Raw genomic sequence first — 121,896 nt, 5'->3', positions numbered from 1 at the left:
TCAACAGTAGTTATCTTTTAAAGGAAGACTAGAAATTAACTGTTTGAGAATTAGCCTTGCTTAGAATCAAAAACACCCTTGGAGGAAAAAATTCTAAATTATTTTGTTTTCCCCGGAATGAAATAGGTTGGTGTGCAATGTGATTAACAAATATCTGATGCCTGTGACTTTTTAAATGTTAGAAATTATGTGGGATGTTTTTTAAACCTCAGTTATCTGTGGGAAATGCTGTACAGGCTAACAATATGTAAAATACCATATTGTCTAGCCTAATTGTGTTATTGAGCAATTCCGTTAACCTCTGGCCTCACATTTTTCTTCTGAAGAGCAGCAGCTGAAACAGTTACTCTCCAAAGCTATTTCTAATGCTAATCTAACGTTTCTTTTGCCTTTTTGTATGCTTACATGTGAGACATTAGTTGAAGACCACAATGCTTAAATGAAATTTTCTGTCTCCACTACTATAATAAAAAAGGAATAAAATGTTTTATCATTGAAAATCTACTTATGGAATATGTTTTGCAATATATTTACATTTTAGAGCCTTCACGCCAAGAGGAAACAAAACAAATGCGCTCCGTCTGAGAAATGCCTTTCTCCCTGTGTTTGATTGGTTTCAGGATACCTGCTTTGGGTGTGGCAAACCACAGTCATGCTCTTGCTGGACACAACTATTGGCTGGCAGGGCTTACGAGGTGCAAACAGAGGAAGCATAGTATCCAGAACCAACATCAGAAAAGACAGTCTATCCTTTGTCTAGCCATTCTCTTTCAGGTTTTCACAAATGCTGAAGTTGTAATTCACCAGGTCAGTGAAAAGGATTATGTAAATATACTAATTTAGGAGGCAAGTAATCATCTAACATTGTTTTATTTTAAAGAAGTTAGATTCTAATAATGGCATCCCCACCGACCAACTATATCACTTTATGATATAAGGTTTTATGTCATAAAACCTTAAAAGAGATCTACCACACAGCTCAGAACCAGGTATTCATGCATATTCACCACTCTCTTATTTTCTCTGCCAGTTTGACAACATCTTTACGGGGAGCTAGAGGAACCAGGAGTTTTTACTCCCCTACTTCTCACAAAACCTTGGCTCTCGAGTTCCCTCTAGGGCGCCAGTAGGGCAAGGAAGCTCACTGCTTGTTTTGGACGGGGGTTGGGAAGAGCGTGTTTTGTGTGTAGCACTTGCCTGACAAAGGGCTCGGGGTTCCTGCAGTAGAGAGTTTTGGAAGGGTGTGCAGTGCTTTTTGTACGTAAAGGTGATAAGCAGCTTGTTAGCCAGTATCAGCCTGGTGTGTGTTTGTTTTTTCCTGCCATGAAGTCAACTTTGTGTTCTATCCAATATAGGTGGTATCACACTCTATTCTATTACCAAATGGCTTTGGCTTTTTTTTTTTTCCATTATGTCGGGTGCTATCAGAGGGATGATGCAAAGCAACCTAAAAAACATTGGTAGCCAAACTTAATGAGAAATGAGTATCCTAAAAAAAAAAAGTTAACATAGTTTTTCCCTATGGCTCATAAACTAAAGCCGAAGGCCCATTCACAATGTTTATTTTGTGCTTCACTGAATGGAATGTGTACTTTAAAAGATATATGCCAAAAAAGACATGCTTATTGTACAAAATGTATACAATCACAGGACAACCATTTTTAACACGAGCAAAATTTTTTTTTTCTGTCTTCATATGCCCCAATTATTTTTAGGATTCCATTACATACACAGTTTCTTTGCGAGCTACATTCTGTCCTTAGCAGAATTCATTCAATAAATATCTTCCTTTTATGTGCCAGGTCCCGTGCTGGGTCTGTGGCTACACTTGGTGAGCAGTAACAGATCGCTCCTATTTTCGTGATCCTTGTTTCACTATTCTTTTCTGCACTCGTACACGCACACACAAACACGCGCACGCTGGAATAAAAGCAGGGACTGTGTTTTGCCCACTATTAGATCCAGGCGCACAATAGGCAATCAATCAATATTTGCTGAAATTTATTGGGACTGGCAGACAGTAACCAAACCATAATGCTTGTATGTTATAACCCCAGACAGGTGCTCTGGAGGGAAGGAGCATGATTCTCTGACAGCGTTTAATAAATGACTGGTCAAGGGGAGACATTTCTGCTCATGAGACAGGCCAAACTCCCCACTTCAGGCCTCTGCACTTGCCGTTCCTCAGTCTGGGAATATTCCCCTGCCGCCTCTTGCGTAATTGGCTCCTTATCCTTCAAACTCATTTGTGATGTTACCCCTTCAAACCTTCTCTCACCAAATTACCTCAGGGAGACACACACACTCCAGCCAAAATCCCCTCTAACTTGTAGTCACTCTTCCTAAACTATTTTTTCTGTCCACTCTGCACTGGAACGCAGAGATCATGTGTGCCTTGTCACACTTGTGGTTCCAAATGCTCAATCCTTTTACCTCAGCATCAATGCTCTTGTATAAATAGTAAGTGCCAGAACGTTAAGTATAATATTCAGCAGAGACTTAGAACACAGGGGGAAAATTATCCCTCTTGCCTTCAGGGGACAGTTCCTTGAAAGAGTCATGCCTACCACGGGCTTCCTGTAGTGTCTAACAAGATAAGGCAAAAGCAGCTGAGGTTCAGAGAGGCTCTGTCTTCCTCTGTTTATGCAGAATCTTGCTCCAGTCTTCTTGATGCTGATTGTTTAAAAATTCACTGATGGGGGAGTGGAAGGATAAGAACAGTGATGGTAAGAGGAAAACCAAAGGAATTTAAAAAAATAAAGATTAGGCTTAACACTAGAAATTGAAGGAAACTATAAACACAATTTGGAATAGACAAAAATAGATAAAGTGAACAGGGAGCAACATGGAAGGTAACAAAGCTAGAAATGAAGAGGATCAAAAACAAGGTAGAAGGTTAAGGCTGAAAGGTAAAATCAGAACACGAAATAGTCACGGGATGTAATGCACAGCATACAGAATATAGTCAATAATACTGTAATAACTATGTGTGTCATAACTATGTACTGTAATGACTATGTATGTATGGTCCAGCCAGGTGGGTGCTGGACCTATCGAGAGGATCACTTTGTAATTATATAAATGTCTAACCACTATGCCAAAACTAATAATAGGGAATGTCAAGTATAATTGAAAAAATAAAACAGACTCTATTTTCCGGGGGGAATCACCCCAAGAATAATACTGTAGGTCATTACGGAAAATAGCATAAAATAAAACTTGGAGAGTAAACATGAGAAATCACTATGCTGTACAGGGAAAATATGTGAACAAAATAAACGTTTCACTTTTAAAGCGGCTCAGGAGGAGAAGGTTTTCTAAGTAGACAATGTTGTGCCTGGGAGGCTTGTAGCTCTGAGGCATTTGCCAAATGGTTTGAAGTTGCAGAAGGGAACATTTGGTGAATTTTGGGACAAGTCTCATTCCTCCAGATAGGGTTGTTTTTTTGGACAAAGTGTACACTCTCTTTTTATGGGTGGTCTCTTCTGCCTATTTTAGATCTTTTCTTTCTTTCAAATTAAAGAAGCCAAGATCAACAAGTACTTACGCAATAGCTTCTCAGTTTCCTTAGTTTGCATATTACAATGCAAAGAGAGCAATTCTTATTTTGTCAATTGCTAGATTTCCAGAATACTAGCAGATAGGCAACAAAAGAAATTGATAACCTAATCCTTCCCCAGCACTTAAAGTTTAAACTAATTATTTTCAATACTAGATCCATCACAGTATCTTCACCATTGTTTTCTATTTGATAGCAGTGGTACTTTTGAGTACCAAAGTTTTTTGAATAGCTGCTATGAGGGACACATTGTACTAGGTTATGGTCACATGGATGAGTGAAGTTAGCCATGTTAACTATTAAATTTTTTCTGTCCACCCTCCACTGGAATGCAAAAATATGTGCTAATTATCAGAGAGATCCAAGCAGAGCAGAGTCCAAGAGAAGAGGACTGGCCACTGCTTCCTTGGAGGAAACAGAAAATACTTCATAGAGGAGATGTTGCATGGATTAAGTCTAAGAAGATGAGTTGAGCAGGAGGTGCAGCTGAGAAGATAGAAACAGTACTCATGAATTGCAAAAATTTATATTGTTTTAATGTACATACTACCCAAAGTGATCTATAGATCCAATTCAATCCCTATCAAGATTCTAATGACATATTTCACAAAATATAACTAACAATTCTAAAAGTTGTATGGAACCACAAAAGACCTAAAATTGCTAAAGCAATATGAAGAGAGAAAAGCAAATCTGGAGACATCACATGTTCTGATTTCACACTATATTGCAAAGGTATAACAATCAAAAGAGCAAAGTCTTGGCATAAAACAGACATATAGATCAATGCAACAGAAAAAAGCACTAAGAAATACCCAGGCATATATGGTCAATTAATTTACAACAAAGAAGCCAAGTTTATACAACTGAGAAAAGAGAGTGTCTTCAATAAATAGCATTGATAAAACTGAACCCCTGTCTTACAACATACACAAAAATGAACTCAAAGTGTATTAAAGACTTGAACATAGGACCCCAAAACCATAAAACTTCCGGAAGTAACATAAGGGATAAGCACTTAGATATTGGTCTTGACAATAATTTTTTTGGATTTGACATCAAAAGCAAAGGCAACATAAACAAAACAAAAAAACCAAGTAGTCCCTGACCAGTGTGACTCAGTTCACTGGGCAAGGTGAGAGATCACTGGTTCAGTTCCCAGTTGGGGCACATGCCTGTGTTGCGTGTTCGGTCCCAGTAGGGACACATGTGAGAAGCAACCATGTTTCCCCCTCACATCAATGTTTCTCTCCTCTCTTTCTCTCTCTATTCCCCTGTCTCTAAAAATAAATAAATAAAACCTTTAATAAAACAAGTGGAACTACATCAAACTAAACAGCTTCTTCACAGCAAAGGAAATCATCAACAAAATGAAAAGACAAAATATATAGTAGGAGAAAATATTTGTAATTGATATGTCAGTTAAAGGATTAATATCCAAAATACACACAAAACTCATAAAACTTAACAAAAGAAAAACAATCCAATTTTTTTTTAAATGGGCAAAAGACCTGAGTTGACCTTTATCCAAAGAGAACATATGAAAAGGTGCTCCACATCACTAATCATTAAGGAAATGCAAATCAAAGCCACAATGAAATATCACTTCACACTTGTCAGAAAGGCCATCATCAAAACAAAATTTAAGAAATAACAAGAACAGGTGAGGATGTGGAGAAAAGGAACCCTCATACACTGCTGGAGGGATTGTAAATTGGTGTAGCTACTATGGAAAACATTACAAAGAATCCTCAAGAAATTTGAAAATAGAGTAGCCATGCAAAGCAGCAATACCGCTTTTGGATATTTATCCAAAGAAAACAAAAACATGAGTTCAAAAAGATACATGTACCCCTATGTTCATTGCAACATTATTTATAATAACTAAGATATGGAAGCAGCCTATGTTTTCATTTCATCTATAGATGAATAAAGATAATATATATATAATGGAATATTGACTATATAATTATATGTGTGTGTGTATATACATTTATTGTATAATTATAGATAATGGAATATTATCCAGCAATTAGGATGAAAGCTTGCCATTTGTGGCAACATGGACAGACCTAGAGGACACTGTGTTAAGTGAAATAAATCAGACAGGAAAAACAAATACCATATGATTTCACTTATATAAACAAAACAAGACAAAAATGAACAAACAAAACAAAATAGAATCAGACCCACAGATACAGAAAACAAGCTGTTGGTTGCCAAAGAAGAAAGTGGTGGATGTGAGGGGGAAATTTTTTTTTAAAAAGGTGTTTAGTGAGACCTCTGAAGTCTCTCTACATTTTCTTCTTTCAGGGAACTCATAGGAGAAATTCCAAACAATCTTAAAAATCAGTTGTAGCTTAAAAAAAAAAGAAAAGAAAATGCATAAATTTATTCGGAAGATAAGACTTCATGGTAGACCAGCAAAGAGTAGAATCCTAGAGGGGACAAATTATGAAGTACAGATTAAATGGTACTGTATTAGAAATAAGAAAAATCAGTATGGACTGAGTACTCAGGGGAAACAAAAAATTCCAAGAGCGGAACAGGCAGAGAGAGACAGAGGGAAAGAGATGGAGAAACTCATCAGTTTCCTCCCACATGGGTCTATCTGCTATCTAGGCATACACCTTCAGTGGGAATGGAACTTGCAACTGTTTGGTCAAAAGGGCAACAATCGAACCAACTGAGCCACACTGGCCAGGGCAGAATAATTTTTATTATATCGAGTAGAATCTACTCTAGTCTTCTACAGAGAAACCCCTGTGTCTCCACTGACCTTTAAATATACTAAGGTATAAATTTACCACGTATTTCCAAAATCTTCAGAAGCTTATGGAGAGAAAATAAATGAGGAAATGATGTTGTAACAATATTAAAATGTCCCTGCCAGTGTATGTATTCTAAATGGAATTTTCTGCAAGCTCTGCAGTTAACCATTCCTTACAAGAACAACGCACATGGGTCACCGGATCAACTGCAGCTGGAAATGGAGAAGCGCCCTCTGCTCCACACCCTGTTTGTGGCTGTCACATGTCAGGTTGCCAGGAAAAAAAGTGATGAGACAGAATTATTGTGCAACCCAGTTACTAAGAGGTGCTCTTAGGCTCAGTATTTATGGAGAGGAGGAGGAAAAATCGGGACTGGGAGAAAGAAGCAGCTAAGCATCACTGCAATCTCAGTGAGGGCCTCAGGCAACTCTGTGAGAAGGTGTGAAACTGGAAAGACCTTTAAAGCTGTCTTGGGTTAGAGATAAAGCCACACTTCTTATCCCATGTAAATTAGTCATGGTGTAAAGACTACACCAGAAATGGAGTGTGGCCATGGAAAAGTTGCTCTGAAAAAAAGCAGGTAGTACCAGAGCTAATGATCAAAGAACTTTTCCAAAACATATACATGATTAGATTTTATTTAAATCAGGATAAAATAAATTCTCAATCCTATTGGCCATGGGGGAAATTGGCTGATGTTATATTCCATTCAAAATAGTATAGAACTATACATTCTCATATTGAAAAATGTAGCCTTTATGCAATAAGGCTAGAATAAAAATTGAGTCTCTTACCCCATTCTGGTGACTGAATACAACAATGAAGAATAATAAATAAACATATTTTCTTATTGCTAGGACCTAAAGTTTTAATGACTAAGATAGTAATGGTAATTCATTAAAGTAATTTTAGAGAATCATACATGTGCTGAATTTATAAGGTCTCTGGTACACTTTAGTTTACAGGTTTACAGTACTATCCCAGAAAACTTTATAAGGTTTTAATTTTTACTTATGATGTCATAAGGACATGAAAGAACTCAGGGTTTTTATGGAATTTTATGAAAAATTATTTTCTCCATGTAAAGTCTATCCTAAAATGTCTTTGAATTTCTGAGCTTATTTTTTCTGTATATGCACCCATACTGCAAGATACATACACTTTTTCTGAGAAGTTTTTTCCCCATTTTAGGTTTACTTTCTAAAAGTTAAAGTTGTCAAAGATAATTGGTGACAAAGCAGAAGCAGAGTAGAAGGTTTAGCCTCTCTTCTGATAGTCCTGTGCCCTTTGTCTCTAGATCAGTGAAAGTTCCTGCCAAGGTATCCTTTTGCTAAGCCTGAAGTTCAGAGTGATCAGCCAGAGTTTGCTGTTGGGACATCTTGGGACTATGAATGCCTTCCTGGGTATAGCAGAAGGTCATTCTTTGCCACCTGCCTAGAGACCTCCAAGTGGTCAGATGCTCAGCAATACTATAAACATGAGTAACCTTTGTAACAGAGGCGTCTTTGGCTATATTAGTGTGTCTCTATGGGCTGACCTGTTTTTTTTTATTATTATTATAAATGATCAGCAAATTAGTAAGTCATCTCAGTGAAGGGGGCTCCTGGGTTTTCCATGTTTTCCTTTATTCCTAGGGCAGTGAGTACTGAGGTTCAGTCATCACAGCTGGCCCATCCTGCTGTCCTCTATGTAACCTGTAACCTCTATGACCTTCCCTGTACTCTCTGCACTGAGTTAGAGTGAGGTTAGAAGTTAGTATGCAGGAATAATAGTTTCACTTCATTCTTACCTCCATTTAATCCAAGGGGTGTTTTTGAGCAACTCCTAGGTATGAAGCTGTAGGCTAGCTGGTGGGGCTGCAGGGCACCATAAAAGTCTGCTAGTCCCTTCCTGTAAGGAACTCCTATACTAATTGTAAAGGCTCACTTTTAAACAAATATTGTACTATCATGTAAGTTCACTTAGTCACTGAGGGAAAAGTTCTATGAGGTGATAGAGAAGGAAATAATAAAGGCTATCTAAGTGAATTAGAGAAATCTAGACATCACAGGCGGAGGAAACAGCATAAGCAAAGGCATGGATATGAAAGAACTGACATCTTTAGAAAATAGAAAAATTCAGTACATGGTGAGGAATAGTAGTTAAGTAAATCAGACCTTACTACTGACAGGTGATGAATTTTTCCAATCAACAATGTTAAGTTATTGTAAGGTAAAATGTAGGTGGTGGTATGACCACATTTGTGCTTCTGAAAGATAATGTGTTCATTGGTAGATGCGATAGAAGAATGGAGACCAGTGGAGACCAGAGTTAGAAAGGTAAACTTTGTTACTCAGTGATCTGATGAGAGGTTACAGCTTTGACAAAAAGTTGGTTTGGAGAGATTTGGAATTCAGTCACTAAAATTTGGTGACCAACTGAATGGGGGATAAAGAATGAGTTACAGAAAGGAAATGCTGACTATTAAATTTGTGTGTGTTTTTTTTAAGCCACAAGACTTGGTAGATGATGCCCTCAACTGACAGAATATAAAAAGGGGAAATAGAGATTATAAATTTGGTTGGACACAAATAATGTTTGCATGCACACTCAGAAATATAGGCTATATGCTTTAAATAAATACTGTCCTGGAGTTGACTATCCCCTTGGAAACTAAAAGTTTTGTAAAGGTCAAAATTTTCTTTGAATAAGCACAAATAAGCTAGTCAGGAAGTCTAGTCAGGTTGGGACTTATATGAAACGCAGAAAGCTTCCCAAATCTTAGTCCAGAATCTTGTTTGTTTTGTTTTCCTTTGTAAGTAAATCATGTGTGAGTCCCAGAAAACCTCTCCATGGCTCTGTCCTCACACACATGAGTATTGAGTTTGGGTCAACAATTACATATTCTTGTGATGAAGGGTGAATTGGCAGCAGACATTTCCAGGGCACATGGGCTTTACAGCAGTTGTTTTAACCAGATGCCTTCTGTCTTCAAAGAGAGATCTGAGTAACTGCCACCTACCCTTCAAAATAGAGGAGCAAGAAGAGAACCACCTACCTCATCTGCTCTAGAGACTACCGTGCAGGGTTACCCGCTATAGAGGTTACCTAGAAGAGAAAATAGCTTGGGCTACTCTTCTTCCAATTCTAAATCTCCAGTGTTACTGATCAGCAGGCAAATTTTACTTGGCTTTAGATTCTTTAATCTTTAGTATGAGTCCTTAGTCTGTCACTGATACTTGTCGTACATGACACTCCATCCTTTGCCATTCTTTCAGTGGACAAAGAACTAAGCTTTCCCAAAATGTACATTTAGCTGAGAGATGATCACTCATCTCTTTGCCTTTAGATATCAACTCATTGGTGACTCATCTGCTACATGTATTATCTCAGGCAATACTGTAACCTGGGATCAGGACATGCCTTTATGTGAATGTGAGTACAACGATCCTTTTATTGCACCCTGTGTAATTCTTCTTGTATCCTTCCAGAGGGAAATGAGAGATCTACATATCAAAAGGTGTACCCAGACAAAGTTATACTTGGTTTGATAAGTTCTGGGCACAGAGCTGTGGTGTGTTTATGTTCTTCCAATCCCCCCCAACCCCACCACAATTTCCTTTGATTTCTCCACTTTGATGATAAGTTATCTCATAGTGAATAAGGGATTAAGTCTAAAATATGCCATGAGACTAAACTGCCAGCTTTATTTCATGCAAAATGTAGGTCATCTCAGGTGCCTCATATAACAGTTTATCTATAAAATAGGGATGAGATCTAGTGATTAGATCTTTTTTTAAAAAATTTTATTCAGGGAGGTTACACGCATCTTCTTACTTTGCAACTTCCTATTTGTAATCGTCTTTGAGATAACAATAGAGTATTTTAACAAAAAGTGTTAATTGTAGTCTGGAGTTAGGATTTCAAGACTGAAAACAAAATTCCAAGAAGGTATAATATTTAAATGTCTTCTTTCTTTCTCCACCTGACCCCCAAAAAGCTATTCCTTGTGAGTCACCCCCAGCCATCTCCAATGGGGACTTTTCTAGCAACAGTAGAGAATTTTTACTGTGGAATGGTGGTGACTTATCAGTGCCATGTTGGACAGAATGGGAAAAAGCTCTTTGATCTCATGGTGAAAAGTCAATATATTATACCAGCAAAGACAATCCAGTTGGCATCTGGAGTGGTCCTCCTCCTCAGTGTATTAAAATAGTCAAATGCCCAATTCCGGAAGTTGAAAATGGAATTATGGAATCTGGAGGTAGACATGCATTTTCCTTAAATGATACTGTGATGTTTAAGTGTAAGCCTGGCTTTACCATGAAAGGCAGCAGCGTGGTATGATGCCAAAAAAACAGCAAATGGGATCCTCCACTGCCAAGGTGCTTCAAGGGTGGGTTGGATAGAACATTTGGTAATTTCTAAATGAAATTTGGTTGAACAGACACATGGTAGTGATGAGAGGAAGAAGAGAAAGATAGTAGTTATGGTTGAGTATCCTGATTAAAGAATTTCAAAGTAAACTTCAAAAGTAAAATCTACATGTTGAAGAGGTAGGAAATTTACTACATCCTGGAACAGTGTTAGATCTACATTAATTTGGATACATATTTCACAGAAATAGAACAGACATTTCAAAAATTTATATGGAACCATAAATGACCCCGAATAGCCACAGCAATTTTGAGAAAGAAAAACAAAGTAGGAGGGATCACAATACCAGACATCAAACTCTACTACAAAGCCACTAGACTCAAAACAATCTGGTACTGGCACAAGAACAGACCCATAGACCAGAGGAACAAAATAGAAAGCCCAGAAATAAGCACAGGTCTATATGGGTATCTAATATTTGACAAAGGGGGCAGAAGCATAAAGTGGAGTAATAATAGCCTCTTCAACAAATGGTGTTGGGAGAGCTGGACGGCTACATGCAAAAAATTGAAATTGGATCATCAGCTGACACCATACACAAAAATAAACTCACGATGGATAAAAGACTTAAATATAAGTCACAACACTGTAAAAGTCCTAGAGGAGAACATTGGCAGGAAACTCTCAGATATCCCATGCAGCAATTTTTTCACTGATATGTCTCCTAAAGCAAGGGACATAAAAGAAAGAATAAACAAGTGGGACCTCATCAAAATAAGAAGCTTCTGCACGGCAAAAGAAAACATCAGCAAAATGAAAGGGAGTCAACCATATGGGAAAATATATTCGCTAATGATACATCAGATAGAGGTTTGATCTCCAAGATATATAAAGAATTCACTCAACTCCAATCCAAGAAGACAAATGATCCAATCAAAAAATGGGCAAAGGACCTGGGCAGATGCTTTTCCAAGGAATTTAGAAGATTCTTTAAAAAATAAAAGCAGTACCACAGCCAATGATCAGATTATTTTTGTAAAACATGTACATGATTAAATTTTACTTAAACGACGTTAAAATAAATTCTCAATTCTGTTATTCATACCAATGAGGGTAGTTGGCTGATGTCAGAATTTGATTCAAAAGACTGTAGACATTATGCATTTCCGTATTGAAAAGGAGACTAGAATTAAGATTGGGTCTCTTCCTCCATTCTCTCTTTCTCCCCTATTCTTATTGAGAAATGTCTGACTTACAAAAAGGTAGCTACATTCAGATGCCCCTGCCCTCGCCCTTCAATGGCCAGACCCTTCATAAACCTGGTTAGAGGAGCAGGAAAATGAGGTCAGTTTTGGTGGTGAAAATGTATTACCAAAGCTTGGTTCCCCTGACTACTGTACTAGTGAGAAGAAAGCCACGACCATTTTAGTTATATAAAGTGGAAAATGATGAGCAGATGTAATGCTTCCTAGTCCATCCAGAGAGAGAAAGCAGGTGGTTGCATGGTTCATCATGTCTCAGAGAGTAATGGATGTTAGTCCACTCCACATCACTAAATGGCTCTCCGCTTTACACTAGGAGAGCTGACATAACCACCTTCATCCCACCCCTGCCAATCCCAACTTGGCTTAGGTTGTAGAGAGGAAAGTTCTTACTTCGGAAATAAAAGGCCTCTGGTCCTGTTCTTTTCTCAGGATGTCCACCACCTCCACATATCTGCCATGGTAATTATAACAAAATGGATAAGGAATTCTTAGCAATTGGACAGGAAGTGTCCTACAGCTATGAGCCTGGCTACACTCTCATGGGAGCTAACCCTATACATCCTTGGGAACCTGGAGCCATACAGCCCCCAAATGTGAAGGCGCCTAAAGCTCTATTCCATTGTAAGGAAACAGCTGTTTTCTGACTTCATGTGCCAGCTCTTGTCTCTTTTTTTCCTAGTGGAATCATGTGATGCTGCTCCAGGCCAGCTTCTCAATGGTCAGGTGGTGGCTTCTCCTAACTCCAGTTTGGGGCAGAGGTTTCTTTTGTTTGTAATGAGGGGTGAATGTGAGGTGACAGGGCCTGAATTGAGATCTATGACTTATAGCTAAGCGTTGCAAAATGTGATCTCTAAACATCATCACTGTTTTTTCCTCTCCCTCCTGTTCTTTGCCTTTTATCACCAAAAGTTCTGTTATTAACCAAATATTACTGGTCTTCTTCAAGTGTAGGTATTGTGCGTGGCTAGCCAAAACTGGCAATTATCCATTTATCCTTGAAAAAGCAAAGCTTGAGGTCCGTAGAGAAGGTTCTATTATGGAGAATGAATAGATGATAGGGATTTAGTAAGAGAGACTCTTTGGGGTGGGCTTAGGGAAAAGGTCTTCGATATTTTCTTCACTCAAAACTGAGATTTGTTCTTTCTAAATGCTCAAGAGAATGTTGAAATTTGGAGGCCAAGGAGAAAAAAGAGAATTTTTGAAAACATTATAATCATTAGGATTTTTTCCTCTATTTCCACCTGGTGTGAAGTCATCACATAGCTGAAGTGATTCACAAACGATCTTGGATTTTTTTCCTTAAGCCTAAAGTGCTTTAAAAAAAAAACTGAGCTCATTAATGCCACATGCTTGAGAGATGTGATTAATTCCATGCGACTGAGAATTGGTTTCTTCTGATGATGATTTGCTACCCCTTATTGTTGAAGGTACCGGTTCAATGGCAAATCTTCTAGTAAGTGTGTCTCAGAAGGGATGGGAGTATGCTGGAGTAATAAGTTTTCTGTCTGTGAACGTGGGTAGAAGCAAAAGTATGAACCTCACCTCTTGATTTTTGGTGTTATCATGCATTTTTCAACTATAACATCTTACCTGCGTGTGTACTTTGAACATGGACATACCACTCTTCTGTATGTTCGAGAGTGCAGAATGAGTTGTATTCAATCGACAACATCATTTGAGTGTTCTATTTATATTAAGATAAAGGCTCTGGAAAGTTACCCACTGTAACTGAGTGGCACATCTGTGTGGAAATGGTTTGGCCATGTCTTCTTATCCCAGTCCCTCTACTGATGAGCAACTCTTGGAGCTAAATGGAAATCAACCAGCAGTTCCGAGGTGGCACTTGTCCCTTCATTCTAAGACTCACTCACAAAAGGTGTGCATACACCAGCACAGCTATAAACAGTTAACATTAGCACAAGAATATAAAGGATATAAGGTCATTGTCCCAAATCCCTGACCACTTCCTGTGGCTTTTTCAAAAGGATGCTGCATCAAAGGGTGGCAAGTGACTGCAGAGAGGCTGCACTATCTTTAGCAGAGGGACAAGATGTCCTTTTACCTCTTGTAGCCCCAGTTCATTTGAAACAAGCATCAAATAATTTTCACATTCCAGGTATTGTACTTGCTCCTTTCAGGTACTTCTGTCTCTCTGGGTGCTCATTATAACCTTATGAAGTAGCTTGATTTATATGACAGTCTAAGAAACTGATGCTTAGAGAGGGTACGACTTGCCTAAGGTCACACAGCTATTGAATGACAGCGGGGATTTGAAACCAGGTCTACTGAGCCCACATTCCATTAGTCCCAGGTGCCTCCACATGTGATTAGCATGTCATTATCATACGTTTTCATGTGCTGTTTGCCTTTGTTTTATTAAAATTGATTACACTCAGAACTATTTAATAAATGCAGTTATATTATCATTGTTTGGTCAAGATGATGCCTATATTGATTTTTCTGCCAAGGATCAAGAGAAAGGCAAATATTTAGGATCTTTGGTATAAGTAGGACTATGAGTAAGAAATAAATTATACAGATTTCAAATGTGTTCCAGATAAAGTGTCATATTTTATATAAAGTGTCATATCATATCCATTGGACTTTCAATTTAATTTTGAATTTTTTTGTTGTTGCAATCAATATCACCACATATTTTCTTTTAATTTTCAGGGATTTCTTGTGGCCCTCCTCCTCCAATCAAAAATAGTTATAATAATGATGTTCCTGACCCTATACTTCTTAATACTTCAGTGAGGTACAGGTGTTCACTTACCTTACACATCATAGGAGAAAAAAATCTTTTTTGCATTAGTAAAGACCAGGTGAAAGGAATCTGGGATAAAGCTGCTCCTATATGTGAATATATCAACAAAAGAGCTACTTGCTCTGAGCCCATAGTACCAGGGGGACACAGGAATAAAATATCGAAACCACTGTACAGACATGGTGATTCTGTGACTTTTACCTGTAATATCAATTTACCATGAAAGGAAACAAGACCGTTTGGTGTCAAGCAAATTCAAAATGGGGACTGACACCACTACCAATCTGTGAGAGTGGTAAGTAAAAAGGAAATTAAGTTGAGCTGGGAGGGTGGGTCCTTTCATCTCTGAGCAGGAGTAGTTTTGTATCATTCTGAAGGAAGAACGGTGTCAATGTGTGAAGGGTGGGGGTGAGGGCGGAGCATGGCAAGGGTGAAAATTATGACTTCCCTGTTTCATTTTGGTTTTTTTAGATGTGAAGGATATGAATGTTCATTCAACAAGCATCAATAGAACAGATATTTTAAATTATGATGGGAAAAAGTAACTGAACACACCTAATAACTGAATTGAATGAGTCTCACTAGATTGGGGGCCAGTGTTAGTGCTGTGTGAATTGTGTGGTTTTAAACCATATATCTGAGTTAATGTTAAAATGGGAGGTGAGAAGTTTGTTAGCAAAATTACACCCCATGGATTTACCACTCACCTGTAAATAACTGCTAATACAACCTGGCAAATATGGTGTCCTGTTCTGTGTGACCTCTATAAACACTTTCTGAAGTGATCCAGTATTTTTCCAAGTCATCTCCCCCAACATAACGTTTCAAATCAAATGACTTTACAAGTGAGATCTTCATTCATTTCTGTTTAATTGGCTTTATGCTGTTGCTGAAATCTAAATCTGAACTTCTATCGTAAAATTACAGGGCCTGGCATGTTTGACAAATATTTTACCATCAAAATTAGCTGTTTATTTTCTCAGTGAAGAACAATATCAATCAATTCTAAATCAGTTAACACGTTGGAAAAACTATTATTGGAAAAATATGATTTTATCTATGTATTATTTATAGATATATAATCTGGAAGGTAAGGAAGATCTGAAGACCGTTCCAAAGCATACAAAATATTTAAGCTTTTATAAAGAAAAAAATATGTTTGCTATATGTTTTTTCTATACCTATATCTAGCAGGGTAACCCCGTAATAATATTCTACATTTGGAGCAGAGAATAAGCTTAAGTGTAAGTTGAGAATATCTGTGAAAATGGACTATCTTTTGATCATTGAAATTTTTCACAACATAAATCATAAAGTAACTAAAAATAAAAAATAATGAGCTGTTTGTGGTATAAAATGGATATGATTAAACCACATTAGTTTGATCTTTAATATGTTGAGTTGAAAATTCATGATGACTTGTTACCATCGATTGGGTGTCATTTATTTGGATCCAAGTACTATGTCGAAATCTAAATTGTGAAAAATATTTCATCTAATGGCCTTTTTTTAACATGTGTGTTAAGATTTCCCCCTGGAGTGTCCACCACATCCCATGATACCCAGTGGACATCACACAGGAAAGAATGTTAGCTTCTTTGTCCCTGGATTCTCTATGAATTACTGCTGCGAACCTGGTTACTTACTTGTTGGAGAAAAAAATCCATTCCCTGTTTGTCTTCAAGACACTGGAGTTCTGTCATTCCAAAGTGTGAAGGTACCCTCAATTTACAATCAGCTTTTAGATATTAGGCTCTTCTGTTATTTGTCATGCTTTGTGCATTTTTGCCTTGTTTCCATTGAGGCACCTTGTGCACCTCCAGGACCATTGCTCAATGGGATGATAAAGGAGCCTCCTAGGAACTGAACAAGCCTTCAGGTTGGCGTAACTGTGATGAAGGGTGAGTGTCTGGATGACCTGTGAGATTTAACCCTTTGGGCTTCTTCATGCGTGGTGTGACCTGTGCAGGCTCCTCTGTGAGGACCTATGGAGAGCCTGGGGTGACGCTGTGACAGATAGTGCTAATAAGCGTTGATGCACACCAATGAAATTAATTTGTCTGGGACTTTACGTAGAGGTTATTGACCCATATCACCAACTGCCTAATAGTTCTGAATGACCACCCTATGTCTACAGCTATAGCTTACAAGGCCCAACTTCTAGTCAGTGTGTAATTGCTAGACAGAGCGCTTTATGGACCAAGATGCCAGTATGTGAAGGTAGGTAATGCAAAATGTGGTCTGCAACTAGTTCCTTATCTGAGACTCAAGAAGACACTAAATTCTCTTAACAAAAAGCTTTTCTGTAAAAAGCTTCTCTGTATAGTTAACAGCTATACAGAACCTTTGAGAGCAAATATCTGTCCTAGACATCTGTAAAAGTTAAAACTGAAGTGTGTTTCAGTTACCTCTATATTCTTTGTTTAATCAAGTAAAGCAGGGTTCCTGGACTTTTCTTTCTCTAAAATCTAGGTAGACTAGTAAGTTGGGCTATGCACATAAAGGAGATAATATACTGAGGAAAAGTAATCCAAGGATCAGCAGAATTAGATAAATTCTGGAATAGATCATATGTTTTTGAATTATATTCGTATAGCTGCCTTGATTGTTTTATTAAAGATTCAAGTATCCCAGGTCTGGGAACCTAGGAGGTGAGAGCGGCATCAAGTCTGTGACTTCCTTTGCTTTCAGCACAGCTACAATCTTGTCATTTCTCTGTAATTTCTCTAGAAATTCTCTGCCCACCCCCTCCTCCTATTCTCAATGGAAGACACACAGGCAACCCTTCAATGAATGTTCCATATGGAAGTACAGTCACTTACACTTGTGACCCAGGCCCAGAGAAAGGAGTGGGCTTCATCCTGACTGGGGAGGCCACGATCCACTGTGCGGCTGAGAGTGGAGAGACTGGGACCTGGAGCGGCCCTGCCCCACGCTGTGAACTTTCTGTTTCTAGGATTCACTGTCCACCTCCCCAGATCCTTAGAGGCCAAATATTGTCTGGACAGAAAGATCAATATTCATATAATGACACTGTGGTATTTGCTTGCTTGTTTGGCTTCACCTTGAAAGGGAGCAAGGGAATACGTTGCAATGGCCAAGGCACCTGGGAGCCATCTCTACCAGTCTGTGAAAAGGGTGTGTTCCAATACCAGCAAAAGGTGCCACTGATTGATCCCTTCAAAGAACTGAAGGAATGGGTTGTGTTCTTAGACAGTGCCTTTTCCAGTTTCTAGTCCCCTCCATTTTACTAAATACTATAGTGTTTATGAATTATGCAGAAGGCTTCTTTTAACACTGCCCCCACTGTTGATTCATTTTGTGGGAGTATCCTAGGGAAAGTAACATGAAGGAACACTAAGTTGCTTATTTCTTTAGGGGAAAAAATGCTTGTTTGTCTTGATGCTGGTATCTTCGAAGGAAGTCAGCAAAGCCCCCACCCCATGGAAATATTAGAATCTCCCATTGAAAGCATACAAGGTGATTCCTTAAGGAAGAGACAAGAGAGAAGGTAAAGCACCAAGTGGGAACTGAACAAAATCTGCTGCCGCCTAAGAGCAGAAAAGAGGAAAGGATCAGGAACCACTTGATCTAAAATTACCCCCAGACTGGGCTATGAGATAGCTTCTCTATCATATAACTGCTGCCAACAGGGAATTATAGCATTAATGCCAATTTTTGGTTGTTTCTTCCTGTTTGCTGTTGTTTATGTAAGAAAAATTTTCTTCCACCCCTCTAGAGTGCCGAGCCCCTCCTAAAATCCTCAACAGGCACAAGGAAGATGGACACAGAATCAGCTTTGAACCTGGAACATCTATAAAATACAGATGTGACCCTGGCTATGTGCTGGCGGGAGAAGAATCCATACATTGTACCTCTGCGGGGGTGTGGACACCCACTGCCCCCAAATGCAAAGGTGCGGGGGTTTGCACGCAGATGTTTTGTGGTTTCCAGATTGCCTTGAGTTGATTTCTCATCACAGTGTCTTTTCTTTAGTGGCAGAGTGTGAACCTGTAGGAAAGCATCGTTATAGAAAACCCCAGGATCAATATATTAGACGAGATGTTAACTCTTCTTGTGATGAAGGGTGAGTGAGTGCTGGCTCAGTTGAACTAGGGCTGCCTTATCAGTGCACCCTGCAAGCTCTGTGTAAGAGCTTACGGCAAAGACCCATCCCTGTCATGTGTTCATGGAAGTGTCGATCGTGCTATTTTTCCATGTATGGGAACTATGCCTAGGCAACAGCTGATGAAGCTGATGCTGGCTACATTTTTTGTGTCTATTGCTTCTTGCCTTGAAAGTGGTGAGTCTGCTATAGAGCCAATAGCTCTTGCTTAGCATAGTGATCATGAGATGGCAAAATGACATGACTCTGTCTCTAGTTACTGGTTAGGTGACAGTGTTTTTCAGCTGCGTGAAGGCACAATTCCTTGGTTTGTGGAGATTGGTCTTTCTCAAGGTGAGTTCCAAACATAAGAGAGAAACTGAAATGATGTGAGACCAACTTATGTCCTGGGAGATTTCTGTTTCAGACTATGTTTTGGGAATCAGAATATTAAACTCTGTTCTATTAACTTTGTCAGGTGTTGTTGTCTTTCTACTGTTGCCTCTCTCCACTTCAAAGCATAAGCAACCACTTAATTCCAACATATTCAGTTGCTATGCTCTCTTGTGATTCAGGAATATAAGATGATGAAAGCCATGAGTATATGAGCCACCATGTTTAATTGGGGTACATTGTAGTTAAAGGAGATTGGTGTGAGATCTGATCTTTTATTCTGTATCTACTCCCTTGTATGATCTTGGGTGTCTTTTGTAACTTCTCAGAAACTTTAACCCCTTATCTGTAAAGTCAGTATGAGACAGCAGACTTCAAAGTTATTATAATTAAATGGTACTCTTTCTATTTTGTAAATAAGAATGTTGCCTGTCAAAAAGTAGATGCTTAATCGACAATACATATTCTTGGCTAAATTAGCATATCATCTCAACACAAAGATGGCACTCAAAAAATACTTAATTCTATGCCCCTGTGCCTTTTATACAACTATTGTTTATTAAAAAGCAAATTTAAATTAATAATTTCCTACTGGTCGTGAATGCCTCAACAATATTATATTAATGTACACATTCATCTTTAACGATTTCCATTACAAAAATCTTTTATGTGAATCCTGTTTAAATTGAATTTTACATGCATGATGATCTTTGAAATAACTCATATCATCAAAACTTGCTCATATCTTCTGGGAAATGGGGTAACCATGGTTTCATAACCAGGTTCATGCCTCTTCTTTGGTTTCTAATACTGAAGCAGATTTATTTAGTCATTTCTCATCCCTCCAGAAATCACCTGCCCACCGCCCCCTGTTATCTACAATGGGGCACACACAGGCAGTTCCTCAGAAGACATGCCATATGGAACCACAGTCACTTATACATGTAACCCTGGGCCAGAGAAAGGAGTGGCATTCGACCTCATCGGCGAAAGCAGCATCCGTTGTGTAAGCAGCAGTCACGGGAGAGGCATCTGGAGTGGCCCTGCTCCTCTCTGTAAACTTTCCCTCCCTGCTGTTCAGTGCTCGTATCCCAACGTTGCAAATGGATGCAAGACATCTGGCAAGGAAACCCCATATTTCTACAATGACAGCGTGACATTCACGTGCAATGATTGATTTACTTTGAAGGGCAGAAGTCAGATTCATTGCAAAGCCAATGTTACCTGGGGCCCTGAAATACCCATCTGTGAAAAAGGTAAAACTCAAAGGAGAAAAATGAGGTATTTAATTATTCTTATCTCCCACCCAAAACTACAGTCATGGGAAAAGCCAACAGACCACAAATGACTATCCTATTTCTTCTGTCTATACCAGAATGTTCCATGTGTGTTTTATATGTTCTTCATGTAGATACCTCTTGTATCCAGAATATATCCAGGGTAGATAATGAGAGGGCCTGGTTAAAAATGCATAGTTCTTTCAAAAGTACATAAAGCATTTAGTAATTAATTAGAGCTTTGTGATCTTTGGCTTAAATGTCTAAGATTGTCTGTTGTCAAATTCTGTACACTTAATGTTCTAGGGTGTAAATTCCTTTTTTTGTTGGTATTTATGTGGGGAGTTTTCTCTTCAGACTGCCAGCCACCTTCCTGGCTCCCCCATGGTCGGCATACAGGTGGAAACAGGGTCCTCTTTGTCTCTGGGATGACCGTAGACTACACTTGTGACCCTGGCTTCTTGCTTGTGGGAAACAAATCCATTCACTGTATGTCTTCAGGAAATTGGAGTCCTTCTGCCCCTCGGTGTGAAGGTACTTTCAGTTCCAGAGTTGCTTTTTTCCTTGATACCAGGCATGTGTAAGTAATTTGAAACTTGTTCCCCTAGAAGCACCACGTCATCCTGTGAGAGAAGATGTTCAAGAGCGTCCAGTTGATTCTCATGTGATTCCAGTTAATACATCCTGTCCAGATGGGTGAGTATGAGATGGTCCATTCAGAGAGGCTCTCCACTTTGTTTTGCACAGTACTTCTACCCTCAGCTTGTCTTGATGACTCTTTAGAGGTTTCTCGTTGCCACGCTCGCAGAGAACATGAGGTTCCAAAGATCCGACTGGCATCTGACATTTTAGTTCTTCCTTGACCTGGAAATGGGTTTGTTGTGAGCAACTCTAAATCTGAAATAGTTTTCTTACTTGGAGGGTCAAAGGTTTTAATATTTTTTTGTCAATGTTCTTATTTAGGAGTGCCTCTGTGTTCGTGGTATGAGGAGGCTAGGTTTCAGAAATGTGATACTGGGAAGAATGGGATTTGGTTCCAAGAGATTCCACAGTGTAAAGGTAAGACAGAAACTAAAGTTGTCAGTGGGATAGTAAGCCATTAGAGTGGCAGGCCACTGAGGAACTAGTCTGTAACTACCTCAACAGTTTGTGCCTTCTCTCAGTGAACCTCAGATAAGAAATACCTTTCATGGTTGGGTCATCACTGTCATTGGGAAGCAAAGCTGTCAAGTAGGAACTGAGTATTTGGCATACATCTGCTAAATTATATATGCTATATATATATATATGCTATATATGCTATAGATATATGCTATAGATATCTATTATATGTAAATATATTTATAGTTTGTGGCAATGCAGCTGTATTGCTTTCATTTTATTACTTTACTGTATTTTCAAAATTTTTAGAATGAATGGGTGTTATTTATATAATCAAAGTATTAATAAAATTGTATTAAAGAAAGGATTGTTCATCGACATAATATTATAGTTATGTGCAATACATGCACTTGCACCGCTCCATTTGTATCTGAATGATGACTGTCCACCTGAGTGTACTTGCTGAAGCAGGATTTCCTGAATGTTTTCTGCTGCCCTTCACTGTCCGCCTCCACCTGTGGCTGACAATGGGAGGCACACCGGTGTGATGGCAGAACACTTTCGATATGGAACTGAAATCTCTTATGAATGTGACCAAGGATTCTCTCTTCTGGGAGAGAAAACTATACAATGCATCCGTGATTCTGCAGGAGGTGGATCTTGGAGTGGACCACCCCCACAGTGCTTCAAACCTCCTTCTGTGACCCACTGCTCTAACCCAGAAGTCAAACATGGATACAAGCTGAATAAAACTCGTTCATCATATTCCCACGGTGACATTGTATACGTTGCTTGCAACCGCAGCTTCATCATGAATGGCAATGACTTGATTAGGTGTCATACCAATAACAAATGGGTGCCAGGTATACCACTTGTGTCAAAATGGGTAAGTTATTTTAAGAAAGTAACTATGGGATCACTTGTGGCTCAAGGAAGGAAAACGATTTTTGAATTTGCACTTACTATTTGACCTAAAGAAAAGCATGTGAAAACTAAGGCAACTGTATTGTTTTACAAGATACCTGCCTTATCTTCTTACCCAACTCTTTTTTTCTTCTTTCCTTTCTGTCTGGGTTGAGATAAAATATATGAAAACTGATGGTTAATTGCCAACTCGACAGTGTCTACAAAAGTTATTAGTTTTACTATATTAGAACGGTAAGAATGCACCTACCATTGCAGGGGTGGGGGGGAAATGTCGGCAGTAATATTGCTTGATAAATTGGACACTTAAGGCTGTGATACCAGCCAGGAAGAGAACGTCGTGTATTCTGAGGAGTGAAGCTGGCCTTTGGATCCTTTGACTTGTCTCTCTTGGAATTTTAGGTATCATTTGTCAGTTTTATTTCTGTCAGTGACTAGGTCACTCTCTACAATAGAGGCTGGTGATTAGTGACCCGAGAACTGAATTCGAGTCACCAGAACTGTTCTCTTTGGCCAACACAATAGTCTCAGTTTAAGTGAAACATGTCTCTACAGCCCAAGATAAATGTTGAACCTCTGATTTAATGCGGGTTCCCTCTGCTCTCCTGAAGGGCAGCAGTTGCTTGAATTGGGCTTTGGCTGTCATTTTTAGAAGGACGGGTTCTCGCTCCTTTGTGGTATCTGAAGGGAAACGGAAAGACTACTATTGGCTGATCAATTAGTTGTGGGCTGCAGCCATAGATGTTTCATTATCTTACTTTTGCATTTTCCTTCAGATCATACGCAACCTGTAGAGACAGTGCAAATGTCTGTCCAGTGCTGCTTGGTTTGGGTGGAACGGATATCACTAGATACCAATTAGTTGGCTTGTTGCCTGCCTTCTTTTTGTGTGGCCTTCACCCCCAGATAGTGTTGGCAACGTGTTCCTCTGTGCTAAACTGAAGACCCTTTATTACTGGTGTCTCAGCCCTTGTAGGATGTCAGCCTCCATTTGAGATCCCCAATGGGAATCATACCGGCGGAGATACAGCTCGATTTTTGGCCGGAATGTCAGTCCTGTACAGCTGTGAGGAAGGCTACCTGCTGGTGGGAGACGCACTCCTTCACTGCACACGTGAGGGAACCTGGGATTCGCTGGCTCCTAATTGTAGAGGTGTGTTATCTCTTTAATGTGAATGCCTTAATTAGATCACTTAATTAAAAGCACTTAAATTTGATTAATATATTAATCTAAATACCACAAAATAAGAAAAATGACTGAGGTTGTAGTCTCATGCCTTAATATTTTTCATTTTGCACATGTACATAGTTTGTGTCTTTAAGTCATGCTTTCCTTTTTATGACATAATAGTATATTGTTCTATTATATGTATTTCTGTATTGTGGAAATGTTAGGTTGCTTCCACACTGATCTTAAAATAAATAAAGATATGAGGAATACATTTTAATAAGCATTTCACAGGTACATGTACTTATTTCCAGTGCTTCCTTCTGGAATTACTAAGGATAAATGTATGATGTTTTAAAATACTTAATAAATATTGTCAAGTAATTTTCCAGAAGGTTTGTTCTAACATGATCAAATATCAAGTGATTAATGTATTTGTGTTTGCTGTATTTGTGAAGTTGTGTTTCTGGACTCCTTTTCTGCTTTATTGATATGACCATTTTATCAAATCTACTTTGTGTTGCTTTAGCCAGCATGGTTCTGTTGGCTGGGTATGGACCTGCAAGCCCAAAGGTCACTGGTTTGATTCCCAGTCAGGGCACCTGCTTGGGTTATGGGCTTCTGTGCTCTGTCCTCTCACGTGCTTACAGAAGGCAGAGGACAATCAATTGATGTTTCCCTCTCACATTGATGTTTCTCTCCTTCTCATTCTCCTTTCCTTCCTGTCTCTCTACACTTAAACTTTTTTAAAAAATACTTAAAGTAAAAGAAAAAGCCACTTTGTGTTTAATAAGTACGGCTTTCTACTATTTGGTAGGGCAGGAATCCCTTTGCTATAATTTCTTTTCAATTTTTTTTCCTCTATTCTCTTCTGTTTGTTCTTTCGGGTGATTTTTTTGATCATTTGTCATTCTCTAAAATCAAATATATTATGATTGCATTTAAGTCTATAGATTACTTTGGGAGAAATTTGTCTTTTCTGTGATGTCTTCCCATTCAGACACACACTAGGCCTTTCTTCTGTTCAACTAATCTTTCACTCAGTTGTTGTTTTCATGACTTAAGTACATCACTAGGATTCTATGTTTTGTTATGTGTTACTACACAGTAATTAGACATACCATTACTGTTTTTTGATTTATTAATTTTCAATACATTTGAATCTATAATGTTACCAAAGTATGTCATGTAATATTTGGCGAGGATGCAAAACAAATGATGAGTACTTGAGATTTTTGATCAGAAAAAGTTTCACATTGAAGGATTTTTTTTTATCTCTGCTTTTTAGATAAGATCAAATGAAGGAGATGTTTTAGTTGAGATTGAAGAGAGTATAGACAAGGATGGAAAGTTAGTCCAGGTAGAAGGAGCCATTTGAGTAAAGACTCAGAGGCTAATCATTCTACCATTTATTGTGAGAACTACATAAGCATTTTGACGTGACTGGGAAATAACAAAGGTCTTTTTTTTCTCACATAATGCTTTTAACATCCCTTGGAACTAATGTTCCATTTAACAGACATTTGGGGAATCTAGAAAGGTGGTCAGGAGCTAGACCATGCAGGCCATAAAAGGGAGCTGATAATTATTTTATAGGAACTTAAGCAAGGAAAAAATAGGTTTAGATTTGCATTTTGACAAAGGGGTGGGACTGAGCCATCGACCAGAGCAGCCGTGGCAGGGATTGAGGGGATGGGACAGATGTTAAGAGGAATCTTCACTGTTAAGAATACAAGATTCCCAAGACTGTGCAGCCTGTTGAATGTGGGGAGAAACAGGCCCAGAGAACGAGTCAGGAGGCGGTCGCTGGGTGGTCCTAGGGTTTCACCAAAATAGGAGAGGTGCATGTTTGTGGGGAAAGATGATGAGTTCAGTTCTGTCCATGCCACTTTGTGGCACCTGTCATGTAGGACACAAGAGAGGGGCCAGGGCTCAGGTAGGTGGCATTTAACTTACAGCTGAAGCTTTGGGCCCAAAAAGAACATCAAAGATAAAAATGAGAAACTGATGTCAGGACAGTAATGCTTAAAAGGAGGAGCAGAAGAACAGTCAGAGGTAGGAAGAAAGCTAGGAGACAGTAGCTTCACAGAATTGAAGAGAGAAAAAAGTCTCAAGGAAAAAATTGGGATGTCATTTGCGTGGCTTTCCTCACAGGAAGTTAGAAGATAATTTTAGCCAAGAGTAATTACAAATTTAAATAAATAGAAAATGTGGGCTCTATCTGTTTCCTTCATTTTCCTTCCTAAGTTTGCTATCACGACATGGCATGTGTGGGAGAATTTTCAACCTTTAGAAATGTCTACAAACTCAAATAATTCGGTGTTCCAGTGTGATTATTATTAATTTTATTAAGATAATCATATCACGTTAGTGTTTAAGTGCCTCAATTGATATAAACCAAACAAATTCAATTTGTTTTTTGAAAGTTGATATCGTCATTTGAGCTGCCTTGAATACTTTTTGTAAATAGATGAATAACCATTTAAAAATGGATAGGGAGCAGGATCACCACTGGGACGGGGGGATGTTAGGGGGTGGAGGACTGAGCAAAAAGGAGAAAGGACTCACGGACATGGACAACAGTGTGGGGATTGTGGGGAGCAGCGGGTATAAGGAGACTAAATGGCAATGAAAAATAATAAAATCAATAAAAACAAAAGAGTCAAAAATAAAAATAGATGTCTACCATGGACATGAACAACAGTGTGGGAAATGACCATGGGAGTTGGCGTGTGGGCTTTGTGGAGGGGGACAAAGTGGGAAAAATTGGGACAACTGTGATAGCATAAACACGAAAATATTTTTTTTAAATTAGATAATATTAAAAAATGGATGCCCTTTAACAAAATTAAATACTTATAAAAGTCATCTAGCATTTGAAGACGAAATTATACTATTCTTTCCTAGGCTTCTAATATATTTTGATAAAATGTAAATATCACATTGACCTAAAATTACCATTTTATCATATTCTGAATGGATCTTCCTATAAGCTAGCCTCTTAATTGTGCTAGTGAGAGACATACTATAAGTAGCCTTAGAAGTAGTTTTTCTTTCCCAGAAATTTTGTAATACTTTATTTCTGAGTTCTATATCGTATCATAATCACATTTTCTTGTCCTTTGCTAGTTTCAGCAAAGTGGTTTTAGAAGAATAGGAAAGTGTATGTGCTTTCAAAGAGGAAAAGTAAAAATGTCCTCTTAAAAATCATAGAAAGCTTTTAGTGCTGTTTGATCAAGTGAGGATCTTGAATTAAAGATCAAATACAAAAATTTCCTTTTAAATTACATTGGAAGTGTATGTCCCAAAAAGGTAAACCTATGATTATATCCTAAAAAAAAAAAAAAAAGGTTTTAACTTTTTTTTCAAACTAGGGGTCTAAGTGAGTAATTAAAAGTCCTGGATCTAACAGAATCCTGCTTAGTATCCACTTTTGATTTGGACACTTGGCAGCCTAGCAAGTTGTTTATTTTTATGGGTCTTTCCCCCAAAATGGGGATTTTAGTGATTATTTCTTAGGCTACTTAGGGTAATATAATGGAATCACCCATGAAAAGTGTTTACCAGAAGAATCAAGATGGTGGAAGAGTGAGTGAAGTCACACTGACCTCCTCCTAGGAACAATCTGAAATAACAACTAAATTGTGGACAAATCACCTGGAGCAAACAACTGAACAATAGTGAGAGAGGAGCCTTATAATCTCGGAGACAGAAGAATCAGTTTTAACTTAATCTAATTGGTAAGTAGTGCAGTACAGACCTGAGAAGGCAGGCAGGGTGCCCAAGGAAGGCAGCACCAGAAGGATATTGAAGTGGCCAGTTGGATCCCCCTGAGAAGAGCAGGGTTTAAACCAAAAGTAGGGTTCTCTAGCCTATAGCGCCAGAGCCCAAAAAGTACACAGATAACAGCCAGCTGCAAAAAGTGGCAGGGTTGCTCTCTGCCAGAGACAGGTGGCTGGAGATGCAAAGAACCTTTTAAAGGGCCAATGCAAAATTTTTATTTGCAGCCACTTACTCTGTTCTTCGGCAAAGGCAAGGGCAGAGTGAGCTAGATATACCTGAGAAGAGACTGGGGAAGGAAGCTTTGGGGAGAAAACTAAGAGACTAGCTGGTGGGATTTAAAGTGATAACTAATCCCCCATGCAGAAGCAGCCATCTTGCTCAGGCAGAGACCACTCCCCCTGAGCAGCACCAACATCAGAGGACCCAATAGCCCCATCCCCAGGTGGGATTCCACCCTGCCCTGTGCTGTCTAAGCTGCATGCTGAGTGCAGTTGGCAGCCACAGACAGTAGATCCCTGGCTAAAGGGGGTGTAGAGAGGTCTGGAGACACTTGAGGAGAGATTGGGGATGGAGGATTTGTGGAGAGAATGGAAAGAATAGCTGGCGGGATCCCAGTGCTGACTCCTCCCCCATACAGCAGCAGCGTGAAAGGACCTAATAACCTCGCCCCCAGGAGGGACTCTGCCCCACCCTGAGCTGTCTGGGGCAGCCTGCTGAGTGCAGAGTGAATAGATTAACAGCCGAAGGAGACAGCCACAAACAGTAAATTACTGGAAGTCTCTAACAGACTGCCTAACTTCAGACAGGGACAATATCTGACATCATCAGAGAAAGATCTAGAAAGTAAAAACAGCAGTCTCCTACCATAGAAGTTCACACTACAAAGTTCACACTACGAAGTTAGGAAATCAAGACAGATCAACTTAAGAAACAGAAGCAAAAAAGAAGTCTCACAAATAATGGGAAGACAAAGAAATACCACCCACTTGAAGGGAAAGGAGGAATCTCCAGAGAGAACTAAAAGAAATAGAGGCAAGATATTGAGTTCCAAACAATGGTTCTAAGGAAGCTCAATGAGTTCAGTGAGCTCAGGGAGAATTACAAAAACTACAGAGAAACTATGAGGAACTTACTGCAAATTATATCAGCATGACAAATGACATAGAAACTATCAATAAGAGACAAGAGGAAATGAAGAATACAATTTCTGAATTGAACACAGTGGAAGGAATCAAAAGCAGGTTAGATGAAGCAGAGGACCAAATCAGTGAGCTGGAGAGCAAGGTAGAAAAAAGCTCCCAGAAAGAGCAAGAAAATGAAAAAAGACTCAAAAAGAATGAAGAGGCATTTAGGGAAATGCAGGACAATTTGAAACGTAATAATATCTGTATAATAGGGATACCAGAAGGAGAAGAGGAGGTGGAAGGGATAGAGAACTTGTTTGAAAAAGCAATGTTGGAAAACTTCTCTAACTGGAGAAAGGAAATAGTCACACAAGTCCAGGAAGCACAGAGGGTCCCATTCAAGAGGAATCCAACAAGGCCCACTGCAAGACACATCATTAAAATAGCAAATATCAGAGATAAACAGAGAATCCTAAAGAAAGCAAGGGAGAAAGAGGTAGTAACATATAAAGGAGCCCCAATATGGCTAGCATCTGACTTCTCAACAGAAACACTGCAAGCCAGAAGGGAATGGCAAGAAAGATTCCAAGTATTGAAAAGCAAAGGCCTGCAACCAAGACTGCTCTACCCAGCAAGGCTCTCAATTAAAATGAAGGCAAAATAAGGAGTTTCCCAGACAAAAGAAGGCTAAAAGAATACACCTCCACCAAACCAGCATTGCAAAATATACTAAAGGAACTGCTTTAAGAAAAGGAAGAAAAAGAGTCTATGAATACTCAGTTCCTTTCATGGCTGCCAATACTTGATAGTACCAATATTTTTAATACAAATTAATCTGATTGTGACAATTATGTGTTATTTTAATTGTTCCTTTATTATTTGTTGAAACTAAACCTGTTTTAGTACATTTCTTGCCTATTTATATTATTTTTAAAAAGCTTTAAATGACTTTTTGGTATTTTTTTATCCATTTATTGATTAAATGTTTGTAGAATTTTTTCCCTTAAAAAAATTAACTTTTTTAGATGTGTTGCAAATACTTTCCGATTCTATTTCTTGTCCTTTAACTTTTTTATACATATATTACTGCACAGTCTTAAATGTTTAATACAATCATATTGTCAATATTTTACTTTATAGCTTCTGGGTTTGAATATTTTACTTCAGGGTAAGAAAAATATAATTTTGTGTTTTCCCCTAAAACTCCTTAGATTCTACATATTGATTTTTAACTCACATGAAGCAATAGTCTTGTAAAATGTCAGTTGCTTGTAAAACATCAGTTCATAATATGTACATTAGTTTTTCACATAAATTATATCTTTAAAATATTTGCCTTATATGATTTTTTGTCATATGAATTCTTGAATAACAGAAATAGTCTTAGAGTTGTTAGAGTTTCTGATTTGACATTTATGAATTCTGAATCCTACCCATTAGTCATTTTAGCCAAACTCTCCACCCACATACTCAATGCCTTCATCCTCAAGACTTTCTCTTATGCATCTCTAGCCAACACCTTTCCCTAGCCCTCTCTTTCTCTCCCTCCACGCATCATTTCTACCAACTGCTTTTTATAGATTATACTGTTCTCTCTCATCCCTTTATCTTTCTTCCAGGACATTGCTCCATTAGTTACACCCTCTCTCATCACTGGCTCCTTTCCACGTGCAATCCTGTTCAAGTTAATACCCATTCACCTGCAAGTGACAAAAATCCATCTCACACTGGTTGGGACCAAAATGGAATTTTATTCTATCACATGACAGAAAAGATCATGGGTACAGCTGGCTTCAGTCAAAACAGAAATTAAATATTCAAATCACATCCTCAGGAATCTGTTCCATCCTCTCTTTCTGCTTTTCCCTGCTGGCCTCAGTCTGTAGTTGATACTTCCTAAAAACTGGAAAAATATTTGCTGACAATACCAAGCACACACCTCATCAGCTTAGCATTCCAGTACAAAGAGCTTCTCCTGTCCAATAATTCCTTCAAAAATCCCTTCATTAGCTCTGGTTTGTCCAAACATGGGCCACATGCCCCCAACTGAACCACTTACTGGGGCCAGCGCAGTGAAATAGCCGATGCCAAAGCCTGAGCTGCCTGCCCAGGCTTGGAGCTGAGGTAGGATTGATCAACCTCAGTGGTTCTCAAGTGGGGAGACCAAGTTCCCCCAGAGGACATTGGCAATGTCTGTAGACATCGTTGGTTGTTAGAGCTGGAGGAGGGCAGTGTTCTGGCATCTAGTGGGCAGAGGCCAGAGATGCTACTAAACATCCAACGGTGCACAGGCCAGCCTCCCACAACAAAGAATAAGCTGATTTAACTGTGTCTCGTGTGGAAAACCATGGCCTATGTGAACCACATGGAACTAAGTGAAGGAGGGAATTCCCTAAGGGAATAATCAGGGGGCCAATTCCAGATGAAGGGGCCCACTTTAAGCAGCCCAGCTGAAAACAAATCTTCCCCAATTATCCATGTTTCTCTCTTAAGCTATCTCCCTACTTTTTACCACTAAATTATCTGAAAAAGTGGTTAATCTACCTCGATTATTTCACTCATTCACTCAACAAATAATTATGTAAATCTGTGTGTCCAGAGATGTTTTAGGTCATGGCATATTAGTGATAACAGGACAGACATGTCCTTATGTAGATTTTATTCTGGTGAAGAGAGACAGACAATAAGCAGATTTCCAGATTTAATACAACAACAAAAAAGAGAGGTACAATTTTTAAATTATATAAAGCAGTGAAAGAGGAAAGAAAATTTAATGAGTATGCAATTGTTCATAGTGATCAAGAAAGGCTTCATTGATGGGGTCACATTTGAGCGAAACAACCCCAGATGAGGGGGTAGCCATGCAGATAGGTCAGAAAGTGTTCCAAACAAAAGGGGCATTAGAAGGAAAATACAGGGACTGTGCCTGCTGTATTAGTTTTAATACAAAATAATTAGTTTTGTATACAACATTGAAGAAAGAAATTAAGGAAGACACAAATAAATGGAAGCATATACCGTGCTCATGGATTGGAAAATTAGTATCATCAAAATGTCCATACTACCCAAAGCAATTTATAGATTCAACTCAATCCCTATTAAGATACCAATGATGTATTTCACAGAAATAGAACAGACATTTCAAAAATTTATATGGAACCATAAATGACCCCGAATAGCCACAGCAATTTTGAGAAAGAAAAACAAAGTAGGAGGGATCACAATACCAGACATCAAACTCTACTACAAAGCCACTAGACTCAAAACAATCTGGTACTGGCACAAGAACAGACCCAGAGACCAGGGGAACAGAATAGAAAGCCCAGAAATAAGCCCAGGTCTATATGGGCAACTAATAGTTGACAAAGGGGGCAGAAGCATAAAGTGGAGTAATAACAGCCTCTTCAACAAATGGTGTTGGGAGAGCTGGACGGCTACATGCAAAAAATTGAAATTGGATCATCAGCTGACGCCATACACAAAAATAAACTCACGATGGATAAAAGACCTAAGTATAAGTCGCAACACCATAAATGTCCTAGAGGAGAACATTGGCAGGAAACTCTCAGATATCCCACACAGCAATTTTTTCACTGATATGTCTCCTAAAGCAAGGGACATAAAGGAAAGAATAAACAAGTGGGACCTCATCAAAATAAGAAGCTTCTGCACGGCTAAAGAAAACATCAGCAAAAAGAAAAGGGAGTCAACCATGCGGGAAAATATATTCGTTAATGATACATCAGATAGAGGTTTGATCTCCAAGATATATAAAGAATTCACTCAACTCCAATCCAAGAAGACAAATGATCCAATCAAAAAATGGGCAAAGGACCTGGGCAGATGCTTTTCCAAGAAGAGATACAGAGAGCCCAGAGACATTTGAAAGGATGCTTGGCATCACTAGCCATCAGAGAAATGCAGATCAAAACCACAATGAGGTACCACCTCACACCGGTCAGAATGGCCATCATAAACAGATCAACAACAAGTGCTGGCGAGGCTGTGGAGAAAAGGGAACACTGGTACATTGTTGGTGGGAATGCAGACTGGTGCAGCCACTGTGGAAAGCTGTGTGGAGTTTCCTCAAAAAGCTGAAAATGGAACTGCCTTTTGATCCAGTGATTCCCCTGCTGGGACTATACCCTAAGAATCCCAAAATGCCAATTCAAAAGAACTTACGCACCGCAATGTTCATAGCAGCACAATTTACAATAGCCAAGTGTTGGAAGCAACCTAAATGCCCATCAGTAGATGATTGGATCAAAAAACCATGGTACATTTACATGATGGAATACTATGCAGCAGAAAGACAAAAAGAATTACTAAACTTCGCGACAGCATGGATGGAACTAGAGAGCATTATGCTAAGCGAAATAAACCAGGGGGCGAAAGACAAATACCATATGATCTCACCTATAAGTGGAACCTAACCAACAATACAAAGATGCAAGGAAAATAAGACCAGCAACACTGAAAGGAAAAGAAACCAACAGAGACAAGAGGGAAGGAGGGAGGAGGCGTGGGGGAAAAGGAAGGGAGTGGGAAAGTCAAGGAACATATAGCAAGATCTCATGGACAAAACCAAAGTGGAAGGGTTGGCGGGGGGGGAGGGACAAGGGAGAGTGGTTGGGGGAATGCAGAGACAAATGTATTTGAAAAAAAATAAAAAATAAAACTCTACTTAAAGGCAAAAAAAAAACCCCAGCTTATACATGTCATGACCATTGAGCAAAATGATGATGATAATCAAAATATGCTCACCTGAAGAAAAATCTGTAACTTCCATTGATTTGCTGCCAATGTCCTCATCAAGAAATAATAAATCTAATTGACATGCAAAAAAACAAGAAAGAAAATAAAAACTTGGATGTATAAAGTGGGAAAACAATGAATCAGAATCTCTTGCTTAATGCTGCCAAGCAAGAATTTTCAGTCTATTAGATGTTACGCATTAAATATAAGGCCTTAGTGAAAAAAATAAAATAAAATAATTAGTTTTGTGTGCCATGAGATGAAAGATGTTGAAAATCATTGGTCTAATGAATATAATAAAACCAAATAAAGACAAGGGAACTGAGGTTGCATGCAAGATAGCGATTACAATGATGGACCATGGAAATTAACTGGGTAAGGCTGAATGATAGGACACTAAGGGAGATCAATGGGTTCCAGGTAGTGACAAATATAAAGATTGTTTGGGTCAAGGAAAACTAGAGAGCAGCATAGGTGGTTGGACAATGGGATGGTAGAAACTCTGGAAGATCTGCAGTTATTAATGAGGGCAAGTTCTAAGGTACTTCCATGGGCATTAAGTGGCAGAGTAGAGTGAAGGACAAGATCATTGGCAGAGAAGATCAAGACACTGAAAGGTCAAATATTTGAAAATAGAATCGCTGTGAATATTGAATCATTGAGGAGTATGAATGCAGTAAGAGTGGTGAAGGTTGCTGTGAGCTAGGAGCCAAAACCTTCCAGGAATGAGGGGAGAAAGCAGATGATAGGAGATTAGTGCAAAAGAAGTGGTAATGGGTGGTGTATTCTGACAGCATGTGATGTAAGGCTGGGGAGCTGAAGCTTCTATTCCCTTTTCATCAGACAAGTAGGATCTGGTGCTTCTTCCATTGCTCTGTTGAGAACAGCTTGAAGGGATGAAGACAGATCCTTGAGAGAATGGTACTGGATGTATTAAAAAAAAAGTGCAATAAGTGTTATGATCAAAGTAGATATTTCTTTCAATGGAGTCTTGGAAGAGAGACTAATGGAAAATAAGAAAACATACTCACATTTGGGACACTGTCCTTTCTCCACTAGTGAGGGTCAGAGCTGAGACTTGAATAAAAGGGACAAATGAAGTAAGACAGTGTCCAGGAAGCCTTGTATGAGCTAAGGCTGTCCAGGCTGAGTTACAGAGGTTTGCTGGACTGTGGGTCTCTATTTGTGAAATTATTGCACTAAGTAGACAATAGACTTCCACCTTTAGTGCCTTTACTCCATCATGAGTCATAGCTATGCATTTGCTGAAATTCTGCTACAAGCCTCTTCCTGCTTCTTTTCTACAGCATTTAATATTTGAAATTCCTTCACCCTCCATACAACTCTTTCCAACTCTGGCTTTAGAAACAACTGACTCTTGTCCCTACTAATATTTTTATTGTTATTAAATTTATTAGATAATGTTTGTTTAAAAATATTATATAAATTTCAGGTGTACAACATTTTAATACGACATCTGTATATTCGATTTGGTGTTCATCACCTGAAGTTTCATTTTCTTCCCATACCGTATACTTGACCTCTTTTACTCTCTTTGTCCTCTCCCCATTCTTTTTTCCCTCTGCTAACCTCCATTTGTTGTCTATATCTATGTGTATGTTCGGTGGTTGTTGTTATGTTGTTGCTTTTTGTATTATAACCCACATATGAGGGAAATCATACAATTCTTTTCCTTTTCTGTCTCCATTATTTCACTATGCTCACTTAGCATTCTATTATCAAGGTCCACCCAAGATGTTGAAAATGTCAATATTTCATCTTTTTGTAAGGGCTGAGTAGTATTCCATTATATACTTATACCAAATCTTCTTTATTCAATTGTCTGTCATGGGATATTTAGGTTGTTTCCATGTCTTGGCTATTCTAAATAATGCTGGAATGAACATAATGGTAGATATATTTTTACAAATAAGTGTTTTCAAATTTTTCAGGTAGATACTCAGTAGAGAGATTTCTGGGTCATATAGTAGCTCTCTTCTTACTTCCTTGAGAAACCTCCATACTGTTTTCCATAGCAGCTATACCAATTTACTTTCCCACCAGCAGCATACAACTGTTCTTTTTTTCTCCAGAACTCGTTATTTACTGTTTTATTGATAATAGCTATTCCAGCAGATGTAAGGAGATATCTCATGGTGGTTTTGACTTCCGTTTCCCTAGTAACTAGCTATATTGAACATTTTTTCATACATCTGTTGACCATCCATATGTCTTCCTTGGAAACATGTCTACCCAGGTCCTCTGCCTATTGTTTAATAAGATTGTGTTTTTGTTGTTGTTGTTGTTGCTGACTGGTGTGAGTTCTTTATATATTTTAGATATTGGCCCCTTATTAGAGGTATTGTTTGCAGATATCTTGTCCCCTTTAGCTGGTTAGCTTTTCGCTTTGTTGACAGTTTCTTTTGCTGTGTGCACAGATTTTTTAGTTTGAAATAGTTCCAATCATTTATTTTTCCTTTTACTTCCTTTGCCTTTGGGGTCAACTTCACAAAATCCCTCTGAGACCAAAGGCCATAAGTTTAATACCTATGTGTTTTTTTCTGTGTATTTTATTCTTTCAGGCCTTACATTTAAGTCTTTAATCCATTTTAGGTTTATTTTTGTATATAGTATAAGATATTAGTATAGTTTCTTTTTTGCATTCGGCTATCAAATTTTCCCAACACTATTTATTGAAGAGATTTTTCTTTATTTTATATTCTTGGCTCCTTTGTCAAAGATTAGTTGTCTGTTTGTAGGTGTGTACTTCTGAGTTTTTTATTCTTTTCCATTAAATTATGTGTCTGTTTTTCTGCTAATATCATGCTGTTTTGATTACTGTAGCTTTCAGTATAGCTTGAAGTTTAGGAGTGTAATACCTCTGGCTTTATTCTTTTTTTTACCAGGATTGCTTTAGCTATTAGGGGGTCTTTTGTGGTCCCAGGCCAATAAAAGGATATTTTGTTCTATTTCTATGAAAAATGTCATAGGGATTTTGCTAGAGATGGCATTAAATCTGCTGATTGCTTTAGGTAATATGGACATTTCAGCAACGTTGTTTCTTCCAATCCATGAACATGAACTATCTTTCCATTCCTTGGTGTCTTTTGCAGTTTCTTTCAAAAATGTCTTATAGTTTTCGGTGCACAGTTCTCTTCATCTCCTTTTTAAAAATTATTCCTAAGTATTTTATCATTATGGTTGTGGTTGTAAATGGTATTGCTTTATTCATTTCTATTTTTGATTAATATAGAGAAACACAACAATTTTTGCATATTGACTTTGTGTCCTTCAACTTTACAGTATTTGTTTATTGTGTCTAATAGTTTTTTGGTGGAGTCTTTAGGGTTTTCTATATATAGAATTATGTCATCTGAAAATAATAACAATTTATTTCTTCATTCCTAATTTGGATGCTTTTTATTTATTTTTTCTTGCCTCGGTACTCTGGCTAGGACTTTCAGTACTGTGGTAAATAACACTGGTGAGAGTGGGCACCCTGTCTCGTTCCTGATTTTAGAGGAAAGCTGTCAGTTTTTATACCATTGGGTATAATGTTAGCTGAGGGTTTGCCACATATGGCTTTTATTATGTTGAGGAACTTTCCCTCTATACTGATTTTATTAAGTGTTTTTTTAATCATAAATGGATGTCATATTTTACCAAATAGTTATATGATCATACAATTTTTATCTTTTATTTTGTTAATGTGGTGTATGTCACATTGACTGATTTGTGGGTATGGAATTATCCTTGTATCCCTGGAATGAACCCCACTTGTTCATGATGTATATGATCCTTTAAATATATAGTATTGTATTTGATTTGCAGTATTTTACTTAGAATTTTTCATCTGTGTTCATCAGAGATACCAGCCTGTAATTTTCTTGTGTGTGTGTGTGTGTTGTCCTTGCCTTGTTTTGGTATCAGGGTAACTTTACCCTCATAAAATGAGTTCACCACGATTTTCCCCTTTTCAGTTTTTCAGAAGAGGCTTAAAAAAACTGGTATTACATCTTCTTTGAATGTCTGGTAGAATTCACCAGTGAATCCGTCTCTTTCTGGACTTTTGTTTTTTTAATTACTATTTCAATTACCTTACTATTAGTCTATTAAGATTTTCCAATCCTTTATGATTCAGTCTAGCAAGGTTGTACACTTCTAAGCATTTGTTCATTTCTTTTAGGCTTTTGAATCAGGTGGTATATTTCTTTTATTAGTATTCCAATATAATCTTTTGTATTCTTTTGGTATCCACTGTAACTTCTGCTCTTTCATTTCTGATTTTCTGTAGTTGTACCTTTCCTGTTTTTTCCTTAGTGAGTCCAGACAGAGGTTTGTCAATTTTGTTTATCTTTTCGAAGAACCAGCACTTTGTGTCATTAATTTTTCCTATTGCCTTTTCATTTTCCATTTCATTTATTTCCACTCTAATTTTTTAGTATTTCCTTTCCTCTAAGTAATTTAGGTTTAATTTGTTGTTCTTTTTCTAGTTCGGTACAGTATAATGTTAAAACATTTATTTGGATTTTTAAAAATTTCTTGCATTAGGCTTGTAATGCTATAAACTTCCATGTTAATACCACTTTTTCTATATTCCCCAAATTTTAATTTGTCCTATTTTCATTTTCACTTATCTCTATGTATCTTTTGACTTCTTATTTCTTCTTTGATCCAAAAATTATTCAGTAGCGTGTTGTTTAACCTCCACATATTTGTGGTTTTTCCATATTCTTCTTGTAACAATTTCCAGTTTCATACCATTATGGTTGGAATATTTACTGAGTTCTATCTTTTTACATTTATTGAGACTAATTTTGTGCCCCAACATATGGTTTATCTTTGAGGATGTTCCATGTGCACTTGAGAATACACATTCTGTTGTTTTGGGATGGAAAGTTCTACTAATATCAATTAAGTCTATTCGGTCAAATGTGTCATGTAAGGTTAATATTTCCTTATTGACTTTCTGTCTGCATGACCTATCCATGGCTGTCAGGTCTCCTACTATTATATTAGTTTCTCCTTTTAGGTCTGTCAGTAATTTGCTTTACGTATTTCAGGGCTCCCATGTTGGGCACATATATAGCCATGTGTTATATCTTCTTGATAAATTATTCCCTTTATCATGATAAAATGTCCATTTTGTCTCTTTTCCTTTTTACCTTGAAATCTGTTTTGTCTGATATAAGGACTGCTATACCTGCTTTTCTCTAGATTTCATTGGCTTCAAAGAACATCAACCACACAGCTGTAAACCTGGTCTGTTAGCATGTATATTCTCATTCTCCATTTTAATTTAACAGATTAATACCATCTTTAGCAAAAATTGGAGGAACCACTCCAATTTTTACTCCCCTATGTCACTCAAAGCATTGACTGTACTTTTCCTTTGAATTTAGTCCCTAAAATGATCTTAAGGCCAGAGGACAGACATTAACTCCACATCAGAGGTCAGCTTGCAATGCCTCATTTGGGATGGTTTTCTCTGCAGGCACTTGGAGTTTATTCCTTTTAGAGACAAATCCCACTTTGCTTCCGAACAAAGCTTTTTGGAAAAGGTAGAACAACAGTGGTTAATGATTTACCTTCCCAGGGGTCCTCTCAGGCAAGGAAGGGCAGAATCATTCACACTAGGGGTCGGGAGTTCAGTGGCCAAACCATCAGACTTTGATGGGATTTAGTAGCAAACATTCGACCACGGAAATCTCAAGTATTGCCCCTAATAATGCCCGCATAATGCGCGATTAATGCCAAATTTGAGCAAGGTCCCTGGAACTACTGACAGTTTGGAGTCCAGAGGACGAAAGTGGAACCCTAGGGGCATGCTCGCCCCTAGGCGACCCACTGTCTAGGCTCTGGGTTTCTTTTTTTCACATCGACGTGCTTTATTCTATCCTGCGTTGAGGAAAAGACGCAGTGACGACTCTGCCATCTCGTTTACTTTCCAGAGCTGCCAACAGACCCGGGTGGATTAGGACCCACCAAAGGACACGTCCTGTTCCCTCCAGTGCTAGCAGGCCAACTCCCGAGCCCGGCCCCGCCTTCCTACTCTGGGAGGGGCCCCGCCCTGCCAGAGGACTCGTAGCAGTTCACGCCCACCTGCGGTTACTTAACACTTTGCGAGTCTAGCGATTGTTGCGTCTGGTACCTACACTCAAAAAGGTAAAAGCTCACTGTCCCTCAGCTTTCCCGGTGATCTCCCGGAAAATGTCGGCGTGTTGCGAGCTGCGCAGGGCACCTCGCCGCCGCCCCAAGAGTCCCTTTTTATCTTGGAGCTTCAAGATTCTTTTGATGGCCCTAGTGCTCCGGTTACCCACATCCTTTGGTAGGAATCTGGAGACGGTGTGCGCTCGGGAGGCGAATGTAGCGGGTCAGGGAGGGAGCAGACCGACCAGAGCCGAGGGCTGGGGGATTCGCTTGGTGGGTCGGGTAGGAGGCACGGAGCGTGGTCGCCCCCGGTGGTGAGAAGCTGGGGTAGAGGGCTTATCCACAGATGCTCAGGGTTGTGCTGTGGCGGATCCAGGACAGTGGGGTCCTGTACTGGTGAAAGTTGCTTGGTGGTCAGCACTGAGCCTTGTGGGCCACTGGGTGCTGCCGGGTTTTGCCAGGGGCGAAGGTGTGTCTCCAGCAAAAGCTTGCAGGTGTTTGGGGACTGAGTCATTTAGGATGGGAAGCCCTCAGCTGTGCTGAAGGTGGGGGCTTTAGTGCTCCGTGGGGATGTTGCTAGGGCCCGTGCTATGCCTGTGGAGAGGTTTGGCGCTGTGTTCCCTGGGCGGGGTGGGAGTGTCTGTGTCCGGCTTTGTTGGGCTGGGGGAAAGGAGGCCGAGTGTGTTACCTGGTGGTGTGGTTTACAGAAATGTCCAGGCAAGCGATATGGAGTGGGGGACAAGAAAGCTCACGGTAATCAAACCTAGTAAGAAATGAAAACCTAAGAAATGAACAATAAATATTGGTAATACGGTCACGCACATACACGCACGCAACACAGTTCATAAACTAAAAGATGAAGGCCATCCACTTTCAGGATAGTTACTGAGATTGAATGCATGAAACAAAGGATACTTGCACAATTTAATTACAGACATGCTGTTATGTGATTTCTTTCTTGATGGCTCCAGGAAATTCTAGAATGATGTTGTACATTTGTGTCAGAACAGAATTTTATAGACTTTCTAGCTCATGTTTGTTTTCCTATTTTGAGTGGGAATGTCTAGTTCAGGGTATTCAGTAATGTTAATAAAACACGCCTCTATGCATATCCTCTTTTTTTTAAAAAAATGCTGTTAATTACTGGGGCTTTTGGGTTGCTTTTTTGCTTTTGTCTTGGAAAACTGATTGAGGAAGATTCAGAAACCAAGGTCAGCATAGTGGAAATACTGAAAACATTTTGCCAGTAGGTCGATTTCAGGACATGATGGAAATGAAATGTTGGACTGTGTATATATAGAGAATCTTAGAATTTAGAATATGATACAAAATAAGAGTAAAATTTCACTTCTTTAGATTCTTGGCTGGTCTCACAATCTGAATACCAACTCAGGGAGTAGGGATCAAAACAGATCTTTCTTCTTAGGTCCTTAACCTTGTAGGAGAAGCCTCTGCATTCTTTTAGCTCTTTAGGACTTTACTTGATGTGTCTTCATCACATTATTTTACATAATTGTTCTAACACATTTGTTAGATTTTCAAGCACACACATAATTAAAAATAAGAGGAATTGCTGGAATAAAAATGATACTATGGAGAAAAAAAAACTACCAAAGTGAAATAGAAGTAAAAAATTTTAAAAGCATAGCAATATAGTAGCTTTCCTGTAAGGATATATTGGATTTATAGCCCAAACAGCTACCTCAGGGAGCTTCTGAGGGGATGGAAGATCTCCTTATCAGTGAAGGAAAATTATTATATTTAAAGTAATGTATAAGAAAGCAGGTTTTGTTCATGTTGGGCTATTCAAAGTAGTAAATTTTGACACTTAAATGGCAACTGTTCACTTATAAAATGTTAGATTCACTAATATGAAATGAATTCATATATTTTTGAAATATTTTAGTCCATGTTTATTTTGATCTGTGAAATCCATAAAATGTTTATTTATTAATCACCACTTAACCATAGCATTTCTTGAGCACTGGATAGAGTTTAGTAGAGTAAGAATGCATATGACCTCTGACCTCTAGGAATGTGCCTCCTGAGAGGAGACTGAGCCTAAAGCAACAAGTGATAAATTTGTTTCAAACTATGGAAGAGTAAGTAATCTGGGCAGAGTGCCATATACTATGGAAGATTTCTTAGAGGAGGAGTTTTGAAATAAATCTAGAAAAAATGATAAATATATGTATATATTTTGAAAATCATTGGATAAAAATATTTTTTATTCTTTGAAAAATGATAACTATATATATGCAAAACCTCAGACATTGATTTTTGTTTTATAAATTTACTGTTGAATAAAAATCCAGCTCATTCCCCAACAAACCAAAAGCTAATAGAATGTTACTTAAAGTGTGGCACATCATCCACTACTACCACCACTTGGGTAAAAGCAGGGAACAATTATTTTAAATCTTGCCAAGGAGTGTTCCATTTATTCTGTACTATCTACCTGCTACCAGGCCACAGTCCCTGGTTGGTCAGAGATTAAATATTTTATATTTATGTTCTTATTTTCTTATTCTTAGGTGACTGTGGTAAACCACCAGTGTTTGAATCTATGACGATAAAGGGTACCCCTAAATCTTCATATGCAGTTTGGGAGAAAGTATTTTATGATTGTAAACCAGGATACTTTTACAAATTATTTTTCCCCTATAACACCTTTTGTGAGCCAAATAATACATGGTTCCCTCTTGATGAAGCCTGCTCCAGTAAGTAAAGAAAGCCTTTCTTTTTGTATGTCTCTGTGTGTGCTCTAGTGTTTGGGTCTTTTTATACAATTTAGGGTCCATTTTCCACCATGGCAATGATGATTTTCTCATGTGAAACTAGGTTTTTAGATAGCAATGCAGTTTTTAGGATTTGACAGATCTCCCAGAAACTTTTCTGTAGGCAGTTGGTTGCCTGGGTAAATGTGAATTTTATGTTTTCCTTTATAATAGTTAACTCAAAAAAACAATATTGCATGAATTGAAAAGAACAGTGTAGAATTTTGATTTTGATTTAAATTTGTTTTAAAATTTGTATAAAACATTAAAAAATTTCATTTTAGAAAAATCATGTCCAACTCCGAAAGTCCCAAATGGAGGAGTAGTTGCCCCACAGATGGGCTTTGAATTTGATAAAGAAGCTCACTTTTATTGTGATGACCGGTAAGTTGCTCCTTAGGGAAAATAAGGTAAGCATTACCGATTCCGGATTGTTCTGCTTCTCTACTTAAGTATTTCCATAAAGTTGATTTTATTTTGCTTTCTGTGTGACAAGTTGTACTTGTAGCCAATCAACTCTTGGGCTTTTAATGGAAACTGGAAAGATATATATTTAATAGAAAGAAATTTAAATCAGAGGAAAGCCAAATTATATAACCCTTGATATATGTAATAATGAGCTTATTGTAAGCATCACAAATGTAGTAATCATGGTGACTTTATCCTTGACAACAAAGTGCACCCCACTGAAAAAGAGGCAGAGCAATTCTCAGAGTTGAAGGCGCGCTCACAGAAATGTTGTGTTGTTGAAGTCCTCTAATTCTTTATATGTCTTCTGTCTGTTCTATCTTTTATTATAAGTGGGGCATTGAAGTCTTTTAACTGTTATTGTAGAACTGGTTGTTATGTAGAAATGTGCATTTCTCCCTTCAATTGTTTGCTTCATATATTCTGATGTTTGTCATTAGGTGTCAGAATGCTTACAACTGTTCTGTTTTTTTATCTATACCTTTTTTTTAATAATATTTAAGATATCTTGTATTTGTTTCTTGTAACTGTTTTGATTTGAAATATGTTTTATCTGATATCAGTGTAGCCATACCTGCTCTTTTTTGGGATACTGTTTGCATGGAATATCTTTCATCATCCATTCACTTTCAACCTAATTTTGTCTTTAGATCTCAAGTGAGTCTTTTGTAGGCAACATATAGTAGGATCATGTGTTTTTTGTCCATTCTTCCAACCTCTTTCTTTGGATTAGAGAATCTGTCATTTAAATGTAAACTATTGGTGACAAGGAGGGACTTCTCTCTTTGTGCTATTTGCTTTCTATATGCCTGATAGCTTTTTTTTTTTTTTTTGTCCATTTCCTACATTGCTGTCTTCTTTTTTTTTTTAGTAATCTTTTTATAATGAAATGTTTAAATTCCTTTCTCATTTCCTTTTGTGTATATTCTTTGGCTATATTCTTTGTGGTAACCACAAGTTATCCTAAAGTTATATCCATCTACATTAGAATCTATACCAGCTTAACACATAAAAGCCTAACTCCTTTATAGCTTTACACCCACCCCATTTGGTTGTTGCCATCACAGAATTTCATCTTTATATATTGTGTGTCCCAAAGCATAAATTAATAGTTCTTTTAAATGCATTATTTCTTAACTTATATAAAAAAACAAGATTTGGAGTTAAGAAACAAAGTGACAGTAACACTTTACACTCATATTTTTCTTTAAATGTATTATCTCTTAAAATGTGAAGAAAACAGAAATTACAAACTATTGTTACAAGAATACAAGCTTTTATAATTGCCCATGTATTTATACTTAGTGAGATGTTTATTTCTCTTTTTGGGTTAAGGTTACTTTCTTGTGTCTTTTTATTTGACATTGGAAGTCTCCCTTGAGAATTTCTTGCAGAGAAGTTCTAGTGGCCTAGACTTCCTCAGCTTTTGATTACCAGGGACTGTCTTAAATTCCCCTGCACTTTTGAGGACAGTTTTGCTGAATAGAGTATTTTTGGTTTAAAGATTTTTTTTTTCTTTTCACACTTTTAGTATAGCAGCCCACCATCTTCTGGGTTCCAAAGTTTCTGATGATCTGCTTATTATCTTATTGAGGATCCCTTGTATGTGATGATTCGTTTTTCTCTTCCTAGTACCAAGATTCCCTCTGTCTTTGGTTTTTGAAAGTTTGATTGCAGTAGTCCTTAGGTACCCACAAGAGATTAGTATCCCCCTGTGGATACCAATCCAAGTCTCATATATAAGAGGGTATAATATTTGCATATAACCTATGGATATTCTCCTGAATACTTTAAATCATCTCTAGATTACTTACAATACTTAATATACAATGTAAATTCTATGTAAATAGTTGTTATACTATATTGTTTATGGGATAATGACAAGAAAAAATCTGTACTTCTTTTTTAAAGAATATTTTGAATTCTTGGTTGGTTAAATCCATATATGTGCAAGAGTTCTTATGTCTTCATGTGGGTCACTTTGAAATCATTTTACCTGGAGATCATTGAGTTCTTGGGTGTTTATATTTATGTCTTTTATCAGATGTGGGAAGTTGCCAGCTATGATTTTTTTAATATATTATTTTCACCCATTGCTGCCTTTCTTCTCATTTTGGGATTCCCACAACGCGTATGTTGGTCCACTTGATGGTGTCTCAGAGGTACCTTAAGCTCTGTTATGTTTTCTTCACTCTGTTTCTTTCTGTTCTTCAGACAGAATAAATGTCATTGTCCTAACTTGGTGTGTGCTGATTCTTTTTTCTTCTTGCTCAAATCTGCTTTTAATCCTTCTAGTGAATTTTTCATAGCAAATTTTTGAGGTCCAGAATTTCTTTTCACTTTTTTTTAGGTTTTATATCATCTTACTGATATTTCAATTTTATTCTCACATCATTTTCTTGACTTTCTCCACTTCATTTAGTTCTTTAAGCATCTTTAAGAGAGTTATTTTGAAGTCCTTGTCTAGTAAATTTGCCATCCTGCCTATCAGGGACAGTTTCTATTGTTGTTGTTTTTTTAATGGACCATACATTTCTCTCTGTTTGCATGCCTTGTGATTTTCTTTTTGTGGAATACTGCATATTAAAATTAATAATGTGGTAATTCTAGAAATCAGATTCTTCACCATCCTTAGACCTTACTGTTTTGGTTTTTGGGTTTTTTTTTGTTATTGTTTTTGTATGTTTGATTGTAGGGTATCTCTGTGCTAAGGATCAGCCTCAGATGTAAACTGAAAGTCTACTCAGGTTGTTTCAGAGCCTTTCCCTGGGCACATGAACTCAATTTCTAATATTCCATATATATGCCCTTGTTTTTGAATATCCTCCTTTTTAATGTCTGGCTCCTGAGAGAGAAAAAGCAAAATATGAAGTGGAGAGGAAAGGGTGCAGGATCTGTAAATTCTCTGAAAATAATTTCAGCTGGGAAGGAAAGAGCATACTATAGAGGGAGGAGATGCTGCAACAATGGCTACCCATCTTTTTGTCCATTTCTTTGTGATCAGAACCAGTAATCAGAGCGCAGATCCCTGGTATTTGTAGGACAGGACCTTTTTTGCCCACTAGCTACTATAAGCTACTTCAAGAACACATACACAGCTGTCTGACATGTTATCAGTGATCGAGGGTGTGTAGCTATTTTCCAAAGATCTGAAATTCATTGAAATTACATTTACTTGTCAGAGTCTTCCCAAGGGAGTTTGAAGCCTTTAGTGGACTCCAGAGTTCCAAATAGTTACATCAATCATACTCTGCCATTGAAATTGTTGTCTAGTTGGGTAGACAGAGTCCTAGTGCTTCCTACTCAGCCATCTTGTCAGAATTCTCTCTTAAAACACTAAAATATGGTGGGAAATGAGTGAGCTTTGACAGAAAAGCCTACTAAAACTATGTACAAGCACTTTCTCTATTTTTTATAATTTGATCAATTAAAAAAATGGAACATCCATTTAATAGTTTTAGAGAGTGAGACTGCTAAAACATTTTGAAGGATATCAAACATTTAAGACATAGATTCCTCTCAAAAAAAATGGTAGCCTTACTGAGAAACAGAATATATATACAGAGAAATGTCAAAGCAAAATAGCAAATGAGAAGTATCAAATAGTCATGGATATTGTAGTGAGAAATGAGAAGGAGCGAGTACTATGAATTTAAATCATCAAAGATTTTTTGTTTGTTTGTTTTGTCCAATAAATACCCAAATAGTATGCTTGAGCTATTCCTAGAAACATATTCTGATGCAAAGAATACATGCAGCTCTGACCAGGTGGCTCGGTTGGATGGAGCATTGTCCCATACTCCAAAAGGCGGTGCGTTTGATCCCATCAGGGCACATACCTGGGTTGCAAGTTTGATCTCCAGTCAGAGCATGTACAGGAGGCAAGCAATTGGTGTTTCTCCAAACGATGTTCTTCTCTCTCTCTCTCCCTCCCCGCACCTCTCTCTGTCTCCCCCTCTCTTTCCCTCCCTCTCTCTATCTCTAAAATCAATAAACATATCCTTCGATGAAGATTATTTCTAAAAAAGAATCCACGCATACCTCATTTCATTGTGCTTTGCTTTATTGCACTTCACATATATTGCATTTTATTAACATCAAGACATAACCCTCCACCAGCAAAAGAGTTACAACTCAGCTGAAGGTTCAAATGATGATTAACATTTTTAGCAATAAAGTATTTTTAATTAAGATATGCTTATTGTTTCTTTAAATGTAATGCTATTGTACACCTAGACTGCAGTACAGTGCAAATGTAATTTTATATGCACTGGTAAACCAAAAAATTTGTATGACTTGATTTATTGTGATACTTGTTTTATTGTGGTGGTCTGGAAATGAACCTGTGATATATCTGAGGTATGCTTGTATTAATAAGGGCTAAAACTTACCTAGCATTCACTATGTATCAGATACTAACTCATCTAATACTGAAAAAAACCTCATGAGTTATATACTATTATCCCATTTTCATAGATGAGGAAGGTGAAAAAGAGCAACATTAGGGACTTGCCCAACACCAGCAACATGTCCGTTGTGGAGATGGGACTTGAATCCAGTCAGGCAAACTCTAGGGCCTGATCGCTCTACTGAATTGTTGTCCTGATTGAGTAGAATGGAAGGAGCAAAGGCATAGGAATTAATGTGCAGGGTGTCCAAATTTTTGGCATCTCTGGGCTGCACTGGAAAAAGAAGAGTTGTCTTGGGCCATACATTAAATGCATTGTGACATATGATCACACACACACACATACACACATATACAAATATCATAATGTTTTAAGTAAATTTATGATTTTGTGTTGTGCCACATTCATAGCCTCCTGGGCTGAGGGTTGGACACCCCTATGTGTGGCTTCTAGAGAGAACAGAGACCAGACTGACAGGCATGACAGAGTTACTTAGATGTCTTTGTTCTTGGCCAATGTGTGTTCAAATGCGGAAACTGTTTAATTAAATACCAGATTTGGTCAACACTTTCATTATATTATGTCATTTAAGAAAATTTCTCCTCAGGTTATTAAGTGCAGAAAAACAACTATGAAATTTTCCTCTTTATTGTGTACATCTTGTTAACCGGTAATGAAACAGTAACCTTTCTTTTTTAAATTTAGTTATTACTTAAAAGGAGAAGAAATTCTAACTTGTAAACTTTCTGGAGACCAGGTGCATTGGGACTATGATATCCCAAAATGTGAAAGTAAGTAAATTTTCACTTTAGAATTTAGACCAACAATTCTCAATCTTTTGGCCTTTGAGGCCCATTTATGCAGATTTTTTAAAAACTAAAGTATAGTTGACATACAATATTATATTAGTTTCAGGTGTACAACATAGTATATTCAATATTTATATGCCTTACAGTATAATCACTACAATAAGTCTAGTAACTATTTGTCACCATACAAATGTATTACATTATTATTGATTATATTTCCTGTGTTATACATTATATCCTGGTGACTTACTTATTTTATAACTGAAAGTTTATACCTCTTATTCCCTTTCACCTTATATACCCATCCTCCCAGCCCACTTCACTCTGCAACCATCAGTTTGTTCTCTGTATCTATAAGTATATTTCTGTTTTATTATCTTATTTTAGATTTCACATATAAATGAAATAATTTGACATAACTTACTTCGCTTAGCATAATACCCTATAGTCCATCAATGTAGTTGCAAGTGGCAAGATTTCATTCTTCTTTATGGCTGAGTAATATTCCATTGTGTATGAATGTATATTTGTATATTTTATATATGTATGCATATATACACATAGATATACGAGGTCAGTCCAGAAAAAGTCCAGCCATTGTTACTATAATGAGGATAGTTTGCGCAACATTGTTGTTGTTGGCAGCCAAGGGCAGTGGACTGGAATGCACATGTGTGGCCAATGATGGCTTCACTGTACTAGTCAGTAGGGGTGGTAGATGTCATTGAGTGAGCATGTGTACTGTGTGGCCATTGTATTCAAAATGACTGAGCGAGTAGAGCAACAAATCTGCATCAAATTTTGTGTTAAGCTTGAACATACTTCTATGGAAACTATTTAGATGGTTTCAAATGCCACAGCTATGGACATCTGGTGGATGAAGCTGTTGTGATTTGCAACTTCATCATGACAACACACCCTCTCATACATCACGTCTCTTACAGAGTTTTTTGGTGGATCATCAAATTACCCAGGTGACTCAACCTCCCTACAACCCAGGTTTGGTCCCCTCAGCTTCTGGCTTTTTCCAAAACTAAGATCACCTTTGAAAGGGAAGAGATTTCAGACCATCGATGAGATTCAGGAAAATATGATGGAGAGCCAATGGTGATTGGAAGAACTATGGGAGGTCCCAAGTTGACTACTTTGAAGGGGACTGAGGCAGCATTATCCTGGTTACAAAGTTTCTTGCATCTTGTATCTCCTTCAATAAGTGCCTCTGTTTTTCATATTACATGGCTGGATACGTTCTGGACAGACCTCGTATATTTTACATCTTTTTTACCCATTCATCTGTTGATGGACACCTAGGTCATTTTTAATACCTTGGCTTTTGTAAATAATGTTGCAGTTATCTAGGAGTGTATATATCCTTTTGAATTACTGTTTTTATTTTCTTCCAATAAATACCCATAAGGGGAATTGCTGGGTCACGTTGAGGTACCTCACAACTGTTTTCCACAGTGGCTGCACCAATTTACAGAACCACCAACAGTGCAAGAGGACTCCCTTTTCTAGACATCCTTGCCAACACGTGTTGTTTGCCCTTTATGTTTTTAAGTTAACAAAGATCTCAAAGAGCTTTGCTTTATGTGGGTTATGCCTATTGATATTTATTATAATTAAAACTGAGAAGTTTATAAAATAATTAATTTTTAAAAACAGTAAACTCAATACATGTTAAAATATGCAATGTATTTTTTATAAATAATACAAAATTTCCAAACAAATAATGCGAACAAAAGCATTGTTTTACATTTTTATAAATCTCTTCAAAATCTGGCTTAAAGGAAGATACCCAGAATCATTCTGTTGTGAAATAACACAATTTGTAGCATCTGGAAAATTTTGCTATAAACTTGTAAGGATAAAAGTAAAAAAGACAATATCTTAGTATTATTGTGAACCAATGATTTAGCAAATTGACATAGTTATAAACTATAAAGCATTTCTTGGCTAACAGTGAATTTTATTTTTAACCACCAAGCATATTTTCTCATGAAATTTTCAGCAACTCTTATGATGACTTGAACAAAACTTAACATGGCCTTACAGATAAATGTAGGTATTTAAGAAAATTAGTTTTCTTTGGAAGTTCGCCTTACGTGGTTTGACTTGGGGTAATACATTTTCTCCTGGAAATCTTCTAACTAGATATTGGATTCACAACTAGACTATAGAAATAATATTGATGAATTTATTGAAGATAATTCATAGGGTTTTACTAATGTTTTCTTAATCTTTCATCTTTTTTCTCTCAATTCCTATTTTTTCTCTTTTTAAGAGATTTTGTGTAAATCACCTGGAAAAATAAAAAATGGAAAACATACTAATAGCTGGAGGGAGGTATTTGAATTTAATGAATTAGTAACTTATACTTGTGACCCTTCAAATGGACCAGAAGAATATTCACTTGTGGGAGAGAGCAGGCTTATTTGTTCTGGGCCTGGCAAATGGAGTAGTGACCCTCCTCAGTGTAAAGGTAATGATATTTCCATTTATTTTCTTCATTTGTAAATACTGTGGAAACCCTTTGTAAATAATTTTACCTATAAGTAAACAACCTGTCATATGTGCTTCCTACTTATGTTAAACTGACTTCTAATTTAATTTAATATTTGTCAAGTTGAATCAAAAATAGCTCTAGTTGTAGAATTCCCCACCCCCAACATGTTCTTGGTATTCCAGTTTATACAATGTGAACTATTGTGTATATGTATAAGTTAGGATCTTTTGCTTGGAAGAACCAAAAACACAACACACACTGGCTTAAAATTAAGAATGATTTTTCTTATCTTAAAATATCTCAGAGATATAGCTATAGGTAATGGTGAAGTAAACTTTGTGCACACATATTTAACAATGTTTAAGCACTAGAGAATAAACAAAAGCAGGGAGACACTGAAGGGGATTTGACTCGTGAAGAAAGTGACCACTGAATAACACCAAACTATTTACATGTGCACATGGAACATTCTCTAAGACCATATTCTGGGCAATAAGATTTTTTGACTTAATGGTTAGTTAGAAGTATCTTACATGATTGTCAAATACCAGTCATGCATCACTTGACAACAGGGATATATTCTGAGAAATGTGTCATTCGGTGATTGGAAATTGCAGCACTGTGTGAACACCATGGAATGTACTTATGCAACTCTCGATAGTATAGCCAACAAGGTGTTCCTACAGTAAAAAAAAAAAAAAAATTAGGACACCAAATAGCAAAACTACTTGAAGATAAAGGTAGCCTGTATAGTCCTATATTTATTAAAGAAACAGACTTAAAACTTCCCACAGTGAGAATTGCAGACCCAGATGGCCTACCCAGGGAATTCTACCAAACATTTTAGGAATAAATAATAGCACATGTGAACAAATTTGTCAAGAAGTATAAGAGGAAGGAATACTTCCCAACTCATTTTATGAAGACAGCATTAGCATGATACCAAAACCAGACAATATCATTGCAAGAAAATTACAAACAGTATCCTTAATAAATACAGAATCAAAACTTCTGAAGAAAATATCAACAAATCAAATCCTGCCATATATAACAATAATAATACATCATAATCAATTAAGATTTATCCCATAAATGTAAGACTGGTTCAAATTCAAAAATTAATCAATGTAATTTACAATATCAATAAATTGTAAAGAAGAAAACAATATACAATGATCTTATTAGATGCCACCAAAAAACAGTTAACAGAACTCACCATCTTTTTGCAATAAAACTTCTCAACAAACTAGGAGTAGAAGAGAACTAAATATCTCAACCTGTTAAAAGGCATAAATCTCACAGCTAACATTATTCTTAATGGTAAAAGACTAATTTATTTCCTCCCAAGGTAGGAGCAAGGGAAGAATATTCACTCTCACCACTCTATTCAACATTGTACTAGAGGTCTTACAACAAGGGGAAAAAAGAAATAGGCATACATGTGTATATGAAAGGAAGCAATAAAATAGTCCCTTCACTTATTTTATATGATTGTCTGTGTAAAAACCTCCAAATACCTAAGTTTTAGCAAGATTGCAAACTATAAGATCAACCTATGAAAATCAATTGTATGTCTATATACTAGTAGTAAACCTCTAGAAACTGAAATTTTAAAAATACAGTTTAGAACACCTCCAAAACACAAAATACTTGCATACAAATCTATCAGTATAAGTGAAAAGATTTGAATGCTAAAAACTACTAAGTACTACTAAAGGAAATTTTAAAAGACTTTAATATATGAAGGGATATACATTGGTCATTGACTGGAAGACTCAATATAATCAGGGCATCAATTCTCTGTATTTGATCTATAAATTCAGCACAATCCCAATAAAAATCCCAGCAGAACTTTTAGTAAATTGAGAGAACTGATTCTAAAATTTACATGGAATGACAAAAGAACTAGTATAGTCAAAACAATTTTGAACATAATTGAAGGATGCACTCTACCTGATGTCGAGTTTATAAAAAGCATACTATAAGGTATAGCCATGGTATTGGTAAAAGGATAGCCACATAGAGCAATGTGACAGAATAGTGAGTCCAGAATTAGACCCTTGACAATATGTCCACTTGCTTTTCATCTCAGGTATGTAAACAACTCATTGAAAAAAATGATCTTTTCAAAAATGGTGCGGGCACAATTGCACTTCCACATTGGGGAGAAATAAAAAAGGAACCAGAGCCAATTGTAGTACCATTCTCAAACATTTACCTAAAATGGGCCATAGATTTACATGTAAAATCTAAAACTATAAGACTTTTACAAGAACACTTAGAAAATATTTGTGACCTTGCCAGAGATTTCTTAAATACAACCAATGAAGCACAATTCCTTTAAATATTTTAATAAGTTAGATGTTCCACACTCAAAACCTCTGGTCTGCTAAAGACTGTAAAGAGAATGAAAATAATAAATAGGGAGAAAATATTTGCAAAGCACACACCTGATAATGGACTTTTACCTACAATATATGAAGAACTCTCAAAGCTCAAACAGAAGTAAACAATCCAGTTTTAAAACAGGCAAAAGATTTGAGTATATTCATTTCACCAAACGACATACAAATGACAAAAAAGAAAATGAAAATGAAAATTTGCTCAATATCATTAGTACTTACAAAAATGTAATTAAAAACCAAAAAGAACCCTGGCGGGATGGCCCAGTTGGTTGCAGCATCATCCCATGCACTAAAATGTAGGTTTGCACACCAGTCAAGGCACATACCTAGGCTGTGAGTTCATTCTCCAGTTGGATGCATATGGGAGACAACTGATTAATGTTTCTCACAGCAGTGTTTCCTTCTTTCTCCTCCCTTTCCCTCTAAAATTAATAAACATATTTTCTGGCAAGGATTATAAATACATACATACATACATACATAAATGTTTAAGTGAAAACCAGAAAGAGATGCAGCTCAACACCTTTTTTTAAATATTTTTTTAATTTTTTATATTTTAAGTACATTTTATTGATTATGCTATTACAGTTGTCCCACTTTTCTCTCCCTTTTATCCCCCTCCACCCTGCAACCCCCTCCTATCAGCATTTCCCCCCTCCCCTTAATTCATGTCCATGGGTCATATATATAAGATCTTTGGCTTCTCCATTTCCTATACTATTCTTAACCTCCCCCTGTCTATTTTGTGCCTACCAATTATGCTTCTTAATCCCTGTACCTTTCCCCCCATTTTCTCCCCACCCCCTCCCTCCTGATAACCCTCCATGTGATCTCCATTTCTGTGATTCTCTTCCTGTTCTAGTTGTTTGCTTAGTTTGTTTTTGTTTTTTAGATTCAGTTGTTGATAGTTGTGAGTTTGTTGTCATTTCAGTATTCATAGTTTTGATCTTCTTCTTTTCTTAGATAAGTCCCTTTAATATTTCGTATAATAAGGGCTTGGTGATGATGAACTCCTTTAACTTGACCTTAGCAGGGAAGCACTTTATCTGCCCTTCCATTACAAATGACAGTTTTGCTGGATAGAGTAATCTTGGATGTATATCCTTGCCTTTCATGACTTTTAATACTTCTTCTTGCCAGCCCCTTCTTGCCTGTGAGGTTCCATTTGAGAAATCAGCTCATAGTCTTATGGGAACTCATTTGTAGGTAACTCTCTCCTTCTCTTGCTGCTTTTAAAATTCTCTCCTTATCTTTAATCTTGGGTGATTTAATTATTATGATTCTTGTTGTGTTCCTACTTGGGTCCAATTTCTTTGGGACTCTCTGAGCTTCCTGGACTTCCTGAAGTTTATTTCCTTTGCCAGACTGGGGAAGTTCTCCATCATTATTTTTTCAAATAAATTTTTATTTTTGTGCTCTTCCTCTTCTCCTTCTGGCACCCCTATGATTTGGATGTTGGAATGTTTAAAGTTGTCCCAGATGTTCCTAAGCCTCTGCTCATTTTTTTGAATTCTTGTTTCTTCATTCTGTTCTGGTTGAATGTTTATTTTTTCCTACTGTTTCAAATCATTGATTTGAGTCCCAGTTTCCTTCTCTTCACTGTTGGTTCCCTGTATATTTTTCTTTATTTCAGTTTTCATAGCCTTCACTTTTTCCTCTGTTTTGTATCTATACTCCATCATTTCTGTGAGCACCCTGATTACCAGTGTTTTGAACTCTGCATGTGATAGGTTGGCTCTCTCCCCTTTGCTTCATTCTATTTTTGGAACTTTGATCTGTTCTTTCATTTGGGCCATATTTCTTTGTCTCAGTGCACCTGTTATGTTGTAATGGGCAGAGCCTTCAGTATTGTGGGGGGAGGGGGGAAATCCAGGTCTCTGTTTTGGTGGTGCTGTATGTGGGGGACGAGGTCAGAAAGGGAACAATACTTCTTGCCCCACTCTTGCCCCTCTTTCAGTCACTTCTCCTGCTACCCACAAGCAAATTGGGCCCTCTGGTGCTGATTCTCCAGTGGATGGGTTTGTGTCCATTCTAGGACCCCATGGATCTCTCCAATGAACTTTCCTGTGAGGCTGGGAGTTTAACCCAGCACCATAACCCCCACAGGTTTTTACAGCCAGGGGTTTATAGGCTTTAGTTTCCCATGCTGGAACCCTGATTTGCATGGTCTGTCTCACTACCCAGTTGTTCCTTCCAGCTTATCCTCACACAAATGTGGGACCACCTGTTCCTCCAGCAGCCGCCTTGCCTCGTGTCCTCTCCATCCCAGCTGTCCATCTTGTCCCCTCCTACTGGTCTGGATGAATGTTTCTTCTTTAACTCCTTGATTGTTGGACTTCATACAGTTTGATTTTCTGGCAGTTCTGGTTGTTTTTTGGTTTTTAAATTTATTGCTGTCCTTCATTGGTTGTGTGAGGAAGTAAAGTGTGTCTACCTATGCTTCCATCTTGGCCAGAAGTAGCTCAACACCTTTTAAAATGGCTGACATAAAAACAAAGAGAGAAGCCTAGCAAACAGTATGTACTGCCATGGGTATGAAGCAATTGAAACTTTTATACATTGCTGGTACGTATGCAAAGTGGTATGACCACTTTAGAACCCATTTTTACAATGTCTTACAAAGTTTAAAATGCACTTCATCTTACTAGGCAATCCACGTAAAATTAAAATGTGTTCTCATAAAAGCCTGCATGAGAATATTCATAGTCATCTCAGTTGTAATTATCCAACACTAGAAACTACCCACATTTTCTTCAACTAGTAAATGGATGAACAACTGTGGTACACCCATACAAAGGTATAAATACACAGCAATAAAAAGGAAAGAGCTCATGAATCATGCAACCACAGGAATGACACTCAAAGGTATTTTGCTTAGTGAAATAAGTCATACTCAGAGGGATATGATCCCATTCATGATATTCTGGAAAAGTAACACAATAAAGATTGAAAACAGAGCTGATTGGTGGAGGAACTGAAGGTTGATCACTCAGTGGCATGATGAAGTACTGAGAGATAATGGAACTTTTTGTTTTTATTACAGTAGTAATTACATGATTATTTGTAACTGTCAAAACTAATACAAACTGTGCAAATAAAAGGATGAATTTCACTGGATGTAAATTATAGCCATTAGGTTGAATTAACAGCAGATTGGCACAACAGTGGAAAGATCAGGGAACCTGAAGTCATGACAATGCAAATATAACATGATTTGAGAAGAAAGATTGTAAAGAAAGAAACTTACAGGACTGTGGGAGAGTGGCAAGCACTTAAACATATATGTAATTGGAGCTTCAGAAAGAAAGGATAGAGAACGTGTAGAAAATTATTTTACTAAAAATGGGCCAAAAATTTGAAATTGTGTCTAAAACAACCACACCCTTAGTCTAGGAAACTTAGTAAACCTAGCAGGATAACTCTATTTTTTAATTTATGAAAAACCCACCAAACTAAACATATCATGGCAAAACTGTTGGAAAAAATATGAAAGGAAAAGCAGCTAGTGAAGCAGAGAAGAAATATTACATTACCCCACCCCTTTAAGAAAGAATGATGCTGATTTCTCCTAAGGAACTGTGGAGACTAGAAGATAATATTTGCTCATGTTCTGAAAGGAAAATAAGCATTTAACCTAGAAATCTCAGGGAGAAATCTTCAAAACTGAAGGTGAAATAAAAAACATTTTCAAAAAAATAAATCTAAAAGAATTATCATTACCTGACCTGACTGCATGAATTGCTAAAGGAAGTACTTCAGGCTGAAGGGAAGATACCTGATAGAAATTCAGATCCGTAGATGAGAAGGAAGAGCACTCCTCTGATTTAAATGGCTGTACATTATGGGCTCTTACGTAAATTGCTCAGATTTAATCTCATAAATTATTCTCTTTTACTTGTTGCCCAGCCCGGTATTTTTTTTTTTGTTTTTCCTTTTTCCAAATTCTTCCAAATCCATTACTGGATTCTGAAATCAATCTAGGGGATCATAACGAGCATTTTACTTCTTGAGAAGAAGAGAAGAATGGGAAATACCAGAGTACACGCATACGAAGTCTAAGTATTAATTTTTAACTTTATCTCAGCATCATGTGCTTATGTAATGGTTTACAACCTAAAGTTGATTTTTGGTTTTGCTTTTTTTTAAATTTCTGGGTTGCAGGCCAAAATGTTTGTAAAACATAGTCCTAACTCCACTGGTCTTTCTATTTCTTGAACATCCCAGTTCCTGTATGTTGTTGCTACCTGAGAACTCTTTTTTTTTTTTTTTTTTTTTTGCATCTTTGCATAGCTAGCTTTTCAACTTTTAAATTTCAGCTCAACTATTATCTTTCCACAAGAGTCTTTTCTGCCTTTCTAAAAAGACAGGTTATTGTAATCAGTGTCAGTATGAAATTTTAAAAGTCTCTAGAGGTAAAGAGTATCAAAAGTTGCATATGAATTTACCCAGGATTTGTATCTGGTAGTCTTTTCTCAGAATTGGCAGTAGAAAAAAAATGTATGAAACCAATAAGCTATAGTGACTATTTTTGTTTTAAGTGGAAAAAGTGATCAGATTTCCCTAAATTTGTTTGCCTGAAACTAAAATGCACCAAAAAAGTCTTTTTTAAAATATTAACACCTTCTCTTTCATTCCTTGTCTCTTTCCACTAGAAACTGTTACTTTCCACTGTTTTTTTTTGTTTCCTGGCACTATGTTAAGACAACTTTCTATTAATTCTGGTATTTCTCTGCGTCTTAGTGGTCAAATGTGACTATCCAGTACTCAAACATGGAAGACCAATATCAAAAATTAAAGAAAAATTTTCCTACCTAGATGAGATTTTATTTCAATGCCAGGAAGGCTTCTATCTTAATGGCAGCAACCCGGTATTCTGTGGTGGAAACAATGATTGGGAGCCTGAGATGCCAACGTGTATTAAAGGTACATGTTGTTTTTATTTTCCTTCTTGTTTCTTAAGGTTTTATTTCTTTGACATTAAATATCAATGATGCAGAATATTTGAGAAGAAGCAGTTTTAATAATTAACTCTGTCTTGTATTTATATCTGGGACAGATATATGACATAAAGTTCATATAGGATTTTGCTGTTATGCTTTTGTATGTGTTCATAGGGTTCTTAGTAGTTATGTACATCAAGTAGGTACATAAATTTCTCTTGTTTGGTACTATTCATGTATAAAAATGGTTAGCAACTATTTTTCAGAATAAATTGAATCATGGGAATTTTTACCTAAAAAAGAATAAAAGTAATAATTTATATAAATGAAAATAAAATTATAATTTCTAAGTGATTAATCCTACATTATTATGTTTTTCAATGTCAATTCCTGTCAATACTAAACCTCTTATTTTGAGTCATTCAAGTTTAGTAACATTCACTTTTATAAGAACCCTACTTATATTTTACAAGAATCCTATAAGTTTATGTTATATATACTCATTCATCACTGTTAGTAATAAAAGATGAAAGAACATATTTATGGGCATTTTAGTTTTTATTCTTAGTGATTTAAAACTATTTGCCATAGTCACAGATATAAACAGGTATGTAAACTTGGGCAAGTTGCTTACGTTTCTAATGTATTTACCTACATGTTAAATGATTTAATGCTTTCCTCAATGGGTGAAAATAAAGCTTAAACTTGTTGCATTTAAACCACTTAGCACAATGCCTGGCATATAATAACCTCTTAAAGAAAGCTCAGATATGACTAATAGCATCGCTCCAACTGATATTAGTGAAGTAGAAGGTCTATAGTGTTTCTCTTCTAATATGTATTTTTTGTGTGTCACCAACTTTGCTATTATAATTCATTTTATAAGAGGTCTTTTAACACATTTAACGGTATCATCATGGTCCAGGACTATGTTTCATTTCCCAGACTGCAAATTTATTTCTTTTTATATGGCACAATTCGAACTGGGAAATTTCTGTCTCTAGAACAAGGCTTTTTTACTACCCCCAACCCAATCAACTCTGCCTCAAAAAATTACTCTTTGTGTCTTTACTGGGCATTTCTGTTCAGCAACAGGAACTAAATTTCATGCCAACTGAAAGGCAGGAAAAGTCATTATTTAATGAAATGAAATGGAGGACTTCTTGCATGGGCTGCTCATCAACTGCTCTGCTTAAGACTTGAGAGATTATTTTGATGTGGTGGAAGGAACTTTCTACCTGATTTCAGTGCTGCTATTTCTGTCTTCTTCTTGGTTTCAGCAGAACAAGAGACAAGAGGAATAGTGGGAAGAGCGTTAGCCTGGGCTGACGTCACTTGGGGCCCTAGTTTGGTTCTGCTTACTCATAGAACATCATTTCTGTGGGCTTTAATTTCCCATTGTTTAATGAGGGTGTTTGAACTCAAATCTCAATCATTGTCTTCTAATTTGCTTGTATATTTTCTGTTGTCTTAAATTCTAAAGGTTTAAGGGGAATTATGCATGTCAGTATGGTAACTGGAGCACCTTTTTATAATTCCTGTATACCTGGTCCCTAGTAGCCTCCATGAGTATCTTAGTTGAGTGCTGTGAGGTTTGGGAGCTGGGGGAGAAGAGATGGGTTTTTTAATGGACTGTTATGTAAGATTGCATATGAATTTTATACTTCTTGACCATTCCATGTTTACTCACATGGTCCTAGAGGGTATATGCACTGTGGGATACTGTGTTTGTTGATGTACTCTTTTGAAAGAGTTGACCATGAGAATTCATAAAGGATTTATAAAACACTGATACAGTTTAATATTTAAAAGAAGAGAAGAGGATTGTGAGAAAAAGCTTATCAAGAGGAGAAACGACAGGAATCTTTTTTTAAAATCAAACCTCCTCATGATGTCATTACTGTAATCAATTTTTATTATTAGTTAGAGAAAAACTATACAGAAAGGACCAATAGCAACATATAATGGTGATAACATAGGTCTGATTATGCTAATATAAAACAATGTTCATAAAATACTAAGGAGAAAAGGATACAAATTATTTCGTATGATACTACCTGGATGATATGTTTTAAATATATATGTTTACTCTGAACACTTTATTTTTATGATTTATTAATAGTTAACTTCTAGACCTGGCTGGTGTGGCTCAGTGGATTGAGCACCAGCCTGAGAACCAAGGAGAGGCTGGTTCGATTCCCAGCCAGGGCACATGCCTGCGTTGTGGCCAGGTCCCCAGTAGGGGGCACATGAGATGCCACCACACATTGATGCTCTTCCCACTATTCCTCTTGTCTCTTGTTCTGTCTCTTGTCTCTCCCTCTTTCTCCCTCCCTTCCCTTCTATAAAAATAAAATAAATAAACATTTTTTAAAAAAATAGTTAACTTCTGGAGTCTCCATTATAAAATGTAAAATTGTAGTGAACATTTTTTATATACACAAATAGCCTTCTGCACCTGTGTAAATATATATTTAGGTCATATTCCCAGAAGTAGAAATGCAAAGCTCAGAAAGTATGCACATTTTTAATTTTGAGGAATAATCAATTTTTCTAATAAAAAATCACATTAAATCCATAATTTTTATTGATAAGACTGATGAATGGAATAAAATTATTTTTTTCAGGTTTCAAGCCTACTCATCCAACCAAGCCTCCAGTTTCAAGATATCCAGGTTCAGTAACTCTTTATCCTGCTAATATTATTAAGAACTTTGTAAAATGATGGTGAAAAGTCATGTCTTGTTTTAATTTGCATTCCTTTTCATTACTAATGAAGCTGAACCTTTTTTGTCTACATTTATTTATTCATGTTCTTTGTTCAGTTTCCATTAGGTTCCTAAAATAGTATTTCTGTTGCTTGTGAGAACTCATTATAAATTAAAGACCTTGTAATACATAATGAACATTTTTCCAGGTCTTTTCTGGCCTAAATTTACTAGTTCATTTTTTTTTGGAAGAATGTTATACTATACTATTGGATATAGATTTCTTTTTATAACTTTTGTTACATGTGTAGTATACAAGTGTATTATTATAAGTTTCAAACATTACCAAAAGTATACAGAGTAAAAAATTAGTTCTTCATTTCTTCTGGCACATTGTCTGAGTTAATCAGTGTTGATAATTTAGGTGTCTTTTTATCCATTTCTGATGCATAAGGATACGTCACTATTCTTATTTACGTAGTTATACATATGTTGGCATTTTTCATTTTTCTTAACCAGAAATGGAATTACACTGTTCATATTTTTCTAAAACTCACATTGTACACTTACTCTCAGAATGGGGTTGTAGTTAGATGATAATTTTAATACATACCATATTTTATTTAACTATTCTCCTATCAGTGGTCAGTTAGTATGGAAAAGGTTTACATTAATAGGTAGTTGAATGTTTCAGTCTTTTCCTTAATGTCCGTGAGTGTTGTTTCTTTCTTATAACAGTTTTAAGTCTTCAAATTACATACACGTGAACATTTCAACCATGTGTTCTCATTGCATTCTCTGCATTTCAATCATTGGTATATCTGAAAATTATGCTATATGGAGTGAGATTGGGTTGTTCTCAACTGCAGCCACTCCCATTCAGTAGCTAAGTAGCACCATCTGTGGAATAAATGGTTTTCTCTCCAACTGTTTTAACATGCATTAAATTCAGAAGTGTTCTAGCCTTTCTGATCAACTTTTATTTAATTTTTTTACTATTTCATTCTAATTAAACAATTCAGTGGAGTTAAATACATTCACATTGTTGTGCAATCATCACTACTATCTATCTCCAAAACATTTCATCTTCCCAAAGTGAAACTTTATACCCATTAAATAGTAACTCCCATTCAAACCCTTACTTCCATTCCCAGTAACCTCTATTCCAATTTCTGTCTCTATGAAAATGACATCCTAGGTACTTTATATAAGTTGAATTTTACATTTGTCTTTTCTGTATGGCTTATTTCACATAGCATAATGTTTTCAAGGTTCATCTTAAAGTAGCATGTGTCTGAACTTTATTTCTTTTTATGGCTGAAAATATTTCATTGCTTGTATATGCCATATTTTGTTTATCCATTCATCTGTTAGTAGACTCTTGGGTTGTTTCCACCTTTTGGCTATTCTGAATATTCTTTTCTGAATATTGGCATTCAAGCATCTGTTTGAGTCCCTGTTTTCAATTTTGAGGGTATATGCCTAGGAGTAGAATTGCTAGGCTTTATGGTAATCCTGCGTTTGGTTTTATGGAATGATCATACTGTCTTACACAGCAGCTGTACCATTTTATGTTCCCACCAACGATGCACAAAGGTTTTAATTTCTCTACCTCTTATCCAACACATATTATTCCCTGTTTTTTGATAATAGCCATCTTAATGTATGGTAGGTAAAAGACATGAAGTAATAGTTCATTGTGGTTTTTATTTGCATTTCTCCCTTGATTAGTAAATGTGTAGAGCATCTTTTTTGTGTGCTTATTTGCTATTTTTATATCTTCTTTGGAGAAATGTCATTCAAGTCCTTTGCTCATTTTTGAATCAGGCTGGGATTTTTGTTACTGATTTTTAGGAGTTCAATATGTATTTTGGATATTAGTCCTTCAAATGGATGATTTGCGGATATTTCCTTCCATTCTGTGGGTTGCTTTTTCACTCTATTGACAGTCTTCTTTGATGCACAAAGTTTTTAATTTTGATGAAGTCCAATTTATTTTTTTGTTGTTGTTGCCTGTGCTTTTGGTGTCTTGTCCAAAAAATCATTGCCAGATCCAACATCATGAAGCTTGTCCTCTATTTTTTCTTCTAAGAGTTTAATAGTTTTAGTTTTTGTTTTGTTGTCTTATCACTTTTTAATTAATTTTTGTATATAATACAATGTAAGAGTCAAACTTCATTCTTTTGCTTGTGGATCTCCAGTTTTCCAAGAGGCATTTGTTGAAAAGACTACCCTTTCCCCACTGAATGTTCTTAGAAATACATTGTAGACAATTATTTGACCGTATATGTTAGGCCCTCTATTCTATTCCATTGGTCTGTATTTCTTTATGTCAGTGCCATTCTGTTTTGATTATTGTAGCTTTGTAATCAGTTTTAAAATCAGGAAGTATGAGTCCTCTCAGCTTCACTCGTCTTTTTCAAGATTGCCTTGACTATTCCAAGTACTTTAAGTATCCATATAAATTTTGGGATGGATTGTTTTAATTCCTGCAAGAAGTACCCTCAGGATTTTGATAGGAATTTTTACTTCATTTGTAGGTATGCTTTTGCAGTATTCATATCTTAACAATATTATGTGTTCTGATCCACAAACAAGAATGTCTTTTTTTTATTTATGTCTTCTTTAATTATTTTTACAATATTTTGTTTTCATAAGAGTTGCTTACCTTCTTGGTTATTCCAAAGTATTTTTTTTATATTATAAATGGAATTGTTTCCTTGCCTTCCTTTTTGGATTGTTTATTTTTGTATATATAAATGCAACTGATTTTTGCATGTTGATTTCATAACCTACAATTTTACCAAATTCATTTCTTAGTTCTGTCAGTTTGGTGTGTATGTAATCTTTAGGGTTTCATACATAAAAGATCATATCATCTGTGAAAAGAGATAAATTTATTTTTTTCCATGCCAATTTTGATGCTTTTTATTTCATTTTTTACCTAATTACTGTGACCCAACATCCTATACTATGTTGAATAAAAGAGGCAAATGTGGGCATCCTATCTTGTTCCAGATCTTAAGGTAAAACTTTCAGTATTTCACCATGGACTGTGATGTTTGCTATGGATTTTTATAAATGACCTTCATTATATTAACAAGTATTTCTATTCCAGATCAACTTCTAAATAATTTTTAAACCTCCCTCTTTTTAAAAAAATTTTAGGTAGAATCATGTTGAACACTAATCCAGTTTTGAGGATACAGCAATGATAAATTTGCTTACTGTGCCACACAGTATTGTGACAGGAAATGTCAGTGTGCAGGAAGAAGAATGTTGTTGACAGTCAATATAAATGTTAAATATTTTATGATTCTATCTTTTTTAAAATTCTTTTTAAGTTTTTTTACTGTTCAAATACATTTGACTCTGCCACCGCTTCCCCCTACTCCACCCACCCCCACCTCCCACCCTCAATCCTTCCCCACTTTGGCTTTGTCCGTGGGTCCTTTATACGTGTTCCTTGACTTGACCTTTCCTCATCTTCTCCCTGTTACCCCCCTCCTTCCACCCCTCTCGTTACTGTACTAATATAATTGAAAAGGAAATGTAATTATAAGGAATTTCATACAAATATATAAAACATCAATGTCATAGAAATTATAGATCTTTAAGTTTTATTTAGTCTTTCTTTTCTTTGTTTTTACTTTTTCCATTTTTTTCTAGGCTATCCCAATCCTCTTGAATTACCACCAATTGAGGAGATCGTGGAATTAGGTATTTAGTTATTAATAATTCTTTATTATGAGACCTTAGAGTTCTACATGAATACATTTTGTTCCCAGTTATTTGTAGTTAGAGAAAAAACAAGATGTCACAAATTATTAGTAATAATTGACATTTATAGTTATTTTAGTATTCAAATACAATAACTAATATGATAGTATGTATAGACATATATAAGTAGTTTTCTCCTATCATGTGAATTCTAATTGTCCTATTTACCTTTACTAAATAACCTGGTGTGATAACTACAACACAAAACAGTAAAAAGTGAAGTTCCTTTTAGAAATTTTACAAGGCACATCCCATAACTGGAATCTATTTGAAGTGTTCTATGATCAGAATGATTTGGATGTACTAACAGTCCTGCTCAAAGGAGATTGATACTTCTTTGCTGTAGTTTTTAGATGATATGATCAAAAGTAAAATGCAGTTGCTATCTGGAACCCATACATGCTCAATATCTTTAAAACTACTTTCATTTTTTCCTCAGATCCAGGAGTCATTGCTCTAATTATCTGTACTATACGTAAGTATCTCAAACTTGAATACCACTCAAAATCAAAATATTATTGTGAAGAAGTACAATTTTTTAGTTTCTATAGCTTTTTTTAGCTTGAGATTGAGTTAATCAGTATAGAAAAAAACGCTGACTTTTCCTATGATACACGGCAATATGTTGGTGGTTGTATATTCATTTATATTCTATATGCCCAGTTATTAACAAACCCTAAATAACACTTTTTTTCAAGATGATTAGTCATATGACTTTTCATCACAAATATGCTTTGGGTAATTTTCTAAACAAGGACTCTTCTCTGACTTCCTGTGGACTACTTAAGTGATCCAAGGGAATTGCATTTAAATAATGAAGAGTCCCAATGGAATATATATAAGTGTGTATGTGCTTAAATGAAATAACATTTCTGACCACTGAAATGTAAGCTTGTCTTTTACAAAGCATAATGTTTTCTTAATGTTTACCAACATTAATTTCTTCTGCTACATTTTGAATCTTGAAAATTATTTTCCATGATTACATGTAATTTGTTTTCTGGTTTCTTATAGTTGTTGCCATTGCAATAATTTGCACCTGCTTGTATAAATGTCTTCGCAGAGGGAAGAAAGGGTAAATTAAACATGTTTCTTCTGATTTATTGGTCTTTCTCACTCTTGACATATTTTTGTGTCTCTTTTGTTTGTACCCTGTATTGCGTGTCATCTATTTTTAAAATGTGCAACATTTATGCACCATCTGAATTATAGTTCTTTGCTAAAATTACTTTCAGCTGCTTTTAATATCATTGCAACAAGAGTAATCTTTGCAGAGTTGCTTTAGCTATTGTAACTTTAAGAAAAATTTTCGCAAGTTTTTAGATATAAGTTCTGCAGCAAATCATGGACTATGATGGGCCGTTCCTGACTCTAGGTATGTCCTATTTTCTAAGGTAGACTAGTGGCCAGAATTAAATTTAAATAGTTCACTGTGGAGACTGTGAAGTATATTCGCTGAAATTTTTAGAACGAAAGCTTCTCTGTCTGTAAAACTTAGGAAATTATAAGAAGCTATGTAGGTGTCTTAATCAAGTGCCCAATTTGATTTTTTTTTCATTTAGAGTTTTTATTTATATACATTAATGGGAATTAGAAGCAACACTATTTGATTTCCCTCTTCTGTTCTCTTAATTTACTACATGGTAGTAAACTGATGAGATACTATACTCTGAAGTTACTGAAAGGGCACTTTATCTGCCTTTTTATTTATAAAAATGGAAAAGGTGGGACTTAGGATGGGAAAAAAGTGTTCAAATACATACTTCCTAAGAAGAATGGGGTTTTTAAACATCAAACTTAAATTTTAATGAAATGCTTAACAATTTAATGAAAGACTTCAGTTAAATCCTGGAACATAAACCAAGTTTATGCTTTGAAGTTTCTGAATTTTTTAACTTTTTGTAGCTTTTGAAATACCTTTGAAATCAAACATAATAATTTTAAGTCTTTTGATATTTATGGTTTTACAATGTTTACTTAAATTTAAACACCAGAATGAAAGCCAACGATCTTTTATTTGGCATCAAATAATTACAATTCATGCAACACAAATTCAGGCAGAAACATATATAGTGTTCCAATTACAGTGTGAAAGTGAAGTGGTTTTGTGAGAAAAGAAGAAAGAATTTTATTGACCCTGAAAAGTTGAGATATTCTTAGCTATGTGTGATTAGTTACTGATTCTATCTTCAATACAAAGTCCATAATTATCATCCCTTGTTGTCAGGATCTGCAGCCTTGCTGGCTTTACAAACATTTGTTTACATCACACTATTGCTTTGTCTTAGTCCAAAAGTTGTTATTTCCAGTTCAAACATTCCAAAGGTTCAGGGAGCAAGACACGCAAAGCCATTCTTTAGGAACAGCTGCTCTAGCTCCACTTGAAAATGGCTCCACTTATGTCAACTTTTACAATGATATCTTTTCTTTTTATATTAATCATCTTGTTTTGGCTATGTAATAAAAGTACATTTTTCACTCATAAAAGAGTTCAAACATTTTTTTCTATTATTAGCTATTTTTTAAAATACCCAAACAATATGAACCCAAACAGGCCCACACCAAGACATTATAATTAAAATGCCAAAGGTTAAGACAAAGAGAGAATCTTAAAAACAGCAAGAGAAAAGCAGTCAGTTAACATACAAGGGAGCTCCTCATAAGACTGTCAGCTGATTTCTCAACAGAATTTTTGGTAGCCAGAAGGTATTAAAAAGAAATATCCAAAGTGATAAAAAGCAAGGATCTACAACCAATATTACTCTACCCAGCAAAGATATCATTTAGAATCAAAGGACATTAAAGAGCTTCCCAGACAACAAAAAGCAAAAGGAGTTTATTACCACCAAACCAGTATTAAATGAAATGTTGAAGAGCCCTCTTTAATAAGAAAGAAAAAAATAAAAAATATGAATAATAAAATGAAAATAAATATGTATCTATCAACAACTGAATCTTAAGCAAAACAAAAACAGACTTATAGAAATAGAGAACATTTTGATGTTTGTCAGGTAGGAGGGGTGTTGGAAGGATGGGTGAAAAAGGTGAAAGAATTAGGAAGTACAAATTGGTAGCTACAGAATAGTCACAGGGATATAAAGTACAGCATAGGAAATATGAGGTCTGTCCAGAAAAAGTTCAGCCAATGTTAACATAGCGAGATCAGTTTGCGCAACCTCAATGTAACCTGGCAACCAAGGAGAGTGGACTGGAATGCACATGCATGAATAATGACTACTTTACTGCGCCAGTCAGTGGGGTTGGTAGATGCCGTTGAGTGAGTATGTGTAGTGCATGGCTGTCGCATTCAAAATGATAGCAACTAAAGCAAAAATATGCATCAAATTTTGCATGAAGTTTGAACATTCCTCCATGGAAACTATTCTGATGATTCAGAAGTCTTTCAGGGATGATGCTATGAGTGCAGTACAAATAAAAGTGTGGTACAAATGCTTCAAAGAAGGTCAAGAATCTGTTGAAAGTGATCCACATTCTGGAAGGCCTGTAACAAACAGAACACCTGAGAATGTTGAACGTGTTCGTGCTGCAATCAACAGAGACTGGTGACTGACAGTGTGAGAAGTAGAGGCTGATCTGGGGATTCCAAAAACTACGGTGCCTGAGATTTTGATGCAGGATCTTGGCATGAAACATGTTATGGCAAAATTTGTTCCACAGTTTCTGCTGCCAGAGTAGAAGCAACATCCTGCCACCATTGCTAATGACTTGATTCAAATCGCTACCCGATGAACCAGATTTCCTCAAAGAGATGAATCATGGGTCATCAACTATGATCTGGAAATGGAGGCCCAGTTGTCCCAGTGGAAGTTGCCTGGTTCTCTACACCCGAAGAAGGCACGGCAAAGTCACAGGATGATAAAGGCCATGTTAACTGTGTTTTTTTGTCCGTCACGAGTATGCCCCTCCAGGTCAAACAATAAGGAGTACGACCTCAATGTTTTTCCTCAACTGAGAGATGAAGTATGATGAAAACAGCAACAGCTATGGACAACTGGTGATTGGCAGCTTCATCACAACAGTGTGCCCACTCAAACATCACATCTCTTGCAGAGATTTTTGGCAAAGCATCAAATCACCCAGGTGACTCAGTCCCCCTAGAGCCCATATTTGGTACCCTGTGACTTCTGGTTTTTCCAAAAACTAAAATCATCTTTGAAAGGGAAGAGACATCAGACTGTCGATGACATTCAGGAAAATATGACAGGCCCGCTGATAGCGGTTCCAGCAAAGGATTTTGCACCATGTTTTGAATGGTAAAAGAGATACTGGAAGAACTGTATGAGGTCCCAAGATGCCTACTTTGAAGGGGACTGAGGCATCATTGACCTATGTACAATGTTTCTGGCATCTTGTGTCTTCTTCAGTAAATGTCTCTATTTTTCATATTATGTGGCTGGATAGTTTCTGGGCAGACCTCATATAGTTAATAATATTGTAATTACTATGTATGGTGTCAGATGAGTACAAGATTTATCAGGATGATCACTTAGTAAGTTATATAATGTCTAAACACTAGACTGTACACATGAAACTAGTATAATATTGTGTATCAACTATAATTGAAAACAATTTAGAAAAATAAGTTATAATAATAAAATACCCAGAATGCTTTCATTTTCATCCTAAATCTTATATTTATGGAAGGCATCATATGCATAGTTATATTTCAATCAGCATATTTTAAATTACATATGAACTTCAGTGTGTATAGGAAATACTATCAGCTGGATATGTTTACAAGTCCAAAAGATTTGTGTAGTATGGACAAAAGTGAGTTCTATGGGATATGATGTCATGGTGATCTGGTCATAAATTCCTAACTGGGCAGGTCATGGTAGATAGTCACACGTCACAGAACATAACTTTTTTTAGTAAAAGTTTTATCTTTGTCTTAAGCAAGCCCTGTTCATTGTTTTGGGACATCAGTGTTAACACACCTTTGAAATAAGCACCTTCAAGAGATTACATAATGTCGTTAACTGTCCTGTAATCCAATCCCTACTTTGCCTTTTTCCACCTTCATGTAATCCTTCTTATATTCCCTTCTTAATTTCAAATGCATAAAAGTGACTGCAAAACTATCAGTCTCCAAGGTCTCTAAGATCTTGCTTCCTGGCAATTGTTGTCAGTGTGTTTGAAATAAACTTAGAAAAATTCTCTACAGGCTTGGATGTTTCTTGTGTCAAAAGTAGAAATAAGTTCTTAAAAAAGCAAAAGAAAATTGTTTTCTTCACCTCACTTTCCTTTTTTAAAATATCACTTTACCAAAACACTTAAGTTTAAATAAACTTCTCTCTATCTACTGGTTAATGGGTTTTTTGTTTATAGTTTTTTTCCAAATTGTGGTTCATATACATTTTTATTGTCCAAATATATTTGTCTCCATTTTCCTGCCACCACTTTCCGCTGCCCCATCCACCCCCGCCTCCCACCCTCAATCCTTCCCCACTTTGGCTTAGTCTATGGATACTTTATATGTAAGCTGAACATGCAGTTCAAGATAGGAGCGTCGTGAACTAACCACCTCTCACAACACACCAAATCTATAGCCACACACAGAACAGTTCCCTCTGAAAGAGATCCAAAAACTAGCTGACCAATTTCTACACATTAGGTGAGAGAAAAAAAACACTCCAAATGGGTAGGAGAGCCTGAGACACAATCTTCATGCATACCACCCACGGCATGGCAACCCACAATCAGACTGAATTCATGTCTCTCAACTTCTCCCTGAGGACTGAAGTGTTTGAACTCTACATCTGGCACCCCCTGTTTTAAGTTCTGCACCTGAGAGATGGGCCCCTCGAGTATCTAGCTTTAAAAGCAATGGAGCTTATGTCCATGAGATGCAGAAGGTGATAATGAACTGAAATATAGTTCTTAAAAGGCTCAGCTAACTGGCTGTGGCTAACACCCCAGAGCACAGTGCATAGGTAGCCGACTGAAACACATAGGTCTTTCTGTGAAAGAGGTATATTTATTTATTTTAAAATCTTCAACCTGACTTCCAGTCATGATGGTAGGATAGGTAAACTCTGTGCTCACCTCCTGCCATGACCACACCAAAATTACTCCTAAATTATAGAACAACCATCCTTGGAAACCACCTGAAGACTAGCTAACAATTCTATAACTAAGGCTATAAAGAAGCCATATCAAGACTGGAAAAAGGAGCAGAGATGCTAAACTGGCAGGCTCCACACTCACCATGTGGCAACTGACAGTCGAGAGGGATATTTTGGCCCCAGAGTTTTGCCCTAAGTATCGAGGAGTCCCAGCCCCACGTTATGTGCCCCAGTCCGGGGCACGCACCAGTACCAGGAAGAGGAGTCCCCATAACACCTGGCTGTGAAAAATGGCAGGGACTATGATGTCCGAGTGAGAGAGGGGGCTGTGGGAGACCTAGGCACTACAGATCTTAAAGGGACCATAAACTGGTGATCTTGCTCACAAACACACTGGCTCAGGATCCCAGTACAGGACCATCAGCTCAAAAAGGGCCAGGAACAAATGCGAAGGAACTAAATTGACTAGCTTCAGGGTGAGGATAGGCGAGGTGGGGTCAGGGCAGTGCTCTCCAGAGACAGTAGTGCTGGCAGATGGCATTGTTCTTTTGTTGAACTCTCCTCCCAAACAGCCAGTTGCAGGCAGGCACTGAATCTGAGCTCTCTGTTTACCTGAGTAACACTGTTCATCACGCCCCAGTGATTCCCTATCCCACCCAGCTGACACACTAGCCCAAGCTTCTCCCAGTAGCTGCTCCACACAAGCTGTCTACCACAGCTTGTGGTGCAGACTTCCTAAAATCTCTCAAAGGTCCACAGACCCCAAACAAGCCTTAGTGTGCTTAGTGTGGTAGGCCTTAGTGTGCCTGGACCTCTTGCCAAGATGCCCTAAACTCAAGCAGAAATGGGGCATGATCTCAGCTTGCATTTAACTCTTTGAGGTGGCCCCAATTCTAGTATAAGTGATCACCATGCATGACTTATAACATAGCTGCATATAGTGGCCACAGGTAAGCAAAAGTGGCAGCTGGCCTCAGCTCACATAGTGGTGCCCCACAAAAGGTCACAAGCCTGGCACAAGTGGCAACTGGCCTCAGTTCATAACATAACCCTCTCTCAAGTAATTCCAATCCCAGCATAAGTGACAGACAACTGCAAATCATTTTGTTTCTACTACCAAGTGACTTAAGCCCAGCACAAGCAGCAGCTGATCTTGGCCTGCACCAGAAAAACCCTCAAGAGGCTCCAGAACCCCATGCACCTGGTGGCCAGCTTCAAACCACTCAGAGAGCCATCGTCTCCACAAATGACACAGCTAAAAGGCAGACTTGTTTTGCATCAGAGCCCCACTAAAGCAACGTCTGCTCCATGGGGTCAGCCTCACACATAAGCTTGTCCACTGTAGTCATGGCCAGCCCTCATTACCAGTCAGCTTGAGAATCAACCTCACCCACAAATAAGCCAAGAACGATCAAGGCTCAACTACAACAAACAGGCTTACACAACCCACATAAGAAACACCCGTGAACACCTTATAAAGGAGACTTTAAAGGTTATTACCTTTAAAAGTCATAAAAGAGACTGCACTATTGGTCTCCATAGAACATCTATTACATAAGGCCAGTCTGGGAATACAAGGAGATGTAGTAAATTTACCTAATGCATAGAAACAGACACAGGGAGTCAACCAAAATGAGGAGACAATAAAACGTCCAAATGAAAGACAACCTTAGAAAAGAAAGAAAATAGAGACAAGCAGTCTAGCAGATACAGAGTTTAAAACACTGTTACAAGGATACTCAATGAACTTACAGGAAGAATAGATTAACTCAGTGAAAATGTCAACAAAGAGATTTTAAAAAAATTTAAAAATGGCATAAAACAAAAAAGAACCAATTAAAATGAAAATACAATAACTGCAAGAAAAAACATTACAGGGAATTAAAAGCAAATTAGATGAAGCAGAGGATTGAATCAGCAATCTGGAAAACAAGGTAGCTGAAAACACTCAATTGGGGGGAAAATTTTTTTTTAAATAGAAGGAGGGTTCAAGGAACCTCTGGGACAACATCAAGCACACCAGCATTCATATCATATGTGCACCAGAAGGAGAAGAGAGAGAACAAGTTGTTGGAAACCTACTTGAAGAAATAATTACTGACTGGAAATTTTCCTATCCTGTCAAAGGAAAAAGACATTACAAACTCAGCAGTATAGAGAATGCCAAACAGGATAGAGCCAAAAGAAGCCCACACCACGACACATAATTAAAATTCCAAAGGCTAAAGACAGATAATCTTTAAAGGAGCAACAGAAAAGCACCTGTAAAAGCTCTCATAAGACTATCTGCTGATTTCTCAACAGAAACTTTGTAAGCCAGGAGATAGTGACATGAAACAAAGTGATAAAAAGCAAGGATCTGCAACCAAGATTACTCTACCCAGCAATGCTATCATTTAGAGTTGAAGAACATAAATTTTCCCAGACAAGAAAAAGCCCAAGGACTTCAATACCTCTAAACCAGTAACAGAAGAAATGTTAAAGTGACTGTTTAAAGTAGAAAACAACAAAAATAAAAATAGTAAAACACGAAAGGAAAAAATCTCACTGACAAAAGCAAACAGTAAAAGCAGTGGATCAACAAATTACAGAGCTAGTACAAAGATTAAATAACAAAAGTAAAATGATCATGTGTAACTACAGCAATAAATTAAGGGACATGCACAAGTACACACAAAGAGATAAAAATACTGACAAAAGCATAAACACAAAACAGGTGAGTAAAAATTATGATTTTAGAATGGTTTGCACTTAAGTGTGCATCAATTTAAAATAGACTGCTATAAAACTAGCTAGGTATATATGAGGTACGTGGTATCCCCAAAACAAAACTCTATAAGAGATATACCAGAAAAAAGAAAAAGGAATCCAAACACAACACTATAAAAAGTCATCAACATAAAAGAGACAAGAACAAGAGAGTAAGGAACAGAGAAGAACTACAAAAACAATTATAAAGCAAAAAATGCAATAAAGATATACCTCTCAGTAACTACTTTAAATATAAATAAATGCTCCAATAGAAACACATAGCATAGTTGAATAAATTTAAGAAACTGTACATACACTGTCAACAAAAGACCAACTTTAGATCAAAAGATGTACACAGGCTGAAAATAAAGGGATGAAAAAATATTTCATGCAAATGGAAAAAGCTAGGCTGGTAATACTTAGGATCAGACAAAATAGACTTTAGAAGAATAACTGTTACAAAAGATAAAAAGGGCCATTTTCTAATGACAAAGGGATCAATACAAGAAGATATCACTCTTATAAACATTTATATGCCAAATGCAGAAACTCCTAAAAATATAAAGCAAACATTGACATAGAGAAATTGACAGTAATATAGTTATAGTAGGAGACAATAACACCCCTTTGTCATAAATAAATGGATCATCCAGATAGAAAATCAACAATAAAAGAGTGGCCTTATTTGACACTTTAGACTAAGTAGATTTAACTGATATTTTAAGAGCATTTCACTCCAAAGCAGCAGAGTATACATTCTTTCCAAGTGCACATGGAAAATTTTCCAGAATAGACCACATGTTAGGCCACAAATCAAGTCTCAATAAATTTAAGAATATTAAAACCAGGACACATATTTGCTCTGATCACAATACTATGGAATAAAAAATCAAATACAAAATGAAAAGTGAAAAACACATGAACATATGAAAGCTAAAAAATATGCTACTAAACAATTAATGAGTTAAAAATGAGATCAAGGAATAAATTAAAAGATTCCTTGAGAATAATAAAAACAAAATGGCCTAATCTGGCCAGGCAGATCAATTAGTTAGAGCATCATCCTGATATACCAATGTTGTGGGTTCTATCTCCAGTAAGGGCACATACAAAAAAATCAACCAATAAATGCATAAATAAGTGGAATAACAAATTGAACTCTCTCGCTTTCTCACTCTCTTTCTTTCTCTCTCTCTCTCTCTCTCTCTGTCCCCCCTCCCTCTCCTCCCCTCAAAGTGGAAAAAAGAAAGGCCAAAAATTTTTGGAACACATCTAAAACAGTTCTAAGAAATAAATTCATAGCATTATAGGCCTGCCTCAAGAAATAAGAAAAATATAAAATAAACAATCTAACCTTACACTTAGAGGAACTAAAAAAAAGAACAAAGTCCAAAGTGAATAGAAAAAAGAAAATAATAAATCTACAAGTGAAAATAAATGAAACAGAAGCATAAGAAAATAGTAAAGATCAATGAAACCAAGAGCGTATTCTTTAAAAAGATAAAAAATATTGATAAACCTTTAGTGAGACACATCAAGAAAACAGAGATAAGACCAAAAAAAGAAAATCGGAAATGAAAGAGAAGTGACAGCTGACACCACAGAAATACATAGGATTGTGAGAAAATACTACAGTTATATAGCAACACATTGACCCACCTGGAAGAAATGGATTATTTCATAGAATCATAAAATCTACCAAGATTGAATCATGAAGAAACAGAATTTGAACAGTCACATAAATTTTGATGATACTGAATTAGTCATCTAAAAAATCCCAACAAGTGAAGGTTCTGCACCAGATGACTTTTTGCTTACAGGTGAATTTTACCAAACATTTAAAGACAAATTGATAGCTCTCCTTGTTAAACTATTCTAACAAAGAGAAGAGAGGCTCTTAAGCTCATTTTATGAGGCCAGCATTACCCTGATATCAAAACTAAATACATTACAAAAAAATTATAGGTCAATATCCCTGATGAACATAAATGGAAATTTTCTCAACAAAATATTAGCAAATTGAATTTAGCGATAAATTAAAAAGATCATATATCATAATAAAGTGGGACTTATTCCTGTGATTCAAATTTCATTCAATATCTGCAAATTAATTAGTATGATAACCATGTAAATAAAGTTCAGGATGTGATATGATCACTTGATCATATCAGTAGATACAGAAAAAACATTGACAAATCTATCATTCGTTTATGATAAAAATTTTCATCAGAAGGGAGATAAAGGAAACATAACACAATAAAAGCTATATATGACAAACCCGTTGTAAAACCATACTCAATGGAAAGCTGAAATATTTTTCTTTAAGATCAGAAACAAGACAAGGATATCCACTTTTACAACTTTTATTCAACATAGTATTGGAAGTCATAGCCACAGCAATCAGGAAAATAAAAGAAATAAAGTTCATTTATATTGGAAAGGAAGAAGTAAAACTGTCATTATTTGCAGATAACACATTATAGAGAACCCCAAAGATTCCACACACACAAAAATAAACAATAAAACTGATAAATGCATTCAACAAAGAAGCGACTACAAAATTCATATTTAGACATCAGTTGCATTTTATACACCAATAGTGACCTACTGGAAAGAGAAATTAAGGAACCAGTCCCATTTAAAATTTCATCAAAGAATAAAATACCTAGGAATAAATTTAACCAAGGAGGTAAAAGATCTGTACTCAGAAAACTACATGACATTGAAGAAAGTAATTGAAGAAGACACAAAGAGAAGCTTATACAATGTTTATGGAGAGGAAGAATTAACATCGCTAAGATTCCATACTACCCAAAGAAATCTATGGATTCAATGCAACCCCAATCAAAATACCAATAGTATTTTTCATAGAACTAGAACAAATAATTCTAAAATGTATATGAAACCACAAAACACCTCAAATAGCAAAAAAAAAAAAAAAATTGAGAAAGACAGACAAAGTCAAAGATATTATGCTACCTGATATTAAATATCTTATAAGACTGTAGTAATCAAAACAACATGGTACTGGCATAGAAACAGACATATAGATCAATGGAACAGAATAGAGAGCCCAGAAACAAACCCTAAATGGTCAATTAATTTATGACAAAGGAGGCAAGGATATTAAAGACATTATCTTCAATAAACTGTGTTGGGAAAACTAGACAGATACAAGCAAAAGAATGAGCTGGATCAATTTCTTACACCATATACAAGAATAATCTCAAGTGGTTTAAGTCTTAAATGTAAGACTGAAAACCATACAACTCCCAAAAGAAAACATAGGCAATAAACTCTGACATTTCTCTCAGCAATTTTTTTTCTGATGTATGTACTCGGGTAAAAGAAACAAATAAAAAAATAAACAAATGGGATTACACCAACTAAAAGTTTTTGCACACCAAAGGAAACCATCAACAAAATGAGAAGACAACTTACTGAATGAAAAAAGATATTCACCAATTACACATCTGTTAAGGGGTTAATATCCAAAATTTATAAAGAATGCATACAATGCAACACTAGAAAGAAACACAATCCAATTTAAAAATGGGCAGAGGACCTGAATAAATGCTTCTCCAAAAAGGATGTACAGATGGCCAATAGACATATGAAAAGATGCTCAACATCACCAACCATCAGAGAAATGAAAATTAAAACCACAATGAGATATCACCTCATACCAGTCAGAATGGCTACCATCGGTACTTCAACAAACAACAAATGTTGGCAAAGATGTGAAGAAATTGGAACTGTAGTGAACTCTTGGTAGAATTGTAAATTGATAGAGCCACTATGGAAAACAGTATGGAGGGCCCTCAAAAAATTAAAAATAGAACTACTAATTGACCCAGCAATTCCACTTCAGGGTATTTACCTGAAGAAATCCTAAACACTACTTTCAAAAGATAAATGCGGCCTTATGTTCATTGCAATGTTATTTACAATAGCCAAAATGTGAAAGCAGCCTAACTGCCCATCAATAAACAAATGGGTAAAGAAGAGGTGGTATACATATTTGTATATGAATTACTATGCCATAAAAATAGAATGAAATTTTGCCATTTACAACAACATGGATTGACCTAGAGAGTATTATGCTAAGTGAAATAAGTCAGACAGAGAAAGACAAAAAATGTATGATTTCATTGATATCTTGAATTTAAAAACAAACAAACAAAACAGAAACAAATTCTTGGATACAGAGAACAAGCTAATGGTCACCAAAGAGAAGCGGTGTTGTCAGGATGGGTGAAAAGGTAACAGGGATCTTGCGGTTATAAAGATAGTTATAGAATGTAAAGTACAGCATAGGGAATATAGTCAATAATAATATAGTAGCTATGTATGGTGTCAAACAGGTACTAGACTTATGGAGTTAAGGATCACTTCTGGACTTATGGATCACTTTGTAAGTTATAGAAATTTCTAATCACTGTGTCGTACACCTGAAACTCATATAATTTTAAATGTCAAGTGTAATTGAAAAAAATTTTAAAAATCTATGCTGCGCTTCACCTCAGCCTGGGTATTGGGCAGCAGAGCCCTTCCTTGTGGTCCAGGAGATCTAGGGCCTGTGAGCTCCCCATGTGTCATGATGGGCGCAGGGTTCCTGGATGAAACTTGATACTTATGGGGGCCTTAATGTTGCCTTTCCTCATCCTTGCTGTGCAAACCCGGGAGTGCAGAGCCAAGTATTATAGAAACACACAGTGAAATTTCGGGGAGGGATTTTAGGGCTCATTCAGTCCAATACCTTCACTTTACAGGTAAAGAAGATGAAGTCCAAAAAAGAGAAGGGGCATGCTCAACACAGGGCTCCATATGAGCAGTTATACTAGAACTTGACTGGCTTGGCCTCTACTCCTGTGGTGTCTGTAGAACGAGGAGGGTTGTGACTCAATTTCTTTTAGGAGAGCACAAAGTCATTATTTTCCATGTGTGCTCCTCTCCTGTGTTCTTCTGTCAGGTCTGTCCCCCTGCATGGCCATCAGCCCATCAAATACACAGACATATTCCATGAACAGCCAAATGCATCATGGAAAGGGCCAGCATAAGTGATGAGTACTTGGAGAGGCCCAGCTTGAGTTTTCACCTGAAAGATGGACACCCCTTCGCCCCCTTGCAGAGTTCCAAGCTGGCTCTGCACGCAAGCTGAGTCTCCAGTTTCTGATAAGTGGATGCAGACATGCTCTATCCTGGTCACTGACTCATCCATTTGAAGCCACCTCATGCTTCACAGATGCAGGAGCCATCCTTCTCAGGGGGGAAGAAAGGAGAACGGGAGGAGAGAAAGAAGGAAAAGAAAGGAGGAAATGGCAGAAGTAAAGAAGGAGGATGTAAATGAGCTCTAGTCTACTGGGATAAAAAGGACCCAGGCCAGCCCACTAGACAAAACTTCTCAGTACTAGCATCCAGGTGCCTCTATTATGTTTTAAGTCCCGGCCATAGAGAGTTTTGCTTTCTCATTTTCCCCCCGAAAATAAAACTCAAAGCTCTCACTTCCTCATCATTTCACTTCCAGTTCAAATCTTAGAAGCAGCATCTTCCACACCTACCCATGCGGCATGTCTGGCCCACTCCCCCGTAGCCTTGAATGACACAAGAAGTTCTGAAATTTGCTCAGCTGCGAAGGTATTTTACCACCCTCTTCTCAGCTCCCACATTCTTGGATTTCCAAAGCCACTCTAGCATCGACCAGGCGCTGCTCTGATGTCCAGCAGCCACTGTGAGGTGGTGTTGCAGTTCCCAAGGCCTGGCTGAGAGGAACCTGGCAGTGAGTGATCAGTCTAGTACCAGAAATCTCACCTCTTAGGGACATGTCACACCGACCACCCCTGACTTCAGAGTCCGGCTGTCCTTTCTATGTTATACCTTGGGATGAGCTGTAAATTTACATGTATAAATTTATTCCCATGCTTGTTATTTTTTAGCGTCTCAGCTGTCAACTTCTACCCAGCATGGTCTGTCATCCCTGACTTTCTTAACTTAACGATTCTCCAGGCCCTGAAATCACAGGTTCCCAGGCCTTATCTGCCGGGCCGGGTCTTTCTTTAACTTTATGTTTCACCAGATCAGAGCTCTCCTTTGTTTGTATCTTACCTCTTTCCAGACCCCCATTCCATCCCATTAAACTTATCAAGCATTTATTGAGCATCCCCTGAGATCAGACACTGGGGAGGCACTTCAGGATTTGCAAAGGAGCATAAGACATAGCTTCTGTCCTCAGAGAACTTCCAATCTAGTGGAGGAGTAAGACAAACACAGAGATAACCATGATGCAAGGACCAATGTGTATGGCCTTCTAAAACGGAGATGAGTCAGATGGCAGGAGAATCACACTGGTCTGAGCAGAGGGAGGTGATATTTGAGGTGGGTCTCATAGAGTGTGTATGATTTTAACAGATGGAATTGGTAAGAAGGCACCTATGGTCACAGGAAGTTCAAGAGCAAAGGCAATAAGATAGGAGCAGGGGTGCATATGTGATTTCTCACACCTGCTCTATCAGGTAAGGTTCTATAGGCTACGAGTGACAGAAAAATCAATGAAAAGCTGTTTAATAATAAGGACCTTTATTATTTCCCATAACAAGACAGTGGTCCCAGGATTGGTATATTTAGCAGCTCGATATCAGGGCTCAGTGTCAGCTTCTCTGCCCTGTTCTTGGCTTTCCCTCTCACAGCTTAGAGACAGCTTTGGGGGCTCTAAGCACCCCCTCCTCACACAAAGCTCAAAGGCAAAAAGGGGCATGTCTCAGCAATTCTTTTTACAAGTGAGGAATATGTCTCCAGAAAGCCCAGCAGGCTTCCCTTCATCAGCAGGACAGCATCACCTGTCCGTGCCTTGACTTTTCGCTGGCAGTGGGGACTGGAACTGACTTAAGGAAATCAACATGCACCTCCAGGACCTGGGGAAGATATGCGCCTAAGTGGGCACTTGAGTGACAAAGAACAGGAAGTTTCTGCCCTTGCGTGCCTGCTTTCTCACATCTTTGTAAGCCTATGCACAGCCAATTCCTTCTGCCTGGGGTTCCATAGTGACACTTTGACATGCCCACTGGGAGCTCCCAAAGTTCCCTCCATCCTCAACCCACACTGAGTTACAGCAGTCATTTTATTGTTTGCCAGCTCCACTGGATTCTGAGCATGTTAAGAGCAGGAACCATTTTTTAATCATCTTGGGCGCCTAGCATTTAATCACTTTGTATGGCCTACATTAGATGTCCAATATATAGTTGTTGAACTGAATAAATGTTTGGAGCATAAATGAATGCGTGAGTGGGGGACATGGAGCTAGGTGATGTAGGTGCGGGGAGGTACTATTTGAGTTCGGTCGTGTAGAGTTTATAGGTAGTTTTGCACCTCTTCTTCCTTTGCATCTACACGTACCCATTGACCAAAATCCACAGGAGATTATGGGGTAACTGGTACTGGGCAGCTTAGCACCACCTTCGATAAGCTTATATAACAGAGACAGGCAAGCAATTTCCAGGCTGTAACTTCATTAGAACGTGAGTAAGCGAAGCCAGGAACGGGGAGCTGAGGGAAGCAGAAGTCCTCCCTGTAGAAACTGATGAAATATCCTTGGCCATTTAGTAGAATCTCAGAGGTACAGTGCTCACCCTCACCTTGGCAATTCATAGTTTTTGATTCCAGATAAAAACTCATAATGAACAGATCACAGCTACAGATCTGATGAGGTTGAATATCTTTGTGTTGAGTAAAGCTTCTTTCTCTTGATAAGCCCTCAGCAAGAATGTACAGCCAATAAAGCCACTTGAAGGTTTTATTAAATTCACATCTTCACTAGACAGGCTGCAGGCAGTGGGGTTATAATTATTACACACCCCAAATAGAGCCCAAACAGGAGGGATCCCAGGGTTTGGGGGGAGGAAGCATCAGCACCTCCTGCTGAACTGTGGCGCACCCTCCTCCTCCCCGTGGTCAGTCATGACTCCCCCCACCCCCAGTTCTGAGGGAAGCAAACACATAAGTAAGCCCCACGGACTGGTTCCCCTCTGTCCTCTGCTGTGCCAGCCCCCTTCAGTGTCCAGGCAGTTGAGGAATGTTATGTGAAATGAGATGGGGAAGCTGAGGTTGTGTCTGCAGCATTAGCATTGTGTTTGGTTAAGAGCCCATCCTCTCTAGCCAGGAAGGACTGAGTTCAAATCCTGACTCTGCCACTTATGAACTCAGAACATGGGTCAAGTTATTTCCTACACCTCTCTGAGTCTGCTTGTTTCTCTGTAATGTGAAGCAAGTATTAGCCCTTCCCTCATAGCGTTATTGTGATGAACAAAAGCCACGTGCGTGCGTGTGGGGCCAGATGGAAGGTGCCTGTTGCAGAGTTAGCATTCAATAAATATTATGTTTTATTGTTTTATTATTCTCATAATAAAGAAGAAGGCCTGCTTCTTTGGAAACAAGTAGGGGTAAAACAAAAGACTTCTTGGAGAAAGTGAGCGATTGTATTCCACCCAGAACTATGTGAATTCAGTCCTCAAGAAATGTCCTCCCAGGAAGAGGGACAAGAGGGACAAAACAAAGGCACCACCAGAGAGTGAGGCTGATTTGTTTTGAAAAGAATCTTATGATTGGAAAAGAAAACCAAATCTGCTCCGTGAAATTGAGCTACAGATAATAAAAGTGTCAATGTGGGGCAGCGGTCAGAATACCGACTCTATTGAAAAAAAAATCATCAAAGTTCAGAAAAATATACACTCGGGCACCTTGTCAGTGCACATCTCGTTCCCCTCAGTGTCACCCTGGCAGCGGATCTGCTTCGTTTACTGATAACAAAAAGAGAAAAAAAAAGAAGAAGAAAGTTTCTTCTAACCCCCAGGCCGAGCGCCCGCAGGGCCAGCACAGCGTCCATGGAAGATGACACCGGCACCCTGTCCCCAGCCTCGTGCATCCTCAGCTGAATCTAGGGCTGCGCGCAAACTTCATTATTCCCCCAGCCGCTGGGATGAGGAGCAGGGGGAGGGAGGAAGACTCTCCTAGTTCAGAGGGAGGCTGGAGCGTCTCCCCAAAGCTCCCTTCTTCCCTGGAATTACAGGGGCCCCCGTGAGCCTGGCCGTAGGCGAGCTGGCACATCAGGCAAAGGGGCAAGGTGGCGGCAGCTCCGCAGAAGTCCAGAGCCCACCCAGGTGAGTGTGGGGTTAAAAAGTATGCACCTGTCCTTTTCCTGAGGCACACCAGCACCTTGAACAACCCCGATCCTTCCTAACACTGCCTTGACAGCATGGCCCTCTAGAACCTGAACAAACTATGAGCTCCTTGGAGGCAGGGGAGGAACGGTATCTGCCTTTGTACCCGCTGACCTCGCGCGGTGCCTGGCTCATAGGCAGTTCTCAATACACGCATCATGAGCTACCTGAATAGAACTGCAGGGGAAGAAAAGAGGAAGGGTTTATTTCCTCTAAATGTTTTTGAGGTCTACACATTACCATTATAATGACACCTCTGAGAAAAACAGTTCTCAGTCTGTGATGTAATCATCATCACCCGAGCAGCTTTTGGCAATGGTAACTGTCTATGAATGCGGCGGTGAACTTGAATTTCTGGCAAATTGCAGGGGTGCCTCCGGGTAGGTAAGTAGCCAGAGAACAGTCAGCCGGCCCCACGCGGGCGCGGGCGGAGCCTCAGTTGCCAGCGTGCCCGGTGGCTTAGACCCACCACATTCCATCCAGAGCTAACGCACCTCCCCGGCGCCGGGCGCCGCCTTGTCGCCCGTCCTTCGGCCCGCCTGACCCTCAACGTCACGGCTCAGACCACGCCCATCAGCGGTACCTCACTTGACACTTCTGGAGTCTGGGGATTGTTGCGTCGTCTGGTGTCCGCATTCAAAAAGGTAAATGCTCACTGTCCCTTTGGAAGATGACGGCTTCTTACATTCCGCGCACGGCACCTCCCCGCCGCCCCGGGAGTCCCTTCTTCTCTTGGTGCTTCGCTGGGATCCTTTTGGTGGTCCTAGGCCTCTTGCCTCCCCAAACCACCGGTAGGGTATGGGAAAGGGTGTGAGTTCTGTAGGCGAACTGGGGCGTGTTGGGGAGGTGGCCCACCGGAACCGAGGGGCGAGGGTGCGGGGTATTTGGTGGGTCCGGTAAGAGGCACGGGGTTTGGTCTACTTTGGAGGCGCAGAGTTGGGGTGAAGGCGTGGCTAGAGCACCTCGGGGTTGTGCTGTGCTCGGATCCAGGGAGGTGGGGGACCCTGAAGGGACAGAGGTGACGGTTGCTTCGTGGTCGGCACTGAGCCTTGCGGAGGCTGGGCGGGGGTCAGTGATTGCCTGGGACCAAGAAAAAGCTTGCATGTTTCTGGACTGAGCCAAGCGGGATGGGAAGCGCAGACCCGGTTCTCAAGGTGAGGACCCAGGTGCCTGGGGATGTTGCTGGAGCCAGTAGTGTCGGTGGGAGGCTTTGCATAGTGTTCCCGGGACGGCGCGAAGCCTTGGTGAGGGAGGCTTTTAGGCCCTCTCTGATTTGGCCGGGGCCGGGGACGGGTAGGGGGGTGCGGGAGAACCGGGGGCAGGGAGCCCGGGTCCGGTGTTACCGGTTGTGTACTTTATACAAGTGTCCAGGCCAGCGGTACAGCGCGTGCTGCCAGGAAGTGCGCTGCTTTCTTTGCATGGGGACTGGGGAGCGCATGTTTTGTAGGAACCCCTTGAGTGAGACCTAGCTCTAGGTCCAGGGATGTAGAGGGTTTTGGAAGGGCGTGCAGTGTTTTTTCTACAAAAGGTAACAGGCCTTTTGTTGCCCCAAAGCGTATTGTTATTGGTTTGAGACTGTTGCTTTAAAAACACACACACACACAAACAAACAAAAAAAACCATGGGGTCATTTTCCTATTCCCATCCAATATAGACATTATACTGTTCTATCCCCAAATGTCTTTTGGGCAATGTTTTTTTTTTTCCTTTTTGTCATTAGATTGGGTCCTGTTTGAGGTGAGATCTAAAACAACCTAAAACCTACTAATAGCCAAACCTAGTGAGAAATAAGTATCTTAAGAAATGATTGATAGGTAACTGTAATAGGGTTTTCCTCTAAAGCTCATAAACTAAAGCTGAAGATCATCCAGTAAGTTTGATATATGTTTCATTAAGTGGAATGAGTCCTAAAAAAATCATACATATTGTATAAAATGTACACAATGAAAGGGCAATTATTTTTAATACTTGGTTATAATTTTGTTCTGTCCTTACATGCACTTGGGTTTCTATGCCCCAATTATTTTAGGATCCTATTACATATACAGTTTGTATGCTGCATTCTTTCTACGGGGGACTCCAGCCTAGAAGTCCCCCGATTTGCCACAGATGAATGAAAGAGAGAGTCCTTGGAGACCCTGTTTTCCTGTCAAGGAAAGGGGAAGGAGATCCTCTCTAAAGGAGAATGCCCCAAGACCCCGGTGTCCAATGACTTGTATTAAGAGGGTTACAAGCTGGGGGATAGGTAGCAGGAATGTATAGGTAATCTAATTATATAAGTAATTTAAGCTTACAGAGAATAGGTGATGTCTGAAGAAGACAATGGCAGGGACACACTGAACTGCTTGGGTCTGAGATAAGCAAACATTATGGCACCAGCTGGAATTTGGGACAAGGTCCAGGAATTCTGTAAATTTCTTTCCCAGCCTTAGCTGGTTATCTAGTATAAGATTAACAGAGCTTGAGGGAGAAACAAAGCATGCTTCAAGGAGCGCAATTTACTTCTAGGCCTGATTTCCCCTGGGGGCCCTCGGAGTTATTGCCAGGTCCTGCCTATCAACCGCATACCCATATACCAGCCAAGTCTACGGGTCTTCTCCCAGGCCCCAGCTTGAGCGGGACTACAGTCCTCAATGCCACTCAAAGCGGCCCCCTACATCTTTCCTTAGCAGAACTCATTCAAATATTTGCCATGCGTGTGTCAGGTCCTGTGCTGGTTCTGGGGCTACATGGGTGAGCCATAACAAACCATTCCTGTTTCCATGATCCTTGTTTTACTCTTTTTCTGTTTGCACCTACACGTGCACACACAGGGACATAAGCAGGGACCAAAAAATATTTGCTGAAATTTATTGGGACTGGCAGACAGTAACCAAACCGTAACACTAATAGCCTTTAACCCCAGACAGGTCCTCTGGAGGGAAGGAGCATGGTTCTCTGCCAGCGTTTAACGAATGAGTGGTCAAGGGGAGACTTTTCTGCCCATGTGACAGGCCAGATGCTGCTGCTGCTTTGGGGCCTTGGCACTTTCTGTCCCTCAGTCTGGGAATATTCTCCTGCTGCCTCTTACAAATTGGCTTCTTCCTACCCTTCAAACTCATTTGTGATCTTACTCCTGAGGGACCGTCTCTGACTAAACTATCTCCATAAGACACACACACTCCAGCTCCAATCCTCCCTTACTTGTCACTCTTCCAAAACTTTTCCTGCCCTCTCTCCCCTGGGATGCATAGATCTTGCCTGTCTGGTCACATTGGCGGCTGCAAAAGCCCATTTTTTTGCCTCAGTATCAACACACTTGTACTGAATGCCAGAAAATTAGGTATAATATTTAACTGGGGCTCAGAGCCTAGGAACAAATCCCTCCTGCCTCCGGGAGGGACGTGTTTTAAAGGCCTTTCAGTGGTGCCTATAAAAAGCTAAGGCAGAGACAGCTGCAGATCAAAGAGGCTCTGTCTTTTCCTGTTTACGTAGAGTCTGCAGGGCTCAGGTTGTTCCAGTGTTCTTGTTACTGATCATCAAAAAGTTTGTTTCTATGAGGGAGGGAAGGGAAGAGTGGCGGTAAGAAAAAAACTAAAGGAAATTTTTAAAGAAGAATAAAATTTAGTATAGTCTTAACACTAGAGTTGGAGAACACTATGAGTGCTATTTGGAATAGAGGAAAATAGATAAAATGTAAGGTGCAACATGGAAGATAACAAAATTAGAAACGAAGGGGATGAAAACAAGGTTACGTTTAAGGTTGAAGGTTAAAATCAAGATAAAATAAAACTTAGAGAAAGTAAAAATGAGAAATCACTCTGCTGGGCAGGGAAAACATGTGAATAAAATAAACATTTTCCTCTTGAAGCAGCTCAGAAGAAGGTTTGTAAGCAGATAGTGTCGTGCGTGGGATACTTACATCTCAGAGAGGTTGTCAAATGCTAGGAAGTTGCAGAAGGGAACACCTGTGTTTCCAGGAGCGATCTCACTCATCCAGAAGGGTTCTTCTTTTTGGAAGAACCAAATCCATGATATACTGTTATATGCGGTCTCTAATACCTATTTCAGGTTCGTCCTCCCCTCCCCTCCCCTCCCCTCCTCCCTCCCTTCCTTCCTTTCATTAAAGAAACTAAGATCAAAAGTGCTTACATAGTAGTTTCTTAGTTTCCTTAGTCTGCATATTGCAGTGCAGACACTAGTCCTTTGCCTATCAATTGCTAGGTTACAGGGTACTGGCAGATAGGCAACGAAAGAAATTATGTATCCAAATTCTTCTCCAGAGCAGACAGTTTTAAATGATTATTGTCAATATTATATTCATTACAACATCTTCTTCCCCATTTTTTTATTTTGTATATGTTTATATGTTATAAACATTTGTTTATATGTTTTTTATTTGACAGCAGTGGTACATTGAGTGTCAATTTTTTTTTTGAATAGCTACTATGGAGGACATTGTGTGCTAGGTGTTATGGCCACAGGGATAAGTAGCATCGGCCATGTTAACTAATAAACACAAAAACATCTGCTAGTGACCTGACAGATCCATGCATAAGAGAGTCCAGGAATAGCAGACTGGTCGCTGCCTCCTTCGGGGAAGGAGAAAATGCTTCCTAGAGGAGATGTTGGGTGGATTAAGTCCACAAGATGAGAGCCGAGCAGGAGTTACAGCTGAGCAGGGAGGAAGGGTATTCAGAGCACAGGGAGCAGTGGGAGCGAAGACTGAGGGATGCGATAGGGCCCCGGACATTCATGGACTCTCCAGCTATCCTCTCTATCCACTGTGACAGCAGTAGAACCAAGGAGGCAAGAGAAGCGTAGAACTAGATCAAAGAGTCACTAATTGTAAAAAGGAAGAGGACACTTAGGAGTGAATCATTACCACCATAAAATTCATACTGCAATGTCATTACCTATCCTTTTAGAGAAACTTGAGTCCTTCTGTTTGACTTAGTACAATGCAAATCTAAAGTACCATTGCTATAATTTCTCCAGGCTTAGTAGAGGAGCATTTCTTGAAGACTAAATTGCAGGCATGGTGTGTTGGTGTAAGCATGCAAGTGTTCCAGATGGGAAGCAGTGTTTGTAGTAGAACCAGGCTTCCTGGCTTGACTCCTGGACCAGTTACCTACTAGAAATGTATTCTTGGGCAAGTTACTTTACCTGCCTATACTTCCTTTTGCTCATATTAAAGAGGGGGAAATAGTACCCAACTCATCGCATAGTTATGAAGATTAAGTTAGTTAAAAAGCACCTGAAATAATGGTTGACACAGGTAGTGCTCCATGTTTGCTATGTCTAAAATTATTCATAACATTACTATTGTTGCAAGAATCAAGTACTAGAATCTTTCATTGCCATATTTTAGGAAAAAATATAATCTACAGTATTTGGAATTCAGTTTTGGTAATATTTAAAAGCCATTTTTAATAATAACAGTAATGAGAAATGGGTGCCTAATAAACTAACCATAAATATTTTGACATGAAAGAAATTTAAAACTCTGATAAAGGGAAATGTCTATAAATAAATTAATAAAAAATGAACACAGGCATAAAAATAACAAAGAAAAGTTATGATTTGGAGATCTCTTCATGACAAGCTGGCTGAACAGGAAAGAATTTAGTTTTGATCTAAGAGTGTATAGGTCTGATAACCATGCTCATTCAGCTTTGATGCCAGGTACCCGAAATGCAGTGATAAATGAGATGAGGTGCTCAAGGACAGACTTATAGGGAGCATAAACAATCAACAACTGCAATAGTAAAAGTGTGTAGAGAGAAAAATGGGGGAGCATGAGGACAGTTAAATCAATATTTAAGTGAGACGTGTCAACAGCTTCAAGGAAGCCGTCGCATCTAAGATAGAGCTGAAGGGTGAGCGGGTGGGAAGAACCGCAGGGTCTCCGATCAAAGCTGAAGGAAAATGATGCATGCAGGCCTAGGGTGCTAAAGTAACCCAAGAAATTTAAGTAATTTAATGGCCACTACAAGGAACCTGAATATGGCTTGCGAATAGTGTGCAAGAGAAAGCAAGATTCAGATAGTGACAGATTTTATTGTAAAAGTCTGTTAGCCGTGCTAAGAAGCCCTAAACATTATGTTGAGGGCATTGGGTGTCCATTGAAAAGTATCTGACTCGGGAGGTCCTTGGTCGCTGTGTCATATCAGTATTACTCTGGTAGCATTATGAAAAATGAATGAATAGCACCAAAGTTGGTGGAGACCTGTTCAGAAACTCTGGTCACAATCCAGATAAATAATAGTGGCTGTAGAAGTAAAGGACAGAGCTAGAGGGATGAACAGGCATTCAGTTGTGGAAACAATATAAGTAGTTTGTTGGGTATATGTGGGTGTGAAGAATCAAAAGAGCGCATTCTTTATATTACTTAAGATAGTATGACACTTTCCAAGTGGAGCTGTGTGGAGTGGCAATTGACTATGTAGACTTAGCACCCCAAGTAGAGATCTGGGATGGGGAGGAATTTGGGAGGCAGCTCTTCTCAGGGGTAATGAAGTCATGGGAGCATATCTACCCACCCAGGGGCTCTGCAGAATGAAATAACAGTGGGTCTGCAGAACGAAATAACAAGAGTTCTCAGATGGACCCATTAGGAACATAAGATTCTCCCATTCATTATCCGATCAGGCAGAGAGGGAAGACTAGCCAGAGGACAAGCTGAAAATCAGTTGGCTGTGCTGTCCTGGAAACCAAAGAGAGAGTTTTTTGAATAGAAAGGAGTGAAGACAGAGCAATCAATAGCTCCAGATACTATAGACAGGGTAACTAAAATTAAGAAAATGTTAGGATTCATTGACAAACAAAGAGGCCACTTAATGACTTTGAAAGTAATTTAGTGATTTTTTGTAGGCCTAGAAAAGAGTCAGAAGTGAGAAATAAAATAGGTGTAGATGCCAGTGTCTGCATTTTGGGAAGCAAAGAAAGTTTTAAAGAAGGCAGTGTAGACAGTGGGAGAAGGAGCAGGATGGTCAGGTTTCACTGGGCTCCCGTTTGGCCAGAGACCGTGATTTTCTGAAGGCGCCACTCAGGCAGGGCTGCGTGTACTCATGTCAGGAAGTGATTTTAATTTCTGGAAGCAGGTAGAGAGTGCTTACCCGGTTTTGGCAAATGTAGACAAGGTGAACCGTTCTTCTGGCCAATAGCAGAAAATGATTTCATTTTCCTAAAACTCACCTGTAACGTTGGAAAGTTTTCTGAATGCAGCGCGTCATATTACATAATGTTAACTATTGTTAAAGTATAGCATTGTAACCTAATAATAACTACATTGTAAACTGTGTAGAAAAATGTCAGTGTGCGGTTTTTCTGTATATGGAAATGTTTAGTTTGAATATCCTTGCTGGAAAAAAATTCAGTATTCTGAGCAAGGGAAGAAATTTGATTAAATTAGGCTCAGTTATCACAATGTATAAACCAAGTAGTCAGCTGGTTGCCAACCAAATTTTAAATTCTGCACATTGCTGAAAGCATGTCTTTCATAATGCATGTTTGTGGGAAGAAATACTTCAAATTAGTTGAATAGATTAAAGTAGTCAATTGACTTTTCCTTTTCCAAGCAGAAACTGTATATGAGAGTAATATTAGGCATCTTCTCTTCTTAATCTTTTTATACAAAGTTACAAAGGTTGAATGCATAAAACAAAGAATACATGTATCATTAAATCATGGGCATGTCATTACATGATTTCTTTCTTGGTGGTTCCAGGAAATTCTGGAATGATGTTATGTATTCTGAGTGGAATTTTATAGCATTTCTAGCTCATGGGGTTTTTTTTTCCCCTATTGTAAGAATGTCTGTCTCACTGTATTTAATAAATGTAATGTTATTAATAAAACTCACCTCTGTACTAATCCTCTTTTTTAAGATGCTATTAATTATTAAGGCTTTTGGTTTGCCTTTTGTTTTTGTTTTGTTTCAGGCAGTTGTATTCAGATGCTGAGGTCAGCATAAGAGAAATGTTGAAACATTTTGCCAGTAGGTTGATTATAGATTATGGTGGACTATGTATATAGAGAGAATTTTAGAATTTAGAATATGATATGAAATAAAAGTAAAATTTCACCTGCTTAGAGTTCTTTTGGCTGGTCTTGCAATCCGAAGACCAAGGTTCAGGGAGTAAGAGAGGAAAGGTTTCTCAAGAATCAAAAGAGATCCTTCTCCTTAGGCCCTTAACCTTGTACGGAAGCCTCTGCATTCTTCTAGCTCTTTAGGACTTGCTGTGTCTCTATCACATTATTTTAAATAATTGTCCTAACACATTTGTTAGGTTTTCGAGCCCACAAAATATTTAAAGGAAAGAAATGCTGCTGAAGTAGAAATAGCAATAGGGAGAAAAAACTACTAAAAAAACAAAAGTAAATAATTTTAAAGCAAAACAATATAGTAATTTTATTGTCGGGAACTGTTGGATGCACAGCCCAAACAGCTACTTCAAGGAACTTCTGAGAGAATATATGATCCATTGATCCATGAAGAGAGATTAAATTACATTTAAAATAATGCCCAAGAAAGCAGTGTTTTCTTCTTCAAAGGGTATTAAAAGTAGTAAATGTTGATATCTAAATACCTGTTCACATATAAAATGCTCAGTTCACTGATGTGAAACATATGACATGAAGTCTTATATTTTGAAATAGTTTAGTCCATATTTATTTTGATCTATGAAATCTACAATGCTTATTTAATAATCACTTCCTAACATAGCATTTCTTGAGCACCCACTGGGTACAGAGAACGCATACACTTCTCTGTCCTCTGGGAACTTGCCTTCAGAGAGGAGACTGAGCCTGAAGTGACAGGTCATCATCAGTTCGTGTTTCAGACTGTGGAAGAGTAACCTGATCAAGGACTATTTACTATGTAAGTCTTCTTAGTGTAGAAGTAAGTGTGAAATGAACTCAGAAAAAAGTAGGAAAAGATGCATAAATATATATTTTTCTGACACCCCGGCCTTGAGAGTTGTCATTTCAGTTTAGTCTTGAGTGAATATTCACCTCATTCCCCAACAAAACCTAATAGAATGTTATTTTAAGTTAGCATGGCACATCCTCAACTACCACCCCCACTTGTGTAAAAGCATGAAACAAACATTTAAAAGCCTGCCACGGACCTTTCCATTTATTCTGCACTACGGACCTGCTGCCAGACTACAGCCCATGGCTGATGAAAATGATAAAACACTTTATTTGCCTGTTGTTATTCTCTTATGCCCAGATGCCTGTGGTGATCCACCAAGATTCCACTCTATGATGCTCAAGGGTAGACCGGCACCGTCTTATCGTCATGGGGACAGAGTTCAATTTAAGTGTCGTTTAGGATACAAGCGTATTGTACCTTTTCTCTCTACCACCACTGTTTGTCTACCAGATAACACATGGACACCCCTCCAGGAGGCTTGTACAAGTAAGTAAAGAAAACTTTTATTTTTATTACTCTGGAGATTTTTACACATGTTAGCATATTTTACTACTGCAATGATGATATTCTCATGGGAATGAGGATGTTAGATAGCAGTGTCTTTGAAAATCTCTCAGGAATCTTTTCCTTGGCAATCGCTTGTCAGGATAAATGTGAATCTTAAGTTTGGCCTTTAAATAGTTAAATGAATTTAAAAGAGCAGTGTAGAATTTTGATTTTGATTCAAATATGTTTTAAAATTGATATAAAACAATAAATTTGTAATTTTTCTTTTAGAAAAATCATGTTCACAGCTAGGAGAACCCCTAAATGGGAAAGTAGTCTTCGTAAGTGGAACTTTCCAGTTTGGTTCACAGGCTCACTATGTTTGTAATGAGGGGTAAGTAGTTGCTCCTTAAAGGACTAACATAAATGTTACTAGTTCTATGTTCGGTTTGTTTCTCTTCTTCAGCATTCCCATAATGTTGATTTCATCTAGCTTTCTGTGTAACAAGCTGGACTTGCAGCAAGTCAGCTCTTGGTATTTTTATGGAGACTGAAAAGATGTGATATGAATAGAAATTTAAATTGAAGGAAAGGAAAATTTTATAGCATTATATGTAAGAATAAATTTATCATTAGCATTAAAAATGCAATAATCATGGTGACATTACTTTAAGAACAAATTGCACCCTATTGAACATGGCCAACTCTCAGAGTTGAAGGAGGGCTTATAGAATGAGAGAATGGATTTGCCCACCAAAGATATTATTATATCAAGATAATTCTGTAAAGTATCAAAAGAAAATTGACCTTGTTAGCCTGGACCATAAAATTGATCAATGTCTCTTAGTTGAAAAAACTTAAATTTGAGACGGAATGAAGGTCTCAAAAACAAGTACCAAGCTCTTCATGTAGCCTTGTTCTATAGGGCCCTTTTAATAGTACATATTTGAAAATTTGTGAAAAATATGCATTTTGAGTATAAATACAATACACTATAAAAATGCAACTGATTTTTTAAATTGACTTTGTGTGCTGCTACTCTGCTGTATTCATTTATTAGTTCTAGCAGGATTTGTGTATGTGTGCGCGCGCGCGCGCATGTGTGTGTGTGTGTATGTGTGTGTGTATAGTCTTTAGGGTTTTCTATATATAAGACTTTATTATCTACAAACAGTGGTAAGTTTCAATTTTAGTTGATCTTTCTGACCAAAGAACTTTTAATTTGATTTCTTTTTCTCTACTCTTTTTCTTTTCAATGTTTTGCTTATCTCTGCTCCAAACTTTATTATTTGCTTTCTTTGGCTAACACTGAATTTAATCTTTTTAATTTCCAAAGTTATAGAGTTAGGTTGTTGATTTCAGAGCTCTTGCTCTTTATTGTGTCTATAACCATAAATCCCTCCCTTGGAAATGCTTTTGCTGCATCCAGTAAGTTTTGGGATATTATGTTTTCATTTTCACTCATCTCAAAGTATTTTATAATTTCCCTTCTAATTTCTATTTGATCTAGTGGATGTTTAAAAGTGTGTTGTTTAATGCTCACAATTGTGTGAATTATCCAGTTTTCCATTTGATGTTGGTTTCTAACTTTGACAAGAGAAAGATTCTGAGATGTCTGAAATTAAATGTTAATTTCAGAAGACTGGAGGGGTGGGAGGAAAAGGCAAGAAGTTCATCAGTAAACAGACCCAAGAGCAGAAACAATGAGAAAAGCTGCCCAGTTTGCTAAATGTATGTTGAGCCATTGAATCACCTTGCAGACCTATTCCAACATAGTGTTTAGAGAAGAGCTGTTTCAGGAAATAGTCTAACTTAAAGAGAGATAGCTGACCACCAGTCTCCACTGCATCTTGCGTACACCTGTACATTCCAAACCTTTGCCCAAAAGCAATCCCAAAGCAGCAAACTCTTCTTCCTTATGGATTCTGTACCTATGCCAGAATTAGATTAGCTTTACCTTCTCTTGCCCTCCTTACCTATAGCCATTGTCAATTATTTCAAAACAACTTACTAAAACTTACAGAGTATTCACTATATTTCAGAAGCTAATTTATCTATTATTCAGAACAACCCCATGGTATATACTATTATATCACTTTCATAGATGAGGAAACTGAGAAAGAGAAACATTAAGGGTAACTCAAATAACAAGTCAGTCTTGCAGCCAGGGCGTGAATACAGTCAGGTAAGCTCGAGGGCCAGATCTCTCTACCAAGGCGCTCTACTGAGCCGAATGGCATGAGCAAGTTCAGAGAAGCGAATGTGGATGTACCTCCTGGAAACATAAAAGAAGCTAGGCTGTCAGGCAATGACAGATTTATTTAGACACTTTCCTCTAAGTCTGTGCATGCTCAAATGCAAAATCTCTTCAAGTTGACCATTTGCTTAGCAGTTCAATACGTTCTGTTGAAGAAACTTCTCCCTCAAACTACTGTAGTGCAGAAAAACCACCCCAGAAAAAATTTTCTTTATAACTATGTGCTTCTTCTTAACTGATAAAGAAAACAGTAATCTTTTCTTTTCTCGCTTAGTTATTACTTAATAGGAGCACAAATTCTACACTGTAAACTTTCTGGAAATAGTGTGGAATGGAGTGACAGTCCCCCACTGTGTGAGAGTAAGTATACCCTCTCTTTAGGCTTTGGGGCAGCAGTGCTCAGACTTTTGGGCCTGGGGACCCCTTTATGTTTTTAATTAACAAAGACCCCGCAGAGCTTATCTTCAGGTGGGTACGTCTATTGCTATTCATTATCGTGGAATAAAAATTGATGCATTTTAACAATACATTATTTACATATTCATTTTTAATCACTCAAAGCTTGGTACATTTTTGACTATGGAACTTTGACATGAAAAATCAAAACTTTAGAAACGAGTGATGGAATAATGGCATTGTGTTCCGCATTTTTCAAATATCTTCAAGTCCTGGGTTAGAAGAGGACCTCCGGATTCAGTGTGTTGCATTGTCAAACCATTTGTAGGCATTGGAAGTTTCACTGTGCACTCATAAGGATGGAAGTGATAAAGGACGGTAATATCTGGGTGTACCTGTGGACCATTGATTTACACATAGATATAGTTACAAACTATGAAGCATTCCTCAATTACCACTCAGTTTTATTTTTAATCCCCAGCAAATTTTCTAATTAAATTGTCAACCTCTCTAATGAGAGCAAACTTGGAATGGCCTTGAAAATAATACAGCTATTTCACATAGGTATCTTCTATAGATATTAAGAAAACAACTTTTATTTTAAAAGTACAGTTCAGCATTAGTGTTTTGAATTGGTATAATACATTCTCTAACAGAAACTTTCTTCTTAATGGACATCGGATTCACAACTAGATTGTAGAAATTATGTTAATAAATGAATTGAAGGTAGTTAACAGGACATTACTAATACTGTCTTCATCTTTAACCATATTTTTGCCTTCTATGTCTTTTTTTTCCTCTTTTTAAGAGATTGTATGTCAACCTCCTGAAACAATATCAAATGGGAGATATACCAATAGCTACAAGGATACATTTGAATACAATGAAGTAGTAATTTATAGTTGTAATCCCTCAAATGGACCAGATGAATACTCACTTGTTGGAGAGAGGAAGCTTGTTTGTTCTGGGCATAACCTATGGAGCAGTGACCCTCCTCAGTGTAAAGGTAATATTTCCATATATTTCTTTCTTCATTTGTAAATAGTATGGAAACGCTTTGAAAATAATTTTACTAAAAAGTAAAACAGTCATATGAGCTTGCTCGTCCTGTTAATTGGTTTTTAAATTAATTTACTATAGGTCAAATAAAATAAAAAAAAATTTAGTTGTAGAGTTCCCCACTCCTCACCCCACGTGTTCTTAGTATTTCACTGTATACATTGTGGATTACTGTGTATATGCATGAATTAAGACTTTTTTTTTTGCTTGAAAGCATCATAAGACACACACTGGCTTAAAATAAAGTCTTATAATACAGGATACATAAGAGTTCTGGCCACAGGAAATGGTAAAATGTAAAAGACTAACCCTCTCACCATCAAGACTGATAAACTCTGGATAAAACATATGGGCATACTTATTTAATTGCACTTTGCTTTTTTGCACTTCACAGATGTTGCAGTTTTTACAAATGGAAGATAACAACCCTATCAGCAAAACTATAATGACTTACTTTATTATGATACTTTATTATGACACTTTATTACTGTGGTCTGGAACAAACCTGCAATATCTCCAAGATATGCCTGTACCTAAAAAAACAATGTTAAGGCATTCGAATGTGACAAAAACAGGGAGACAACTAGAGTGTGTTTGACTCTTGAGAGAAAGGAACTACTGTATAACAGCAAAATGTTTTCTCTTTTCAAGTGCATAGAGAACAAGCTCTAATAACATATTCTAGGCAATAAGATAATCTTTTCAATTTCCAAAAATTGAATTCATTTACTGTACAATAAATATTTATCACAATGGCATGAATGTAGAATAAAAATGAAGGTAGTATCTGTAAAATCCCCAAATATTTGAAAATTAACCAAGGTAATACTAACTAACCAATGAATCAAAGAACAAGTCACAAAAAATTTAAAAGTGTTTTGAATTAAATAAAAATGAAACAGAACATGTCAATATATCAAAATTTTGGGGACAAAACAAAAGCATTGCTTCGAGGGATATTTGTAGCATGAAATACTTATATTAGAAAAAGAGAAAGGTATCAGAGCAGAAATCTAAGCTTCTATCTTAAGAATCCCAAAAAAAGAGCAATTTAAGCCAAGAACAAGGAAACAGAGGGAAATGATAAAACTAGAAATCAATGAAATTGAAAAGAGAAAAAAATAGAATCAATAAAATAAATGCATGGCTTTTGGAGAAGATCAATAAAATAGATAAATCTATAGCCAGTTTGACAAGAATAAAAGAAGATAAAAATGACCAATATCAAGAATGAAGAAGGCATGACTAAATGTCCTATAGACATTTAAAGGATAATAAGGGAATAACAATTTTATGCCTATAACTTTGACAACTTAAACCTCTAATGAAGAGAACTGGGGGGCCCATGTCCTCGCTGGGGAATTCTGCCAAACCATTCATTCATTCTACCATTCCATTCATTCAGGAATGAATAGTAGCAGCTCTACACAAAGTCTTAAGAAAAATACAAAGATGTATTGCCCTGATATCGAAACCAGATAAAAACTGTGAAGGAAAATTATGAACAGTATCAATTATTAACACAGAATCAAAACTTCTTAACAAAATATTAACAGATCAAATACTGTCATATGAAAATAACAATATCATAATTAAGTAGCATTTTTTCCATGAATAAATCTTGATTTAAATTTGAAAATTGGTCAGTATAATTTGCCATATAAAAAGAGCATAAAGGAAGGAAAAACACATGATCATCTTAATAGATGTAAAAAAATTTTATAGAATTTATCGTCTTTTCATGGTAAAACTTAGGAAGTTAAGAATTGAAGTGAGCTACCTAAATGAACCTGCCAAAAATCACCTACATTACATGAATCTCATAGTTAACATGATACTTAATGGTAATAGAATAATTTATTTCTCCCTAAAGTTGAAACAATACAGAGATGTTTACTCTTACAGTGGTAAGAGTAAAGAGTGGTATACAGCATTGCATTGAAAGTCATAGCCAGAACAATAAGGCAAGATATGGAAATAGGCATACATATTGAAAAGGAAGAAATAAAATAGATTTTATTCACTTATAGCATGATTGTCTGTTTGCCAAATATGAAAGACTGAAGTTTTAGATAAGAATTTAATGTGCAGTAATCAATTCTATGTCTATTACTGGCAATAGAAATCAAAAGCTTGAAAGTACTCTTTTCAACAGCTCCAAACTGCACAAATTATTTGCAAATAAACTAACAACGTATATGCAAGATTTGAATGGCAAAACCAACTGAACACTTAAAAGAGATTAAACAAGACATTAATAGAGAAAAACTTAGTGGTCATAGATGGAAAGACAATAGAATAAAGATGCCAATTCTCTTTAACTGATCTATAAATTGAGAACAATCTCAATAAAAAATGCCAAGACAAATTTTTATAGTAATTGAAAGACTAAAATTTATATGGGAAGAAACTCAAAACTATTTTGAAAAAAATTAGAAGAGTCAATCTTCCTAGTGTCAAGACTTATAAGATAGTGTGGTATTGGTGAAAGACTGACCATAGAAAACAGTGGAACAATATAGAGACCCAGAATCGACCCCTTTAAACCATGTTGATTTCATTACAGGTATACAAAACATGCAGTGGAATATGGTAAAAGTACAGGGACAATTGGATAACCGTATGCAAAAACATTTTTAAAAAAACCCTTAGCTCATGGTAGGACCATATTTGACCATTTATTGAAAATAGATCTTAGGCTTAACTTTAAACCTATAACACTTACACTGGAAAACATAGAAAATACTTGTGACTTGGCCAAAGAATGTTAAATACAATTCAAAACGCATGATCTTTTAATGAAAAATAATTAACAAATTGGACCTCTTAAAAACTGAGAAGTTTTTCTCTCAAAAGACATTGTAATAAGAATAAAAATTAAATGAGAGCAAACACTGGGATAAAATATTGGCAAACATTTCTGTTATTGGACTTGTATCTATTATGTATATAGAAACACAATAATAAGAAAACATCCTAATTTTATTAAATGGGCAAAAGATTTGAATAGATCTATTTCACCAAAGTAAATTTAAAGGTGGTGAAAAGTACACAAAAAGGTGCTTAATCCAGTTAGTAAATGCAGAAATGTAATTTAAAACCACAATGAAATTAAAAGCAAAAACAAACACCTAGTAGAACCATAAAGGATATGAAGCAATTGGAACTTTCATACATTTGTGTTAAGAATGCAAAGTGGTATGTCTATTTTGGAACAGTTTGGCAGTTTCTTACAAGGTTAAATATACATGTGCCATACAACCAGCAATCTGAGTAAATTAAAACATGTGCATGTAGAACCCTGTGTGAGAATCTTCTTAGCAGCCTTAATATAATCACATGCTGGAAAAGCAACATTATAGGGATGAAAACAGATCAATGGTTGGCTGGTTGGGTAGGTTCTTGTGGGTGGGGGTGGGAGTATTGATTACTAAGTGGCATGAGGAAATGTTGGATGTAATGGAATTTTTCAAAGTCTTTTTTGTGGTGGTGATTACACGGTTAGTGATTCCATTTATGAAATCTCACACACCTGTGCACTTAAAAGAGTTTTACTGTATGTAAATTACATTCAGTACACCTAACTTAAAATCATTAAGTGACTAACAGCACTTTAGCACAACAGAAAAAGATCAGTGAACCTAAATTCAGGACAAGAGAATCCAACATGATTTGAAAAAATATTAAAAACAGAGAGAGACACACGTAGGAAAGAGTAGCAAGCAATCAAACGTACATGTTATTGGAGTTTCAGAAAGACAGGAGAAACAACTGAATGGACAATTATTTGAATATATATTGACCCAAAATTATTCACATCTGAACCAAAATAGCAACTCCACAAGTCCAGGAATGTGAGTGACTCTAGCAGGTTAAATAAATTTTAAAATTTTCCCAAGAAATCACCATTAAATGAAAATGTTGTGATAAAACTACTGAGTTAAAGTAAAAGAAGCAGTGAGAAGGGGGAGAAATAAATATTACATTGCCCCTCCCCCCCATGGATTGAGAACCGACTTCTCTTGGAACGGTGGCAGAACTATGTAGACTAGGAGACAATAATATCTGCTCAAGTGCTGAAAGAAAACTAGAACACATCACCTAGAAATCTCTTTCACAGGGAGTTTTTTCAGACCTGAAGGTGAAATAAATAAAAACATTTTGAGATGAAGGTAAGAAAATTTCTCACCATCCAACCTGCACTACAAAAATTGCTAAAGGAAGTACTTCAGGGTAAATGGATACCATAACTGATGGAAATTCAGATCCACAAGTGAGGAAGAAAACCATTCTTCTGGTTTAAAAGATTGCACATTACTGGCCTTTATCTATTGCTAGGATTTAATCTCAAAGTAATCTATTTTACTTACTATACAGCTCAGTAGTTTGTTCGTTTGTTTCTTTTCCAAATTCTGCCAAACACATTCCTGGTTTCTGAAATCAATCTAGAGGGTTATGATCAGCATTTTACTTCCTAATTAGTAGAGTGTAACTGGAAATACCAAAGTACACGGGTATGGAGTCTAAGTATTGACTTTTAACTTTATCTCAGACCTGCAATATTATACATTGGGTTACAATGTAAATTGTGGTATTTGATTCTTGAGTTATCGTCCAAAATGATTGGTAAGCACAGCCCTAACTTCATTGGCCTTTCTCTTTAAATGTATGTTCTTTAAACATCCCAGTTCCTGTACATTGTGGCTACCTACAAACTTTCTTTTTTCGTATCTTTGCACAGCTCACTTCTTTTCATTACTTACATTTGAGCTCAAGTATAATGTTCTCACAAGAGTCTTTCCTGCCTTCCTAAAAAAGCAGTGTACTATAATTAGTGTCAGCGTGGTTTTCTTTTTTCATCCCTAGATTAAAGAGAATCCAAGTTTGCTTTTGAATTTTCCCAGAATTTGTATCTGGTAGTCAGACATTTCTCAAAATTTGGCAGCGCTGGAAAAACAAAAAGGAGGGAGCAAAATGGAGGAAGGACTCTGGCCAAAGACCACAGTGTGGTCGTTGCAAAGGGGAGGAGGACATAAGGCGAGGAAGTGGTAATAGAAAAAATACAATTGAAAAACATTTTTAAAGAGAAAACACTAGGAAATAAAACATAAAGGAAACCAGTAAATTATTATGACTGTCTGTTCGAGGTGGGAAAATATTAGATTTCTCTATATCTGTTTACTTGGAATTAAAATGCACAAATAAAGTCTTAAAAAATTAACATCCTGCCTCATCTCTTTGTTCCCAGGAAATTACTAACTTTGCACTTGCTTTTCTGTCCTACGTTAAAGCAACTTTCCATTAATTATGGAATTTCTCCACCTTTTAGTGGTCAAATGTAAATATCCCGTCCTCAAGAATGGAAGGCTGGTGTCAGGACTTGGAAAAAAATATTACTACAAAATGCAGGTTGTATTTGAATGCCTGGAGGGATTTAACCTTGAAGGCAGCAGCTCACTTACCTGTGGAGCTAACAGTACTTGGGAACCTAAGATGCCAAAATGTATTAAAGGTACAAAAAGTGTCTTTTTCTTTCTTTTTTTGGGTTTTTTTTTTGACATTTACATTTTATTTCTTGACATCAATGATACAGGATTATTGGAAAGAAGCAGTTTTTGTCATTAACTCTATCTTATATTCATTTCCATGACAGATGTATGACATAAAATCTGTTATTTATATTTGTTAGCACATTATGTACTATTATAACGTTAGCACATTATGTACATCACACGGGTGCTTAAATTTCTGTTGTTTGGCATTTTTGTATGTAAAATGTGTAACAAACATTTTCCCAATAAATTGAAGCATGGAAAACTTTACCTGTGTAAGTCAAGAATGAAAGGCATCATATGATATAATGAAAATAATAACCATTGGTTGACCATCCTACATTATTTTGTTTTCTAAATGTCGACTCCTCCCAGGAAAACACCTACAATTTCCTGTGTCTCAGGTTTAGTAACTTCTTGCTTTATTTTTCAAAATTGTTTAAATACCTGTTGATCTTTTAAAAAATCCTTTGAATGTCGGGTGATTTACAGTCGTTCATAATTTTAGTAATAAAAAGAAAAATGACATATTTACAGCTATTCTAGCTGTTATACTAGTGATTCTAAATTGATTTGTCATAGTCCACAGATATAAACAGGTGTGTAAACTTGGGCAAGTTACATAAACTTTAAATGTGTTTTCTTGAATGTAAAATAACTTCTTCACTGGGTGATAGTATAGTTAAAATGGGATGCACTTTAAGCACTTAGCACAGTGCCTGGAATATAGGAAGCTCTTAAAAAAAGATCATTTATAACTTACAGCATTATTCCAGTCAATATATGTGAAGAGGAAGGTCCATGCCTTCCATGTTTTCTGTAATTGACTTTGCTCTTTTTTTCACTTTAAAAGTGACCTTTTGATAGCTTTATAGGGTATCTTTGTATGACCAGTTTAGTTCTTTTTATATAGTACCATTTAAACTGGGAAATGTTTGCTCTCTCCAAAACAAGACCCATTTTTCTACCACCTCTCCACACTTCATACAATTATTTTTTTATCTATACTGGGAATGTTTATTAGGCAATGGAAACTAAACTTTATAGCAACTGAAAGGCAGGAAAAATCTATATTTAAATGATTGCAAGGACTACTGATCAACTGCTCTGCTGAAGTCTTCAGAGATCCAAGAGTTCTGGTCAAGATGGCGGAGTAGTTAAGCACTGAGCTTGCCTCTTTCCACAACCATCGAATTACAACTCAGTTATATAACAATCAACATGAAGAAACACCTGAAGACTAGCTGAACTAGCAGAACTCATAACTAAGGATATAAAAAAGAGAGCACATCAAGACTGGTATGAGAGACAGAGATGTGAAATGAGCTGAACCCAACCCACATGTGGAAGTTGAGAATCAGGAGGGACATTGCGACTGCAGAGGTTCCCACTGAGAATTGAGAGGTCCTATTCCCACACCAGCCTCCCTAGACCAGCACTCCAGTTCTGGGAAAAGAAGTCCCCATGAAGGTGGCTGTGAAAATCAATGGCGATTCAGTCCAATCTTGGTAAGATGGATAGTTGCTAAAAACTAAGATGTTCTCCTAGAGGTCTGGCACATAGGCTCAGTCACTCACAAGTGGTCACCCTAAGCACCAGCAAAGGATCAGTAGCTCTAAAGGCACCAGAGACATATAGGGAGAAACTGAAATGTGTGGCTTCAGGACAAGGGCTGTCATTGTCTCTGCAGCCTGCAGGGACAGACAGGCACCAAATCTGAATCTGTGTTAACCCAGTAAATACCTCTCACCAAACCCTATTGATTCCCTGAGACTCGGCTCTACCCAATGTACACATTGCCCTTGGCTCTTTCAGTGGCTGTGGCTAGTGGACAGACATGGCCTGTGCTGCAAGCTTTCTTAAAATCTCTCCAAAGTCTACAGGCCTCAAGAAGGCAGTGGCTGGCCTCAGGGTGCCCTGTGTCTTTTGCAGAGTGGCCCAGGCCCACTGTGGGTAGCTGCCAGCCTCAAGACACAATGTGGTTTCTCATACAAGCCTCCTGGCCTAGCAGAGGCAGTAGCCATAGAATTACTTTGTAGCTCCTACAAGATGGCCCTGGGCCTGGCACAGGTAGTGGCTGACCTCAGCCTGTACTGGAGCCCCTCTCAAGAAGCCCCAGAACCAACGCATCTGATGGCCAACCTCATATCACAACAGAGCAACACTCAATTGCCTCCATAAAAAGCAAACCCAAAGGTTGGTCTTGAAAGGCACCAGAGCCCTGCTGAGGTGAATCACATTCCTTGGGATCAGCCCCTACTATGGTCATTGTCAGTCCTCACAGCCAGTCAGCCTGAGGGACTACCCCATCTATTGACAAGCAAACGGGAATCAAGGTTCAACTACAACAGGTGGAGCACACACAAGGGACTCTCTTGGAGTACCTGGTTCAGGTAACAAGGGAGACCATGCCAGTGGGCCCCAAAGGAAACCTACTACATAAGGCCACCTACGAAGATGGAAACAGCAGATCTAATATGTAGAAACAAACACAAAGGAGTCAAAATGAGAAGACAAAGAAACATATCCCAAATTAAATAACAGGAGAAAACTCCAGAAAAAGAACTAAACAAAATGGAAACAAGCAATCTACCAGATGCAGAGTTCAAAATACTGGTTATAAGGATACTCAATGAACTTAGGAGAAGAACAGATCAACGTAGTGAGAACTTCAACAAAGAGATAGTAAACATAAAAAAAATAGAAACCATAAAACTAACCAGTTAAAATGAAGAATATCATAACTGAAATGAAGAATATTTTAAAAGGAATCAACAACAAATTAGATGAAGCTGAGGATCAAATCAGTTATTTGAAAGACAAGATAGTGTAAAACACCTAATCAGAATAGCAAAATAGAAAAAGATATTTAAAAAAAAATGAAGATAGCTTAAAGGGCTTGTGTGACAACATCCAGGCTACTAATGGACACAGCACAGGAGTACCAGAGGAAGAAGAGAGAGAGCAAAAGATTGAAAACCTATTTGTGAAATAATGGCTGAAACTTACCAAACTGAGTGAAGCAAACAGTCACATCAATAGTCCAGGAAATGCAGATAATCTCATACAAAATGAACTCAAATAGGCCACACAAAGACATATCATAATTAAAATGTCAAATGTTAAAGATAGAATCTTAAAAGCAGCAAGAGAAAAGCAATAGTTACATACAAGTGAACCTTTCATAATACTGTTAACTGATTTCTCAATAGAAACTTTATAGGCCAGAAGGGATTGGCATGAAATATCCAAAGTGATGAAAAGCAAGGACTTACAAACAAGATTACTCTACCCAGCAAGGCTATTATTTAGAATCAAAGTAGAGATAAAGAGCTTCCCAGCACTTGTTGTTTGCTGATTTGTTTATGATGGCCATTCTAACTGGTATGAAGTGGTATCTCACTGTGGTTTTAACTTTCATCTCTCTGATGGCTAGTGATGCTGAGCATTCTTTCATATGTTTCTAGGCCTTCTGTGTGTCCTCCTTGGAGAAGTGTCTGTTCAGGTCCTTTGCCAATTTTTTAATTGGATTGTTTGTCTTCCTGGAGTGTTATGTGTGTTCTTTCTAAATTTTAGAGATCAAATCCTTGTCTGAGGCACCATTGGCAAATATATTTTCCCATACAGTTGGTTCCCTTTTCATTTTGCTGATATTTTCTTTAGCCTTGCAGAAGCTTCTTATTTTGATGAAGTCCCATTTGTTTATTCTTTCCTTTATGTCCTTTACTCTAGGGGACATATCAGTGATAATATTGCTACATGGAATATCTGAGATTTTCCTATATTCTCCGCTAGGACTTTTATGGTGTCACAACTTATAATTAAGTCTTAAGTGAAATGGAGACAAGCATTTCAGATATGGAATTCTGAAGAATGGAATTCAAAAGAATGGTTATAAGGATGCTCAAGGAACTCACTGACAACTACAAGGAACTGAGTGGGAACTACAACATCATGAAAAAAGAAATAGAAACTATAAACAAGAACCAGGAAGAAATGAAGAATACAATATCTGAAATAAAAAATATGCTAGAAGGAATTACAACTGGTTGGAGGAAGCAGAGGACCGAATTAGTGAGCTGAAACGCAAAGTAGAAAGAAATACCCAGGTAGAGCAGCTGTACAAAAAAAGACTCAAAAAATGTGAACACAGCTTAAGGGGACTGCAGGACAACATGAAAAGCAACAACATTCCAACCATAGGAATACTAGAATGAGAATAAAAGGGAGCAAAGGATAGAAAACCTGTTTGAAGAAGTAATGATAGAAAACTTCCCTAAACTAAACCAGGCAATTTCAGGAAGCACAGAGGGTCCCAATCAAGATGAACCCAAAGACGCCTACTCCAAGACACATCATAATTAAAATGTCAATTTTAAAGTCAAAGAATCTTAAAGGCAACAAGGGAGAAACAGGAAGTAACATACAAGGGAGCTCTGATAAGGCTAGCAGCTAATTTCTCAATAGAAACACTACAAGCCAGAAGCGAATGGCAAGAAATATTCCAAGTAATGAAAAGCAAAGGTCTGCAACCAAGACGACTCTACCCAGGAGGCTCTCAATTAAAATGGAAGGCGAAATAAGTTTCTGAGGCTAAAGAAGGAATACACCTCAACCAAACCACTGCTGCAAGATATGCTTTAAGAAGAGGAAGAAAAAAAGGGAGCAAGAGAACAACACAGCTACAAAGGATGAAAAATGAATAAGTACCTGTCAATAATAACCTAAAATGTAAATGAATTAAATCCTCCAATCTAAAGATATAAGGTAGCTGAATGGATAAGAAAACATGACCTGCAATATGCTGCCTACAAGAGACCCACCTAACAAAAACCTACACAGACTGAAAGTGAAGGGTTGGAAAAAAAATGTTGCAAGCAAATGGACAGGAAAAAGAGCCAAGGTAGCAATACTTATATCAGACAAAATAGACTTCAAAACAAAGGCCATAAAAAGAGATGCAGGACGACACTGCATAATACTCAAGGGAAGAATCCATGAAAGAGACCTAAACATTATAAACATATATGCACCTAACATAGGAGCGCCCAAATATATAAGGAAAATCTTGGAGGACTTCAAGAAAGATATAGACAGCAACATACTTATACTAGGGGATTTTAACACCCCACTGTGAATAATGGATAGATCTTCCAAACAAAATATCAACAGGGATATTGTGTCATTGAACAACACCCTAGATCAAATGGAATTAACTGATATATATAGAACCTTTCATACCGAAAAAGCAAAATACATATTCTTTTCAAATGCTCATGGAACATTTTCAAAGATAGACTACATTTTCTCTGGTCTACAAAACAAGCCTCAAAAAATTCAGGAAAATTGAAATTATATCAAGCATTTTCTCAGACCACAAGGGCCTGAAACTAGAAACTAACCTCAAGGAAAAAACTCAGAGACATTCAAATTTATGTCGATTGACTAACATGCTATTAAACAATGAATGGGTTAATAATAAGATCAAGGAAAAATCAAAGTTTCTGGAAACAAATGAAAATGAACACACAACAGTCCGAAACCTATGGGACACAGCAAAGGAAGTCCTGTTAAATGTCATAAAGACTAAAAGAACAATTCAAAGATTCAATAAATCCAGAGGCTGAAAAAAGGGAAAGGACCCAAACAAATAAAATCAGAAATAAAAGAGGAGAGATCACAACTGATACCACAGAAAGGATTGTAAGAAATTACTATGAATAACTAACTATAGGACAAGAAATCTGAAAACCTGAGCGAAATGGACAAATTTCTAGAGAAATATATTCTTCCAAAACTGAATGAAGAAGCAGCAGAAAGCCTGAACAGACTGATAACAGCTGGTGAAATGGTGCACAAAAGCCCTGGATCGGGTGGTCTCACAGGAGATTTTTACAAAACATTTAAGGAAGAGCTAACCCCTGTCCTTCTCAGACTATTCCAAAAAATCCAAGATGAGGGAAGACTCCCAAACTCTTTTTATGAGGCCAGCATCATCCTAATCCCAAAACCAGATAAAGACACAACAAAGGAAGAAAACTACAGGCCAGTATCACTGATGAATATAGATGCTAAAATCCTCAATGAAATATTGGCAAACCGCATCCAGCAATACATTAAAAAGATCATCCACCATGATCAAGTGGGATTCATCCTAGAGTTGGAAGGATGGTACAATATTTGCAAATCAATCGACTAATACATCACATAAACAAAAAGAAAGACAAAAATCACATGATCATATCAATAGATACTGAAAAAGCATTTGATAAGGTATAGCACCCATTTATGATTAAAAAAACACTCAGCAAACTGGGAATTGAGGTAATATGTTTATTATCTCAACATAATAAAGGCCATATATGAGAAACTTACAGCCAACATCATACTCAATGGGCAAAAGCTAAAAGCTTTCCCACTAAGATCAGGAACAAGAGGTGGATGTCTGCTTTCAGCATTTCTACTCAACACAGTTTTGGAAGTCCTAGACACAGTGATTAGGCAAGAAAAAGAAACAAAAGACATACAAATTGGAAAAGAGGAAGTAAAACTGTCATTGTTTGTAGGTGACATGATAGTGTACATAGAAGACCCTATAGACTCCACTAAAAAAATACTTGCCCTAATAGTGAATTTGGCAAAACAGTGGGGTACAAAGTCAATATTCAGAAATCAAAGGTTTTTTTGTACATCAACAATGAAGTATCAGAAACAGAAATTGGGGGGAAAAAACCCATCTGCTATAGCAACAAGAAATATAAAGTACCCAGAAATAAACGTAAACAAGGAGATAAAAGACCTGTACTCAGAAAACTACACAACATTGAAGAAATTAAGGAAGACACAAATAATGGAGGCATATTCCATGTTCATGGATTGGAATACTTAACATCATCAAACTGTCCATACTACCCAAAACAATTTATAGATTCAATGCAGTCCCCATTAAAATACCAAGAGCATATTTCACAGATATAGAACAAACATTTCAAAAATTTATTTAGAACCATAAATGACCCCAAATAGCCACAGTAATTTTGAGAAAGAAGAACAAACTAGGAGGGATCACAATACCTGACATCAAACTATGTTACAAGGGCTGGTGTAATCAAAACAGTCTGGTACTGGCATGAGAACTGACACATAGATCAATGAAACAGAATAGAGAGCCCTGAAATAAACCCATGTCTCTATGGTCAATTAATATTTGATAAAGGGGGCAGGAGCATAAAATGGAGTAAAAATAGCCTCTTCAACAAATGATGTTGGGAGAGCTGGACAGCTACATGCAAAAAAGTGAAACTTGACCACCAACTTACATCAAACACAAAAATAAACTCAAGATGGATAAAAGACTTAAATATAAGTTGCAATACCATAAAAATCCTAGAGGAGAACATAGTCAGGAAAATCTCAGATATTCCATGCAGTAATACTTTCAACAATATGTCCCCTAGAGCAAGAGACATAAAGGAAAGAATAAACAAATGGGACTTCATCAAATTAAAAAGCTTCTTCATGGCTAAAGAAAACATCAGCAAAATGAAAAGGGAACCAACTGTATGAGAAAATATATTTGCCAATGATACCTTGGACAAAAGCTTGATCTCCAAAATATATGAAGAACTTAAATGACTCCACTCCAGGAAGACAAACAATCCAATTAAAAAATGGACTGGGGACCTGAACAAACATTTCTCCAAGGAGGACATACACAGGGCCCAGAGGCATATGAAAGGATGCTTGGCATCACTAGCCATCAGAGAGATGCAAATTAAAACCTCAATGAGATACCAATTCACAACGGTCAGAATGGCCATCATAAACAAATTAACAAACAAGTGCTGGTGAGATTATGGAGAAAAACGAACCCTAGTGCACTGTTGGTGGAAATGCAGACTAGTGCAGCCACTATGGAAAACAGCATGGCATTTCCTCTAAACACTAAAAATGGAACTGCCTTTTGACCTGGCAGTTCCACTGCTGGGATGATACCCTAAGAATCCTGATACACCAATTCAAAAGAACCCATGCAACCCAATTTTCATAGCAGCACAATTTATAATAGCCAAGTGTTAGAAGCAACATAAGTGCCCATCAATAAATGAGCAGATCAAAAAACTGGTACATTTACAAAATGGAATACTATGTAACAGAAAGAAAGAACTCCTAACCTTCGCAACAACATTGCATGGAACTGGAAAGCACTATGCTAAGTGAAATAAGCCAGGCAGTGAAAGACAAATACCATATGATCTCACATATAAGTGGAACCTAATCAACAAAACAAACAAGCAAGCAAAAGAGAACCAGAGACATTGAAATAAAGATCAAACTGGCAGTTACCAGAGGGGATGGGGGATGCAGAGAATGGGGGAAAGAAGGGGAAGGGTTGTCAAGGACCATGTATAAAGGACCCATGGGACAAGACCAAAGGGGGGTTAGGATTGGGTGTGGGAGGTGGGGTTGGTTGGGCAGAGGAGAGTAGTGGGGGGAAAATGGAGACAACTGTAGTTGAACAACAATTTTTTTAAAAAGCTGGGGAAGGAATACTTGTATCAGACTATATTGGCTTTAAAACAAAGGCTATAACAAGAGACAAAGAAGGACGTTTCATATAGAAGATCCGAGACACAAAAGCTACTTAATTGTCAGACAATTGGATAAAGAAGATATGGTACATATATACAATGGAATATTATTTGGCTAGAAAGAGTGAAATCTTACAATTTTCAAGAATTCTGCTCTTGCTATTTTGAACGTTTTCATAGGGTCTCAGCATGTTCTGTACATCATACAGGTGTATGTTTCTGTTTGGAATGTTTATGTGTAAAAATATATAGCAACCATTTTTCAGAGTAAATTTCATAAGATCTTAGCACATTCTGTATATCACACAGGTGTTTAATTTTCTGTTGTTTGGTTATGTTTATGTATAAAAATATATTGCAACCATTTTTTAGATATATTGAGTGATTAGAATTTATACCTAATTAAGCCAAGAACAAAAACCATAATTTTATACAAATGAAAATAAAACAATAATGCCCAAGCATTTGATTCAATCTCCATTATTTCTTTTTTCAGTGCCAACTTTTCCCGGTACAAAATCTACAATTTCCCGTTTCTCAGGTTGAGTAACTTCCTGCTTATCTATTTCAAAATTTTAAAATGCTTGGTAATTTTTTAAAAATCTCTTTAATTTCTGGTAATTTACACTCATTTATCATTTTTAATAATTAAAGAAAAGCACGCAATTACAGCCATTTTAGGTGTTATATTTAATGATTCTAAAATTATTTGCCATAGTCCACAGATATGCACAGTTATATAAACTTGGCAAGTTAAGTAAACTTTAAATGTGTTTACTTGTATGTAAAATAATTTAATGCCATTCTCACTGGGTAATGGTAGAGTTAAAATGGGATGCGCTTAAAGCACTTAGCACAGTGCCTGTCATATAGGAAACTCTTAAAGGAAGCTCATTCATGACCTACAGCATCACTCCAGTTACTATTCAAGAAGAGGAAGGTCTGTGACTTCTGTTTTTTAATGTCTTTTTTTTTTATGTGTCATCAACTTTGTGAGTTTATTCATTTCAAAGTGATCTGGTTTCCAATTCTTGGCTATTGTAAATAGTGCTGCTATGAACATAAAGGTGCATATGTCTTTTTGTATTGGTGTTTCGGTATCCTTAAGATATATTACCAGAAGTGGAATCCCTGGAATAAAAAGGAGTTCCATTTTAATTTTTTGAGGATATTCTATATTGTTTTCCACAAGTGACTGCACCAGTCGGTATTCCCACCAACAGTGCGTGAAGGTTCCCTTTTATCCATATCCTCGCCAGCACTTGTTTGCTGACAACAGTGGTAGCCATTCTGGCAGGTGTGAGGTGATATCTCACTTTTTTATCATCAGTTAGAGAAAGACTTTATAAAAAGGATTAGTGGCAAGATATAATGGTGATAAAGTAGATATAATTGTGCTAATATGAAAAAATGTGAAATACTAAGTGGAAAAGAAAAACACAAATTACGTTGTATGATACTACTTGGATGGTAATTTTTTCAAAAGTTCCATAGGTTTACTCTATTATTTTTATGATCAATTATTAGTTAATGTCTGGGATTTCTATTATAAAATGCAAAGCTATAGTAAATTGTTATGCAAACATCCTTATGCACTGTGTAAATATGTATTTAGATAAATTGCCAAAAGAAGAATTACAAAGTTTGGAAGGTAAGTATATTTTTCATTTTAAGAAATAATCTTCTTTAAAAATAAAAAGTCAAGTTAAATTCATAATTTTATACTGATTAGGCTGGTAAATGGAATCAAATTTATTTTTCCAGATTTCAGGGATACTTATTCCACCAAGTCTCCAGTTTCAAGTTTTCTAAGTTCATTAACTGTTTATCTTTCTTATATTGTTAAGAAATTAACAAGCTCATGGGTGAAAAAATGATATCATATATCAATTTGCATTTTTTAATCAATGAAGCTGAAATCTTTTGGTCTATATTTATATACTTATGCTCTTTGCTTATTTTTCTATTGGGTTTCTAAAATATTGTTCATTTTTTACATCAAGGAAGGGTGCCAGGCGAAATAGATCATGGTCAATATCATCAAGTGCCAGGATGAGGTTTTCTTTGAATTTATCTTACTTTCAGTTTTTAAGCTTCCCAGTTCTGTGAAGGGATTTTTTTTTAATTTATTTTTTCAAATATATTTGTTTTTTTATCATTTTAACCATTATGTGTATATTTTAATGGTATTAAGTACATTCACATTGTTGTGCAACCATCACTACTATATCTCCAAAACTTTTCACCTCAAACTGAAACATACCGAGTAAACAGTAACCCTCTATCCCACCCCCAGCACTGATAAACACTATTTTATATGCTATTTATGAATTTGACTCTTCTAGGTACCTCACTGAAGTGGAATCACTTCTGCCTCATTTTACTTAATATAATGTGTTCTGGATGCTGGATAGTATTCCATTGTTTGTATATATACCCACATTCCTTTTATCCATTCATCTGATGATAACACTTGGCATTGTTTCCCCCTTTTGACTATTCTGAATATACTTTTCTGAAAATTGGTATTTGAGTAACAGTTTGAATCCTTCTTTTCAATTTTGGGGAGTATATCCCTAGGAGTAGAAATGCTGAGATTTGTGGTAATTCTGTTTAATTTTTTGAGGAATAGCCATACTGTCTTCCACAGTGTGTGCAACATTTTACATTCCCACCAGTGAGGCACGGAAATTCCAATTTCTTCACCTCTTTTCCAACACTTGTTATTTTCTGTTTTATGATACTAGCCATCCTAAGGTATATATAGTATCTCATTGTAGTTTTTACTTGCATTTCCTAATGATTAGTGATCATCTTTTCTTGTGCTTATCAGTCTATTATGTATCTTTTTTAGAGATTTCTATTTAAATTTCTCTAAATTGGATTTTTTCTTGTTACTGAGTTTTAGGAGTTCATTATATATTTTTGGATATTACTCTCATCATATTACTCTCATCAAATTATGATGTGCAGATGTTTCCTCTCATTCTGTGGATTGCCTTTTTATTCTATTGATAGTGTAGATTAATAAATAAAGATTTTTTTATTTTTGATGTTGTCCAATTTACCTATTTTTGTCTCTACTGTGCTTTTGGTATCACATCCAAGAAATCATTGCAACAGCATGAATCTTGTCCTCTATGTTTTCTTCTAAGAGTTTTATAATTTTAGCTCTTATATTTAGTTCTTTGATCCATTTTCAATTGATTTTTTTGTATATGGAGTAAGGTAGGAGTCCAACTTCATTCTTTTTATGTTGGTATTCAGTTTTACAAGAACTATTTTTTTAAAAGACTCTCCTTTCCCAATTAAATGTTCTTAGTTTATAGAGTTACATATCATTTGTTTCCTGGTTTCTTGTAGTGCCTAGTGTTGCAATAGTTGGCACCTGCATGTACAAATATCTTAACATCAGGAAGAGAACATAAATTAAACCTGTTTCTCGAATATATTGGTGCTTTTCACTCTTGACATACTTTTGTGGAGCTTTGGTTTGCACTGTGTATTGCATGCTACCTTGTTTAAAAATGTGCCTGCATGAGTGTGCTGTCAGAATTGCACTTCTTGCTAAAAATATTTTCAGCTACTTTTAATATCATTGTAACAAGAGTAATCTGCACAGAGTTGTTTTAGCTACTATGCCTGTAAGAAAAATTTCTGTGGTGTTTGAGGTTTAAGTTCTGCAGAAAATCATGAATCATTACAGAACCCATAATCTAGAATGATTTAGCTGCCAAGTTTATCATTCAGAATCGCAGGAAAGATAAAGTGTTTTCTGGACAAGCAAAAACTGAAGAAGGTCATCACCATTAAAGCAGCTTTACAAGAAATGTTAAAGAGTTTTCTTTAAGAAAAAAAGGAAAGACCATCACATAAATTTAAAAATATGACAAGAGAAAACAATCACAGGTAATGACAAATATTTAATAAAAGCAACAAATCAGACATTTACAAAGGTCAAAAGACAGAAGTACCAAACTCAACTTCTAAAAGTAGTTAGGAAATACACAAAATCAAAAGATCTAAAATATGTTATTAAAATCATAAAGCATGGACATGGGAATAAAAATGTTGGGGGGTTTTTAGTAGAATATATTGAAATGTAAATGTCTATCAGTTTTAAATGGATTGCTATAGATCAGTGATTTTCATCTGGTGTATCACAAGAACTTTTGTAAAACATGCAATACCTGACATTTGGTCAGGGTAACTGACCTCTTTTCCCTTGGACCATCTAATTGTGTATTCACATCTACACAATAATAGCTGTCTGGTGTGAATGAATCAAAATTAGACTTCTTTTTTTGTCATATCAGCAAAAAATATATTTCAGGTGTGCTTCAGAATTTTAGTAATTAGTTTATGTGTGCTATGAGATGAAAAAGATTGAAAATCACTGCTATATATATAGAATAATATACATGAAACTCATGGTGATAACAAAGTGAAAACCATGCAAATAGCAAGAAAAAACTAGCTAGTATAGTAATATTCATAGCAGACAAACTGCATTTTAAAATAAAGACTGTAAAAAGAGACAAAGAAAGACATTACATAAATATAAAATTATGAAGAGGATATAACAATTGTAAATACTATGCATCCAATCTATATTGCTAAATATATAAAGCAAATATTAATAGACATAAAGGGAGAAAGTCACAGTAAGACTATAAAAGTATTGGGATTTCAATACCCCACTCACATGAATGGATCTATTATCCAGCAGAAAATTGATAAAGAAATGCTCTTAAATGTCACATTAGATCATATCAACTTAATAGATATTCATAAAACATTTCATCTAAAAGCAATAGAATACTAACTTTTTAAAGTACATATGAAACATTCTCTATACTATATCACATATTAGGCCACAAAACAAGCCTCAGTAAATTCAACAAGATTGAATTATATCAAGTACCATTTCTGACCACAGTGTCATAAAACTATAAATCGATCAACCAGAGAAAGAAAGCTCACGCACACAAAAAAACACACATATGTGGAGATTTAATATGTTACTAAACAACCAATGGATCAAAGAAGAAATCAAACAGAAAATAAAAAATATCTTCAGAAAAAACAAAAATGAAACACAACTTTTCAAAATGTACGGGATGGAGCAAAAGCAGTTCTAAGAAAGAAAGTTTTTAGCCATAAAGGCCTACCTCAGGAACCAAGAAAAATTTGAAATAAACAATCTAACTTTACAACTAAAGGAAATAAAAAAAGAACAAACAAAACCCGAAGTAAACAAAAGGAAGGAAATCACAAAGATCAGAGTAGAATAAATGAAATAGAAATTTTTTACAAGACAATAGAAGAAAATCAATGTAGCTAACAGCCAGTTCTATGAAAAAATAAACTGACAAATCTTTAGCCAAGTATATCAAGGAAAAAGTTTTAAAAAGTTACAATCAACACCACAAAAATACAAAGAATCATTAAAGAATTTTACAAATAATTATTTGCAAACAAACTGCACAATCTAGAAGAAATAGATAAACTACTAGATGCATATGACTTTCAAAGACTGAACCAGAAAAAAAAAATCTAAACAGACCAATTATTGGCAATGAAATTGAAGCAGTAGTAAAAAAGAAAAAAACAAAAAAACAAAAAACTCTCAGTAAAAAGAAGTCCAGGATGAGACCACTTCGCAGGTAAATTCTTCCAAACATTTAATAAAGAATTAATACCCATCATTCTTAAACTGTTTTAAAAAAAATCAAACAGAAAGGAATGCTTCCAAATTCATTCTACAAGATCAGCATGACCTAATACCAAACTCAAACTAAGACATCCAATAAAAGAAAATTACATGCCAATAGCCTTGATCAACATAGGTGCAAAAATTCTCAACAAAATATTAGGAAATCTTTAAAAAAAAATTAAAGGATTATACACCATGGTTAAGTGGGATTAATCCCAGGAATGCAAGGATGGTTCAACTTCCGTAAATCAATCAACATGATACATAAAAATAAAAATCATATGATCATCTCAATAGATGAAGAAAAAGCAATCAATAAAATTCAACCAAACTTTATGATTAAAAACTCCCAGCAAAGTTGGTATAGAAGAAACATATGTCAACAAAATAAAGATTATGTATAAGAAACATACCATACATAATGGTGAAAACCTAAAAGCTCTTTACTCTAAGATCAGAAACAAGAAAAAAATGACCCCTATCATCACTTCTACTCAGCATAATATTGGAAGCCCTAGCCATAGATCAGACAAGAAGAAATAAAAGACATCCCAACTAGAAAGGGATTAATAACCCGATCTAAGACGTGATAGCAGTGAACATTAAAGAGTACACTTACATTCCTGTTTCCTTTGCTAAATTATCGATTTTTATACCATCCAAGTTTTAATGTAAAATAACGTGGACTGACAGGCTTTGGCTTTGAGTTGGGTTCCCATGGAGTAATGTCCCCTTGTCCTCCAGCTTCTAGCTTCTGTGATTCCCAAAAAGAGGGAATATTTTAGCCCAATGAGAAATAATCATAGAATCTGTTCATTTTAAGTGCAAGGAGGGAAAATTGTCTTTTACAGAAGCCAAAATATATTTCATTTAATTTTGTAAATATGTTTAATTTCAACTTATAAAACCTGCAAAAGATCCTTAGATTTTGAAAAATTGTGAATTTCATATCCTTAAACCTTTGACCCCTGCACCTTCTCTATGAATCAGATGAACTGGAAGTGTCCTTCTATTTGAGCCAGAATGTGTGTCTGCATAGTGTGGAAGAGATGGAGAACATATCCCAACATCTGCAATGTGAGGTGCTACTTTAAATTACAATCAAGAGGTTGCGAGCAGATTCAGCAAAGCCCAGCACAGAGGACATTTGGTGAAAGCAAAGTCCTTTCTTCAGACTTTGCTTCGGAAAGCAAAGTCAGCATCTCTTCGACCCCAGAGGTAAAGGGAGAGACAAACATTCCTACTGGAAGGGCAGCCCCTCTATATTCTTATTCTTAGGATTCCTCTGAGGCTGAAGCCAACCAGTTCTCAGGCTATTGTGAGCATCAATGTGTCTGAAACTCTTGCAGTTAATTTAATGAATGCTGAAATTAATGTAAAATACTATAACTGAAAATTTAGTTTTTATATTTTAAAATGTATTTGTAGAAGAAAAAGTATTAATGTAATTATTCTACTACATTAAAATGTAGTAGAAGAAAAAGCATCTACTACTACAGAAAATAAAATGAATTGACTTCGAAACACGTAAAAATGTAGCAGTCCTGGAGAATTCAGGGACAGGCCTAACCACTACGTCACCGCCCACAGTAGTTTTTAGGAAGCTGCTCTATCACAAGTGCGGTCCTGTGACAGTGGTGGCTCACGTGGTGGCCTCCCCACAGAGAGAGATCAAGAACCCAGGTCTGACTGCCGCTCTGACACTGGCTAGGCCTCCCGGGAGTGCTTGCTGTGACAAGCCTGCTGCAAGTAACTGGCTGGGCCCATTTTAGCCCTGGTCCGTCAGTTATGGGCTGTTGACTGAGGCGGGGAGTACAATGACATCTTCTAACTTGAATAGTCATTATAGTTAATAGTTCCAATTTAATAGGTAATAGTCCTGCTGAGGACTTCAAATACAAGATGTGCAATAAGTGTAAAATACAAAACATTTCAAAGAGTTAGTATGAAAATGTTAAATATATGTATACTAGCTTAAGTAAAATATATTGAAATTAATATCCTTGTTTCTTTTACTTTTTGTGGCTTCTAGAAAATTTAAATTATCCATGTGACTCATTATATTTCTTTAATAGCACTGGACTAGAATGATGTATTTGTAAAGATGTCTACTTTTACAATTAAAGTGCAATAGAAACTTTAGTTCTTTGACAGGATCTCTTACTAAAATTCATGATTTTCTTGACAATAGGGGTGAATGAGGCATTCCTGAAATTGAATACTGGTGAAACTGCTACCTTTTAAAAAGGTAGCAATGTTTTGTTTTGTTTTTTAAAGATTTTCTTCATTTAAAGAGGAAGGGAAGGAGACAGATAAGGCGAGAAACATCAATGTGTGATTGCCTCTCCCGCGCCCCCTCCTGGGGATCTGGCCCACAAGCCAGGCAGGTGCCCTGACTTGGAATTGAACCTGTGACCCTTTGTTTTGCAGGCCAGCGATCAATCCACTGAGCCACACCAACCAGGGCTTAGAGCTAGATTTTAAACTGTAATATTAAGAAAGCACAGTCTTTCCCACTGGAACTAAATTGAAATGAGAAAACATTTACTAAGTACTTTATATGCAACAGTTCTATTTCTTAATTTAGAGGGAATAAAAATATATAATACAGGGGTAGAAGAAAAGAGTAGTTAACATTTGAAATTAAAAGAATCATTTATTTCTAGTTCAGGGACTCAATAGATTTTTTTTTTAATTGCCCACTTCTAAACAGGATTCTGGAATTTAATTTCTATACTTAATTATGTTTATCTCTGATGCTGTTTCTTTACCTTGCCTTGGAGGAAAATGAGGGTTACTGCTGCATGCAGCACTTAACAGAGTAAATCATCCACTCCAGCAGAATAGGCATGCTAAATGGGCTCCACATCCAGTGTATCAGTTCATCTTTTGATCTGTTAAAATGTTAAGCTCTACTGTAAATTCATATAGTTACTATAGAAAAAAATATAGAGGTTCCTCATAAAATTAAAAAATACCCTGGCTGGTATCGTTCAATGGATTGAGCACCGGCCTGAGAATCAAAGGATGGCCAGTTCAATTCCCAGTCAGGGCACATGCTCGGGTTGCTGGCCAGGTCCCCAGTAGGGGGCACATGAGAGGCAGTCACCCATTGATATTCTCTCCCTCTCTGTTTCTGTCCCTCCCCCTTTCTCTAAAAAAGAAATGAGTCTTTTAAAAAATACAACATAGACCTACCACATTTTTCAGCAATATCAGTTCTGGGAATATATCCAAAGGAAATGAAATAGCTATATGGAAGACATATCTATACCTCTCTGGTTACTGCAACATTTTTTATTACAATAAACAAGACATGGAAACAGCCTGTTGTCAATGACATATAACTAGATTTATTAAATGTTATTTATAAATATAGTGGAGTATTATTCAGCCATAAAAATGAAGAAAATATGCCATTTGTAACAACACGGATGGACCTTGAGGACATTATATTAAGTGAAATAAGTCAGACAGAAAAGGGCAAATACTATTGACCTCACATGCAGGTAGAATCTGAAAAAAACAAACTCATAGAAAAAAGAAATAAGATTAGTAGTTGCCAGAGCCAGGGGTTGGGGAAATTGGGTAATAGTTATCAAAATGTACAAACTTTCCTTTATAAGTTAAGCAAGGACTGATATGTAATAGAGATACTATGGAGACTATAATCAGTAATAGTATATTGCATATTAGCAAGTTTGCTAAGAAAATACATTTTAAAAATTCTAATAACAGGGAAGAAAAAACTTCTGTTAACTATGTGAGGTGATGCTAACTAAATTTATTATGGTATTACCAGTTTCAAGACTTACCACATTCTGTTTCACCTAAATGTTCAGAAATTTTATCTGTTTCAGGCTTATTAAGAACACATCAGCATTTATTTCTACTGATGAGAAATATTGCTAGTAGTTCTTGCATGGTGCTTGAATGTGCCTTCCATTCAACACTCCCTTCCACTTAAACACATATAGCTAACCATGTGGTACAACTTATCTAATCAGGACCCACACCCAGCAAAGCATTTTCTATCTAGGTGGAAAGCATGGACTTGAAAACAAGATTCAAGATGTGTCCAAAAGAAACAGACTACAAAGACAGTCACATTTTTACAGACAAGAGAATTCTCAGTGATGATGCATGTGGCAGAAAATGGGAGTCCTCTAAGTGAGATAGAAAACAATGATTAGGGATCATGTAGCAATGACTACTGGGAGTGTTAGGTGAACTGATGGACTTCATTGGTGGAAGACCAGTGTTCCTGGCCTTAAGGGAGAGGAGAGCCTTCAGCATTGCCAAGGAAGCATTTGGATGCCTTAGATTATACAATACCTCCTCTTTCAATCTTGACTGTGATAAAGGGAAGAGAACATGTTCTCTGAAACTGACCCTCCTCCACACACCAGATCCTGTTTACTTTCCCCACAACCATGGGAAAGAAAAGAGACTCAAGGAAATATTTTGTGTGTTACAATGGACCTGTAGGTTTTCTGGAATAAGGCTCTGTTTATTTAGTTGCTGAACTCTGAAAACACTTCTGACAGGAGAAGCAATGAGGAAAGGTCAGTTAATCATTAATCCCTCTCTTATCTATTCAGTGTCTCAGCTGATGGCAAACTGTATTGTGCCCTACATAGCAACCACAACAGAGGGCAAAGAACATTTCTTCTGAATATGTAATTTATGTGTAATGCCAGCACTGTGATTATCAGCATATAAATTCTGAGTAGTTCAGCTGTTGACCATATTGCTATCTAAATAAAAAATTCCTGTTATTTCAGTATCCTTCCTTGACAAAGTACTTAAAGCTGGAGAACTTGAATTAAAATGATTGTTGGAAAGGAGCCAATTCCTTTCAATAGAATAAAATAATAAGACTCATAAAGTCTTTGAAATGACTTCACAGAGATGCAGACATGTGCACTTGAAGATGCGGAAGCTCTCCCAATACCTAAGGAAGTTCCATCCTCTTGGTTTTGGTGCCATCACTCGTCCATCTTTCTTTGTGCTGAAAGCACATGCTGTCCATTTGAGGGGAAAGCTGCACTTAGGATGTATAAATACTCTCAATTACTCAAAGGAAGAAGGTATTTTCTAGAATTTCTGTTAACAATGTTGTCATTTTTTTCTTATTTTCAAATATTTTTAGCATTGGATGGACTTACTAAGAATTGGAAAATGCAGGAGGAAAATGTAAAAACCAAATGTCACATTTAATTATGCTACCTATTAATAACTGCTGTTAATGTTTTAATTTCTTTATACACATATATCTTTCTTAAATACCTTCTTTTTCTTTTATAGAGCAGAGCTCACTCCTTCTAGACAGATTGGAGTGAAATACAGGGGCTGGCACAAATAACTTCCCTTTTTAAAAACAAAATCTTTTATTACAACATCATAAACATGTAATTCTGTAACATAATAATATAACACTCAAGCACACCATATGACATTTTAGGTGAAATGTTCAAACGAAAACTATAAGTTATTACACCCATATTATTACCCTACCAACCACACACACAAGCAGGTGTTACTTCTGCCAGAACTTGTATATAGTTGTTTACTTCTAAGGGAAAAAAGTAATTTGTAATTATTTAGAGGGCATTAAATGATAATAGAGGCAGTGGCTCAAAACTGTTCCAGAGAAATATCTGGAAATAATTGAGCTATATATTTCCTAAGACCTATTACAAAAGCACTTTGTAAAAAAAAATCATACTAAAATTTAAACAAAATAATTTTTAGAATCAATACAAAAAATTAAAAAAGATTGAGCTAAGACTTTATCAAATTAATAAACATGTATTTGGTATAATATTAGGAGCCACACTAAATATTTCTAGAAAATATCGTAATCTCTTTGCATTTTAAAAATAGATTTGTATGCGTTTCCCAATTACTATCTATGGTTGTGAAAGTTGGATAGTAAAGAAGGAAAAAATTGATTCATTTGCAATGTGGCATTTGGAGTAGACATCTAAAGATACCCTAACACACTAGAAAGACAAACAAGTCCTACAGTAGATTAAGCCTGCAACATTGCTGAAGACAAAAAAACATGACAACTGAAGCTGTCCTACTTTGGGCAGCTCATGAGAAGGCTGGGTTCTATGGAAAAGACAATAAATGCTAGGAAAAATAAAAAGACTCATTATGTGATGTATTGACACCATAAAAGAAGTCATAAGTAGGAGTCTACAGGAACTGAGCAGAGCTGTAGAGGACTGGACATTGTGGACATGTCTCATTCATAAAGTCTACAAAATTCAGAGCCAACTCAACAGCACATAACATATACATTGTTAACTTTTGTGTGATTATAGCTCTAACAGTGGCCTTCAGACTGCCACATTTATCTGGATAAATATAAAAAGTGAGCTGGACATCAACTTGAATTTCAATTTGAATTCATACAAGATATGGAAAAAGCCAAGCCTAAGAAAAATCAAACTAAGGAAAAAATTGCAATTTGTACCACAGAAAAAGCATACTTGGCTTATTTAAAGAGTTAAAAATTCAAAGACCTATCTTTCCCTACCTCCCCCCAATAATGGACAAATG

The 121,896-nt window shown here is 36.9% G+C and overlaps 3 protein-coding genes across 4 annotated transcripts; all 3 read left to right on the top strand.

The window, feature by feature from the left end:
* The first annotated feature begins 6,466 nt into the window (after positions 1-6,466).
* LOC129062055 (complement receptor type 2-like) lies at positions 6,467-39,436 on the top strand. The gene is given in 30 exon segments (XM_054562827.1): positions 6,467-6,577; positions 7,639-7,811; positions 9,130-9,228; positions 9,659-9,744; positions 10,310-10,370; positions 10,372-10,439; positions 10,442-10,705; positions 12,381-12,503; positions 12,506-12,550; positions 12,631-12,690; positions 12,693-12,732; positions 13,379-13,464; positions 14,625-14,924; positions 14,927-15,013; positions 16,245-16,375; positions 16,378-16,435; positions 16,688-16,727; positions 16,856-16,938; positions 17,449-17,856; positions 18,458-18,634; positions 18,715-18,805; positions 19,101-19,177; positions 20,065-20,472; positions 21,102-21,193; positions 21,277-21,285; positions 21,483-21,551; positions 22,088-22,468; positions 22,716-22,726; positions 23,463-23,671; positions 39,300-39,436. Coding segments are annotated over 30 exon segments (3,984 nt in total).
* Positions 39,437-39,491: 55 nt separating this feature from the next.
* Positions 39,492-82,838, top strand: LOC129062054 (membrane cofactor protein-like). Its single transcript, XM_054562826.1, has 12 exons — positions 39,492-39,676; positions 42,033-42,218; positions 42,560-42,659; positions 47,858-47,943; positions 50,246-50,443; positions 57,613-57,795; positions 60,440-60,487; positions 64,190-64,240; positions 64,740-64,775; positions 65,315-65,375; positions 82,199-82,289; positions 82,734-82,838. The coding sequence occupies exons 1-12, from the start codon at positions 39,559-39,561 to the stop codon at positions 82,836-82,838; spliced, it is 1,263 nt and encodes a 420-aa protein (XP_054418801.1). The 5' UTR covers positions 39,492-39,558.
* A 93-nt stretch (positions 82,839-82,931) lies between these two features.
* Positions 82,932-116,476, top strand: LOC129062466 (membrane cofactor protein-like). 2 transcript variants are annotated; one of them, XM_054563490.1, is made up of 7 exons: positions 82,932-82,993; positions 91,567-91,755; positions 92,047-92,149; positions 94,287-94,372; positions 95,217-95,414; positions 100,797-100,979; positions 116,317-116,476. In XM_054563490.1, the coding sequence occupies exons 2-7, from the start codon at positions 91,599-91,601 to the stop codon at positions 116,418-116,420; spliced, it is 831 nt and encodes a 276-aa protein (XP_054419465.1). In that variant the 5' UTR covers positions 82,932-82,993; positions 91,567-91,598; the 3' UTR covers positions 116,421-116,476. The 2 variants fall into 2 exon arrangements, with proteins under 2 accessions (XP_054419465.1, XP_054419464.1); XM_054563489.1 differs by lacking the exon at positions 116,317-116,476 and having other exon boundaries at positions 100,797-101,274.
* The last annotated feature ends 5,420 nt before the right edge of the window (positions 116,477-121,896 follow it).

The sequence above is a fragment of the Pteronotus mesoamericanus genome, unplaced genomic scaffold (assembly GCF_021234165.1).
Source record: "Pteronotus mesoamericanus isolate MK-2021 breed Mesoamerican mustached bat unplaced genomic scaffold, CSHL_Meso_final scaffold_705, whole genome shotgun sequence".
Taxonomy (NCBI): domain Eukaryota; kingdom Metazoa; phylum Chordata; class Mammalia; order Chiroptera; family Mormoopidae; genus Pteronotus; species Pteronotus mesoamericanus.
The sequence above is the reverse complement of the archived record's forward strand: the minus strand, read 5'-3'. Positions and strand labels throughout refer to the sequence as shown.

Bases quoted from the DNA above. Each gene is read 5' to 3' on its own strand.
- LOC129062466 (XM_054563489.1), top strand. From the start codon at position 91,599: ATGATGCTCAAGGGTAGACCGGCACCGTCTTATCGTCATGGGGACAGA. The intron at 91,756-92,046 runs GTAAGTAAAGAA...TTTTTCTTTTAG, and splicing joins CCTCCAGGAGGCTTGTACAA to AAAAATCATGTTCACAGCTA. The intron at 94,373-95,216 runs GTAAGTATACCC...CCTCTTTTTAAG, and splicing joins CAGTCCCCCACTGTGTGAGA to AGATTGTATGTCAACCTCCT.
- LOC129062054 (XM_054562826.1), top strand. From the start codon at position 39,559: ATGTCGGCGTGTTGCGAGCTGCGCAGGGCACCTCGCCGCCGCCCCAAG. The intron at 39,677-42,032 runs GTAGGAATCTGG...TCTTATTCTTAG, and splicing joins CCGGTTACCCACATCCTTTG to GTGACTGTGGTAAACCACCA. The intron at 60,488-64,189 runs GTTCAGTAACTC...ATTTTTTTCTAG, and splicing joins TCCAGTTTCAAGATATCCAG to GCTATCCCAATCCTCTTGAA.